The sequence below is a fragment of the Astatotilapia calliptera genome, chromosome 22 (genome assembly GCF_900246225.1).
Source record: "Astatotilapia calliptera chromosome 22, fAstCal1.2, whole genome shotgun sequence".
NCBI classification, from domain to species: Eukaryota; Metazoa; Chordata; class Actinopteri; order Cichliformes; family Cichlidae; genus Astatotilapia; species Astatotilapia calliptera.
The window spans coordinates 28,601,954-28,741,392 of NC_039322.1; the positions used below are offsets into that span (position 1 = coordinate 28,601,954).

Genomic DNA, 139,439 nt, shown 5'->3' on the forward strand with positions numbered 1-139,439 from the left:
AAAACACTGGCTGTAGCTGATGCTCTTTCCAGAAGACCCAATGCTGTGCACGACAGATGACACATCAAGTGAAGATGTTGCTGTTCATGTTGACTCTGTCTTGAGACATAACAGAAGATGCAGACAATCAAAGCTCAGACAGATACAGGCAGTGAAACGGCACAGCTAGGTAGGGTTGCCTGGTCATGTGAAATAGGTGCTTGAGATGAGGTGAGGGGGATATGAGATAGATGGATTAGTGGTCAGAGGCAATTGTATTGTTATTCCCACTGGGTTAAGGAAGGATAGGCAGGATGCATGAGGGTCACCAAGAACTTTTAAAGTGCAGGGAGAGAGCTAGTCATTCTGTATGGTGGCCACGAAAGTCATAGGATGTTGTCTCAAAAGTAACACAATGTCAGTTTTGCAGAAAAAACAGAAATACACATATAAAGGTAGCATTAGAGCAGGGGTCATCAACCTTTTTTAAACTGAGAGCTACTTCTTGAATACTGATTAATGAGAACAAATTTGCTCAATTTACCTTTAATTATATGTTATCATTAATAATTAATGATGTTCATCTATGTAGAGATAATGATTAGGTTAATGATTTCTCACCATAATTATAAACAATGGTTTAACAAGGTAGGAAACAGATAAATATCAATGTTTGATTTCATTTCTATAAATCTCTGCAAACATGTTCAAATGATCACTTCTTCAACATTTTCACTTGCCACAAACAATTTTTAACAAATCATGCACTACAATTCACAGTGTTTGCACAGATTATCAATTATGTAACATACAAAACATCTGGTAGTGCTTTCTTTGACTGTTAGTGGGAACCCTGGCATTGCATGCTGTTCACCAGTGTGTTGCAATCTGGGGTATAACTTGACACTGCAACTCTGAGTGAGTCTTGCAGATGTGCATCAGAGAGGCGTGTTCTCTGTTTGGTCTTGATGAAACTCATGTCAGAAAAGGCTGATTCACAAAGACGGGTTGAACCAAACAGGTTGGCAACCTTTATAGCTGCTGTGCATACACCACTGTACTTTTCTGTGTCAACAAGGCACCAAAAGTTTGGTGCACCATGATAGGCTTTGAGGTGGACGTCATTTTGCAGTGTTACAATTTCAATTTCCACCTGTCCAGCATCCAAGCTGAACATTGCACTTTGTTGCTCAGAATTGTATGTTGTGTACGTGTTCATGAAATGATTGAAAATAAATGACACACATGGCTCAAGCTGATCAAGGTCACAAAACCTGTTCTCAAACGCTTGCCCAAGTCAGTTTATGACTTGAGAGAACTTTTCTGCAACTTTGTCAAAAGTCTCAGATGCAGAAGCATTGTCTTTCAGCACCATCTGCATAGAGGGAAAGTGCAGCACCTTTTTTTTCTGTAAATGCACAGAAAAAAATTCTCATCTGGGCTTTAAATGCATTTAAAGGACTTACCATCAGCAAGAGTCTTACCATTGGGTTACAAATGGTTCAGTTTCCCAGTAACATCCATTAAAAATGCAAGGTCAAGTGTGCACTCAATGTCCTCCAGCATGAACTCCTTGATTTCACCCAAAAGTGACAAAAACTGAAGCAAAATTCGTCCCCTGCTGAACCATCGGATTATCGTGTATAGTATCAGGTCACCATATTCAGCTAACAGCTCCTCCTCTTGAATGTTCTTTGCTGTTTAGCTCTGTTGCGGATACTGTTTATGATTTTCACGATGGGAGTGTGGAGATTACATCGGTTCCATATTTCTCGTCTTTAAACACAGTTTTTGCAATTATTATCTTTGCATTGCTTCTTTGAAAACGTCCCCGTATGAAAATGCCTTCTTTTTCTTAATGAAGAAATGTATAGCCCTAAATGAGGCTTCGGTTGCTTTTGGGGCGTTTTTCACCGGTCTCATGCAAAAATGACAGCTGTCATCTCAAACCTGCCTTTAACTCGCGCACTTTTTCCACTCGTAGTGTGCGGCCCATTGTTAGCATGCTAGCTTGTGTGAAACATTCGGAAATGTCTCTCCATATTGTGCCGTTTTGCCATTGCTACAGTCACCCCGCAAATTAGACAAGAACTCGTCCTTCCATTCACTGTGAAAACGACATGTTTCTTTCTTCTTTTTCTCTTTCTTTTCCCCCCATGTTTTCATTATCTCCTCACCTTTACTGGCCTGCAAGACCAGCTAGTTCTGATTCAATATAAAACTTTTTTTTTAATTTTTAATTTTTTTAATTTTATCATTTTCAAATTTACGCCAACGGGAGTGTGATTTAAAAAAGAATAACAAATAATAATGGTAAATGGCCTGTATTTGTATAGCGCTTTACTAGTCCCTAAGGACCCCAGAGCGCTTTACACATCCAGTCATCCACCCATTCACACACACACATTCACACACTGGTGATGGCAAGCTACATTGTAGCCACAGCCACCCTGGGGCCCACTGACAGAGGCGAGGCTGCCGAACATTGGCGCCACCGGGCCCTCTGACCACCACCAGTAGGCAACGGGTGAAGTGTCTTGCCCAAGGACACAACGACCGAGACTGTCCAAGCCGGGGCTTGAACCAGCAACCTTCCAATTACAAGGCGAACGCCCAACTCTTGAGCCACGATCACCCCGATTATTAATCATTATCAATAATGATTAATAATAAATTAGATACAACTGGTGGCGCTATAGAACAGGCCTATAGCGTTATTTTTGTGCTGCTATTCTGAGGGGATTTTGAGGAGATTTAGTTCGCTCAACTTAAACTTTTCTTCACTCAAAATAATTTTCTCCTCAAAATGCAACGTTGCACTTACAATTTTTTTTATTTTTATATACACTCAGAAAAGAGTCACAAAAATAACGCCATACAGTCTTGCATGCGACTCATGTGGTCCTTGCGAGCGACCTGGTGTCCGCGGGCACCATGTTGGTGACACCCGCATTAGAGATTGTACATCTACCTTCAATTAGTGATGTGTGATACCACTGATTTCCTTTCCGATCCGATACCAAGTAATATTCAGGGTGGTATCGACGATACTGATCTGATACCGATACTTTATACAAAAACGTATTTTATTTATTGTATCTCAAATTATAGCGTCATAATGATTACAGGACATCAGATTACTTGTTCTTATCACTTAATAATGCAGAGTTCATCATATAGAAATAAAAAAAACTGAAGTTGTGCGCTATTTGAACACCTTGCCTGCAGGCAGGCAAAGTGTTCTCCTCCTCTTCAGTTCGTCTCAACATACACGCCTCATATTCTGTGATATGATTTACTCTGAGGTGTTTGACAAGGTTAATGATGTTGCCACAACCATACATGCCAACCCTCCCAATTTTTCCGGGAGAATCCCGGAGCCACCATTCTCCCGAATTTCCACCTGGACAACAAAATTGAAAAACCATATTGCAGAATTCATAGAGCGGCCCAGCCAATTCCAGTTTCCAACAATGGCAGCAGCTACTTAGTTTTAATATTACTCTTATTTCTCTTTCTGGGTCGCAAAAGAAAAAATAACTTTTAACATGCTTTCAGGTGAGAATGTAGCTGTGTAAACTTCAAATATCTGAGCCGATCGACACATCATTTTCAAACCCCGCGGCCTTTCGCTACTCGGGTTAAACATGATATATAAGTCACTTTGATAACTTAAAAATGTTATTGTTTGGCTTTTTCAGTGTTTTATTTGTTCGTGAGTAAATCAGTTTGGCTAAGATTAAAGTTATTAGATTAGATTAAATTAAATTTAACTTTATTAATCCCTCGGGTGGGTTCCTCCGGGGTTTTCACACAGCTGAATAAACATCAAATAGAAAACTAATTAAAGAAAGTGTGAGACGGTCAAGAGTTTATGCCAGCGCCCGGTTATATTTTAGATAGCAAGGAGCAGACAGCTGAGTTTCACTCCACCGAGGGAACTCATGACATACTACCCAGCTTTCTTTAGACCGCACACCCCACTTTTCAGTTATTTATTTATAAAAAATGTTTGGAATCATGTATGATTTTCGTTCCACTTCTCACGTGTACACCACTTTGTGTTGGTCTTTCACGTGGAATTCCAATAAAATGGATTCATGTTTGTGGCTGTAATGTGACAAAATGTGGAAAAGTTCAAGGGGGCAGATTATTTTTGCAAGCCACTGTATGTAAATCATGTGAGTATGTTCTATGAATTCTGATATCAGTAAACTTTATCAAATGCATTTCTATAGTTTTTTTTGTTTTTTTTTACTTTGCCTGTTTTGTTAAATGGATGGATGCTTCAAATACTGATAATGTGTAAAAACAAGAAACAAAAATATTGTCAAGATCTGCGGAGGCAGACCGTGCGGAAATGTGTGTGGTGGACCCAGGTGCGAACACAAGCGAAGATACAGGAGTGGGTTAAACAAAAGCGAGCCTTTTATTATGGCTGATGAAAAGGAACAAACCAGAGTGAGGGCAGCATAAGAGTATAACTCAACAGAAACCTAAACTGGACATAAACTATGGAAAGGCTATGGCTGGAGATACTGAACACAGGGGGTGGGAACACAGACGACGCGACGCAGACTACATGAAACACAGAGACTAAATACACATGAGGGATGATCAGGGGAAGTGGTCACACATGGGAGCACAGCTGACACACATGAACCATAACGACAGGACAGGAGAGGTGAAACTGAATACACTGACATTGAATACAGACTTTCAAAGTAAAACAGGAAACATGGAGATTAGACATGACATGAACTAAACATAACCACGCAGACGTGACACATGAACCAGGGAGACTTAGTACAGGGGAAGATGACATAAACAACTAAGGAACAAGACTAAACAGCAATCTAGAAATTAACTAGGTGCACTAAGCTAAGGCACAACAGAAGTACAAAAGATACATAAACTCAAACACTGGGTCGCTTGACCCAGGACCATGACAAATATATAGTAATGCATGGTTATTTTGTTAGGTTCATGTTAATTAAGGATCATCTGGAATAAAACTGAGACCATGACAGTTTAATAAAGAGAAAAGCTTATTAAAGGTGGCTAGAAGAAACCATTTTATTGAGTATTTGTAATTTTAAACAAAACACACAAGTTGTATGCTGTTCGCTTTTGATGTTGTACTCTTAAAGGCTGTGTTGCAGTTTTTAAGAGTACTTTCTTTAAGGTTCGTTGAGAACACTGTTATAGTGAGCCTGTTGCACAATAATCACAATGTCCCATTGTCCTATAGTCATTATTATTTTTCAGTTTGGTGTCAGAAAGGGTTTTCAGAACTAAAGGTAGAAAAATAAAGGGCACATATTGATTTCAGATGCCTGACAGCATTGTGATTCATGACTACATGTTAGAAACTGTGCAATCTAATAAGAACTCTATAATAATGAATTAACCTTCAGCAGTGAAGCCAACATCACATTTTTCATTGGATTAATCCGAGAATTTTCTGTCATGTGTTTCTTTTGCCATGAGAGGAATAAAACATTCTGGCTCCCACCCTCTATATGCTAAGAGTCTTCCTTCTGTTTTCATTTCTAATTGCCTTAGCAAACACAAACAGATAATAAAAATGTTCACTTGTCATAGCGAGTAATCCAAACCAGTGACTGACCCTATGTTGAGGATGGAGTCATCTCAGATGTACTTTTAGCTGAACATTTGTCTGGTTTCAGCTTCTTCTTCAGATCATCAAAATGTAAATATTAGACAAAGACAACACAAGTAAACACAAGATGCCGTTTCTAAATAAAGGTGTTTATTATTAAGGAAGAAATAAAAAAAAATCCAAACCTGCACAGCCCTGTATGAAAAAGTAATTATCCCCTAATCCTAATCACTGGTTGGCTTTAGCAGCAACAACTGCAATTAAGTTAAACTCTCCAAAATAAATAAATATTTAAAATATTCCGTTTGTATAGTTAGGCCCTGAGAATTTTTTTTTTTCCCTTTTAAAACTGACTAAAACTGCCCCAAATTCACTCAGATAATTAAAAACTTAAGCTACAGAGGTAACTACAAGGGGATCTAGGAGGCTGTAAATCAGCGGTCTCCAACTTTTTTTGCACCACGGACCGGTTTGATGTCAGATATATTTTCACGGACCGGCCTTTAAGGTGTCGCGAATAAATACAACTAAATAAAATGATACGACCAAGACAAAAACTGTGGTATTTTGTAAATATAATAATAAACGCGAATTCACTGTGTATCTGTGTAGCTTTATTAGCAGCGTCCTCCTGAAATGTGCCAACATATTGAGAGTAACATCTCCTCTCTGCCTCTTAATGCTCTCTGGTCACTATGGTAACGTGTAAATATTTCTTTCAAAATAAGACACACAACTACAATATGGGAAAAGACCAAGGGAAACCGAGTTAACGATAAAAATAATGCAAATGCAAACAACTGCTTATGAAATTCAGTGGTAGAAATCAGTGTTTGATCTCCTGGTGAATCTGTACGTTTGCTCACTTAGAATGAAATGAACAAACCTGGTGACCAACTACAAGAAACATGTTACCCCTGTGCTTGCGAACAAGGGCTTCTCTACCAAGCGCTAAGTCATGTTTTGCTTGAGGATCAAATACTTTTTTCGCTCAAAGACATGCAAATCAATTTTAAACTTTTATGTCATGTTTTTTTCTGGATCTTTTTCCCCATAAAAAAATAGAGACTGTTCATTTCTTTGTAAATGAGCACACTTACAAATTCAGCAGGAGATCAAATAATTATTTCCCCCACTGCATGGACTTGGGGCATCCTGTCACACACTGGTAATCTATATTATGTATCATTAATGAGTAAAGAAATGTATTCATCTCACTTCTTTCAGGCTATTTATCTCCCTCACTCTTTGCTTTCTTTAAATTCCAAGAAAACACTTAAGTCTCAGAGAAACTCTGCACTCTTTCCACCCTGTGAATCGCTGTATTTAAACACCTGTGCGTTCCTGTGTGGTAAATGAGACTGAGAACAGCAGAAAGCTGAAACACTCCCATCAATAAGTAATGAAATAAACTCATTAATCCTCAGGTCATTTAAGAACTTTGGTCCAGCTTCATCCTACTTTACTCAAGGTCAAACAGGTCTGATGATGCCGTCCTGTGGTGAGCGGAGCTCCACGCACAGCCAGTTAGTCTTCCTAGAATACTGAAATGAAGGTCAGTTTTCTGGGCCGTCTTTTCCCACAGTGACCATCCTGCCTGGGGAGGAAGAGATGGAGGAGGCAATGCAACACGACCGCTGCGCAGTTATGCAAGACCAGGGAAAGTGCAGCAGCAGCATTGAACCCTGGCACAGAGAAGGGAAAGTGCCAACGTTACACAAAAAAGACAGAGGGAAGAGGGAACGCGGGGGGTGCAGAGGATGAGGAGGACGGGGTAATTCAATCACATCAGTGTCCTCATTCGCAGGACACAGAGTTAGAAACCACTAATGAAATAAACAAAAGCTGAGTCAGATAAATTCCTTCTGTCACGATCCCTGAGAAATGACAAAGAGGGGAGACAAAACGGGGATGAAAGCAAAGGCAGGAAACCAGGAAAAGAAGTGGACAGACAGAGAAAGACCCATCCTATAATAACTCCAATCCATTAGGTCATTCCCCCCCATCCATCATCCCTTTGCTCTGAGCTTTAGGCCACATGCATGACCACACACACACACACACACACACACACACACACACACACACACACACACACACACACACACACACACACACACACACGTGGTCTGGATTAAAAAACAGAACTGTTCAAGCCTACAGCAATTCACCATCTTCCACACTTCCTTTATTCTTCTCCCTGAGGTTCATAGTGTGACATCCGCACAACAACCCCCCAGGTCAGAAAATGCAGCAGGGATCCAGTTCCAAGTCTCCCTATGATAAGCCAGTTGGGGGTGTTATGGGATCAGACGAACAGCCGTTTTTACTGTACCAAAGACAAAAAAACCATTAAAACTGCTCTCAGTTGCTTTGAACAGTGGTTTATGTTACTCTGAGGCTTGCATGTTTGCTACTAAACCCCATGTCTCCTAATTCCAACTTTAATGTCAGTTTATGTCCAAAACTGCTAATTATGCTTACTTTGAAAAGTCATAAATGTTGCATGTACCTCTGCTATATTATTTCTTTCTTTAATTCTCGGTTGGTTTACAAAGACTACTTTGTAAACAAAAGAACATTCATCCAGCTATATAACTCACCTAACCTCTGGCTGCAAACCACTGGAGCGTGGCATAGCACATATATGTTTTGCCTCTGTTTGTGTCTCTGTGGTGTTACTGGTCAGAAAGGTTTTTCTCTGTAACCACTTTGAGTATCAATATCATGAGATTTCAGTAGCAACACTTCACCAATTTAATGTCAGGGATATAGAGTAACACAGGCAAGTATTGCAAATATTGGTACTCTGCAGGACTATAGAAAGTGCACTTTGGGTAAACCTTCGAGGATCATATCGCTTTGTGCAATATGTGGGATGGATGGTGTAAGTATGAGCCACCGGATGAGGACACTCCACTGAACAGAAGTGTCATAGGAATCTGATATCCCCCGTCTAAAGTGAGTAAAAGGGATGTGTGTTTATATGTCAGGTCGGGTCTTACACTCCACCTCTCTGGGAACTCCCAGGCCCTCCAAGGCCTATCTCCCCTCACCACACTCCCTGCCGGTAACTGATGCCCTCAGGGGTCAGTGCGTTGGTGGTTCTTGGTGTCCGGGGCTGGGCGCTCAGGTATGTACCAGCTCACACCCGGTGACTACTTGGCGGGACCTGGTGCCTGTTGCTCGGTCAGGCCTCTTCCGGGGCAAAGGGGGCCCTCGGGCCTCCAGCCTCTGGGCCTGCGGCTCGGTTCACTCTGGCACAGCTGGCTGCCGGCAGGCATGCCACTGCAGCCCCCTCTGGCTTCTGCTCCATGGCTACTGGGTGACCCCTCATCCGGGGCTCTCCTCAGTTCTTCCCAGGAGGGTGGCACGGATGCCCCTCCGGTGGTCCTCCTTGAGCTCTCACACTCTGGGGCCTCTGGATGTCTGGAGGCTGGATCTCCTCCATGCCTGCTTCTTTCTCTTTTTTAAGTGCCCTTTCTCACTGTCCCTCTTCCCTTCTGTTTTTCTTTTCCTTCATCTTTCTTTCTCCCTTTCAATAAATATATAGTGATTTCTTATAGATGCTAATTGGAACATGCTAGAACCTAAACCTGTTCAATTTAATGGGAGTTCTACGGTGGCCCTGAGAGGCCAAACGAACTGCAACTTAAGAAAACACCAGCAATAAGAAAAACGCTGCAAAAGCACACAAGACATAACAGAAATAGGAAAAACGAAATACGAAAAAAGAAAACAGAAATAGGAAAAAACGGATTTCCAAAACCACAAGAGAAGTGTTTCTGGGGAGACAATAACCCGACGGACCAGTTGCAGGAACCAAAATATGCTAAGTACGCGTGTTTTAACCTCATGATTCATATAATACTGATGACGTATTTTTAGGCTAATAGTTAGGCTAACACACTTACCTCTCATCTTTTCTTTTCTCACAAAACCGATCGATCCTCCACTTCTTTTAAGTGTCTCCCAGCGCAATTCTTAGCATATTTTGGTTCCTGCAGCTGGTCCGTCGGGTTATTGTCTCCCCAGAAACACTTTCCTTGTGCTTTTGGAAATCAGTTTTTTCCTATTTCCATTTTCGTTTTTTCCTATTTCCATTGTGATTTGTGTGCTTTTGCAGCGTTTTTCTTATTGCTGGTGTATCTTACGTTGCAGTCCGTTTGGCCTCTCAGGGCCACCGTAGAGTTCTCCTCTTCATAATCAAAGCTTGCATTACTAAAAGGCTAAACAAGTTACTAAAGGTTTCTCATATCTTACATCCCAGGCAGAGATGGTTACTAAGAGAAAAGCCACCTGTTATGATGTTAAATGAGAGTGCCTGTATTTGCAAAAGCTAGCTCTGTTTCCACACAAAGCACAGATGTTAACTGATCTCAGGGCAGTGAAAGCAGAGACAGTGACATCTTGTCTAGTATCAGTCTCCCATCAAACACCAGACTGCTATCCACAAAGCTCATGTGGATACTACCAGTAAAAGTTGCTGGCCTCTTAGCTCGATAAACTGGGACAGGTCACACCCATGACAATGCCTATTCCATATAGATTTCAATGGCTCCAAATCAAGAGGCGTTAATTGTTCCAATAACCAGTGCAGCCACAAATTCACATTTTATGTAAAGGACTAGATATAAACAGGCATAAGAGAAACGTGGTGACAGAAAGCTGTTTGAGATGAAAGGAGAGAGCTTGCTTTCACTCACTGGTATGTTTAACTGTTGTCTATTTTTACATTTCTCTAATAGACAAGCACTGCATGCCTTGCTTGCCCTGATGGAGCACTACTGCTTTGAATGCACTTGGCTACACCCGCCCATTAAGCTTAATTTGAAAACCATGCTGGGGGCAGAAAATTGTAATTCCACTCTTGCCATCTTCCACTTGCATCTCATTCTGCACTTGATTTAGCCAACCCTGCTGTGATTTCTTCTCTTCCTCTTCATTTATATGCCTGTGTGTGATGTCTATGCCATGATGTTCATCTATTAATGATTCCCTTTAATCAGACACACAACTTTTGATTTGCAAACAGTCTCCACCCCATGTTTACAGGCCTCCCTGAATCAATTTTTGCCCGCTCTTTGAAAAGTGGGTAAATTGACTGTGATGTTGTAAATGCATTGTGAAGTGGTTCATTTAACTGTACTGTACATAGGCTTCATCAGCAGAAGTGATTGTGATTGGAGCAGAGAGCACCCAGTGGCCACGTCAACAGCTTATGTGTTGTCTAAATGACTAAGGTCTAATGAGACACGATCATGGCACACTACAGCAAATGATTAAAGAGCTGGCCATCTTTGTAACCCCTTTCCTGATGTCCCTCTTCAGAAATCCATTATGGTCCAGGCTATCATGGGAAAATTGCTTACGTGCTTCTGTAAGGAATGTGTCATTTTAGATTTTTCTGTTGAGGAAATGCTGGTTGCACAGGCCAGATGTCCCTTCAATGAGCAGCCAAACTTAGTCCAGAGAGACCACTGGCTGTGAGTCATCTCCAGCCTTTGGAGTTAATAAAAAACCTCCCCAAAGCTTGCTAAAGCTCTGTGAGGTGTGACAAAGTACGGCTGATGTCTGGCTCAGATGGTAAACATCAGATTGTGTGTGTGTGCATGTGTGTGTGTGTGTGTGGGGGGGGGGGGGGGTGCAAGAGAGAAAGAGTGATAGAGCTGCTTCCCAGCTTATCCAATCATGAGCTTCCATCCTTGACTTTCCAAAATCTGAGTCACACCTGAAGCCTCTTACTTTCCAATGTATGTGAGTTTGTGTGCGCCTCCTGTTTAAGTAATAATGATTACTTCAGTTAAAAAATAAAAAAAAAATTATTTTTTTTTTTGTTATTCTCTTTTTATTAAACAACCTATATAAACACAAATAATCCAAAATAAACATATAATCAAGAACAAACGTAAATAAAAATAAATAAATAAAAATAAGAAAAACAGACGGGTGTAAAAATTACAAAAAATATTTTTTATTTTATTTATTTATTAGTTTTTTGGAAAGAGACCAAATCACTGATTGAACTAGTGGATAAATCAACTTAACATTTTTCATGGCATTGTAAATGGCAACTCTTTTATAATTAGATTTATCGAGATTAACAAGCAAAGACCAAGGATACTACTACTACTTCTACTAATGATGAAACAATAATAATAATAATAATAAAAAAATAATAATAATAATAATAGAAATGCACTATATGACAACCAGCCCATTTACCATGGATGGGATGAAAAGATGAAAATAACAGTTTTGTAAACGATGATAATCTTACCTCAGTTTAATATTTTCACACATTCATATTTTCTCATCATGTCATGAAGAGTAAACACACAGGTTGTTATGGTGCACCCATTTGTACAAACACTTTTTTCTACGTAAGTGCTGTCTATCTAGCATTCACACACATTCATACTCTGATGGATGCATCAGAGAGCAACTTGGGGTCAGTATCTTGCCCAAGGATATTTGGTACTGGAGCAGACAGTGATTGAACCACCAAACTGATTAGTAGATGACCTGTTCTACCTCCTGAACTACAGCCAGTGTAAAAGACAGTAATTCTCCTGACATCAATCAAAATCAGTAGAAAAAGTTCAATGTGGGTCTCAAATAGGGCTGCCACAAACGATTATTTTGATAGTCGACTAGTCACCGATTATTTTTGAGATTAGTCGACTAGTCAGATCATCATCCATTGAATGTAAAACAACAGCTTATTGTACCAGCAGCATCTGCTCTTATATATCTATCATAGCTTACAGCTTTAAGTGTTTAAGGTATGTGCTAACTAAAAATAACGACAAGATGATAGTTTATTAAAGTTTAATGAAATTTGCAGATTGTTTCGGTAAAGTTTAATAAACTCCTTGCTATCTAAAATATAACAGGACACTGGAGTATATTCTCGAGCATCTCACACTTCTGATAATCAGTTGTCTGCTTGACGTTTATTCAGCTGTGTAAAAACTATAACTTTAATCTCAACCAAACCAGTTTACTCAGGAACAAATAAAATACTAAAAAAAAAAAGCCAAACAATAACATTTGTAAGTTATCTAAGTGACTCATATATCATGTTTAACCTGAGTAGCAAAAGACGGCAGTGGGTTTGAAAACAATTTGCCTGGAGTCCGGTGCTCTCACGAGCTCTAGTGAGCCTTGAACCCCAGCTAGCTATCGAGCTAGTGGGTAACAGACGTCTCCGAAAACGTCGGAGCGCTTTTGAAAATATGTGGTGTCTTGATAAACTGAGCAGATATTTGAGGTTTACACAGCTACATTCTCGCCTGAAAATATGTTAAACGTTTATTTTGTGACCCAAAAAGAATAATAAGAGTAATATTAGAACTAACTAGCTGCCACCATTGTTGACTGTCACTGCCCGATCCGTACCGGAAACCCAATCGGTACCCCGCATGCGCGAAAGGTGTCTACTTCCGGTCGAAGCATTTTACGATAGTTACAGGTCAGAGTATCTGTTAAGATGTTAAGAATAACAAGTATCTCTTAAAATGTTTCCAATAATGAAACATTTCAATATAATGTAGACATAAACGAAAAATAAAAAGATAGTGACGGATCAGGACTCCCCGATCCTTACTGCTCATGTGCAAAGTCGGACCGTACAAATCGTGGCTGTGTCCCAATTCAGGGTCTGCACGCTTGAAGTACGCATTTCAAGTGCGGTTAAGTCACCGCCATGCGTCGACGGCTGTCCCAATTCGAAGTGTGCTTCAAATGCATACTCCAAATGTGCCGTCGATTTCCCCAAATATCAAGCGTGGTCCGTATATATATATATATATATATATATATATATATATATATATATATATATATATATATATATATATATATATAAAACACCCAGCACGCCCCTGCGGGCGGTTTATCCTTCAAACTGGGGTCCTCTACCAGAGGCCTGGGAGCTTGAGGGTCCTGCGCAGTATCTTAGCTGTTCCCAGGACTGCGCTCTTCTGGACAGAGATCTCCGATGTTATTCCCGGGATCTGCTGGAGCCACTCGCCTAGCTTGGGAGTCACCGCACCTAGTGCTCCGATTACCACGGGGACCACCGTTACCTTTGTTACGGAGTATAGCATGGTGGGAAAGGACGGAGAGAAACCCCCCCCCCCCCTAAGTTTGGATTAATTGCATGTTTTTGTGTTTATTTACGGTTGTTGCACCTGTGTGGGAGGGGAGATTTTACTCTAGCCCAGCTGCCAGTGAGGCGGAGTTGAATACAGGGAGCGGCTGATTGGAGTTCCTCTTTATAAAGGGGAGAGGAAGCAGGAAGTGTTGTTGTTGTTTTTAGTAGGACCTCGGTGAAGCAGGAGAGCCCCGGAGATCCAGGACAAAGTGTGCGCATTTTTAATAGAAAGGATTTTTTTTAGCCTGGCCTGGTTTTTGCTTTTAACGAAACGGAGGACGTGGAAAGGAGGACGTATTCCTATGGAGCTGTGAGAGGACGTGCTGGAAAAGAGAGGACGTGCTGGAAAAAAAGGGACGTGTTGGAAAAGAGGAAAACGAGCACTAGACTGGAGACCTCCTGCGCCCCGATAAGAAGAACTGGACCAGCTCGGGGAAGTTTAACTGCCGGGAGGTAATGTGGAGACCCAGCCTCGAACAAAGTTAAAGCCTGAAAAGGTGGGTGGCAAACCTGTTTTAGGGAGCTGCAGGATTGATACGTGTTGGTTGCGTGTTCGTGCAGTGACCCTCTCTCCCCTGTTTGTAACTAGGCGAAGAACTCGGACCGCGGTGGTCTTTGGGCTTTGGATCCCTGGCCGGGGTTGTCTTCAGCCGGTAGTTTGCCCAGAGGAAGAACAAATAAATTTTGTGTAACCCATTGCAGTGTGTGCGTGGTGGTTTGTTGCTGGTCCCTACTAGAATTCCTATTCTTTTTGCACGGAGGCTCTCTTAACAGACCTCCCGTAACATTTGGCGTTTGTCGACAGGATTTGTGACCAGTATACAAACCTACCTGCCTTAGACTGATTAATATGGCGGATGAGTTATCTGAAACCAGGAATATGGCGTCACCATTTTTTATCGGTGCGCCCTGGGTACCAAAATTTTGTGGGCTTAATACAAATTATGAAGATTGGGAGAGTCAAATTAGCGCAATGCTCCGTGCTCAAAAGTGGTCGATAGAACAGCAATGTGATTTTGTATTGAGTGCATTAGGAGGAGAATCACGACGTGAAATTCTTATTCTGGAACAAGCGGAGCGGGATACGCCAGATAAAATCTTTCTTCAGCTTAAAGAACTGTATGGGGACAAAACAGCCGTGGGTACCCTGCGTGCCATGTTTTATGAATGTAGACAAAGGACAGAAGAGCCTATTAGAAAGTTCACGTTACGCTTAAGGGAGTTGGGCCATCGCCTGCAGACAAAAGAGCCACAAGGGTTTCGGCGGGCTGACCTGCACCTGCGTGATCAGTTTGTCTTGGGTCTTAGGGAGGGTGAGATACAGCGTGATCTGCGGCGTTTATTAAGGCACGATCCTGACCTCTCATTTGAACAGGTGCGTAAAGAGGCTCTGCAATTGGAAGCGGATGCGCTGTATGGCGTACATGAGGACTCCGCTTGTGCTGTAGTAAGAGGGGATTTAAAGTGGCAGGATACTCTGAATTGGAGAGATAAGTTTAAAGTGGAGATCCTTGCAGAAATGAAGGAGCAAATTATGGATCTCAAAAATACTCTTCAGGAGGAGCTGAGGGAATTTGTCCGACCAGCACCAAAGCCACGGACGTTTTCAGCTCCTAGAGGTGAGCGAGAAAGGTGGAACCTTAGTTCCCCTCAATATAGGGGAGGTGTTGAAGTGTCCGAGCCACCCCCGGTGACAAAGCAAACCCCACGGTTAGTGGAGCGACCACGGCACAAGTGGGATGAGCATGGGCAGCCTATTTATAGTAGGTGTGGAGTTAGTGGACACATGGCAAGAGAGTGTCGGGGCACTTCATCTCAGATGGCTTTAAACGAGTAAATCCAGTCGCTATGGGCCAGGTGATTGGAAAGGATGATAGTGGTCCAACTCAGTTAAACCACCCTCAATTTTTAGGGGCATGCCGTCAAGTAGAAGTATTCATTGATGGTAAAGAAGTGACATTTTTGCTGGATACTGGGTCTAATGTAACATTAATGCCACAAGCCTGTTTTAGGAGATTGTTTGGTGAACAGGAGCCGGGGAAAGAGAGTGATCTTAATTGGCTAAAGCTGAAGGCCGCGAATGGATTGGCTATTCCTTACGTGGGCTATGTGTTAGCTGAAGTACAGGTGGGAGACATTACCCTGAAAGATATGGGAATTGTGATTTCAAAGGACGACCCCAATAATTCTAATGCATTACCTATATTAGGTATGAACATCATCGTTCCATGTTGGGATGTGTTTTTTTTGAAACCTCAGACGCAGACCCAGACCTGGCCTGTTGGCTCGACTGTAGACGCTCAACAAGCCTGGGCATCTGCTTTTCAGGACTGTCAAAGAATTCAGGCAGCTGTCCCCGTACCACAAGTAGGGACCCTGCGACCCGCTTACCGCCACCCGGTGAAGATCCCTGAGCACAGTGAGCAGGTGATTTGGGCTAGGGCCCCACAGACACTGAGGAAAGGACAATGTATCTTGGTGGAGCCATTGGAAGGGCCTAGTACAGTTGCCGTTGCTCGATCGCTAGGAACTGGCTATAGAGGCCGGGTCCCCAACAAAGTAAGGAATCTCAATCCTTTTCCGATTACGTTACGACGTTATGAGGCCCTGGCTACATTCTCCACGGAAAATGTCGACATTCAGGAACCTTTTGAAGTCACGTTTGAGCAAACCAGGCCAGGCATCGTTGAAGTGGGCGTATCCCAGGTGAGCTCGGAACCATCTGGTAAAGCTCCTCACATTGAAGTTATGACACAAGGGCGGTCGAATCTATCTATGGAGGAGCAGGAAAAGTTAAATGGTCTCTTGAGGAAGTGGGGCGATGTGTTTGCTGCCGACGAAGAGGATTATGGCCACACAGATGTAATTACGCACTCTATTCCGACAGGTATGGCACCTCCTATTAGAGAGCGGTATAGGCCAATCCCCCCTAAAATGTATCAGGAAGTGCGAGAATTGCTGAATAATATGATTCGATCAGGGGTGGTGCGAGAGAGTACAAGTCCCTGGGCAGCACCCATTGTCCTGGTAAGGAAAAAGAATGGGGAATTGAGATTTTGTGTGGATTACCGCAAGTTGAATGCAGTGACACATAAAGACGCCCATCCATTACCTAGAATTGAAGAGACCTTGACGATGCTGACTAAATCAAAATACTACTCCACCCTTGATCTAGCAAGTGGGTATTGGCAAGTGAAAGTTTCTGAAGCTGACAGGGAAAAAACTGTATTTTGTACTCCTTTTGGCTTGTATGAGTTTGAAAGAATGCCTTTTGGATTGTGTAATGCTCCAGCAACATTTCAAAGGTTGATGCAGAGTTGTTTGGGAAGTCAAATCACAGAGTCCGCTTTTGTCTATCTGGATGATGTGATAGTATATTCACCGGATTTTGACAGCCACCTAGAACATCTGCAGGCAGTGTTTGCAAGATTGAAGAGCTATGGGCTGAAGTTGCGACCTGATAAATGTGTTCTTTTCCAGCAACAGGTGAAGTTCCTGGGTCACCTGGTGAACAGTGAGGGTGTGGCTCCGGACCCTGATAAGATTGCCGCTGTACAGAAGTGGCCGGCCCCGCAGACTATTCATCAGGTGCGTTCCTTCTTGGGCTTTGCCGGTTATTATCGGCGGTTCATTGCAGGGTTTGCGGGTGTTGCTAGGCCTCTTAACTCGCTGCTAGTGGGAGTACCGAAGAATAAAAAACAGAATATCCCCATAAATTGGGATGAGGATTGTCAGCAGTCCTTTGATCTTCTGAAGCAGAAATTGCTCGAGGCTCCTATTTTAGCTTTTGCTGATTTCAGATTACCCTTCCGGCTTTATACGGATGCCAGTAAAGTGGGCCTTGGTGCAGTACTGTCTCAAGTACAAGATGGGAAGGAATGTGTGATAGCCTATGCTAGCAGAAGCTTAGCACCCGCAGAAAGGGATGATGCAAACTATAGCTCCTTTAAACTGGAGCTGCTCGCTTTGAAGTGGGCGGTGACTGAGAAATTTAAAGATTATCTATGGGGGTCTCTGTTCACAGTTTATACTGATAATAATCCATTGGTCCATTTATCGACTGCAAAAGTGGGCGCAGTGGAACAACGGTGGGTAGCCCAGCTCGCAAATTATCAATTTGATATTAAGTATCGGCCTGGCCAGGAAAATGTGAATGCTGATGTTCTGTCTAGAATGCCATTGCAGGTGCAACCCCAGGATTTGGTGCCTCCACAGAGTGTGGACGAAAAAGCATGGGTTCAGGCTGTGAACATCGATTGGGATCCAGGATGCTGGCAAGGCTTACAAGAGCAGGACCCCACGCTGCATAGAGTGAGATACTACATGGCCCGAGGAAAGATGCCATCTGGGGAGGAAAGACGCCAGGAGCCTACTGCAGTCTTAAACTACATGAAACAATGGTCACGGCTGGAGTTGTTGGAGGGTGTTCTGGTCCGCAGGGGGGTGGATTCCAACACCTGTGAGGCGTACTACCAAATCCTTGTTCCTTTGGAGGAACAGCAACCAACATGGAAGGCTTTCCATGAAAGGAATGGTCATTTGGGGGTGGCAAAGACACTTTCGATGCTGCGCCGTAGTTTTTATTGGCTTCAAATGGAGAAGAGAGTGCGGGACTGGACAACATCCTGTGAACGGTGTGTACGTCATAAAGGTCGTGGTGACGGTCAGGCCCCACTTAGTCCTGTTCTTACACACGCGCCTCTCCAAACCGTGGCAGTTGATTTCCTGACATTAGGTAGACCGGCAGACTCATACCAGTACATTTTGGTCGCCACTGATTTGTTTACAAAGTATGCTTGGGCAATACCTACCAGGGACCAGACCGCTGCAACTACAGCGAAGATGTTGTTGAAACATATTATTCAGCCAATTGGATGCCCAGAACAACTGCACTCGGATCAAGGTGCTAATTTCGAGTCCGCCCTCATAAAGGAGCTCTGTCAGTATTATAATTGTCGGAAAAGTCGAACTACTGCCTATCATCCTCAGGGAAATGGGGCCTGTGAACGTTTCAATCAGACATTAATAAATATGCTGTCCACCCTAGAGGAAGAGAGGCGGACTCGGTGGGTACAATGTTTGCCCGAACTGCTCCAGGCTTATAATAACTCTGTCCATGCGTCTACAGGTTACACCCCCCATTACCTGATGTTTGGATGGAATGCTCGTCTGCCAGGCGAGCTGTTGATGGGGACGAAGAGACCCATGGAGTCAACCACGACGCAGGAGTGGGTGAGGAGACATCATGAGCGCTTGAGGCTGGCATACCAGATGGTGGAAAAGAGCAGCCAGAAGGCTGCAGGCCGGATGAAGGACAGGTATGATGTTGGGGCTAGGGCAGCACCATTGCTCCCGGGGGAAAGGGTTCTAGTCCATACGACAAGAAGGGACGGACAGGGTAAACTGGCAGCACACTGGGAGGAAGAGATCCAAATTGTAGTTGGCCAGCCAAACCCTATGAACCCAGTCTACAGAGTTCGGCCAGAAGGTAAAGATGGGCCTGTTAGAGTGGTCCATCGTAATCACCTGCGCATATGTACTTTCTTGCCTTCCGTCAATGATAAAACAGGAGGTGGCGCCTTAGAACCAGGAACGGCAGCTGCGCATGATATAGCGACAGCCTCAGACCAGTGGTTACTTCTATGGAGTATGGCACAGCAGATGCCAGGGCCAGGTCACTATCCGTCCTCCAACAAGTCCGCCCCTGCAACTCAGGAGGGTTTAAGGAGATCTGCCCGTGAAAATCTCGGGAAGCCCCCACCTCGATATACTTAGTAGAGTGCCCGAGGACGGGCTAGGAAAAAGTTGGGGTGGGTGTTACGGAGTATAGCATGGTGGGAAAGGACGGAGAGAAACCCCCCCCCCCCCCCCCCCTAAGTTTTGTTGGTTTTGTTTTTGAGTTTTTTTTTGATTAATTGCATGTTTTTGTGTTTATTTACGGTTGTTGCACCTGTGTGGGAGGGGAGATTTTACTCTAGCCCAGCTGCCAGTGAGGCGGAGTTGAATACAGGGAGTGGCTGATTGGAGTTCCTCTTTATAAAGGGGAGAGGAAGCAGGAAGTGTTGTTGTTGTTTTTAGTAGGACCTCGGTGAAGCAGGAGAGCCCCGGAGATCCAGGACAAAGTGTGCGCATTTTTAATAGAAAGGATTTTTTTTAGCCTGGCCTGGTTTTTGCTTTTAACGAAACGGAGGACGTGGAAAGGAGGACGTATTCCTATGGAGCTGTGAGAGGACGTGCTGGAAAAGAGAGGACGTGCTGGAAAAAAAGGGACGTGTTGGAAAAGAGGAAAACGAGCACTAGACTGGAGACCTCCTGCGCCCCGATAAGAAGAACTGGACCAGCTCGGGGAAGTTTAACTGCCGGGAGGTAATGTGGAGACCCAGCCTCGAACAAAGTTAAAGCCTGAAAAGGTGGGTGGCAAACCTGTTTTAGGGAGCTGCAGGATTGATACGTGTTGGTTGCGTGTTCGTGCAGTGACCCTCTCTCCCCTGTTTGTAACTAGGCGAAGAACTCGGACCGCGGTGGTCTTTGGGCTTTGGATCCCTGGCCGGGGTTGTCTTCAGCCGGTAGTTTGCCTAGAGGAAGAACAAATAAATTTTGTGTAACCCATTGCAGTGTGTGCGTGGTGGTTTGTTGCTGGTCCCTACTAGAATTCCTATTCTTTTTGCACGGAGGCTCTCTTAACAGACCTCCCGTAACACCTTCACCCTCCACATCCTCTCGAGCTCTTCTCTGAGCCCGACGCATTTGTCGGCTGCATTCGGAGCAGTCTACGAATTTGGACAGCCTTCGGCGCGTCGCTATGACATAACAAATGCGGCCTCAGGAGGATGCAGCCCATAAATTTGGACACGACCATTGACAACTGTTCTGGGCCGCACTATGGCTGTGTCCCAATTCAGGGTCTGCACGCTTGAAGTACGCGCACTACGCGCACTATGTACGGTGCGTACTATAAGTACGAGAAATGCGGAAGTGAGAGGCTTGTGAAATGGGATTTTATACGCTTCGTCGCGCTGTTCAGGTTGCCTAGCAACCATGATAATAATCGCGAGACACGTTACATACAGCTTTGTTTGACAGAAATGAAGGAGAAAAATGTTTTGTTGGTCACTCATTTTTGTCATGACATCACTGTGATTAGTTCAGTATCTGAGACTGAGACCACGGGACTGTAAAACATGATTGTTGGGCTTCATTTCTGTGCTGAACAGTCATTTAAGATTAGTTAATAAATAACAATTAGTTAATGTTGTTCATGAGACTAAAGTCATCTCACTGTGGTAATGTAAATATAATATAGCCAATATTATAGTATTGTCAGATTATTATGATATATATATATATATATATATATATATATATATATATATATATATATATATATATATATATATATATGTGTGTGTGTGTGTGTGTGTGTGTGTACACATATACACACATATACATATATCACTGACTTTCAGCTTGTTGTGTTTGTGGATATGTGGCTGACTTTAATTATTAAACATTCACACATAAATAAGTGACGTCATATTCAGTACTTTTGACAGTTCACTCTTCGGCCGCTCCATCTTATTAGGGAAATTGCTGTATACTGATGCTGTATACACACACTGTTGGGCCTCTCTTCCGTCCTCAAGAGTTTGTAGCAGCAGCCTTCTATTGGGAGCAGTTGCTACTTCTACACACACAGAAGTTCCAGTTGTGGTATACCTTTTAACTTCTATTTGTAGCTTTTAAATGAAGTGTGTCATGTTGTAAATATTGATCAGCAGGAACTAGCACTTGGGCAAAATCAGTTTACCGGTATTAAAACTATGGTAAGTATTTTTTTTTATATCCACTTGGACACTTGTTAATGATACTGTATTTTTGAAAACTAAAATAAAATCCACAATTTTTGTGTCATTCAATTCTGTTCAATCTCACACCGTCTTTTGCATCACAGACTGAAATTAAAGCCATTTTTTAAACTCAGAGTGCAAGTGGAGTATATGTCCCAGAGCTAATTCTATTATTTGAAATAATAAAAATGTTTATCATAGTAAAAACTAGGTTTTGTTAACTTTATCAATTTACGGTCAAATCTTGTGTTTTCATTACAGCTGCCATATTATTATGAGATAGTCACCTCTTCTTGTATGATCTGAAATTTACTGTATTAGTGTTGTTCCTACATCATCATAATAGTTAGCTAATGCCTTTAAAAACTAACACCAGCAAACCAACATGAATTACTTAAACCCACATAGCAAACAGGACTGACCCAGATCCGGCATCAGCTGCCACTTCTGACTGACTGGTGTCATGGCAGGGTGTCTGTCAACCAGATGTGGGCCAGGTCTGGCAATGATGACACTATTTATGTTCCTTTTCCTGTTTTATTTAGAAGACCCAAATGGCATGTTGCAATACTATACTGCTATGGTAGCCAATGTTTTAAATGCAGGTTTGAAAGGTTTGTGAGTGTACACTTTATCCAAAACCTAGTGAGGGTTTACTCATGTTTACCACTGGGTGGCTGTAACTCGGGAGGTAGAGCAGGTCACCTACTGATCGGAAGGTTAGTGGGTAGTAGTAAGCACTCAGTTTAGAGAAAGTGTGTGATTGGGTGAATGTGGCGTGTTGTATAGAGCACTTTGAGTAATCCGGGAGCGTAGAAAAGCGCTATATAAGAATCAGTCCACTCACTGTCTGAACAGAGTTTCCTCATGTCACTTTTGCGCTATTATGTTCCAGCACATGTTGTTATTACATGGCTTGATTAAGGTACACATTAGGCTGACATCTGGGGCCAGAGCTAAAACTTATCTGAGCCAGCACAGGACCAGCAGTTTGTCTGCAACTGGCCTTTTGCTGGCCCATGTGTTGGCCACCTCTGGTAAACCAGATCTGGGCCACCAAAGGGCCGTCATTCTTTGTGGTATGTGGGCCATGTGTATGCACGTTGTGTGGGCCAGATCCAGGCCATACCAATTTTGCTATGTGGGAATTGAATAACAGCAAAGCTAACTTGAGGCCATATTCATTATACTGTATAAATTAATAAAGGACAATTGAAACGCTTATCCCCCCACCCCACAGAACAGTGGTATTTATAAAGAAATACATTTTTGTATTTTTCACCCCACATTGCAAAGCCATAACACCACAACATCGTGATTGGTCAGTTGCAATGATGATTTTGGACCAACATTATTCTGAAAATGCAGAAACAACACTTACACAATCACTCCTCTCCATATGCATTTTTTTCCCCTGAGAGATGAGGCCACCCCAATGTACAAACAGCTGAACGCTCCTGACCCCTGTGCAGTCCTCATCGCAAGTCACTTGGAATAAAAATGTTGTGCATGAAATATTATTAAGCACACAGCGTGGTGCGGCATCAGCCGGTGATGAGATCCACACATCCAGCTATTTTACTGCCAAAGACAAAGAGAGCGAGAGACGGGAGAGAGAGGGGAGAGGGGGAGAGAGAGAGAGAGAGAGAGAGAGGGGAGGGTTGTGCGCAGCGTTGGTGCCAATGGGCGCAGGGCTATCTAATTAAACCCCTACCACGTAATCCCAGCTACACCATCCCCCCGTTTAAATCCACTCCGCCGGCGCATACCACTTAAACACATTGCCCTCCCCTGCCGTCCTGTCCAGCCCAGGCTCCTGGAGGAGAGAAAGCTGCCACCACAGCAGCAGCACCATCACTGATGCCTGTCGCCTGCACGGTATCATGGTTTGAAGGGTTCGGCTGCTGTAGCCAGGGGCCACTAAGTCAGTCACTCAGCCTGCGCGTGTGTGGATGTGTGTGAGCGTGCACTGACAAGCGGCAGTAAGAGCACGCGACCGGTCCAGCGACGCTGTTCAGCCAGGAGCTCCGGAGAAAGTCGCACAAGAGCGAGCCGAGACGAGCATCTCTCTCTGTCCTGCAGCAGGGATACCCTCCTCACCGGCACCGACACTGCCTCGCCTATTCGGGTAAGAGGAGCGGGTCGACGTTATTGCTTCAGTTTAGCTTGCTTTTATGCCTAATGTATTCTAGGGCTAATATTCAGTTTCTGGAAAGCGGCGCAGACGCTTTTGTTTACTCGCGGAAACTGTTCGTCTTCCGGCTGCGCGGTGCTGATAAACCGCGTGAACAGACCAGTCGAGCTGAAGATATTCCCGCCTGTAGTATGTGTGTGTTTTTGACTGTTTGTGTCGTTCTCCGGACATTTCTTTAAAATAAAAGGAGGAGAAAAAAACAAGGCTGTTTTTGTACAGCCAATAGGATGAAAGCAGTGTAGGTCTGCCATTTTTATGAATGATCTTCACGCGGGGCAAAAGGATGGAGGCGCGTGGCACTTCTCTGGAACTTCCCTCCCTGCTCTCAGGTCTCAGGTTTGGGCTGCACTGAAGCCTCCGGAAGAAGAGGCAACATCTTTGCCTGCTGGCTTATTTCTAGCCTGATAGTAAATGCGTTACTAGTTAACCACTGAGTGCAAAGCATTTCCGTTCAGAGGAGCCTACGTTAATCACGCTCTTTAATTGCATGATGCATTTTTGCCTAATGTGGAGTTTATAGAAATTTTAAACTAACATCTTTGTTTCTTTTGTACCAGCTGTGTATGTCTGCTTATCAAATAAGATAGTACCAACAAAGACTAGCCCAACATTTCAGGTTGTGATGTCTTTTTTTCTCTGTGAGTGAGGTTAGTTCACTGTTCACGGTTGTTAACACTTTTCCTGGGCATCCACTGTGATTATTACATATCAATACTGGACTGAGAACTGGGTGGGGTGTGCACAAGAGGGAACCAAGAAACAATGAGTGGGAAACACAAACTTTATCAAATATAAATATAAACTACTAGAAAATTGACAAGTTGGCAAGTTGTCATTGTGAAGAGACCTGCCTGCATAAATATGTATTATGAAGCATGTATGCCCTGTAACGATATGCCAGGGACATTAAAGCACAACATCCAACTCAGGGGCTAACAAAAAGCAGTAAATATGTTGGTAGAATTAAAGAAGAAAGTCATTTTGATTTAAGCACACTTTTGCAATGTGAAGGAGTGAATCAAACCAGTGTGAGGCACATGTTGAGGGAATATTGTAATGGTTTGCATCTCGAATTAGCAATAAAGAACACATCATTGTTAGAGATGGGCATGTCAAGTAAAATATATATTCAATATTCACTGGGAACTGTTCTTCCACTCACGCTCTAAGCCAGTGGTCCCCAACGTTTTTTGTTCCATGCACTGGTTTATGTCCAACAATATTTTCACAGACCGGCCTTTAAGGTGTCTGTATAAATACAACAAAATAAAACCAGTACCAGTACCAAAAAAAGAAGATTTATTCATAACACACGGGAAGAGACCCAGGGAAACTGAGTTAATGATAAAAATGATTTTAAAAAAATAACGCTAAAAACTGATAAAAATCCTGAAAACCATGACTTTCACACGTGAGCCTCAACTCTCAACAACTTACGGACCAGTACTGGTCTGTGGCCCGGGGGTTGGGGACCGCTGCTCTAAACAACTCAGGAATGACTGTTCTGGCTGATGTGTAATGTGCTAGCTTAATGGTGCAACATAACGATAAACTGGACTTCCTCTAAGTTCTGAACGCGTTCCGAAAAATATGTTTTGCTGGCTGTCGTTGTCTCTGATTGTGTTTGTTATTACCTGTTTGTACAGCAGCACCAACTATGACTGTGACAGACACTTTGCCAGTGGAATAGCTGGTAGTTAGTGGGTCATTTTTATAATTTTTGTTGTTTTGTTTAGCTTTAATGGTAAATGGTCTGTATTTGTATAGCTTTACTAAGGACCCCAAAGCGCTTTACACATTCAGTCATCCACCCATTCACACACTGGTGATGGCAAGTTACATTGTAGCCACAGCTGCCCTGGGGCGCACTGACAGAGGCGAGGCTGCCGGACACTGACGCCACCGGGCCCTCTGACCACCACCAATAGGTAACGGGTGAAGTGTCTTGCCCAAGGACACAATGACCAAGACTGTCCAAGCCGGGGCTCAAACCGGCAACCTTCCGATTACAAGACGAACTCCCAACTCTTGAGCCACGATCGCCCTAAACTGCATATTACATTACCACACTTGTTTGGCATTAGTAGTACACTGCATTCAACCACCCAGCAGTAAAATCAAGGAAGATATGTTGACAAGACAAAGGACAGTCATCTTAATGACTGTTTGAGTATTAGAAAATCGTGACTAACCCCAAATGTTACATTAGTTAACATTAAATAATATTATTTACAGTGATGCATTAAAGGAAGACAGTGGAACCTTTTTTTTCCAACATAATTTGGACTTATGGTACTTTTAACATAACATATCATTTTTGAAAGGGCAACCCCCCCCCCCCCCCCCCAAGGATGGGGCTGTGACACCCCAGACTCCCTGCTTTAGGTGCACCCCTGTTTAGGACCTCTGCTCTGCTTTTTCCTGGAGATAGCACACCAGCTTCGCTGATAGCACGACACATTGTCTCTGTCTTTTCTTTCCTAAATGCCACACAGCTATTGCTCGCCTTCTGTATAATCCTTTCAGATTTACCATCAGGCTTGGCACAGGGCGCAGACAAGCGAAATCTGTGCAGGCAGTCAGGAATACTCAAAGGAGCCGCATGATTGGCAGCTCATGGTGGGGGAGTGGGGGTGAAAGCCTTTGTGGTCATTCTCTAGCTGTCATTTAGGGCAGCTAATGACGAAGAGAATGATGAGAGAGACCATTTTAACATGGCCATTTTCAGCCCGACCCCAGGTTAATGGGAATGTGGAGGCACGGCCCCAACAAATTGATCCGTGTTTGGGGCTTGTGTTGTAAGGGAACCTGCTGAATTCTGTCTGAAGTGAGCAGAATTGTGCTGCTCATGTTTTTGGTGGGTAGAGGCAGCATTTAGCCTGCATCTGCTTGTCTAGTTGTTACATAAGAAGATAAATGTGCGCTGGAGCACTACTCTCTCAGTCACTTGGACTCATAAGCACCCCCGCCTGCACACACACTTCTAACTCGTGCTTGTATATACACATGAAAAGAGGTTTTAACCCTGAAGCACCTTGCAAAAGATCGATGTCGCAGTCAACGTGTATATCAATGAGGCAAGTGAGTTGCAGAGTTGAGGAAATGGCCTCATTAGTATCTCTTACTGTCTTTGGTGGTTTTTTCACGCATTGCTTCTGTGTGAATAATGCATCCCTTTCTATGTTCTACACTGCAGGCTCTCACATTATGGGAAACAATGTAGCCTTGCTCATTTATGTGACCCTGCTCTCACATAATGCCGCCAGAAATTCTTGACAAGATAGATGCCCCTGACTGCTTGCATGCATGGGAATACATAAGTACGCAGCCTCAAAGTCACTTTCAATTAAGGTTACATGTGAAGGCAGGTCAGCAGGGACATTCAGACTCAGCATCTTGGAGATCTTTCTTGAAGAGACACAAGGAAATCCTGTGAATCTGTGGCGGCGACAGCTCAGGAGGTAGAGCAGGTCATCTGCATGGTTCGATACATCCAAAGTATACTCGGGTAGGATACTGAACTTTATGTTGCATTTCCGATGCAATCCTTGGAGTGTGAATGTGTGTAAAAACAAAGTGCTTGTATTAATAAGGGTGATTGAGGCGTGCTGTTTAAAATGCTTTGAGTGCTCAAGTAGGAAAGTGCTATGTAAGAACCAGTCCATTTATCATGTGACTGAGGCCGGGGAAACGTACATGTCCAAAACAGCTCCAGGCTTAAAGTTGGGTTAACTACCCCGCCCCTGCAAAAGTGTGCTGTTTGTACATCTTCCAGTAACCTGATAGATTCGAAAGGTCAGAGGATTTTTATTTATTTTTCTCTGAGGAGAACTCCAAGGCCTTTCCGGGAAAAAAAAAACAATACAAAACAAAACAGTCATTATGCGAAAAGAGAAGAGAGACTTCAAATGAGTGTAAAATGGATCTGTGGTCTGTAGCATAACACAGTAATGGGTGGAAATGGAAATCGTTCAGTTTATCTTTTACAAGAGTGATATTACATTTAATTAGCAAAATGTGAGCAGTCACTTTCCCATGAACCATCATAACTGGATTTTAATGATGCTGTTAGGTACTAATGTACACAAGACTTTCTTCGTTTAAATGATTCATGGCCCTTTGAATTTCTCTTATAAGCAACTTAAATAACCTTTATAGTCAAACTGTGATTTTTCTAAATAAAATTTGAACAGGATTTTGTTGATTCGGTGACACATTGACTCAATTCATTCTGCGAAAGCAACATGATCACCTACTGTACCTAAACCACATAACTAACAAAAACAAGACATTATTAATGCCCCAATAAGTTGGATCATCTTCGTAACGTTGGTACGCGATTGCTGTCATTTTTGTTTCGTAACAATTTTGTATCAATAATACTATAAACCTTTATTGCTTCGATAGAGCCATGCCTCATGTAAGTTAATGACTCAACGTGTTGGCAGGGTTTCTCCATGATTTGCATGTTTCAAATTTTGGTAAATGGACTTGTAATAGAAAGTGATTTACTACTTACTCAATGTGAACACTTTAAGTATTTTCTATTACAAGCATCATTTACCCAGTTACAAACATTGATGACAGTTTCTTTTCTATGCCTAAATGCCTTGTCTAACATTCGGGCACACACTCTCATGGATGTATTGGGGGAAACTTGGGGTTCAGTATCTTGTCTGAGGATACGTCAACATGCAGAATGAAGCAGCACGGAGTCGAGCTACCGACCTCCCGATTTGCTCTACCTTCTGTACCACAGTAGAAAATGTGGTATTCGTGGGACCACACTGCTTAAAGTGTTAAAAAGACAAAAATCTTAATTTATTTAGATGGAACCTCAAAACTGTAGCAACTGACTGTGCTGATAGTAATAATGCTAACTAACAGAAATAGTTTGATAGTAATTTCTTCATGCATGCTCAATCATCCAGGTAAGTAAATCCTCAAAAGTTGATTCTGTTCATCAGATGAACAGAATCAACTTTTTTATAGCGTAAACTATAAATAGTAAATGTGTATACATTTCGCTTCAGAGATATCAAGTGAAGTTGAAATGATTCCAAGCTGTACTCTCATGTAATACCACTTTGAATCACAAGGTGGCACAGCAAATCATTTTACACTCACCACCCAGTTGGTGAGTGGTTGGTGGAGGGTGGTCGCTGTTGCCAACTGATTGCAAAGAAGAGGCTGCACCAAAATCCTCTGTGTGGTTGCTTTGGTCGCTAGCAGATTGCTGTTGCCACCAATGGTTGGTGCCCAGACTAATAACAAGGAGATTTTTGGTGCTGCACCGTATTCCTTTTTGCGACCAGTTTCACACTAGTGTTTGCCAGCAGCCCCTCTTTATGCCTGTGTACAATGGGCTTTAACAATTGATTTTACAGCAGCTTCCACAAACTTTCTAACTGGTTTTGGAATATGCATTTTTCCCTTGCAACTTGTGGTTGCCATATCATCACTGACTGGTCTGTGAGCCTGTCTGACCGGGGTTTTAACATGGCCTGATTTCCAACATGAGGCATAATATTGTTAAGCTTATGTTAGCTCAGATGGACATAGATCCTGTTTCTGTCACACTTACTTGTTTCTGAAGTTGAAAGAGCACAGATGACACAGCTTCCTAAAAACAAGCTTAGAAATATTAGATTAGTTAGGAGTCATCCATCAAGATAGAAATAGATGTAAATGTTTGAAGCCGACTTAAAAGAAAAAACCAACAGTTATTTAAGTTCAGCATAATCTGGAAGAATCGAAGCTAGTTCATAAAAAGAACCGTTAAAATCATGCCGCAAAGGCAGAGTTTGGTGTGACAGGTACGACGAGCTGCAAAAAAGATTAGATCCTACATTTCCCACAGGGCAAGAGACTAATGTCCACTTTCACCAAGCCCAACTCTCCTTCAAATAACACAAGAAAAATTCAATGAATCCTGTTCTAAAGGTGCTCTGGTGACATCAGTGTGACATTCCAGGGTTACAAACCTACAGAAGGTATTCAACTATAACTGCTTTTTTTAGACTCAGTAGCATTTTTTGATTACACTTCACACATGTGTAAAACGAGTGGAGTGCTCCTTAAAAAGACACAAAACTACGTCAAACTTCACACATAGCTTGAGGGTCGTGAATGCTTACATGATCATTATGGGATGAGTGGGAATCAGCAACTCAGACAGAGATGTTTTCATGGTCATCTCTGTGTGTGGATGTGTTTTCACGTGATCTGTTCGGGAGTGGGATGTAACCCACAAGGGTTAACGCAATGTCCATGCATCCCATGTGCGCCGCCGGCCACATAATCTGCTCTGATCCTAGTTGGGAGGGGCGTCTTCTGACTGTCAGACATCCAGTCTGATAATGACTGCGATAAGGCCGAGAGAGCAGCTGCTCTGCTGGAGGTGGATGGTTTAAAGCAAAATGCTAAAATCCAAAGATTTTACCTATCAGTCCGAGGTGAACCTCCATTTACTCTGTGGGCTTATTAGAGCATCGGTCCTGGGTAAATTAGCACAGTAGTGCTTTGCATTTTATGAGCATCTTTTGAATCAAGCGAATGAGACATGAAGCTTAATCAAGACTATTGTTCAGGCTCCTTATTGTAAGATCTAGCTACTCTGTCTCAAATCTCTGTCTGAAATCAAAAGGAAACAATCTGAGTTCTGGATTTGACAGAAGTGTTTTGTGACGCTTCTTTTTGTCCTCTAATAAAAGGACCGAAAATAAGTGAAGAAGGAAAGAGCAGGGAGTTAAAACAATAAAGTAGCTAGTGAAAAACAATAAAACAGATCACAGGAAAGCAAGAAGACTCTGAGTGGAGGTTTTATTTATGAAATGACTGTAATTCTGCTTGTTTGCCTCTTGATCTCTCCTTGCCTCTCCTCTTGCCATTAGGAGGCTGAAAGGGCAGCCAATTACTCCCTGAGCTCGGTGTGCAGTTTGGCTAATGAAGCCAGGGGAGGAAAAAAATGTGTGAGAGCAGGTTCTTTAGCATAAAAGGGCCACAAGCTCTCAACTGATAAGGCGTGGTGGGGAACACACAAACATGCACACGCGCTTCAGATCATATCTCAGTGCAGCTTTATCTTCCATGTCTCTCCCAGACCACAAAAATATTTCACTTTAGTGTCTTTAGAGCGATTTCTCTCTTCATCTCTTCCGTTCAATCAAATCTCTTCCTGTCCATCCACAAAAGTACCTCTCTGTCTGTCTCTTTGTCGATTCCAAAAGGCTCCCTAAGAAGCGAAAAGTAGTTTAATTAGTCCCTTCACTCCAAGAAGCTGTACAGTAGGAGAGAAAACAAAAATATCTTCTGTTCTCAGGGCGCTCCCCTGACTCTTCGCTCCTCCGGGCCTTCTCTCTCAATTTAGATGCCTCCCTTCCACCTGAACATAATGCAAGGAATTTTATGGAAGAATAACCACCAGCTGTGTCTCCACCTCAGTCTCATAAACATAAACAAAGTGGTGGTTGTTGTCGCGTCTGTGTTTTCTTATTTATTTATTATTATATATGTCACTCTAATTGTATTGAACATGGAGATAAAATGTTCCCGGTGACAAATTCAGCCCGTGCCTTGGAACAGTCAGTTAAGCGTCGCTCTCCACCAGTAGCCTTCTTGCAGGGCTCCCGCGACAGTAACAGAGAGCCAATCAGAAATAAGAAAATCGATCTGGGATCGGCCGGTTTGTATGCATTTACAAGCAGCCGTAACAACTGCAGACTCATTTCTCCGGCTGCTGGTGCAATCACACAGCAACCTCCTTCTGTCGAACTGTGAGCAAAAGAGCAGCATTATTCTGTGGAGTCTGCTCGGTTACTGTAAATGCGCTTCCTGTCTTTCAGGCCGTGGCATGGTGCTCTTATAATGTGAACAGCTTTTTTCCCCCCTGTTCCCTCATTTGACACAGTCACTTGTATGTTTCTGGAGACTCTTTTTCTTTTGTCTCCTTTGCAGCTGGGAATATGACTTTTTGCATACTGACTGATCACACTAATGAGCACGTATTGATGCTGCTGCTGCTTCAGAGCTGTTGGTTTGAATTACCACTAATCAATGGCATCGTATGAGGAAGGGATCATACAGGTCTGTGGACTCCCTGCGAGTAACTACCTACTGCAACGCTCCCCTGAGTACCTCATACCTTAAGGGGCTTTCCTTTTCTGTTTGCCTTCCTACCACCAATAGGAGGGCTAGTGTGACATATTAGTTGGCATAGCAACAGCTAGAATGGTGTCGATGGTAGTAGCCTGCAAAAGGAACTGTCAGAAGGTGGTGGTAGTGCTCCTGAAAAGTGTTTACCAGCCCCCATTAAACAAACAAGAAGGAAAACATGTTACTAAGTTCCAGGTGTGGCAGGTGTGGCGTGGTGACGTTAGAAGCTACTGAACGAGCAGGAGAAGCTTGGAAAACCAAAGACTAATTAGAAAGAACTTAAAATGAAACGTGAGAGAGTGTAACTGCGTAAAGTTAGCCTGTTAGCAGTTAGCAGGGTGGTGGGAGATCTAGTCGAGTAATTGCCAGGATATCATTTTGTATTTTTTCCCAACTTTCCCATCTGTACTGATTAATCTTTTGGCTCACTGTGGTGAGGGATAGCATCTAGTAAAACACAGGAATTCAGATCCACCTCAGCTGTTTTTACTTACTTTATTATCTAATTTCAGATTCAGCACATTGTTTCACTTTATGTGAATATCCAGTCAGAGGAAATGCTAATGAAGCTTTAACAAATTGAAAAAAAAAATTTCTCAGGTAGCTAAGGTCCAAATCCCACTATAATGCCACTGTTATATATTTTTTTTCTTATCTGGCAGTTCTCTGTGTCACAGTATTAAAGGCATTCTTACATCCAGACAAATCAGTCTACAGTTACATCACTCAAACGGTCCTCCACAGAGCTGGAGAGTATCTGTCTTGAAATAAAAGGCAAGAAAAAAAATCCACAGATGGGGTTCCAAGATCTTTGATAGTTTATTATTCCTTCAGTGTCAATACACAAAAAGGAATACTTCCATTAAAGGTCATAAGATCTCTGAAAAGATTCCTCTGATCCTAAAATACCTATTGATTTGGGCCAGGGCTGAACTGGTGCCATGCAAAATGGTTTACATTACAAACATTATTCTTTTCAGTCATTGATTTCCTTTTCTAATTTGTAGCTATTCTCATGGAGTCAAACATCATTCTGTGACTTCATGATGATAATTGCTGAATCTTTGCAGCACAGTGGCAAAATGCTTTTTCTGACTAAAAGATTATAGCATTATCTTATAGCATAACACTTATACTGTGAAATTTACCCCATAATCATTCTGTAAATAATAAACCACTCCCTAAACTCGCTAGTTTCTGAATGAATGCCGCATAAAAATAATGCTAACTGTAATATCTTCCTTTGTTTCTTCCACCATGAGAAACATGATCGGCTAATTCTCCTTCAAATTACCCTTGACTCTGGGGTTGGCTTAGAGCTGGAGTTGGTCCCTGAGTGCTGCACACAGCTGCCCACTGCTCTTAATACTTGGTTTGGTTAAATGCACATATAGAAAGATTTCCCCATAATAGGATAACCTTACTTAATTTAATATGAATGCTACCTAAACATACTCAATCCTAAACTTAGTTGTGGATTTAATGCCGTTGCTTTCAGCTGTGGTGCTTCTGCTGCATCACTTAACTGATGTCACATGTTACATCAGTGTTTTATGTCCCTGCCTCTGAATTCATATTCAAAGCTGCTAACTTCACATCTCTGTAAAATTGATCCATGGATTTTAATTTTAACTACTTGACTTATTCGAAATTACATTTGATTTATTTTACTGACGTTAAGGCTCTGGGACTACCTTTAGTCTTAATAATGCTACAGATCCAACCGCTGGTGTAAAACTGCCAAATCAAAGATGGAGAGCTAGCTGCTGTGGTGTCACCACAGCAAAAGACCACCCAAAAGCATTTTTATGCTACCATGTTACCTATGAATACGAGATAAGTTAATCTGTTCACCCTAAGTGCCTCAATAGCTCAACTTTGGAACATGAAACAGTTTCACGATGCAATGGTTTATACATTAAACTAAACTACTCATGATGCAGTTAAGAAGAAAACTATGCGCCCTTGCAAACTGCTCCTCAGATGGTTTGGTGATGTATTTATTTTTTTGCCTTGACATACTAAAGAATAAACCAAAATAACCTACTTAATTAAAGGGCAAGGGGGTAGTCCCACTTAAATAGACTAGCTGTAGCTTTAGGATCTGAAAAGCAAAGGTAGTGTTGAAGAGCATTAAACCTGTAGACTTTCTAATAGCCAATAGAAGGTTTTTTTCTGGTTTGAAAAGGAAGTCTGATTCTATAGACACCTATGGGAAAATGGCACGTCTGCTGTCTTGCCCTGAGACCTCAGTAAAATGTTTCCCAACACATTTACTGTCTCTGTCTTTAGTTACATTTTATTGAATACAACACAATGTTTGTTTTATGAATTTTGGTCCCCATTGGAGGATAAGTAGGGTGGGCCCATAGTTATTCTCATATGAGCATGCAGTGTCACGTCCACTCTTCAGTTTCCACTATCGTCAAGATGTTGATAGTGGAAATTTTCTGCCCAGGGCTTCACAACAGAGCTTCACTGACCACCAGTTGCCATCTTTTATATACAGTCTGTGCCTAAAACATTTACACTCCAAGTTGAGGTTTTCTGTTATGGACTGAATTTGTTTTTCAGAAGCAAGTTAGATCTTTGCTGTAGCTCAGAACAAAACTGTACCTTGTTCTTGTAAGTCAGATATTGGGTTGAAATAAGCTGTTTTCTTGTGAAGCCTTTTGAATTTTTTTTCAAATGCATTTTTCCCAAAGGATCCCGCCTTGAATTTAAATGCTGAGTACATTAAACATGCACTGTTTACAGTAAACAAGAAAAACAAGAAGCAGAGCTCATTTCATTTTTTTTTTGCCTCAATTTATACCCTGGTGCAGTAAGGAATCTCTCTTCCAGTGGTTGCATTATAAAAACGAGTAACCCGAGCAGCGGCTAAGCAGCACGAATTCTTTGCTCGGTGTCGATGGACTGATGTGTGAGCTTCACAGCCTGCAGGAGACAAAGGAGTAGGTAGAGTGTCAGAACAAGAGAGTCTACAAGCAAGAGACATGAAGTTGCCTGAATGCGTGAGCGTGCCCTGCACTTCAATATACTGCAAGTCACAGCACTGCATTGTGGGATATCTTCATCATGCAGCTATCGGCGAGACGCGATCGTTTCTGAAGGGGAAATTCTTGCTGAGCTGGCTCTCTCCCTTCACGGCAAAGGCTGAGGGTGGGCTGGACTTTTATTTAATGCTTCCTCTGTTTTCATGGCTGGTTCAGTGAATCTGAAAGTGAGACATCTATAATGTGGGAAGGTGTGGAGTGTGTTTTTTAGCTGTCCCTGTGTCTCCTGTCCCAGGCTTAATCCATCTCTCTGCATATGCAGCACTGCATTTAAGAAAGGATCTACATACATTCCTCACTCTTGAATTGTTTAATGTGGCTTTACTTGTCTTTTTATCTTAAGCAGACCAGGGCAAGCAAACCGGCTGCACATTCAGGGACGCGTCATCAGCTACATTCAATCAAACATCGCTGTGACAAGAGAGAAGTCACAGTGAAATAGGCAAGGCTGAGCAGGAGGTAGATTATGGTTGTGAGAACACAAAGTGGGGGTTAAATCCTCTTTATGTAAGTATGTTTGAGGGCAATGTTCTTTGCTTCATTTTAATATGGTGACTTAAGGGCAGGATCTCTCCCTCTTCTGCAACAGGGATACTCATCGGAGCTGGAATCAGTGTAATCACCAAGTGTAACACAGGGAATTTGAATTTGAGGATCTTCTTAGGACAACTCTGCGTTATGTACAGATAATAGGATTATTCTGAATAGCAGCCAAAGACATGCAATGACGAGTAAATATTACATGTTCTTTCTTTAATGACAAGAAAGTTTTAAGAAGTAATATTGTCAAAGCATTGGAACAACATTAGTCTAAATTATTTGGACAGTGCAAAATGGAAGTGATATGAATAAAAATGAATGTCTTTACTCGACATACTGTCACATAATGTGTGAAATGAAGCAATATGGCACCTACAGTTCTCCTACACATGCTCTGCAAACAGAAACACTGCCAGGTTATATATATTTTAAGTTCCATTCAGTACATTCTGCTTTGTGAGTCACGCATTTCCAAAGGATGTGTGATCTCCATATGATGGCTGATGCGAGGTGGAATTCATCCAAGAAGTATGGGGGGGGGGGGGGTTGCTGGTGATTTTCTTGGACAATTAGCAAATATCACAGAGAACATGCAACGTCGCCACGAGAGATGTGGTAGAGGAAGAATGAAGGGAACCAGATATGGGGGAAATGAAGTGGAAAGCTAAACAGAGAGCGAGAGAGAGGGGACAAAAAAGCGAAAGGGTCGCAACCTTGTCGTCAGTGTTTGTGCCAGCTAGCAGCTGGAAAAGACTGATGCTCCTGCCTCTCCCATCTGCCTTTCACACCCCGCCCCGCCAACCATCAGCTCCACATGACCAAAGCTTCTCGTTTCTCTTCTCATGTAACTGTGACTTTTTCTGTTTTCTATCACCCGCCTTAAGATCAATCTTAATTTCACTGATGAATAACTTTTGTCTAAGTTTCCCACACGACTTTTTTTCTAACGATAACGAGGCGATAACTAGGGATGGGTATCGAAAACCGGTTCTTGTTGAGAACTGGTTCCCACTGTTTCAATTCCTTGGAATCGTTTGCCACTTTTAAAAACGATTCCCTTATCGATTCCAGTCGCCCCGAATGACGTCATCACGCTGAGTAGCGTCTTTTACCCAGTAGGAAACACGGCGCCTGAGCGGCACAAACGCTCAAAAGTTTGGTTACACTTTATGAGAAAGGATGACAACAGGGCAACGTGCAATACTTGCAAAGTAGAGATTTCATCAAAGGGAGGAAACACTACGAATATGCAAAAGCATTTGCTCAAAAAACACGCGATTGCTTTCAACGAATGTCGTGTTTTTGATCCGCTCCGGACTAGCGAAGCTCAACCCAGCAGCAGCGGTAGCGTTTCCACGTCCTCTCCCGTTAATACTGCAGGTAACTAATCAATTAGCATTGCATATTATGTTAGCGCGATTTACCTTATTACAAAACCTGCTATTACTGTGCGTTGCATTTAGATAACCATGATGAGAGAGACAGAGTCTGGCTGGCTCAGATGCTGGCAGTTCTCGCTGCAGTCTACCGGTAGCGTCTCCTTTCAGGCCAGGATAGACGAATGTCACCCAGCAGTGTCTAAGTTTGTGGTCAAAGGCTTGCACCCATTTGCCACAGCAGATGCCCCCGATTTCACTTTGGTAAGTGAATGTGTTTAATTGTAGGCAGGACATTACTGGATATTCTTGTGTAATTGCTACAGAATAATTTATGTTAAACTTTGTTATTGCTACAGGAGAATATTTATTTTATTATTTTACATATACATTTTTTTTCCTGGGGACCCTGTGACACCCCATTGAAGAGCCGTAGGCTGTGAATCTCTTAAGATCTCACTGTTGGGTTTGTAAGGCCATGTTACTCCTAAATTTCTATCTTGTTCAAAGAGAAGATATAAAACACAGTTCTAAGCTAATCGACTTTAGTGTTCTCCTTTTTAAAAAAAAAAGAATCGATAAGAGAATCGATAAGGAATCGAATCGTTAAACAGAATCGAAAATGGAATCGGAATCGTTAAAATCTTATCAATACCCATCCCTAGCGATAACTAAATAAATACTAATGCAGTGAAAAATCCATGATGACATGCATTGACACTTTCTTCATAAATGAGACGAAAAATTACGCAGATTGAAAAGCTGTTTGCATAAAAACATACTTGGTTTTTCCAAAAAAGGCTCAGGCTGGGGTCAAGTACATTAGAGGGTTACCTAGGCAACTTGAATGTCCACTTGCCACTGAATTAAGAAGAGTCACTCTTTCTTTCGGACACAGCTTTATACCTAACAGGGTTAACAACTTTAAGGTGTCGCTGTCCATGTAGCGTTAATAGTGTGGTTTTATTTTGTTTTCTTTGTTGTTCTTTGTTTCCTCACTGTAACCATAGGCAAGAAGAATATTTATTTTTTATTCTTATTAGGTTGTTCTCCCAAGTCAGGAAACAAAGAAGATAATAATTATAAAACTATACACACATATAAAAAAAAAAAAATTCCCCACTCGCCCCTGTGGGCGGTCAATCCTTCAAGCTCGGGTCCTCTACCAGAGGCCTGGGAGCTTGAGGGTCCTGCGCAGTATCTTAGCTGTTCCCAGGACTGCGCTCTTCTGGACAGAGATCTCCGATGTTGTTCCCGGGATCTGCTGGAGCCACTCGCCTAGCTTGGGAGTCACTGCGCCTAGTGCTCCGATTACCACTGGGACCACCGTCACCTTCACCCTCCACATCTTCTCGAGCTCTTCTCTGAGCCCTTGGTATTTCTCCAGCTTCTCGTGTTCCTTCTTCCTGATGTTGCTGTCATTCGGAACCGCTACATCAATCACTACGGCCGTCTTCTTCTGTTTGTCTACCACCACTATGGTTGGTTAGCCACCACCATTTTGTCCGTCTGTATCTGGAAGTCCCACAGGATCTTAGCTCGGTCATTCTCCATCACCCTTGGGGGCATCTCCCATTTTGACCTCGGGACTTCCAGGTTATACTCAGCACAGATGTTCCTGTACACTATGCCGGCCACTTGGTTATGGCGTTCCATGTATGCCTTGCCTGCAAGCATCTTGCACCCTGCTGTTATGTGCTGGATTGTCTCTGGAGCATCTTTACACAGCCTGCACCTGGGGTCTTGCCTGGTGTGATAGACAATCCTCAATGGATCTTGTGCTTAGAGCTTGTTCCTGTGCTGCCATGATTAGTGCTTCCGTGCTGTCTTTCAGTCCAGCTTTGTTCAGCCACTGGTAGGATTTCTGGATATCAGCCACCTTCTCTATCTGCCTGTGGTACATACCGTGCAGGAGCCTGTCCTTCCATGATGGTTCCTCGCCTTCCTCCACTTTCTTGGGTTTCCGCTGTCAGTTGGGGCCATCTTCGTGATGTATTCATGGATGTTCGTTGTCTCATCCTGGACTGTGGTGCTGACACTCACCAGTCCCCGGCCCCCTTCCTTCCGCTTAGCGTACAGCCTCAGGGTGCTGGACTTGGGGTGAAACCCTCCATGCATGGTAAGGAGCTTTCTTGTCTTTATGTCAGTGGCTTGTATCTCCTCCTCTGGCCAGCCTATTACCCCAGCAGGGTACCTGATCATGGGCAGGGCGTAGGTGTTGATAGCCCAGATCTTGTTCTTACCGTTCAGCTGACTCCTCAGGACTTGCCTGACCCTCTGCAGGTACTTGGTGGTTGCAGCTTTTCTAGCGGCCTCTTCATGGTTCCCATTCGCCTGTGGGATCCCCAGGTACTTGTAACTGTCCTCTATGTCTGCAATGTTGCCTTCTGGTAGTTCAATCCCCTCAGTTCTGACTACCTTCCCTCTCTTTGTTACCATCCGACTACACTTCTCCAGCCCGAATGACATCCCGATGTCATTGCTGTATATCCTGGTAGTGTGGCTCAGTGAATCGATGTCTCGTCTGGGTGGGTGTTAACAGGTTGACAAAGATGTGAATTTTTCCGACTAACTGCGCAGTAATGATGGAAGCCTGCCAACACTGAGACCTGAACGTTCTCGCACAGTCACAGCTCAAACCATAAATATCCCATGATATCAATAAAATAGAAGAAGTCATTTTTCTTGTGGCAGTTATCTTGAAGAACCAGACTTTTGTTTTCATAAGATAAAGAAATAAACTGATTCATATTCTTGAGAAAAAAACAGCTTTGTTACCTTGAAATTAGGAATCAGAATACAATTTCCCGTTGACTGACATAAAAAAAAATGGATAATATAACTGCGATATCAACAAAAAATGTAAAAAAGCAAATGGTATCATTATCTTCCAAATTAATCTATAACTTTATTGTTGTGTGTCTCTTTGGTAAGTGAAACAAACAAGGATGCAGACACAGTATCGACATTTGGTTTGTCACTGTCAGTTCATGATCCAAGGACATGAACGATCGTGTTATCATGTAAAAGATAAAAAGGTGCTTTCAGTTCACCTAAGACTGATGTGTATTATGACCAAGTAAAATATTAAAAAGGAAAACTGAATTCTCTCAGGCTAAAATGTGGGAACTGCCACAGTGAAGTCCACGGGCCTGTCTTTCCCCCCCCCCCTCTACTCGTTTCTCATCACAGAGCAATCCTTGACCTGAATAAGCGAATAATTGCCTTCAGCAACAAAAGAAGGAAGCTGATGCTTAGAGAATAATTACCAGCTTCATCTTGGGAAGTGTGTGTGACACTGCAGTGTGTCTTTGTCTCGTAGGACTCCTGCACGCTGCTCCGAGTGCGTCCTTGGGGCTAGTGCAGGTTGCTGCTGTGGGACATGAACTAAAATACACGTTAGTGCCTCGACAGCTCTTCACCCTGGAGGTGTCGCTCCATAAGGGATGTCCCCTTTTTTCGAGCCCCTGGAGAGCTCCAAAAACAGCGCAGTCCACCCTTTCATTCTCTCATCAGTGTCTACAAGACATTTCACTTCCCAGGCAATGTGTTACCGCTTGCAGGTTGAAAGGAGAGAGGTTTCAGTATCTTGTTTAACTTACCATTGCATTATCATCTACATTGTAGCTAAAGCTAACCAGAAGCCTTTCAGAAGATCAGAGAGCTGCTAAAGTCTTAAATTTTTGTCACGTAGAATTATGTTATTCTTGTTTTCCCTGATTGCCAAGACTCGGGCAAGCTAAGGGTTAGCTTTAGGGTTATGGCTGGGGTTGTTGCAATGACTTAGATGGTAGAGGGTTGACTTTACTACTTTGGTAGCTTTTTAATAGTCAGGTAGCTAAAACCAGGACACTGCACGGCACATCTGAACCCACTTTTAGTTAGTTTAATAATGAGGAGAAAGGCCACAGGGCTGGGTTCTAGGTTCTGTTGCCAATTTGCATTGGCAGGAACGGGACAGAAAGATCTAGAGCAGTGATACCATGGGAGCACAAACAGCAGCAAGCTAGCCCAAGGCATTTACTAAAGATCAAGGGCTGTTAGAAAATGACAAACTGACACTAGAAATGGTTTAGAGTGGACAGAAGATGCTGGAAGGAGGACAGAGGATAAGAAAAAGGAGAGGGTAAAAGAGAGGATAGGGAAGACGGGTGTGGTATGTCAGCAGATCAATTCCAGCTAAGGATAGAACTATATCAGGATCCTCCTTCACCTCAGCGACAGGAATAGCTGCACTTGTAACTCCTGGGGGAAATTTGTGGATACTATAGATTTGTTTAGGGGACAGTCTCACAGACACAATTTCAGTTATATCCTTGATGGTGATCTTGGAATGCTATAAATGAGCTGGACAGTTTGCTCCGTTGTCCAGTCGTCCTGTGTTTGCTGCATTGCCAATGACTGATAGTGTTGCTGACCGGGCAGCAGGATGTTAATGTGAGAGCATAGTAATATCCATCCTCTATGGTGCACAGTGTGGGCCCCAAAACAAAACAAAACAAGGAAGGAAGATTAACATAAGAGGATGGATATGAGCCAGGCACTAAAATAGTATTAACTGATAACATTTAGTAGCTCTTTACTTTTTGACCTTAAACCTGTAGGTCTACTATAGGTTGATGATGATAGACTGATCGATGAAGCCACTCACACACACATATTTATTTCAAAGTATGCAGAAGTGTAGGCACGACCTTGTGTGCAGGTGCCTGTGCATGCCCAGACATGCCTGTGCTGCAAATAATGGGTATATGTGGAGATGCGACATGAAATTATAGTGAACTTCATATTAATCTCCCAACATCATCGTCCATCGGCACATCCTGGGGTTCAGTTTATTAAAAATGATCAGTAACAAACATCTGCATCAGATTCAGATAAGGATTGGTGACATTGGGGTTTTTTTTTTCTAAATAAGCCGGTTTGTACCAGTGAGAGAAAAAAACAAGAACTTTCTCACTTGAAATTAAAGCTGTTAGAACTTGAACTGAACAGAACAAACACTAAAGATATAATCAGGAACACAACTTGTAGACTGTTGCAAACAAGGATTCAGATATTAATGGTTATTAATCTTAGATGACAGATCGAAGTGATCCATAATTTCCACCTCTACTTCATGTACACTAATATTTTACTACATGTGGTATCATTGGTGAGAACTGCTCCAATAATCTGCCTATAATCCTTAGTCCATCCACAGGAGGATTACCATGCCCTGATAGCTGTGTGGCTGCTATACCAGCACGTTACCATGGGACTAAATGGCTCAGATTATGATGAGTTAAAGGACATCAGGTTAAATGAGTGGTGCAGCTCAGTCTGATGGGTAATTATTTTGAGTTATTACTCATGCATAGATTAGATTCTATCTCTGCTAGGGCTTTGGTATATATGCATCTGCACATGAAAGGAGACAGACAAGATGTGCATCTGCAAATACCTTAATAACCAAGTACTTTGAGACAAAGTAACAGATGAATATTATTGACAATCCCTCGGCAAGTTTCTCATCCTGTCGATTGGCTCCACAGGCATGGACTGTAGCCAGTAATAGTAGTATTTATGCTTTTTGCTGTTTAAACTCAGCACAGTAGGACATGAACCAGTTCTCCTTCTTGATTTAAAACATTGTGTTTAATTCATGCTGTAGATGGTGTAGCCCAGCACCCTAGAATGTAGCCTCACGTATATCTGACAACAACACGACATAGCATCGCAGACCCTAATGATTGTGATAGGTCTGTTTGGTAGTAAACATGGTATTGATTAGTTCAAGCTTACTTGTTTCTAGCGTGCTCTTGCTAATGCTAATGCAGTTGTAGCCAATTTTCTTATTCTTTCTTATTCTTATTTCTAACAATAATCTAAAAATCACCCCAACTGGTCGTGGCAGATAGCTGCCTGTCCCTGGGCCTGGTTCTGCTGGAGGTTTCTTCCTGTTAAAAGGCGCTTACTCATAGGGGGTCATACGATTGTTGGGTTTTTCTCTGTATGTGTTAATGTAGGGTCTACCTTACAATATAGTGCCACTGTTGCTATGATTTGGCAGTGTATAAATAAAATGTAATTGAATTGAATTAAATATTCTGTGTGAGGGCTTGAGAGTTTCTGAAGTTGTCTTTCTTTTCTTCATTTCAGTGAAAATTTGTTTGAGATTTATTAGCCCCAAGTCCAATATGGATAGCTCTGTTTTACTTTTCATGGTATTACAATGGAGACACACCGGGGGACAAGTTAAAACCTGTCTGATCACAGGACAAGAGAATCACTGGAGGGACAGCTGAATGATATTTGAAACTGATCTACCTGCCCTGCCAGCAGGAAAACACAAGAAAGGAAGGGCGAGTGCTAGCTGGTTAGCAGCAACTGAACTTCCAAAAAGCCAGGGACTGTCCTCTAGAAAATCAATTGTGGTTGGTTAATATACCAGGGCAAATAAAGTCTGTGTGTTGGAAATGTTGATCAGACATGATATTTACCTCAGAACGTTAGTTTAAAAAAAGCTGTGAAAGGTTTCCTAACTGTCAGAAAGCCCGTGATAGTGGCTGGTAGTTTTCTGTCTGGGTTTTCATATTGGTTTTTTCTTGGTGGAAGCTGTAGAGCATGTCTGGCAATGGAAAACCTTCCTGACAATGAGTTAGAAGTATTTAGTTAGAATATTGCCTAATATTGTGTTACAGACTTGCCATGCTCAGCTGCTGAGGTCAAGTTGTCTCCAGGAGGAAGATGAGCAAACTTGCGGCTGTATCACCAACCCTCACCCCTTCTCCCCCATGGGAGCTCGATTCCTGGTGATATAATAGGCTGTCTTAGTAGAGGGCCATGGTTCAGCCTGTCAGCAGCCTGTCTCCTGTCTTGGGTTTGCACAATGAGCAGCAGACCCTATGGATTTTCATATATTATTATGCTCAGGCCCTGTGCTAGAATTACACACTCGCTAAAGGTCAGAGCGGTGCATAGAGCAGATACGAAAACAGACGGCGAGAGGAGGGAGGGAGGGAGGAAGGAAGAGGAAAAAGTCACATTAATTATCCATCAGTGTTCCACTTGTTTTGTGTAGTCTTTTTTTATTGCTCCTCTTTTGCTCTTTCTTTTCCTCCTCTTAATCTGCTACCTTTACAGAGTGAAACCTAACCTTGCAAACATTCTTCAGTCATGATGTCTCTCGGTCTCACATATGGTCTAATCATCGAAAGGAAAAAGCTCGGCTCCCTTTGATGCGCCAACTGTGCCGACACCCTGCTCGCAGTCTCCTCAAACCTGGCCCTTCCCACACAAGCACATGGTGCGCTTCAGTTGGGAAGCTAGCTAGAACACCCTCCCGTGCTGTGAATGTGCAGACAGATGCAGAGCTGACCTGAGCCGTATGCTGGCTAGCACACAAGTCTTCCTCAAAGCAACAGCTCAGAGTGTTCGTGCACTCAGCCAAATGCTTCGTTTTCTGTCTGAACATGTTTACGGTGCACTGATGGGTTTTCGCCATTAACTGCAATGAAATCAAAAAATAAGGCTGTAATAGCTGCCCGCACCTTCCCGTTTGTGAACACTCTCCCTACTCTGTTTCCATGCATGAAACGGTTAGTGTAAACAGCACGAAGTGCATTACCAAAGGTACTGTTCAGATTCTGTTTCAACCTAAAAATTCATAACAAAAAGTGTGTAGCTACAGCACACAATTGCTTTTGCCTCGGACGCAGCGGTTGTGTGCGTTTGCAGTCGCTCAAGGCAGAATCTCTCTGCAATTCTGCCCCATGCATGTGTGAGGGGAGCAGAATGAAGTAGTTAACAAATGCATGCTGGCTACATGGTGAATTTTGCCTTAGTGACTGTGAAGATGAGCTTCCCAGTGTCAATATTTTATAAGGAACTGCCGTGAGTAGGCTTTCCACCAGTCCGGCTTCTTGAAAAATATTACATAAATATTATATAAATGAATATCTTCTTTCTTTCTTGTCACGTGGGACTGGCTGGCTCATATATCTTTCCTATGAGCAAAAAGTAAAGAATATCCGTACATTCCTGAGTGCTGATATATTTGGGCATGTGCATCTTTTTTTTCTTTTTTTTTGTATCATACACGAACCCTCTGAGGTCTAAATTATCATTTATGGTGACCCTGCACTAACCCTGTGCTACCAGAATATGTAATTTTGTTGTTTTTAAAAACTGTTTCTCTTGGGTCTTGGCAGTCAGGAGAAAGTAGTGAAAATTCTTACTGGCACTCATAAAAATCTGATTTTGATGTTTTTCAAATCAAAGTACTTTTACTTACCCCTAAAACAAAGGATTAGGTTTGGGATTGGAGTTTGGGGATAGGGTTGATGGTGTTGCTGATGATGACTTCAAGCACAAAGAGGTAAAGGTATTTAAGTCATGAAGGTAAACCTTTTTCCCACAAGTCAGTCAAAAACTGGAGCAGTTGGTGGTATGGACAGTAATTTCATTTTGAACCATTCCTGTTCCCATTAAACAAAGTGTTCACGGCTGGATACAGATCGTTTATGGAGTTTCCTGTAACTCCTTACAAACCACTATCACTGCTTTCCAGAGTTTGATTTGTCTCAGTTGGAATGATTATTTTGTGTCTGCTAGCATAGAGTTAAGTTTTAGGGTCATCATCAGATTCCCTAACAGAGAGCCAATCTGTATTCTGCCGATCTGTTGGCGACCCAAGGAAATAGATAAGTTGTGGGGGAGGGGGACTGCTGAATGCTTTCAGTCATGAAATTGAGATTTGTACTCCTGGATGCAGAACATTATTTCCTGTCTTTGTGACCTAGATGGAAATAGCATTGCCCTCTGATGGATGTGTTATAAATGAGGTCAGCCTCCTCTCAGATGGAGGTCTGAGTTTTTGAAAAGAGGTCTACAATTGGGCCGATGACGAAGGAATGCTGGAGGTATCGCAGCATTAATACCACTTGCCTTAATGGTGTGTAGACTGGTCTTTAGACGTCGAAACCACTTTTAGCTGTTTTAGCACTGGGATGTTGGCAATAGATTCTTACATTTCGGTGCACTGGGGTTGGATGATTAATTAGACTTCAATTTATTAAGATGTTGACCTTTAAGAGAAGAGAATCCAGTTAAAATGATTATTTTTCCATATATTCACACTACAAGGTTTTTCCCAATAGGAACCATTTGAATTAAAGCAGTGCTCATTCATCCTTCTCAAAACCCCAAACTTACTTGCCGTTTAGTTCAGATGGAGCCGAGACAATGGAAAAAGGACCTTTGGTCATCAAGACTATATCTGAAAAATGTCAAAGTCATAACAAGATTTCCAGAAGGGAACCTTTGACAAGACCATTAACTGTTCCCGGCAGCTGCCTGTGTCTACAGATCCAGCAGCTTGTGGTGGAGGCTGTGCCATAATTTCTTTATTTATAATAATAATAATAATGGATTGCATTTATATAGCGCTTTTCGAGAACCTCAAAGCGCTTTACAATTCCACTATTCATTCACTCTCACATTTACACACTGGTGGAGGCAAGCTACAGTTGTAGCCACAGCTGCCCTGGGGCAGACTGACAGAAGCGAGGCTGCCATATCGTGCCTTCGGCCCCTCTGGCCAACACCAGTTTTTTCATCTAAATTAGATTTTTAACTGGCAAAAATTCCCTGTAAAAAGATGCAATTTTCAAAAAGTCAGTAATGCACAATTCTTGAACGAGTTATTGTGTTACATTAAGAGTTTTGGCATAACAGAGTAGACCCTGTTTCCATGCACTGGACCAATCCCAGTTCACTCTGAAGATCTTGAAGATCCATTTGGGATGCAAGGAGTTTGGAGTCTTGGTCTCTTCACAGTGCTCCTTACTCGTGAATAGTTTTTGTTTTGTGGGTGAATCCGATGGAGAGTGGGACTGTACCAAACAGAAGACTGCTTATAACTGGGGATCTTCTTACTCAACTAAACAAGGAAAAAATATTAGACTGACCGCTGGTCTAAAACTAAGAAACACTAAATATCAAGTTAAATTTGAGAATTGCTTAATGGACCATATCAAAAACCAGTAACAAAAACATTTGAAACCATTAATCACATTCATTCTTTTTCTGTCTTCTTGGTCATAAAAGCAAAGCAACTATAAAAAAATCATAATTCACGATCAGTCACTGAGTAGAGGTTTTCAGTTTGACCTTTCGAATTCACAGTGGGGATTTACTGCTTTTGTGAGTTTCCATGACAGTAAATTGAATATCATTCGACTGTAATTTATAGCATCCTTGAAATCTTTAGCTTCACTATTAATTGCAGCATTAACCTCTTGACATATAAGTGTCTGTGGTTAGGGCTAGGATGATTGTGAGTCTCATGCTAAGCCAGCACATTTTTAGAAAAACGTTATTTTTTAAGTAAAGGATCATTTTTGTATGTCTTCCTTGCAGCTCTTTCATAAGCTTTCACAAGTTTTTCCCATCTCAAATGGGCAAATTTTCCATAAAAAGAGAGCCCTTCCACCAACCGGAGTGAGACACTGCGATCTTGGTGCAAACAGAATAAATAGATATCCATTGATTATGTTCATAAACAGAATACATATTGAACAAATAGGAAAGATTAAACAAACAGTTTGCAGTTCTCTGAATCGATTGCAATAATATGTGAAGAATGATTAGCAGCTATTTCAATCATGTGAAAAGCTCCATCAAAAAAGGCGTCCCTGATTTACCCCTAAACTCTCCTCTTCATCTGTCTGTTTTTCTCTCCGTCTCTCAGAGAGGTGAATGCCACATAAGCCTTTTAAGCCTTAGCCCGCTGCACTTATGTGACCTTAGCTGTTACTTCATCATGCCCCAATCTCTTCTTATCGTTTTATACATTAGTCATTTTGAATGAAGGAGGAACGGTTTTAGATCATACTGTATTGCATTGTGTGTGTGTGTTCAGATAGCCGTGACTACTCAGTAATGTGTGTGTTCCCTGTTTGATGGCAGGTTATTATCAGCATTTAGTCCTGCTCTGAAAACTCTCTCTGCAGCAGCAAAGAGCTCCACACTGAGGACCAGTCCTCATTCTTATTTTTAACCACTCCATTAATGTTTTTTCTTTCAATAACTTTCAGTTTCTTCAACAATCCTTCTTCCTGTCCTCTGCCTCTGCTTCTTTATGTCTATTTTTCCCCACTGCTTCTTAAGATGGAAGCACAAGAATTTGGAGACTTGACGAACTGATTTGTATTGATCAGCTGCCTCTGCCAGGCAGCCAGTGACAAGGCACAATATGGAGCAGGTTAAGGAAAGGAAGGATGGGGTTGATGGGAGAATTATTCTTAAAGGGCAATGATCATATTTATTATTTACACAAGAAAAGCTCTTTCTTGGTTCATTTTTGTGAAATACTAATGAATTGTTACTAAATCAACATTCCCCCTATGTTTTAATGAATATTTTAGCATTTTCCAGCTTCTGCCTGATTTAGTCCCATAACATCACGTGTTTGGGGGGGTTTGTCTTATGAGTCTTTATAAGTTTATAAGTTTTATAAGTTTTATGAACCCCAATTCAAAAAGCAGACAAAGTAAACAACTAGTAAGCTTTTAGCACAGACTTTTGTTGCTAAAGATCTGAACAATCCCTCATTAGTTTTAGCAAACAAGCTAGCTAATGCTAGCAATGAAGTGCTAATGTTACCTTTTGCTTCAAAGGCATTTGCAACCATTTATAAAAGGTGTTTAATGTCATCACCGTTTGTAAAATGTAATTAAAATGTTCACAATCAGAGGACAGTGCTTTACCGCTTTTGCTACATAGCAACCATTAGCATTAAGACCTTTGATCTTAGCCTTTCAAAAGAAATGGTCCCAGTTCAATCATACTCGGGATGATCAGTTATTCCTTTAATCTTACATTACTTCATCTATCATACCACCACTTTGCATTCTGTTGATAGCATTAGGTACTTTTGAAAAAGTTTAAACTTTTTTTTTAAATTAATAGTTAGTAGCTTTAAAGTTGCCAAAAATCTCATCCCAGTGTATCGGTATTTCATTATGCCCAAAACTCTGCTGAATGCTTTAGTTCACCATAAGTGTGCTGTTGAATATATTCAAAGTTTTTTAAACGAGGTCTAAAATTGATTTTCCTCATTGGTGCCTTCAGGGATGCTGCAAAAAAAGATTTGTATTCATGAATTATTTTGCCCTTTAAAGGATAAACCATGAAGAATTCTGGTGGTGACTGGATGTCATAACGGAGATAGGATTTCAGAAGCAATAAAGGAAGAGTGAAATTCAGAAATAAGTTTCGGGAATAAGATTTGCAAGTTGCAGTCAATGACACAATGACCCAGCAGTTCTGATAACTCGTCGATCAGAAATCTTTTTGTTCCTACGTGTTCACAAATAATTTTATTTCCAAATAATCTATTCTTCCAACACTTACAGTTCACTCTTCACCAGCTTCACTCTTTGCAGGCTTGAGAGTCTTAACCTCTTAGGATCCTGCTTCCACATATGTGGACATCACATTTTGGGTTATTTAGACCAAAATACTCAATTTTACTTCACAAGGGCCTGATATCCACTTACGAGAACATTATACTGCCACTGTTCTATCGAAATTTTAAATGAATATCCTCATATGTGGCTCTCATTTTTCTTAGAAACAAAAATTAGGTAAAAAGAAAATCTGGTAATTCTTTGTTTTTACATTCATCAGGTCCCAATCAGCCCAAATATCAAAGAGAAATTAAAAATGCATGCTGTGGAAGCGTTTGGGTCTCAGGAGGTTAAGGTGTGTTTTCATTGTTTTTGGTTAGGGTTTTTTGCTGAGGCAGTCCGTGAGGGTGGAAGTTGTTATATAAAAGATATAAAGGAGTGCCTTCAATCTGCATTCTTTCTAATGTACAGTAGGGGACGACTCCTCTGGTTCCAAAAAGAGGTGCATTTGTATAGAATTATATGAGAAAACAGCCCTGCGCTGGATCTGTGAGCTCAGTAAATGCTGTAATATCAATATAATACATTTATAGGGTTGGCTGCTAGTTTTAAATCTCGTTGAATACAACATGATGTTCATTTTGCAAAATAAAGTATGAGCCCATTACATACAATTGATTTATACTTCTGTGTAAAATATTTCTGAAACCTTATGCTGGAGCCTACGCTGTAAGCTAACATGAACCTCCCTGGAAATGCATCCATATGATGAATTGACATAAATGCTGGCAAAGGTGCTGACCACTTGCAAAGGCTTTATTGTAGACTCTACACAGATTCATGGCAGTAAAAATAAAAATATAAAAGTATCATTTAAGCTTTAGAAACTGCAAGGGTACGTAACTGGTGAACAGGAGTGGACCAAACGATGACAATAAAAAGAGAGCAGTTAAGATGCAAATATCTTTCAATCTTTTACTATGTTACCATTTTCTAATTTGTCACCTACACAGTGCACAAATAAAGTTATCATCAAAAGTGAGAAAAGGTGTCAAAAAATAAGACTCAAATTCTTTTGTGAGAACAATCGCTGTGAGACCACGCCAGGCTATCGCTTATCCCTGCAGTGACAGGGAGAAGCACCAGGAGGGCTGCTCCAATAGAAGAAAAGGAAATTGTTGGGCAGAAATTACGGAAAATTGTGAGGGAGATAAAAGCATGAAGAGCAGGACGGGAAGGAAAAGAAAGCGGCCCAGCATCTCAGGTGGCCTCTCAGATTGCTGCTCTTTGGCTCTTTGAGAAGAAGCAACGGGAGACGGCAGACTGAAAACACTCGAGTGGAGAATAATAAAATAAAATCAATGGTGCCTGTCAGTTTTTTTGATCTGTCGCTCTTTTCACATGGCACCAGCTTAGTGTGCTTTATTCAAGTACCGTACCACCCCTGTTGTCTGTCTTCTCTCCAGTCCTCTTGCTTTTTTTCCCTCCCTCTCTCTATCCCTTTTCCTCCCTAATGACTGAGCTACTGGCAGGCGATATGAAGGCGGCATTTTCTCATCGTAAAAGCATATTGACTCATTCACTGCAATTGACGGCTATAGACGTCAATGGCAGTGAATGAGTTAAACAGTCAAGAAAGAGACCAACTCTCTGAAATGTTAAATTGAACTTTGGACTTATCTCTAGCTTGCCTTTTTTTTTTTTTAAACATTCATCCTTTCTCTTTTCCCATTTCCACCTCTCCATCTCAAACTTTTCTGCCTCACTACTCTCTCTTTCAATTTATTGCTGCTAAAATTGGGCAGATGTTCTGTAAAAGCCTTTTATTAAAAACCTGATATTGGCCAGCCAATGCCATCCTCCTCTTTTATAATGGCAGTGCCTCCCTGACCACAGTTAGTCAATATAGTTTTAATACTTTTTATTTCACATGGGCGCCCAGAGAAATAATTTCAGCCTGGTGTGGGAGGATTTTACTGAACGGTCTGTAAAACCTGCAATGAAACCTGCTTCAATCCTCCTTAAGGAGCAGCTTACACAACTAGAAGAACTAAATTACTTGTAGAATCAACTGATGTGCTCTAAGGTACTTCTGATGGGTTTTCTGGGTAATATAATTGTATCTATCTATCTATATAAAATGTATCTAGCACATACAGTGGGGCAAAAAAGTATTTAGTCAGCCACCGATTGTGCAAGTTCCCCCACTTAAAATGATGACAGAGGTCAGTAATTTGCACCAGAGGTACACTTCAACTGTGAGAGACAGAATGTGAAAAAAAAATCCATGAATCCACATGGTAGGATTTGTAAAGAATTTATTCGTAAATCAGGGTGGAAAATAAGTATTTGGTCACCTCAAACAAGGAAAATCTCTGGGTCTCACAGACCTGTAACGTCTTCTGTAAGAAGCTTTTCTGTCCCCCACTCGTTACCTGTATGAATGGCACCTGTTTGAACTCATCATCTGTATAAAAGACACCTGTCCACAGCCTCAAACAGTCAGACTCCAAACTCCGCCATGGCCAAGACCAAAGAGCTTTCGAAGGACACCAGGAAAAGTATTGTAGACCTGCACCAGACTGGGAAGAGTGAATCTACAATAGGCAAGCAGCTTGGTGTGAAAAAATCAACTGTGGGAGCAATCATCAGAAAATGGAAGACATACAAGACCACTGATAATCTCCCTCGATCTGGGGCTCCACGCAAGATCTCATCCCGTGGGGTCAAAATGATCATGAGAACGGTGAGCAAAGATCCCAGAACCACACGGGGAGACCTGGTGAATGACCTGCAGAGAGCTGGGACCAAAGTAACAAAGGTCACCATCAGTAACACACTACAACGGCAGGGAATCAAATCCCGCAGTGCCAGACGTGTTCCGCTGCTGAAGCCAGTGCATGTCCAGGCCCGTCTGAAGTTTGCCAGAGAGCACATGGATGATACAGCAGAGGATTGGGAGAATGTCATGTGGTCAGATGAAACCAAAGTAGAACTTTTTGGTATAAACTCAACTCGTCGTGTTTGGAGGAAGAAGAATACTGAGTTGCATCCTAAGAACACCATACCTACTGTGAAGCATGGGGGTGGAAACATCATGCTATGGGGCTGTTTTTCTGCCAAGGGGACAGGACGACTGATCCGTGTTAAGGACAGAATGAATGGGGCCATGTATCGTGAGATTTTGAGCCAAAACCTCCTTCCATCAGTGAGAACTTTGAAGATGAAACGAGGCTGGGTCGTCCAACATGACAATGATCCAAAACACACCGCCCGGGCAACAAAGGAGTGGCTCCGTAAGAAGCATTTGAAAGTCCTGGAGTGGCCTAGCCAGTCTCCAGACCTCAACCCCATAGGAAATCTGTGGCGGGAGTTGAAAGTCCGTGTTGCTCGGCGACAGCCCCAAAACATCACTGCTCTCGAGAAGATCTGCATGGAGGAATGGGCCAAAATACCAGCTACTGTGTGTGCAAACCTGGTAAAGACCTATAGTAAACGTTTGACCTCTGTTATTGCCAACAAAGGTTATGTTACAAAGTATTGAGTTGTATTTTTGTTATTGACCAAATACTTATTTTCCACCCTGATTTACGAATAAATTCTTTACAAATCCTACCATGTGGATTCATGGATTTATTTTTCACATTCTGTCTCTCACAGTTGAAGTGTACCTCTGGTGCAAATTACTGACCTCTGTCATCATTTTAAGTGAGGGAACTTGCACAATCAGTGGCTGACTAAATACTTTTTTGCCCCTCTGTAATAGCAGGGTGCAAGATGCTAGCAGGCAGGGCATTCATGGAACGCTATAACCAAGTGGCCGGCATATTATGACAGCAACATCAGGAAGAAGGAACAAGAGAAGCTGGAGAAGTACCAAGGACTCAGAGAAGAGCTCGAGAAGATGTGGAGGGTGAAGGTAACAAGCTAGCCGAGTGGCTCCAGCAAATCCCATGAAGAACATCTGGTATCTCTGTCCAGAAGAGCACAGTCCTGGGAACAGCTAAGATACTGCGCAGGACCCTCAAGCTCCCAGGGCTCTGGTGGCAGACCTGAGCTTGAAGGATAGACCGCCTGCAGGGCCCAGAGGAGACATTTTTTCTACACGTGTTACATAAATGCCTGAAATCGTGAATGCTACGAAAAATAACTTATCATATTAGTTTTCCAATTACATAAAAGCAAACAACAATAAAATGGTAAATAGAGCTTTAGCATCAACAGCTAACTTAATATTAATTTAACATAAGCATAAATAACACTGAGAAACCCAGTTATGTGATTCATTAATACTGCAATGTATGTCGCTAACATTAGCAAGGCAGCTAACTTGTTGACACAACTTTGTTCGATGGGATTTGCATGGTTTGGTTAGTCTGTATCCCCCACCTCCAGCTCTTGAGCCAAGCGAGCTAGCTAGCTTTGAACTGTACGTTTTGCTGAATGCGGCGAGATCACTTCAACACCTCGATCAGACTCCCTCTAAAACAGCAAAGCAACAGCAAACTAAGTACCAAGCTTTTAAAGAAATGGGCCATTAGGTGATGTGAAGTTATCAAGACATTAGACTGTTACCTAAACAGGAGGGGCTACTATGAACCATACATCAGCTACAAAGGGACGTATAATGAGTGAATCGCTTTGTGTTTACTCAAAAATACCACATTTCTTTTTAATTAGTGAGAGTGTCAGACTGCAGTGCTCTGAAATTGCTCTGAAATGGTGTTTTTGGATTTTCAGGAAGGTACTTGGAAAAAACACAGTTGCAGATACTGTAATAAGTTTTGGTAGCACCTCTAAATCCACAGATCTGACTTTCTGTCACCTCTTTTCCCTTTCTCTCTGTGATCCTGTCTTTGTTCTTAAGCCATTTGTCTGTGTAGCTTTGTCTCTCTTCTTCGCCTGCCTTTCTCTCTTTTCTCCATGCGAAGATCATCAGGGTAGAAGTCAGTGACCCGCTTAGCAGCTCTGAAACAGATGTTCACAGGGTTTGTGTATGTGTGCGTATGGACTTATGACGGGGCCTGACAACAGCAACTAACAAGCAGTGGGCACTTAAACTGGGGAGATGGATTAATGTTTTTTTCATGTTTCAGGATGGAAGGATAAGCAATAAAGGGACAGTAGGGATTGGGTTTGGGAGTTAGATTGGGATTAAAATAACTGTGGCTGTGGCTTCTTTGACCGACTGACATGCACACAGAGTTGTTGTGGATCACAGCTTGGTTAAAGAACAATTCTAAGGGGAAAGAAGAGAGTTGTGAGTTCACAGAAAAGGTCAGTGTGCTAGAATAGGTTTTGTTGTGCAGTTGTAGCATAGAGCACTGTCAGTCAGGCTGTCACTTTGTATTATTGAGTCTTTAGGACAGGATCTGACTGACTCGTGGCAGTAGCAATTTTTGTCAGAGCTTTAGGGATGGTCTTGATGAAATAATATAAAATATGATTGTAAAGATCACCATTGTGTTTAATACACAATGCTAACAATCTTATTTGTTGTGAAGACTCAGATCTAAAAGCCGAGCAGATTGCAAAAAAGCGCCATGACATTCCAGATTTTTTCATATGCGAACTTGTAACATATAATATGTTGTATAAGATATACACACATGGAAAGGATTGCATTTCTGCATTGTGAAAAAAAAGGAAGTAAACATCAAGTGATTATGAGCTGGTCCTGATATTTCAAAACAAGAAAAGGAAGAAATGGAGGTTCAGTTCTCAGCAGAAGGCAGCAACAGGGAGGTCTGAAGAGTTGAGGCTGTATGACGGCTGCTTTTGTACACATTTCAGGATGTGAGTGGGGCACTTTCAGCTCTTCACTTTCAGTAGAGGTGGGACCACATCAAAATTATGCAGGTGGTGTGAGCGGCTGAATTGAGAATAGTCGAGGCCCCAACATTTCTTTAACACACAAAATATTTTCTGTGTCCGGTGTGTAAAGGCCTTGAGCGTGACTACGAAGAACACATGCCTAAAGTAAAGTCCTTATAAGGTAACTGTTTGTTTGTTTTTTGTTTTTTTAAGTCAGTTACTTCAAAAGCAGGATGAGCTTGCTCATAGGATGCAGCTGTGGTTCCCATTCTGAGCCTTTCCACCAACAATAATTGCAGTGGACCTCCATGAGAAGAGGAAAATCCCATGATCTGAGGATCTGTGGCTACATGTGGCGAAAGGTTCTCAAAAATCCTGATGTGAACATTTTAGCAGGTCTTCACAAACTCACTCACTTTCTGTTTGTTTTGTTTAGATATCAGCCCAAATCATCTGCAGCGTTTCACAGAGACATCATGTGGAAGCAACCCTCGTGGCTAATTGAAGCAGAGGTTGACTGTTTCTATTTGTCATCGGGAAACCTTTGTTGCTGTTATTTAATCACCTTTGTCTCAACAATTAAATTTCACATTTGGGCAGCGTGGGAAGGAATTATTAATCGTTACAGGAACTAGAAAGTGTGTGCATCAGTGAGTGCGCGATGGGTGTGTGTTCTCCAAATGCTCATCCAAGGCACAACGGTGCACTCGGTCTGTTCAGCTAAAACGTAAATTACTGGTTTACAGCAACTACCTACTCATTTCACATATAGCCTTCAGCAGTGCAGGCACCACCACCCAGTTACTCCTTGAGGAGAAATAGATTTATGTCTGTCTTTGTGGTTGGATTGCACATGATGTTTAAGACAAACTGAACTCTGCTCAGAGTAAAAAAATCAAAGGTTTGTGTGTTGAAAATTTGATCACTCAAACTATTTAAAAACATCCTGGACTTAAAATTTGAAACAAGCTTTTCTGGGAAAAAACAAAAAGAAAGCACTGGTCCTCAGGTGTTTCTAAAATAACCTTCAAAACCTGACGCCCTTCAGAATCAAAGCAGCTCCAAGGTGTGAACTTGACAGGAAACACTGGCGTTGCGCCAAGTAAACTGCATTTTTCTGACAGCTGGCAAAGGGTCGAAAATTGCAGTGCATTCTGGGTAGTTGCCACCATGTTGGTGTTCGCTCAAAACCTAAACAAAGATGGACATCAACAGGTAGTTACTCAATATTCAATGCTGTACTGTAATGTGTTTTGTCTTTTTTCCAATTCGATAAAACACAACATTTCCTTATTATTACATACTAATATTTTGTAACCATGTAACAATTACTGTAGATGTGTAACTGAAGTGCAACGACAGCACGAAGTCGGGAATGCAGAAGTTTTAAAACACGAAAGTATAAAGCTTTTGTTTGATTCAAGCCATACCACCATGTAGCTACAGCCTACATATAACTGCCACATTTGTAATGTAGCAAAATCCCTACGATGTCTTCAAGCCGTACATCGTCGGCTTCATGACCAGAGCAAAAGTCTTCCTCCACTCTGTAAAACACGGCTGTGCCACAGCAGTTCACCATTCTGATGACCCAAAAGCATCTTCAGTCTCTGTATTTGATTTTTTTCAACTTGGATTTGCACGAACAATGGTCCCATAATGCACTTTGTTGGTGACGACACGATCCCAACCTCCGTCACATCCCAGTCCTCCCTCTGCAACTTTCACCAGACCCCAAACAGGAAGGACTCATAACTGATGGTTGCAGTTCCAGCGTCAGCAGGCTGGGGACTGACTATAAGAATTACTGTCAGTGCTCAAGCGTTTACAGTAAAGCCTAATTTTATTAGCCGAGTAAAGAGATGGCTGAGTGCGTGGGTTTCGCTTCTGCGATGGTGCAGCTCTCGCCAGTCAGTGATAAACACCACGCCGTCCACCTCAAATGCCCCACCAGCTTACTTTGACTTTGTAGAGGTCACGTAAACACAAACAGGCCCGCACTTGTTCCCGCTTCTTTGGGCACGTACACGAAAAGCTGACGGCGTAATTACCGAGCTCAACCGAGGAGAAAGTGTAGGTCAGGAAGCGTCTCGTCAGAGGTGTTCAAGCCCCACTGATACTGTAATTTTAATTTGCATTGCCACACACACAGAAGTCACAGAACACTTTGATGGCTGAGCACAAGCTAATTAGTGGTCCAAAGTAAGGAAACAAAGTTAACAAGCACAAGTTTGTTGGACCTTTTTTTTTTACTGAAAGATGTTACAGTGCAGAACTATATAAATGTTTGTATAGAAAGCTCTACCACAAGAAATACCACAAAGACATCATTTTAAATGAGGCAACCACTGCATTTCAACCCTAATTGGTGGCAATTTAAGGTATATTTAGTTTTTTTTCCTACTGTTAAAATCTCTTACTCTATGTATTTAATCTTTAACCACTATTGCAATGTCCAAATTGCCTCCAAAGTACCTTCATTACATTATTAATAGGTAAATGAATCGGATTTTATACAAGTGATGTACTCCTTTTCTTAGTAATGGTTTTATTGTTTAGTTGAATCATTGAAATCGCATTTTGTGCAGCAGGTTGATCTGACATGAAGATTAGGAGATCTGAAGGCACACACCACACGGCTGATTTGACACACAAACACGCAGCTGGCTAAATAATCCCATAAAAATGTGATCAGTGGGCTAGCGCTTGACGTCACCGGGGCACGCTCAGGATTATTTAACGTTTTGCGACTGTGATGCGGCAGTTTAAAGACTTGCGTAACATCTCGTGTCAAACGGACTGGGAAACAATACCGTCACAAGGCTTGCTTTGATTCCATTAAAAGACTTTGTGTGAGTTGCAAAGCTGTGCTGTCTGTTTGGAAGTGTCTATGTTACTGTTCCATGGTTTGCCCGATCATTTTATTTGTTCAAGCAGAAAGCAGCTGCTGGTTTTAATTGTAGCCAACAGTCGACTGTGCGAACCCTCTCTTCTAATCCCTCATATGTTTTGTTTTTGTTTTTTTCGTCTGTTGCCGAGCAGCTTTGGTGACGTTGCGCTGTTTGCACTTCTCAATTGTCACTCGAGTTCACCCTCCTCTCTTCTTAATTGTTGCTGACCTCCCGTTTCCTTATCTCTGATTGACAGGTGTGAAAAGCAGCCTGGCTAGTGCTGTAGTCGCTGTTGTTGTCAAGGAAACCCAAAGTCCCATCCCGTTGCCATGGGGAAACAGAACAGCAAACTGCGGCCAGAGGTGTTGCAGGATCTCCGTGAGAATACAGAGTTCTCCGACCACGAGTTGCAGGAGTGGTACAAGGTGCACAATTCACACCCTGAACACTGTGCAAAAGTCTCGAGCCTGCCTTCAACTCTTTATACTCTCCTTCCAAGGAGCAAGACTTTATTGTAAATTTTTAAAGTGGTCTTGAGCAATAGTTCTCCAGGCTTTCTGAAGGTGTTCAAAGTTTTTCTTTAGACATTGACTCATTTTCACAGGAATGCTTTCTCTTGTTTGTTGAGCCACATAACCCTGACGTATGATTCATTCTAGGATAAAATGGCACCTAATGCCACCTAAAGGCACCAAACCTGTGTTGTGTCTACACATAACAGACCGCAGATCAGTAGATGAACAGTATCTGAAAGTCACATCCCTAAGAAACAGAACAAAATCCAGCAAAGACCTGACACAGGACCTGAGATGCCTGAGAGATTACAGCTGGCTCTTCAGCTGTATTTTGTGTATCAATGTGTACAGAGGAGGTCAGGATAGAGGTACAGATAGTCTGTGGCTGCATCCATCTGTAAAACATGATGGAGGCTTTGTCGTGGTTTGGGGCTGCATTTCAGACAGTTGTGTCAGGGATCTTTTGGATGATGATGGAAAAGATGGAAAAGTACTATCTGATTTTGATCCACCATTCAGTACCATCTAGAAGGTGTCTGATTGGCCACAGCTTCATTTTAGAGCATACAATGATCATAAACAAACTGCCAATACAGTAAAAATCCTTCCTGGTAGAAGAACTAACACAATGGAACACTTTCAGTCATGGATTGGCCTCCCCAGAGCCAAAAATCCAATGTTTTGAAGCAATGTGGGATCATCCTAACAGACAATAGAACAAAAGCCAACATCTAAAGAAGAGCTTTGACTGTCTTTCAAAGGGTTTGACGAACTATTCCCAAAGATACTTGATAAAATGATAAGGAAGCTGACCTAAGAGAGTTCAAGCTGCGTGGGAGAGTAAGGCTAGTCATACCAAATATTGACTTTCAAGCTCATTAAAACTATACAAACTTTAAATTTAAAGCTTTAAATACTGTATTTCTAATTGTGTTCCCACATGCTGCAATAAATTGCTGCATGAGAAGGAATGCAGAAAATAAAAAGAAATGGTGAATGGCTCAAAACCTTTGCACAGTACTGTACTATATTATAGCTGTAGTCTTACACTACTGTACTTCTAAGAGAAATACTGTATTTTTTTGTTTTGCAGATTTATATTGAATTGTATATAATGACAGATCTGGTATTTATATGGCATCTACATAAAATGGACCAGTAATACTAATATAACTATAAGAGGTATCGTTTGGCATAGATGTTTATAAAGCCGTACGATGAAGCCAACAGCAAAGAACCAAAAACTGCAGTTTCTCAAACGGCCATCTGAGGCTTGAGGCTCAACTTTAGTACAGAAATAAACTGCCCAGGTTCTCTGCATATGGCAACTGTGCAGGCGGGGGGTTTTTTTTTTCAGTTCTTCCATTTAACATTATACAGGAATAAATGTTAGCTATTAATGAGGGTGGGGCAACTTTGAGTTACAGAATAGTGCTCACCTCAGGCAATTTATCTCTCTTAAATTCTCTTATTTGTGGTGTCGGTGCCTTTTGGAGCATATTCACTGAAGTTATCCAGCAAATAATATGGATTTCAGTTTGGTTATTATACAGACAGATTGTCCAACAAATCCATGATCCTGTGTTGTTTGTTGACTTGCAATCTTTTATTCGATCGTGGGATATCTTGATGCATGCTCGATCATCCATGTAAGCAAATCCCAAAAGGCTGATTCTGTTCATCTGGACGTAGCGTTTTCACTCATCTGCAGGTTTCCTCAGCCTTCAGTGGGCTGGTTTCAGTTATTGTGCAAATGTACTTGGGGAAACCTGCAGTCAGCTAAGACTGAAGAAGTCACTTGGATGAGCGACGAAACGTTTCTCCGATTGAAAATGCTACGTGCAGATGAACAGAATCAACCTTCGTGGGATATGTTACTTGGCTTAAATACAGATACCAGGTATCTGTACGATCTACTCATACAATGCCAACTAAGCTTGCTAGTGTTAGCTGATAACACAACCATTTTTGTCAGATTCTTTGGCTATTTGGGAGCAACACAACTAGCTAGCAACTAGCTCAGGGGTGGGCAATCTCAGTCCACGAGGGCCGGTGTCCCTGCAGGTTTTAGATGTGTCCTCAAACCAATACAGCTGATTTAAATCTAAATTTGCTCCTCAACATGTCCTGAAGTTCTCCAGAGGCCTGGTAACGAACTAATCATGTGATTCAGGTGTGTTGACCCAAGGTGAGATCTAAAACCTGCAGGGACACCGGCCCTCGTGGACGGAGATTGCCCACCCCTTATAGCTGAACGCATTAGCAAACTAATAAAAGCAATAACCCGGAGCATAAAGATGAATAATCTGGTCGATTTAAGTAGATTCGTCACCTTGCATGTGACACAGCACAATCGGATCAATTGGTGTTAGAAAAATATTCAATGTTGCACCTTTAACTACCGTCTGAACAGCATGGCTTGAGTTATCATCTTCTGATATCAAAGTTGCATGTTTTAAAATAAGTCTCTTTACCTATTGTTTCTCCAAAATCAGAATCTTCCTGATCTTCAAACATTTCAAAAGTGCTTTGGATCCTTTCATTGTTGGTAAAAATAAGTCCTAAACTAGGCAAATATGTCACACAGCAGAGTTATGATTTATATCACGATTGTTAGGACATCCTTGCGTCTTCTGTACAGACATGTTTCTATCTGTGATCTGTAACACTGACAGCAGTCTTATCTCCGTCCACCACAGAGCACTGTCTAAACCCAGTCCTTTATTCAGTGGGGAGCTTAGCATTATGAAATGCCACAGTGACCTGACCTCACAAGTTATCTCATCTTATGCACATGGATATATGTGTAGTGGCTGCAGAGCTTTACACGTGGGTTAAACCTATGGAACAGCTGTGCGTGCTGTCCTGAATAAGAGTTGTACAAGTTAAAGCCCACCCCTCACTGACCTGTCACAGTGGTCACAGCTCTCAGCAGATCAACTGCTTCTGAGTGTGGGAGATGCTGGATGCTTCACTAAACACAGTGAAATTTTGAACACTGTCAATTAAAAAATATTTATTAGGAGCACAACCCTGCTGATTTTTCCCCTCCAGTTGTGAGTAGAAATCCCAGCCATCAGAAATGGTTTTGTTACCTCATTGCCTCTATTTTAAAGGTCTTTGTAAAAGAGCTTTATTTCTTTTGAACAAAGACCAGGGATAGAAGTGACTTTTACCTCCCTTTTTTTCCTCAGGCACAATTCCGCTTTATCAAATGTGAGGGCTTGAATAGAAGATAGCGTTGGCTTTTCTGATCCAAGACTAAGCTCCTTTTCAAAATCATTCTTATCAGAATAAGAAGTTAAATGATTGAAAATGTTACTACTCAAAGTTTTGATTGAGAAATTTGATCTCTGACTGTTCTGATGTTTTGAAAAAGTTATGTTAGTTTCCTGGCTTCTTGCATATACAGTTGTGGTCAAAAGTTTACATACACTTGTAAAGAATATAATATAATGGCTCTACCGAGTGTCCCGTTATTTCTAAAACTCTGATTTTTCTCTGATAGAGTGATTGGAACAGATACTTCTTTGTCACAAAAAACATTCATGAAGTTTGGTTCTTTTATGACTTTATCATGGGTTAACAGAAAAAAGTGATCACATCTGCTGGGTCAAAAATATACATACAGCAGTGCTAATATTTGGTTACATGTCCCTTAGCCATTTTCACTTCAATTAGGCGCTTTTGGTAGCCATCCACAAGCTTCTGGTTGAATCTTTGACCACTCCTCTTCACAGAATTGGTGCAGTTCAGTTAAATTTGATAGCTTTCTGACATGGACTTGAAAACATGTGGACAATGCTGAACAGCATTGTCCACATGTTTTCAATGGGGTTTAAGTCAGGACTTTGGGAAGGCCATTCTAAAACCCTTATTCTAGCCTGACTTAGCCATTCCTTTACCACTTTTGATGTGTGTTTGGGATCATTGTCCTGTTGGAACACCCAACTGTGCCCAAGACCCAACCTTCGTGCTGATGATTTTAGGTTATGTTGAAGAATGTGAAGGTAATCCTCCTTCTTCATTATCCCATTTACTCTCTGTAAATCACCAGTTCCATTGGCAGCAAAACAGCCCCACAGCATAATACTCCCACCACCATGCTTGGCTGTAGGCATGGTATTCTTGGGGTCAAAGGCCTCACCTTTTCTCCTCCAAACATATCGCTGGGCATTGTGGCCAAAAAGCTCAATTTTTGTTTTGTCTGACCACAGAACTTTCCACCAGAAGGTCTTATCTTTGTCCATGTGATCAGCAGCAAACTTCAGTCGAACCTTAAGGTGCTGCTTTTGGAGCTAGGGCTTCCTTCTTGCACGGCAGCCTCTCAGTCCATGGAGATGCAAAACACGTATGACTGTGGACAATAACACCTGTGTTCCAGCAGCTTCTAATTCTTGGCAGATCTGCTTTTTGGTGATTCTTGGTTGACTCTTCATCCTCCTGACCAATTTTCTCTCAGCAGCAGGTGATAGCTTGCGTTTTCTTCCTGATCTTGGCAGTGACGAAACAGTGCCATGCACTTTATACTTACAAACAATTGTTTGCACTGTTGCTCTTGGGACATGCAGCTGCTTTGAAATGGCCCCAAGTGACTTTCCTGACTTGTTCAAGTTAATAATTCGCTTTTTCAGATCCATGCTAAGCTCCTTTGACTTTCCCATTGTAGCGTTTGTGGGCGTTTGTATCCAATGAGCCCTATTTAACTGGCCTAAGAGAAGTCAGCAGCTGTAGTCACTCATAATCACTCACAAGTTAAGAGGCCATGCTATGAAGCTCAGTTCACTGACAACTTTGTAAGTCACCAAAATTGCTAATTCATGTTGCTGTATGTATATTTTTGACCCAGTAAATGTGATCACTTTTTTCTGTTAACCCATAATAAAGTAATTAAAGAACCAAACTTCATGAATGTTTTTTGTGACAAAGAAGTATCTGTTCCAATCACTCTATCAGAGAAAAATCAGAGTTTTAGAAATAACGGGACACTCGGTAGAGCCATTATATTATATTCTTTACAAGTGTATGTAAACTTTTGACCACAACTGTATGAGCAACACAATGCTGAACTGCATACTGCATTTATTACAACAGCAAGGCTTTATAATAGAAGAGTCCAGGTACTAGACTGGCCTATCTGCAGTCCAAAATAGACACTGATCACCTAGAATTCAATGCATTTTATGCAGCATCCCAACTTTATTGGAATTGGAGTTGTTTTATATTATTCTATAGACATAAAGAAAAAGTTAAAGGTCTTATTTTGAACCCTGTCTCACCTAATATCTGCTTTTTTTAACCTCAGGGTTTCTTGAAGGACTGCCCCAGTGGAACCTTGAATGTGGAGGAATTCAAGAAGATCTACGCCAATTTCTTCCCGTACGGCGATGCCTCCAAGTTTGCCGAGCATGTCTTCCGAACTTTTGACACCAACGCCGACGGGACAATAGACTTCCGGGAGTTCATCATTGCCTTGAGTGTGACGTCACGAGGAAAGCTGGAGCAGAAGCTTAAATGGGCCTTCAGTATGTACGACCTGGATGGAAATGGGTATATCAGCCGCGAGGAAATGCTGGAGATTGTAGAGGTAAGCAAGGGAAGCTGGTTAGTTTTGGTGGAAGTAAACACTTCTTCTGGCCTCAGGTGCTGGTGGAGGGGTTGTCACATGTAGACCATGCGATTTCTCTCAAAACCTTCCGTTATAGCTCATTATGACACTTTTATTAGGGCCACAAGGTTACTGCCATTTAAAAGCAAACTGTTGTTGCAGTGCTATCTACTGCATTTAGCTAGGTCACACATCACATTTACCTCTTGACTGTATACGCTTACCTAATTGCATAGTGAGTTGATGTTGGTGGCATCTCCCCCACCACATAACCAACAACAAGCTAATTAACTCCCTTTAAATGGAAACTCAGGCTAGATAAAAAGTTAGCCATGGCAGTTTTGAAGTTGTAACACTGGAATCATTAGTAGCATCCTAGTTTGCGAACATGAATTAGAGTGCCTTAGCAGCTCACAGACACTTAGTATCATCACTAAATAATATAAATACTTGTGCAAAAATACTTTGTCATCTCCCTAGCAGGCCTTTATATTAGTGCTGTCAGCATTAATCTCGTTAAAATGACGTTAACGCCATAACCCCGGCAAATCTCCGTTAGCAAGTTACCGCGGATCACCCCGTGCGTGGGGCTGCAAGGTGTCAACGTGTTAACGAGCTAACCGAGTACATTAAATCATGAATGAAATCACTAATGTAGACTCTACAGTATGCTTGCCAAATGTGTAGAAGATCCCTTCTTATCTGTAGCAGTTGTAGCTCAGGATATAGAGCGGGTCGTCCACCAGTTAGGTGATACTCAACCCCCAAAATTGCCTGTGATGGACCTGTGGGCATGCTATGCGAATGTAGCTTGTAGTAAAAAGCACTCAGTAAGAGTAGTAAAGCACTTTGATTTATGGTCCATTTCAAATTCTAAATCCCCAAACCTGATTTCATTTTCATAAACACACATCATGCGACTGAAACAGGAATGTTCTTGAATAACTAATTTGATCTCACCAGGAGTCTCAGTATGTTTTCTTGCTTTTTCCTGCTTGTTCTTTCCATTGGTCCTTCAAATTTTCATCTAGCACATGGTGCAAACTACATTACAGTTTGTATTGATCAGCCAATCACAGAGATTTATACAATACTAAGAAAAGACAGAGCACCTTTAATAAATACTCCCATTAGTTATGTTAAGTAAGTTAATGCATTCATTTAAGTATGTGGATGAATGCATTAACTTACTCTAATAGGCACCCTGAGTGCAGCATTGGCACAGGCAACAGTTTGCAGGAAGGCTGTTAAGTAGTGCTGCATCTAATCCTTTCACTGTTGAAGAGAACAAGCAGAAGGACTCATATGTCAAGATATTGGACTGAGGATCTCGCTGTGTATTCTGTGTGTGTGTATGCACTTCTGGATTCTCATGGATTAGCAAGTTAAATTTAACTTGAGTTTATCCCTGAGTGTGCAGAATGCTAGGATTATCTACAGGCTCACTGAGGTTACACACCGTTAGGGAAAGGAGGGGACCATTATGTGCTGAGAGTGAGCAGGAGAGTGGAAGGGTCATGACTGAGGTCAGATTTGTTTTACACCACATTATCAGATTAATAAAAGCTCTACACTTTTGCTGATCAATGGACGTGTCCATCATTATAACCACAATTTCAATTTCTTGCATATTGTGAGTTGTATGTGGGTGTGGACACACAGGAAGGAGAAAAGGACTCGTGCAGATTGGTTAGACGGAGAGATCGAGGTGGAAACGACGTGCAGCAGGTCAGGGTGATTAAAGATAGATATTTGCTAACAAGCAAAAGTTTGCTGAGAAAATGGAAGGAGCAGTTTGAGGAGCTGATGAATGAGAGAATGGGGAAAGATGGTGAACTGGGAAGTGCAGAGGATTAGTAAGGAGGAAATGAGGGACAGAGGGCGGTGGACTTACTAACCAAATTGTTCAACACAATCCACAAGAGTGAGAGGATAACTGAGGAATGGAGAAGCCTGCTGCTACGGATTTTCAAGAGGTGTCATGTGCAGAGCTGTAGTAGTGATGAGCCAGCCCAAGAAAATATGGGAAAGAGCTGCTGATGCTAGGTTGAGAAGAGAGGTGACGATCGGTGAGCAGCAGTGTGGCTTCATACTGACAAAGAGCTCTACAGATCTGATGTTTGCTTTGAGAGTGTTGATGGAGAAGTGTAGAGAAGGATCTCCACTGTGTCTTTGTGCATCTAGAGAAAGCAGATTATAGGGTGCTAAGGAGTGTCAGGAGGGAGAGATGTATGTGAGGGTGGTGCAGTGCATGTATGAGAACAGCAAAGACATTGGTGAGGTGTGCGGTAGGAGTGGCAGGGAGTTAACCCTAACACTAACCAACATAGAGGTGGGATTACATCAGGAATGAGCCTCTTCCTCTCCAGAGGGTTGGTGTGACAGAGGAAGATGTTAGTGATAGGCTGAGATATTCAGATGATCTGCTGTGGGGAATCTTAAAAGCAACAAGCTGTGCCCTTCAGTGAATCCTTTACAGACTATGGCCTTGCTATGGTGGAGTCGCTTTTTCTACTCTGGCACAATTAAAATTGGGTGACTTATTAACAAGTATCATAAGTGCTCTTCCAACATATCTTTTCTGTGAAATTCATATTTTAGAGTCCACGTCTTTACTCATAACCTGAATTTGAGTAAACACCTGCAGTTCAATCCAAATGTGATTTTTATCAATTCTATTTTTTTGTGTAAACCTTAATATTCACATCCATGAAATGTGCTAAAGATATATAATCCAAAGTTGTAATACCATTTTGTACCACAAGATGGTGCAAAGACTCACTATAATATTTAATGTAACCAGCCAAATCGATTGAAAACTGAGCGTGGGAGGAAGTAAGAGGAATATCAAAACATCTCAACCATCTACAGTCATTCATCTCAACACAGTCAGTTGTAAAATGCTGCCCCCTGGTGTTTAAAGTTTTTTGTTTTCCTCAACAAATGGAAGGATAACGTCCACATCCCAAACCGTGAACTTGTGTATCACAAAACCCTGTTTTCTCACTAATTTTCTTATGTTCATTTTATTTTATTTTTTAACTTTCTAGCTACCTTAGTAAGTCAGCTTAGGACAATATTAATCAAATATTGAGCTAACGCTGGTTTGAATGCTGTTTGTCTGTCTTAATGATGGATGGATGCTACAATATGCCCTTAAAATGGTATAAAGTAAGAGTACAGCTGGGCTCCATTTCAACTTGAGCTGATATCTCTGCAGCAAAATCCACAGACATCTTGGACATAACGTCATCGCTGTTGTGTCTTCAGATTCTGTTGTGGTCCCGAGTCATTAGTGAGCCTTCCTGGGAAGCACATCTGAGGATACCTCTCATTACAGGGAGCCACCTGGCACACCTGTTGGCATTAGCTTGACATTCATTGTTGGTGAAAAGATAAAAGGAGCCAACCATGAAACTGAAGGGTTGTTGCACACTAATGATGGCATAGCTGAATCATCTGTGCTCAGACTTAGGGCAGTTAAAATACCTGATTATTTCTGTGTGCCTGACGCCTTTGTCACTATTTTTCTCCTTGGAGTTTTTTTCCCACAGTTTTTTGAAGGACGGTGTGGGCATGAGACTTTACAGTCAGAGGAGATAACATTTTAGAGCCAGTGTATCTTTCTAAAAAGCACAGAGGGCTCATTTCCTGCGAGCTCCCTCCCTGCGACACCGATCTACAGTTGCTTTTACACCCTATACTCCCAGCGGAGGAGATTTAATAGGCACGTAAGCTGATTTTAGATCTGCGCCTGAGGCCAGCTGATACTCGGAGCTTCTCTTGCAGAGGTTAATTTAATGCTATCAGGGGACGCGGCGTGCTCATATCGGTCAACAGATAAAGATGTATGAAATCAATAGTGTAAGCCCTGCTTGTAAGCCCTCCGTCCCTTTACCCCGCTGCCACATGTGACCCATGTCACCGTGGCGCGATGGAGCGATTCTATAGGCACACAAATGCTGCGTGGGTATTTCTGGAAAAGCTGCCCAGGGAGCAGCTCTTAGTATCAGGAGCAACAAATGTCAGTGAATCATGTGGACTTTCAGAAAGGCTGTTTATCAGCATCTTGAAAGCTGCAGTGACTTTATTTTTTTTAGTTCAGTTGTGTTTTACTTCTTTCCTGCTGAGTCTCCTTAATGGGTCCCTGCTGGCTTGAATTCACTTATCTTTCTTGTTCTCCTGTCACCGCCCACCCAACCAATCTCTCTCTCCTTCTTTTTCTCTCTCATCTCTCAGGCCATCTACAAGATGGTGTCATCTGTGATGAAGATGCCAGAGGATGAATCCACGCCGGAGAAGAGGACGGATAAGATCTTCAGACAAATGGACCTCAATAATGATGGTGAGAGGAGGAAATGGCAAAAAGGAGGGTGCTGGGGAGAGACAGAAAAAGAAATGAGGGTAGCGCTGGGTGAATGTGACAAGATCATCTTTGAAATGTGCTAATTTTGTTGGGGACAAAAGACTTTGTACAGAATTCAAACAGCATATATGTGTCCAACATTTACAAAAAAAAAATGTGGCTTTCATTCACACGTGAAAAACAAACCATTTTGTGTGTGCGCGCATGTGTTTAATGAAAGCAATTAGTCTTTATGTGTCATCTTCTTGTTAGAATAGCAATAAACAGTGCAGATGAGGCCAGAACTATTAGCCATCGTCTGAAATTGTATTTGACTAAAGTATTTCCCAAGTGCTGTCAAACAGAGCAAGGGTTTTTAAACACAGCTCTTTGAAGGTTTGATTTTGGATTCTTACATTATTTTTATTTTTTTACACAAAAGCAAAATTATTTACCCCCCACCCCTCCCCCCTGCCGTTAATTATCAGCCCCCTGATGGTAATAGATACTTGTTGGTATCTTTTTTTGCTGGATAACAGTCTGCAGTCATTTGCTGTAGTCTCAAAAACACTTCTGAGCTCTCCACACTCCACATATTTTCAATGCAGTGCAGGTTGATGCAGCTTGGGGCTTTGTGACTTTAGGAGGTAGTGCTTCACCAGGAGCGACATATATTTTGGGTACTTGTCATGATGAAGGACAAAGTGCTGATCCAGACCTGGTTTTACTGCTGACTGCTTGAGGCTTTCTTTCAAAATCTTTACGTCCTCCTTTCTTCATGATTCCTTCCACCTTCATGCATTTCTCAGTTCAAGATGTGCTGAAGCATCCTCACAGCGTAAGACCCCCACCACCGTGTTTCACTGTGCTGAGGGTTTTCTTTGGGCTGTGCATCCCTCCCTTCTTTCTCCAAACATAAGAAACACCCTGTGGCCAAAAAGCTCTAGTTTCATCTAATCTGACCAAAGGATGTGCTTCCAGTACGCATAGTCTTTCTCCAGGTTGTCCTCATATGGAAAGAAATATGTCTCAAAAGAGTTGCAAATATGGACGATATGATATAAAGCATAAACTAAGATTCACGAATGTGTCCAATGATTTATCTTTTGCTCAGCTCACAAATCCAATAATTTTCTCTTTCAAAAACCTTTCTGTGCACAAAAATGTGTAAAACTACACGTACCATCTCTCGCTCACTCACAAAACGTGTGGCGAATTACCAGATGCGCACAGATCACGCCGCATGAGACTGATTTAACGCACAAATCCACAAATGTATGCTGCTTTCAAGTCCCAGTGTAAAACTGGGACATCTTGCCTTCCACTGTATAGTTGAGGGTTTGTTTTCTTTTTGTTTTGCTACCATTACCACCACGATTATTCATTACACTAACATTAATGTTAGCCTGCCTTTATTAGTGAATGGTGACATTAACATTAAAGTGTTATTCCACATTATTTGCCTTAAATATATATTCAAACTATACAGAGATTAGTTAGCATACACTCAGTCCAGAGGATGATCCACAATGATGTACAATCGTGGTGTTCCATATCTGCAGCTGAGCACTGGCTGACTTTTCCCAGAGGAAGAACGTCCAGCATGTAACACCAGATTATTTAAACCACATATTAACCTTTATAGGCTGCTGTATAGTATCTGTAATTGTAAGTCATGTTTTCTAGTTTGTTTTTGTTAGAAAAAGAAACATCAGGTATACAGTGGAAGCCCAGATGTTCCAGTTTTACACTGGGACTTGAAAGCAGACATATTTCTATCTATATCCTTAGCATACTTTAATGTGGTTTGAAGGTGTGTCTTCTGCAGAAGAGCAGTTTTTCTTGGTCTGTAACCTCTGCAGGGTTCTAGTGGTTGTCTTCTTTGAGACTACAATTCCCAAAGTGGTTATGAGAGTCATCGTGTCTTGGCAGATGTTCTGGGCTCTTCAGAAACATCTCTCACAAGTTTTCTTTCCAGAGTCTGAAATCTTTCCTCGCTGAAGTTTTTATACTTTGTGTAAATTGGAAGATAACCATGGTAACTGTAATTTTGTCTGATATTGTGTGCAAAAAGAAATAACTTCACAGACTATCACTGCCTATTGTTGTGCATCCTTTATGGCCTTGGCTTCTTCCAGCATGCACCAAATCCCAAAGCAAAAGTTATGTGAAAATGGTTTCATTGGCATGGGGATGTGGCTTTACTGTTGGCTGATTGACAAATATATTGGTTATCATTGGTTGACAGATCTTTGTTGAGATATTTTACTAAAAGCTAAACTTTTGGGTAGGTTTATCCTACCCAAAAAGCATTTCTAAGGCATTAACTGCAACTCTATGTATAACGTAAGCACAATGAACTGTGGGTAAATCTGCGAAGTCAACAACAAATTCAGACATACCAAAAGTGTTTGCCAAAGAGCCCACGTGTACGTAAAAACTTGGGGTTGGAACAGACATAAGCCCAGACTGATTTAGCAGGAATGCAACTCAAACTCTGTAAGTCTGAGAGTGTGGACATTGGGATTGGGCTTCAAACTCCATGACGCAGAGAAGTAAGGGTTTAAAGGCTGTAATGATGTAGCTGCACAGGAAGAGGCCAGCAGTAATAAAAATTAGAAAAATGTTGCAGTAACTGTCGAAATAAACACTGGATTGATTCAAATATGATTTAACCATAATTCTGACATAAAACACGAAAGATCGTTACATGATTCTGAATAAAAATCTTCCACTTGGTTCTAGTGTTGGTTCTATTTATCTAAAAACAGAAGAAAAATGAAGGCAAGAAATAAAATACAAAGAAAAGGAAGATGAATGGGATGTAAGGATCTGTACTTATGCCTTACCTACCTCCATTAAAAGCTAACTACATAATTGATGAAATACATATACAAATACAAGACAGACTACTCTCACATGCTTGGGGGCAATTAGCTTAGCCTCGCATAAGAGCAAAAGAAGGAGCAAGTGTTTATCAGGTGGTTTCTGCTGGTGTAAAGATACACACCAAACACACATGTATCATTATACATATATATTCTATTATACATTATAGCATTAGTAAATGTTCAGACAAACTGTTTTCTGGTTGAAATTTTATGCTAACATAAGCTGCTACAGAAATGGAATTGTCAAAGTTCCTGAACAGAAACACCACAGCATGTATGTAGTGTTCAAGCTAGCATAAAACAATTACATGATCATAGCTAATGCCACTAATGGAGAGCTAACTACATATTTGAAGCTACACTAGTGTTTTGGTGCCACCATGTTTTTTTTGTTGTTGTGGTTTTGTTTCCTGCCAGAAGCAAAGAGCGCTAATTTATCAGCTATTGCTAGCAAGCTTGGCTAACTGCCACTACCCGATCCGTACCAGAAACAAGATCGGTACCACGCATGTGCAAAAGGTGTCTACTTCTGGCCGAAGCTTTTTACGATAGTTACGGGTCAGAGTGTCTGTTAAGATGTTAAGAATAATAAGTATAGCTTAAAATGTATCAAATAATGAAATATTTCAATATAATGTAGACAAAAACTAAAAATAAAACGACAGTTACGGATCAGGACTCCCCGATCCTTACTGAGCATGTGCAAAGTTGGACTGTACAAATTGGTCTACCCAATCCATACCGCCCATGTGCAATGTTTTCTTCTTCTTCTGTTTTGTTTAATGGCAGTTTACTCCCCAGTGTATGAGGATACTGCCACCTGCTGACCGAGTGAATGAGCCCTATTGTAAAATGAACTAGCATCATTACAAACGCGTGTTAAATTTGATTTAGTGATAGTCGTGTGTTTATGCTTGTCTGTGTAGAGAGGATTGTTGGAATAGTAATGATGATGTCAGCTATCACTGTCAATTGTCATTAAACACTTAATCTGACTGATGAATCTTCACGTGACATATTACTAAGTCAGTATTATTAGGTCTGTAATTAGGCGCCATTCTTCATACTTTACGGCGCTGTTGTTCAATTGTGGGACGATCTCTGTTGAGGAGAAAAGCATTAATTTGTTTGTATACGAATTATCCATTGTTTAAATGTCCCGGGCAGTCGAAAAGGAGGCAGAGCTGTTGAGAAATGCTATGAGCTAACTGGGCGCTAACCGTGTCACTCAAATACATTAACTGTTGCAATCTTGGCAAAGAGAGGAAGTGACGTAAGATTTGCGCATGCGTGGTACCGATCAGGTTTCAGGTACGGATCGGGTAGTGACATTAACAAGTAGCACTGATAAACTGTAAGGATACAATGTGCAGACACATTGGCTAATTGTAGTCTGATAATCCAATAAAATGCTTCAAAAGGTGCATTTTAAACAGCCCAAACACACACACTGTATATTCTGTAAACATACATTTTAATTCTGTAAAGTTGGCCATTTCACACGGAAATACTATTTTTCCCACTTGTATATTTGAGGAGGGCGTTGAATACATTAGTAGGTTAGTTTGGAATGTGCACTATCAACTAGTCACCAGCTGTAGTATTGTGTAGAACAAGCAAATATTTGTGGACATGACTTTGTTGAGGCTGACACACCTCTTTATCAGAACATTAGTTATAGTAACAGTGTAGGTACAGAAGCTGATACTTCTTAATCATACTTCCCTTGCTCACTCTTTTTCAGCATATTACCAGTGTTGGTCAAGTTACTTGAAAAAAGTAATCAGTTACTAATTACTGATTACTTCCCCAAAAAAGTAATCCCGTTACTTTACTGATTACTTATTTTCAAAAGTAATTAATTACTTAGTTACTTAGTTACTTTTTAAAAACACGATTTACAACCTGAATAGGTGATAAAGCAATAGATCTTTCAGCCCAATTCTACTTTTTCTGCATAATCCATCATACAAAATGTAATCAAATGGAAAAGTCTCTTTTTAAAACTTGTTTTATCAGTTTTAATCTTTTAACTTTATGCATCAAGCAAATATTAAATTATATGCAACATTCTCTGACTGGAAGAAATTTGTTTAATATTTAAACCTATTTTCTGCACATTCCAGCATATAAAATAAAATATTTTTTTGTGTTTACACTCAGTCTTTCAAATAGATGCAAGTAAAACACAGCAGGAAATAAATAAAGTCAAAGACTAGCGGTCCTGTTGCTCTATTTTCACCTGTAAAGCAGGAGTAGGGTAGGCGGAGGTTTACCCTGGTGCAGGTGTGCCGCAGCGGTCAGTGGAAGAATCCGCGAGTTTCTCTGCGAATTTCCCATTACGTCGTAGCGCACTCGGTGCTTGCTTGGAGGTTTAGGGGGGTTTTTTTCGCTGTAAAAAGAAGTTTTCTTCCCACGCACAACGGATTCTAATATTTTTGTCACTTTTTATGGAATCAAACTTAACTTCCACGCTTAAAAAGCTGCACGCTCATACTCTCTCCCGCACTCAATATATGATCCATTGTTGATCTGCACACAGCTGTTGTCACGAACGTCGCACTTGCTTACGTCACTGTCATGAGACATTCTCGCAAAAAAACCACGGTTTTAGTAACGCAGCGTTCCTACGGGAAAGTAAAGGTAATCTAATTATCGTTTTTGCAATAGTAATCCCTTACTTTACTCGTTACTTGAAAAAAGTAATTGGATTACAGTAACGCGTTACAAGTAACGCATTACTGCCCATCTCTGCATATTACACACATTCATCTTCAAAATATCTCCACAAATTAATAATAGCATTTCTTTTGTTTTTGTTCTTCTTCTCTCCCTGTCTCTCCTGCAGGCAAGCTATCCCTGGAGGAGTTTATCAAAGGTGCCAAAAGTGACCCCTCCATCGTTAGGCTACTCCAGTGTGACCCCAGCTCGGCCTCCCAGTTCTAAAACTGTCCCTACTGCAACCTTCTTTTTTTTTATCCACAACTTTGCTCTGTTGCTCTATTGAAACAGTCAATCAAATCAATGCATGATGGTTCTCGTCTCTGATATCTTTCTGTTGTTGTTGTTACTGTGTGCAAGGATGATAGAGGAGGATAAGGAAAGTCGTCACTGTCATTTTACGTCTATGTTTGGGAGAATGAAGGGACTAGGTATGACTGACAGAGACGCCTGCTAATGTTCCATAATATCTGTCTCTCTCTCTCTGGAGCGTTGGATTTCCAAGGAGCTTGTAACGGCGTGTGGATGTTTGTTTGTTTTTTTCTTTTTTCCGCAGGGAGAGGAATCAGTTCCTACTCCTACACATATGCACATGTAGATGTACATCATGTATATACTGTACGCCTGTATATCATAAGATAAAGTGCATCTGTCTTCATATAGGGGCGCACACTCTTTGCCATTGAAAGGCAGTATTATGTAGCGTAGCTTCCTGGTGGTCCATCTGAATGGGCAGTTTAAGGGGGTGGGATGGGGGCGGGGCTTGTACATCAGATTTCTTTTATTTTATTTTTTTTTTTATTTAAAATGCTTTTTATTTTCCTTTTGTACATACTGTTTTCCTCCTTCATGGTTTATTTATTCAGTTTTTATTCTCATTATTGCGCTTTTACTTTGATAATATCGAGATGATCAAATTCCAGTTTACAGTGACGGAGAGAGAGAGAGAGAGACAAAACTAGTCAAGATTGACCTCTTTGTGGACTCGAGCGGAGGAATTCCTGTAAAATAACGGGATCCCATTTGTTGCATTTGATCAATGACACCAGTAGCACATATCAGTCGAGCCGCCATTTGTTTATATAAAGTATGGCTGTGCATTTGGGTCTGAATGCGTGTGCGTGCATGTGGACACACACACTGTATGCTTGAGGCTAACTTTTACAGTATTATCTTGTTGTGTTGTTTCTTAATTTGTAAGTATTTTAAAGTTCTTTAACGATGAGCAGTAAACTTAAGATAGCTGTAACCGTTCGCTATACTACTGCATGATCCTTCGAACCCAGCGACGACAGAATCCACAGACACAGTTTACGCACAGCGGTAACTTTTTGTAGCTCTTCAGCCTCCTCAGCATGGACCCCAGGCAGAAATGATTCGATATTTGTCTTGCTCTGGGACAGCACGGGCCTCCTACCCCCGCGCTCTCTTTTCCTCTGACAGACCGAGAACTCACTAAGGGCTTGTTCATCACTCTCTAGCTTAATGATTTTTTTATTATTATTATTTTTTAACCTCCTGGATTAGTCTGCTTGCAGAGCAGTTAGATGAAGGGACGTGTTTCACAAGATTGCAGCGAGTCCGGAAATGTGTTCTAATTTGGATCTGTTTGATCTTATTTATAGAGCAGAAAGAATGTTGAATATATTTTAAAAAATTTAAAATTATAAACTTGTCTCCTGTATCAGTGACAAATAAGTATTGTGCGTTGTTGAGGTTTTAAAAAGACCAGATGCAGTTGTGAAGAAGACCTGAACCTGAAATAAACATAGTCACTGGTTGCAGCACGGCCAGCACCATTCTCCTTTATCACGCCTTAAATGCCCCGATAGTCAGATCACTATTGCCCTCTTGTGTTTTCAAGGTAAAACACACACACTCAAATTGAAGCAATGGGACAAAGCTAACAGAAAATGTGTGGATATGGCGCATAAGGAAGTTGGACTCAAGGATATCAGTTTGTCATGATGGATTTTGTCATCATGGGTGTCGTGATGAGCAAAACACAAAATCACGTTAACGGTATTTCAATAGTTATAGAAAATAATGCTCTCGGTCAAATTTTTTGTCTTCTTTAATGAACACAGCAGGGAGGAGGTAGGAATGTAGTCATGAATTCATAAATACTCAAACAACATTGATATTTTATTTTTAAATATCAGGATTATTGTTAATTCAAAGTTAGCATGGCACCTCTGGCCTGTAATATTAGTTTCAATGGTGTGTTCTGCAGACAGAACGCCAACACGTTGTTGTCTCCTTTCAATTTTATCTTGACATCATTAGCCAGAATTTAGCTAACTTACTGAATACTACTGTAGCAGTGGGGGCTGAGAGTCGTCCTGGTGCTGCTGCATCTATGTGACATTTAACTAGTACCAAACACTCGCACAGGAGCTTCCTAACCAGCCGCACCTCTGCTTTGGGGATCCTTTAGTATCACTGCCTTCTGCTGGTAGGATAAAGAACAACAGTTGCTACTCTCTGATCTATTACAGTGTAATCCTTTTCTATTCTCACTGCCTCTGATAAACTGGTACTTTGTGTTGGATAAATACGAACCTCCTTTCTTCCTTCCTACTTTTCTGTTGCATGAAAACCTCATCTGAGGATGTCATGTTTATTCTGTTGAACCTGAAATCGAAATATATGTGTTTCTAAGCTGCACGTGTGCACTGCGTCCTCATTTGTGGTCATTTTGGATACGTGTGGAAAACGTTAAAACAGGGGTCGACATAAAGTCTGCTTTTGTCTTAACTGGATCAAACCAATGAAACTCTGTGAAACTGCTTAGAGTTGTAAACCACTGACATTGTTATCATATTAAAACATTTATTTATCTTAATATAGGAATAAGACGCTCAATTTTAACATTATGTCTCATTTTGTCTACATGATATAGAAATGTAGAATGCAGTTTTAAAGAAAAACATCTGCTAGCATTAATCTTTGGGCTTAAATTACAAGGGGAAAAAAAAATCAGCAGAAAAAAGTAGGTCATTGCCCAGACGGTCCTCTAATTATGGAGCAGAAAGATTTTTGTTAATTCACATAAAATAGCCTTTTTTTGCAGACCCATTGTACAAAAAAAAAAGAAAATCCAACATTTATTCCTCTCTCTCCTTTTTTTCTAAGCAGCCCAGTCGACCGAATTGGGAGTCTGTGGTGGCCCAATTCTGGTCCCCAAGCCTTATGTTTGAGCAGATCGTGTCTGATCTGACAGCTGAACTGTAATATAATTAAAACATGACATATATATTCCATATATTCCAGGCACTTCTTGACGTGCACCTGCAGATGGTTTGTACCAACCTGGCTAAAAGTCATGCATAACCAGTCCTACCTGTCAGGTCACTCACGAGCTGCTGGGGTTACCATGTGCTAAAAATGTTTTGGTGCCAAAGTTCAGAAACAAAACACATAACAATGGTGTGGTTTCTTGAATAAAAACTTTATTTACTTAAGAAATAAAAAAACAACATGTGCAGTGCTAATTTGACTTGAGCTAAAAGAAGAAAACAAAATGCATCTCATACCCTGTTAGGCAAACCTGAGACTCTATCCTCAACAAAAAAGAGGAAAAGCATTGTAACACCAGGAGAGCAGCTCATTTACATCCCAACAAAGTCAGAATAAAGAATATTTTCATCTTGTTCTTCCAATTCTGTTGGCATTGTGCAAAAGAACCCACCAAAAAACCCCAAAATGAAAACATTTTGTGGTCACATTTTGGCGTGTGTGAAATACTGAGCTTTGAATTGTGGTAGAGATTTCAGTGTTGGAGAGCGCTAACTTCCAGATTAGCCCTGCCTCATGGCTTTATAATGGGAAAGTGTGAATCGAGTTTTAAACAGGTCCGAACAGCTGACATCACAGCGACATCGGATCATTCATCCAACCCTTGACAACAAACTGACCAGCTATTTCTCATAATCCCATTCAGACCCGGCACTGTGTCCTCTCTTTGCAGCATCTCTCCTCCTGATGTGCATATTTTGTTCAACACGATGACAAGAATGAGAACTGACAAATTCCCATAACTGGGAAATAATCTGGGCCTCAGAATATTCATAGATCACTTCCTCTTAAAGAAACATCTTCATCTGAGGCCAGAGCTTTAAAGTACTGACAGGTTATGAGCATGAAGTTTGACTCCAAGTACTGTAGCTGGAACCTCATAAGACTTTTTCTGGCTCTTCGAGTAGATCTGCTGCGTTAAATAACGCTATATCCAGAAGCTGGACCTTTCCAGCGCACCCCTTTGCAAGAGCCGGTGTTGCTCCGTCGCCATTTGCTGGCTTCCAGCTCTTGTTACTTGCCTTTCTCTGTCTGATCTCACTCTGTGTGGCTGGCGAAGAGGTTGCCTCTCCGAGGGAGGAAGACTGTGGTCCTGACGAGGAAGATACTGTGGAGGGGTGGGAGTTCGGTGCTGGCGTTGTGGAGTTGCTGTGCTCCTTCTTGGTGGTTGGCTGTAGGTTCTTGGAGGCTCTGTATGCCCAGGGGCAGGTTCATTGTAGCTACTTGGAGGTCTAGAATAGTGAGGAGAAGCACCTTTCTCGATTGGCACCACAGCGTTAATCTACAGAGACACCAAAAAATGGCTTTAGTTATAGTGCACAGACTGCCAGTAGAGTTCAATAGATGCCCGAGTCAAAATCTCACCGATCTGCCTCTGGGTCTCTTCCTGGTAGGACAGCAAGGCAGACCCAGAAAGGAAATGCAGACAGCAAGGCAGCGGGCACAAAACACCAGCTGGATGAGACAAGTCACGATTAAAGGCACCCAAAGGATCAGAGTCGTACTCTGGGGAGGGAGAAGGTGAAGATGAGCTGGGGGGAAACACCAGCTGGACCATTCAGAGAACAATATCTGTAAAGGTGCTCTGCAGTCTCACATAAAATGGGGAAACTGTATAGATAATAATGTGATACAGAAGTGAACGTGTTCTCAGATTGCACAGCAGGGCTGCAAACCAAAAAACTTCTGGTTTGCAGCCCTGCTGTGGGAATTTCAGTTTGCACAGGAGAGGCTGGATAAAATATGCAGAGCAGAGTATCAGCATGAAATGCTACAGAGGGAATTCAAAGAAATAGAGATGCCTTTTGTTGTTGGGCACACTGACTCGCAGACTACAAAGAGAATAAAAAAGTGCACCGCTCGAAATTTGGAGCTCTCTTTGTAAATCATGATGAAATATGCAGGAAGCACAGAACATAAGGCTTGCATAACCATCATTACTGCTTCTAAGCATGCATGTGTGCCAGAAAAGTCCAAAATACACTCTCAGGTGATGTAATGTACCCTCCGGCAGCCATATTGGAGGCCGCTAGCTAATACACAGCACTGAGTGAACAGCATGGTCTGCAGTCTCAATAGACTAAGACAAAACTTGATGCTCTGGGGTCCAGCTTAAATTTGGTCCATCACAAACTTTATGTGGCTGTAAAATGAGGAAGAAACACACCAAAGATGATAATCCAACCCTCATTCCAGAAAGAAAGCAGAAGAACTTGGGTTTAAATCTTACAACTTGTCTAAATTTCAGATAAGTATTGCTCAAGTTTTGTTTCACAGCTCTCTGTTGACTTATTGAACCCATTTTCTCTCTTTTTAATAAGCTTTGATGGTAGCTACTTACTATATTAACAAAAGTATTGAGCCACACCTCTTAAGATTTGAATTCAGGTGTTTTTAGTCGCATTGCCACCGGGGAATAAAACCAAGCACCCAGTCATGCAGTCTGTCTTTCCAAGTCTTTGAGGGTCGTTCTAAAGAGGTCAGAGAATGGTACTGTAATAGGATGGCACTGCTGCAGCTGGAGAGTTTGTCTTCCCTCCTAGATATTTCAGGATCACCTGTAAGTGGTATGATTGCACAGCAACGCAGCCGCAAAGTGTCAGCAGACAAAGATGGAGAGCGAGGGTCGCTAAATACTAAATACAGACTCCGTAACCACAATCTTCCTCTGGCATTAACATCAGCACAAAAACTGTGCCAGGAGCTTCAATAGGAATCCTATTATTACGCTTTACATTATGTACTCAGGTTTGCAATAATTCCCCCACTTTTCCTTTTAGCTTCATTTCCTTCTACCACTCCCGTTCACGTCCTGTCAGACTGTGGCAGGTTCACACTGATTTATTTATTCAGAGGAATTCTAAATAAAACACGAAGAAATCCACATAATTAACAAGACAAGTTTCTTCTCTTTGCTTAAATTCTAATAAATGTACTTGTTATTAATTATTTTTAGGTCTATGAGCAATTGTAATCTCAATATTGAACAAAATAATTCTGTATATACAGTGGTCCCTCGTTTATCGCAGGAGTTACTTTCTAAAAATAACCGGTGATAGGTGAAATCGGCAAAGTAGCCAACCTTATATTATTTTTTACATTTATTATAGATGTTTTAAGGCTGTAAAATCCCTCACTGCACACTTTATACACTTTTCTCAGACAGGCATGAACATTTTCACACTTTTCTCTCAAAGTTCAAACCTTCGTAGAAAAATAAGTTCAGTATTATAGAATGAAACCAAAGGCACCCATGGTTTCCTTTGACGGTGCAAAACATTTCATCGACATTGTTGTGTTTGTCGGGGAGAAAACTTACATACTGTACAGCACTTCAGACTCACGCTGCTAGCGATGGAAGATTTATGTAAAGTTGACAAGCTGAATGAAAAGTGAACCGTTATAGCGAGGGACCACTGTAATGGAATAACAAGCAGCACTAGTGCATTTTTGGCTTCTTCAGCTATACTATAATGTGAAAACACCTGTGTTATTTAAAGCAGCTTGAATGTCAGGGTTTTAAGGTAGTACGTCTGAGGTAGTCGTTGCTTTAACTGTCTTTTGTGATCTTCAGGATGATTTGCCCTGTTCTCATCCCAATCATCCGGTGTAGGGCACTAAATAAAGTAAATAAAAGCACGATCCACAGGAGGTTACAATCATGGTTAAATGACTTACACAGATGTATTGATTCAAACGGAAACATATCTGTTCACCCAGAGAAACAATGTAGAAACGAGGCATAACATGCTACCCTGTGATTACCGCTCTCTATCATGATGAGTGACGATCTGCACTGCAGACACGACTGCACGATGGCAGTCTCCTTTTCAATATTTAGACAAGTGAAGCCCTCCCACTCACTGAGCCACACAATTGACTGAAAGAATACAAACACGGTGGCGGTGGGGACTGTCTGCCCAGGGCCGTGTCTGTGCTACTTACAAATGATAACCTACACCGCGTGCAGCAGCTGTGCCATTAACCCCCGTGCCAAGAATAAATCCACTCTAAGATGAAGGTGACTGATGCAACAAATTGTCAACTACATTGGGTGTTAAAACGCCAAAGTGTTGCTGATGTGCGGATGTTTCCGTGAGGCTTAGTGCGTCTGACAGCGTAACGGTGTCTGGACGCAGCCCGGAGCTAGCTGACGGGGTCAGGTCAGCGTTTGTGCCACCAGTCCGTCAGCCGCACAAGCGCGACAGCCTGAGTGACAGAGAAGACAGACACCCAGCCTCCCACTCCTTCTCCCACACCCTTATGTATGTACACACACACACACACACACACACACACAGTACAAAAGGGAATGCTGCCACCATGATGCATAGCCTCTGTTGTGATTATGTCACAACAGTCAGCTGTTCAAAGAGCCATCTGCTGCAGAAAAGGTCACAGGTCACGCCTTGATCTCAGCATCTGTGGCGCGCACACTAATGCACTCACGTAGATGCGTGTGGGGTCAAAGGGACACTCGTTGGTGACGCTGGAGTAGCCGGTGGCGTCAGGGAAGCGGCAGAAAGTCATGAAGCTCCGCCCACCGTGAACAATGGCCCTCACCACGGATACAAAAAGGCCAATGGCTGAAGCCGCTGCCGTGAAAGACGCAACCAGACTCACTGTAAAGAGAGACCACGTCTAGGGGAAAGGAAGAGAGAAGCACAACTTAGATGATCAGGAAAGAAAAATTCTCCCAGCTGGGAAACTGGGGCATCTCCGGCTGGAAATAGACTTTAAAAAAAAAAGAAAAGAAAAAGACAGCAAAAGAGAAACAAACATTAGTAGAGCTGAGATTATTCACAGCAGCCGCTCTGACATGTCAGAGCAACAAAAGCACAGGTGTATTAATGATTCTGGTTCCACTCCTGCTACTGTGCGTGCTGATTCACTGCCATAGACTCCTCATCCTCCCCACCCACAACAAGAAGTTTGCAATACAAACAGGGTTAGTTAGGATAGTAAAGCAAGCAAAAGCAGGAGCAGGATTTTGACTGATGCTCATAAGGAAATATGCAAAGAACAGCAAGACTAACTCGACAAAAACAAACAAAACAGTTTGATATTTAACAACCTCACTTCAACAAGGGGGTGCAGTGTGGAGTTTGCATGTTCTCCCTGTGTCTGTGGGCTCTCCAGTTATACTGGCTTCCTCCCACAGTCCAAACACACAAATGGGGTTAGGTAAATTGACCATAGGTATGAATGTGAGTATGAATGGTTGTCTGTCTCTCTTTGTTAGCTCTGTGGTGGACTGGCGTCCTCTGCCTCTATGATATGATCCAGCTGCCTCCGTGACCCTTAATTGGATAAGCAGAGGAAAATGGATGGATGGCTGGACTTTAACCATGCTTTTGATTAAGTAGACTTTAAATTGTTGTGTCCCTCCATTTATCGCAATTTGTCATTATGCAGCCTATCAGATTTCATATACCAAGATAAGTGTTCTTGTCAAAAGAACTCCTGTGTCTGAATATTGTGTTTCTGTCTTCAAAGAGTTGAGCTCCCTCAACACACAAAAAAACAACAACCCTAAATTACAAAAAAAAAAAAAACTAAACCAAAACCCCAAAAGAAATCGGTTTTTCTCTGCTTGGACATGTTCTCTCGCCTTGCTTGTCCTGACTGCACTGCCATAACCTAGCATAGCGTCGCATAGCGTAGCGTAGCATAACATAATAGGCTCTCAAAACACATTATGATTTGAATGTTGATGGCTGCACAGTAAAAGCTACAGATAGCAGCCTTAGGCTCACACAGGATTAGAGAGCGTTAAAAGACTGCCTGGCAACCATTGGTTGTTATTAAAAAAAAATGTTACCCAATCTGTTGCAAGTACTTGCTAGAGGCTGCTGGCAGTTGCTGTGAAATCGACTGCTAAAGCCCCAATCATACAGGCTTAAAAACCTGCAATGCCTTCTGCTAGCCCCTAGTTGCTAGGGAAAAATTTATATTCCCTAAATTGTTTGCAAGTGGTTGCTGGAGGTTGTTAGCTGCTGCTAGGTGAAACTAGTTGTAAGAACTTATACAGCTGTGCTGACAACCTCCTTGCAATTGCTTTTGTTGCTAAAAACATTGCTGTGGTTGCCTGTTTGTATGTTGCTCCTTTTGCCAAGTGTTGGTTTCAGAGGTTGGGGGTTGCTGCAGCACTCCTTCTGTGACCCATCACAACAAACAACCTCCAACAACCACTCACCAACCAGTCGGCAATTAAGATAGGCCTGTGTGATTAGGGGCTTAGCAATCCATCCATTTTCTACCAATTGTTCAGGGCCGGTTGGCGAGGACAGCTGGATGCCAACAGAATCACATCATCTACAAAAAGCAGAGATGAGATTCTGAGGCCACTAAAGTGAAAGCCTACTGCCACCTGGCTACACCTAAAACCTATGTCCATAATATCTGAAAAGAATCTGTGACAAAGGGCAGGCGTAGCAAAGTCCGACACCCACTGGGAACGAGTCTGGGTTATTGTCAGTAGTTTCGATCAAGCTCCTGCTGTAGATCTACAGCAAACACCCCATAGCCTGTAGCACCCCCAACAGGACACTCGGAGGGATGCGGCTGAATGCCTTCTCCAAGTCCACAAAACACAAGTAGACTGTGGGTTATAGATTTGAAATGAAAATTTTGATTTGATCACAATAAAAAGCTTGGGTTAGAAACAATTTTAAATGGGAACTAAAGTCCAATTTAACCATGAACACAAACATTGCAGTTTATTTCCTGATGTTTTACAAATGGTGTTTCCTAAGTACAGTCATCGCCTGTTCTAAGGAACTACTTATGATTTGTTTTAAAAAAGAAAAAAATAATAGTAATCCATTCAGGATGTAGCACGCCTCTTGGACAATGCAACAGGAATAAGCTCCAGCCTCCATGCATGATAAGAAGATAAGAAAATAGACTGATTATGCAAGCCTTAGCCATACTTGTATTACAAATGAATGATGCACGATAATGAATGATACGCTGGGTGGAGAAACCTATCCCGAATTTACAGAAGGTGAGATGCAGCTAATCAGCGTGCCCAGATATTTAAAGTCAATTTGCGAAGATGACTGAGCTGTTAAATCAAAACCCGATAAGGCCAGTAAAAAAAAAAAAAAAAAAAAAAAAAAAAACACCTACAGCAGCCACATGCAAGAAAGGCCCGTGTTCACTCATCACTTGAAGTGGATGACTGAGTTACATAACAAGATGTAATGGACTCAAACTGCCGCCTCACAGCCTGCTTCACAGAGGCACTCGCTAACAAAGGAAACCGGAGTGGTTTATCAAGCTACAGCTCACTCATGAGCAAGCTGCCTCGTCAGTCCCGTCTGAGCAGCCCGACAGCTAACTGAATAAACATAGAGGAGATGCAGGGAGTGAGAGGGGGGGGGGGAAAACAGAAACACACACACAAATCCAGCTCTGCAGGGCTGAATTCAGACACCTGAGGCAATGTGCAGGCTTTTTTTTAAGTCACGACAGAGAGAAAGAGGTGAGGAAGCTGTAAAATATCAAAGCAGAAGCAGGCGAGCAGAGTGCTGGAGCGCTGTGAAGGTACCGCTCTGGCACAGTAATGTTAGATCAATAAGAAAAGCAAAGGAGAAAAGGTGGATAACACAAGGAGAAAGGAACCTACTCTCCAGATATTGAGATTAAAAAGCATACTGCAGAGATACTAACCAGGGATTTACTCTTCTTGTTTTTAGAGAGGACGATAGCCAGAATACCAGCAACAACTCCCTGCGGAAAGAACACAGATGACATTAAAAAAACCCAAAAAAAAACAACCCAAAAACAAAACAGGGAACGCACTGCAAGCAATTCAAACACATCTTTAAGTGCCTCTGTATTTTTGAAAGATATTTTTAGGAGACCTGAGGAGCAGCATTTTCACAGAGTGGCTCAAACTAAGTGAAAACCACTCAGATTCCTACACAAGCCACATTTTTCAGAGAGAGATTAAACATTATTCTAGAGTTCTTTATACATTAAAAATGGTTTTAATGAACTTTAACACTGACCTATTTTCACATACAAACAAATGTGCTGCATGTCATTCTCAGAATTGCTTCCTCATAGCAGCAAGGAGAATCATTTATGGCACAAACCCAAAGAACGGTCAGAAGTGAACCCTGTCTTAAAATGTGGTCACATCTTACAGCAGAGTCATTGTGACTTTGTTTCATTCTTATATGTAACGAGCACATCACATCAATCCCCTATGAACGACGTCAGCAACTTTTAACTAGAGTTGGGGTAGTCCAATTAACCAAAGGCCGGAGCTGCAGATTAGAAACGAAAAGTCAACTTAAGCCTGTGATATTTGTCCAGAGATGGCAAAAGTGAGCACATTCATCACTAAAGCAGACATACAGATGATTGTGATAACAAGTACTTTGGTAAATGTTAATGTACTGATTCAATTTATTAACTCAAGTAAGAGAGAAAAGCCAGAAAGTAAAAAGTAACTCTTTGGATATTTCTACCAGCTTTTTGAACCTCCCACAAACATGAATACAAACCTTATCATTTTAAAATTTGAATTCCGATAACCATCTGTTATTTGGAAGCAAAGTGACATTCAGCATGTGAGGGCAGCGTAAAAGCCCGTCTTATCTGTCTTACATCTTTCTCCATCTCTGATTGAGCGTATCTGGCCATATCCCTGTGTTGGTGTTAATCATGCATTATGATAATAATGTTGTTCCAGGATCGACATTGCAATTGATTGATCACGTTGTGTCATAACTTTGGAATTCGGAGAAAAAGAAAAAAGCCTTTGTTTATAAGAAACTCTCGTCTGGAAAAAATGTAAGCATGTCAAGTGTTTCCTTTATTAAGTTATATTATATAATGTGTATATTATCAATATTATCAGCTTTGCTGTTACTCCAAATTTACGCTACTCATGCTGGTTATCTAGCAATAGTTTTTAAAAGCATTAGCTAACTTCCTGGCTAATGCTAACTGACTCCTCAGACAACATCATTGGTCAGCTGGAATCTTGATCCTGGACCGATGACGATGCAGGATCAACGGGATTATCAGATGGTAGCTCTGAGTGAACTTATCGAGCACTCTTCTTTTCCTGGGAAATTCAGCAGCTGGATCTTTAGCCAACAGACGTAACGCGTGACCAACTGCATACAAATAGATAGTGTATTTGTTGATATCTCTTGAGCTTTTAGAAACTTATTTGAAATTACCTGCTACCAAAACAAACCCCTGAACAAACAAAAAGTTACTTAATTTACGCTAGCGCCTCTTCTGTAGCGCTAGCTAGATGTTTAAGTACTTCAACCACAACTTTTGGACGATCTGCACCAAAAAAGCCATCCCAGATTGTTCCGGCCCACTTAACCCCTGAGTATAGTACAACAAATGATATAATGTGTATAGATTATATATTTGGGTTTTTTTGCCTCTTAGATTTCTTTGTAATAAGCACCAGTGATGGAGACACCAGCAGGACTGATTGTCCTTTTTCTTGTTCTCCCCATTTAGCCTCCAATCACTTTAATGTTTGAACATTAGCAATGTCAGGAAATAATAGCCCCCTCAAAAGCGTTAAACATGGAGTAAAGAACTTGTTTGGAAAATGTAATGAGTAGAAAGTGCAGATATCTTGGTTAAAATGTAGGGAGTACAAGTAAAAAGCTGAAAAGGTAAAGTAAAGACATCTGAAAAATCTTCTTAAGTACAGTAAAGTATATTTTTACTTCACAGCTGTGAATTTGTCTACAGATTTATAACTTATGAATCCTGAAAAACAGTTAATTCTATTGTTTTTTGTGCTGTCATCACCACGAGGGAAGGCAACATTGGTAATACTTTAATAAAACGTACGCACGTAAAAGAATTCTTACCCTGCACAAAGAAAACAAACAAGCACGCACACACACACACAAAATCACCATCGGCTTTACAAAACCCGCGCACCGGCCTGTCGCGTCTCACCACCATCTTTATCTGCACACTGCTCCACGTGACCTTAACTCGTCCACACTGTTTTGGATGTGTGACACTCAGGGTGACAGAGTATGATCAAGCAAATAAAGCTTTAGTCACAAATGACTATTCCCCGACTGAATGGGAGTGGCAGCTGAAAAGTTTACACTGGCTGCAGCACTGAGAGTGAACTTTTAGTCTGAGGGCAAACTTCTTTCCAGTCTGTTGCACATTTTCAAGCTTTAGCATCACTAAGCTAACAGAAAGCATGAAAAACTAGAATATGTTTATGTTTGTATATTGCATGTTGTAGCATATGGTATTTTGGAAAACCCTAACTATAAATAATAACGAAAAGGCAATATTTTATCATTATTATTATTATTGTTGTCGTTATTGTTAGTGATAATAGTAGAAGTAGTATTCATGCCAAAGATTTATTTTTAAATAGTTAAAACCTGTTCTAAAATCACAGGAGTGAAGCAAAGATGACATTTTTTTAACCAATCCTCCAGAGAGGAGGATTGGGGGTGTTTTGGCTCTTTTTGAATGTGGTCTTGCAGGTCAGTTCTCTTTGTTACCTTCAGGGCATCGTTATACCTTACCTGCTAGTAAAGGTTTTTGATGCTTTAGCTCACGTGTTTGTTTGGATGTTACTGTGTTTTATGCACAACAAGCTTCTCCGAGCTAAATTAGCCACAGTGGGATTTATACAGTTATTAATAAAGATTAGATTTCCTAAAATTCCCTCCCCAGAGATGTCCTCTAGCTCTATCCTTGTTAGTGCCAAAATGCTCACCAGCATGCCAGATGTGATGGCCACCACGTTGGCGATGGCGTACTGCATGGTACGGTCCTGGTTTTTGATGCTGATGTACCTGAGCACCACGCCATGCACCAGAGCTCCCAACAGAAAGTTCACGTGACCGACTAGAATCACGCTCAGACCCATCTTCATCAGGGCCTTGGGATCCTGCAGGCTGTCGCAGCACAGTCCTGATGGGAGAGGGAGAAAAGAAGCAGGTCGATCCACAGCAGCAGAGCAGAGAGAGGTGACTTTACGTCATCCACGCCGTATTGATCAGAAACACAGGGGCCAGGTCAAAACCACGGCGGAGATGTCAGCCGTGTTAATAATTAGCTGCTGAGCGCAGGCTGTCCCAAACAAGTGTGTAAGAGGTGACCAAAGATTTCCAAGACAAAAAAATCTACACTTGGCCTGTTATGCTTCCCCCCCCCCCCCCCCCCCCCCCCCCCCCATCTTTTCAACCAGTCAATGCTCACAATAAACCCACATTAGCTTCATGTAATGCACAATAATCCCTCTTATCCAAAAGCGGAAACTACAGATACAGTTCCTGACAAGCTTATCTACTCTTGGCTCTGTGTGATGTCATCAATGTCATCATCTAAGACACACGCCCTGTTTGTGTCACTTTTAGGCTTGCACATCAACTTTAATCTCATCTTGTGAAAAGCCTGTTGTTGAAACCTTCTGTTTACTAGAAACAGCCAATCAGAAGAAAGCAAGCTTTAAGGGAAGGGGAAAGGCGCTAACACAGACGCTGGATAAAATCAAGGGATGCTCCAAGGCCCAGTTTAATAGAAAGAAGGATTATTCTGAACTGCCAAAGCTGCTCAAGTAGAAAGTAAAATTATGAAGTAGAAAATTTGCATGAACAGGGCTCCCTTTCTTATGAAATCTGGATCACATCTCAATTTATATAATAAATATTGATGGGGTTTGTGTAGTCACGTGACACCGGTCCTCGCATACATTTCGTACGGCGATCCATCCAAGTGAGATCCATATTTATTCCTTTATTCCAGCCACAACAGTTTCACAACTAAATATCTGGTCAATGTTTACTCGCCTCTTGCCACGTGAAACATCCACGCACATATGGGGCGCCGTTTGTAAAGTGAAACAGGCATGACAGTTGTGACAATGTAACACGGTGCTGGGTTTGTTTGAATCTGCCAGTAAAGGGTGATAACGTTTAGAGAAAATGCCCAAAGTAAGCAGTCACTCTGTTATTGCGGTATTAAAAGTGACCTGATAAACTAGTTCCACACCACCACCACACCCAAACAAACACTGAAGTCTGGAACACTGACAGCACTTTACAGGCGATTAAATCCCCAAACCCCCACACTCCTGTTTGTTACCTGTGTCGCCCATCTCTGTCAGGTCACCATTCGGTAGGTTTTTTTGTTTGTTTGTTTTAAATTATTTTAATTCAAAAGACAGGCTGTCCTGGGGTGGGACGGTGTCAGCGTGCTCTCGCTTCTTCTTCAAAGTGATCTCCACAATCCCGTCGGACAGAAAGTCACAGTCTCTGACACTCCTGCACGACGCTTTTCAAAATAAAACAATGATCCCTGAAAGTGGAGCATACTTGATGAGTTTTCAAAACTGTCGATAAGCTTTTTTGTTATTATGAAAAGACACGATGAATTTAGTACTTTAAACTGATTCTTTCTTGTGTGGAAAAATAAATTGGGATTAAAAATTTTCTCCCCTGAATAAATTGTTTTAAATACATGCTTTTATTTCGAAAGTAAATTCAATAATTATATATATAATATTCTCTAACCTTGATGCAGACAGGGCACTGCCTATAGATTTCTTTTTAAATGTAAAAATATTTGAATGATTGTGATGTAACTTTTGACAGTTTGACAGTTGCCATTAAAAAAAAAGTCCAAACTTCAATATATGTGGCTGGTTTGAATAAATAAGTAAGCTGCACAAGAGTAAAAGAATGTGTAGCAACTACAGCAAAATAATCTTTTAAAGAAGCCCAAATAGTAAACAGTCACAAAACAACGGAACTCTGGGGATATCACTGATGGGTTCTGTCCCTTCATATGCCAATAAGGCTTGACTGCCACCAAGTGGATCAGTGACGCTATTGAAGAAATATGAAGCTGAATGACCATTTTACAGATTTTTACAAATATATACAAGTTGTAATGTTTATTTTTGTCACTTTGAGCGACTAAGTCAAACAAATTAATAGTCACTTTTGCTCAGTGTTGTACTGTCTGTAGTCACAAATCTGTGAATGTTCAGCCCATAATGTGAAAATCAGTTCTTGATATTTCATCAAACATTTATTTGTAAGATCACAACAGGGAATTAAAACATTTACATTAAATTACATTTTGGAAACTTTATAAATGTAAATACAATAAACCTGAATGCGTTCACCTTTTTTCATGGGTGCTTTTCAACAACACGCAGAGGCCTAAATTATCATCGTGTCCATTAGGGCCGTGGAGAGATCCCTTCTGAAGGTTAACAAAACACACACACACACTTAAGTTCAGTTGAAGCTGATATGAGGTGTCAGATGTCAAGTGGATAATCTTACATTTGAATGATATTAGGAAGGGATCTTCAAATGTGCAGAACACCATATCAAAGATTTGAAAGCCAAAGGTGAAACTACTTAACATTTAATGCATAAAAATAGGTGATTAATAAGGGGCATGAGAAGATTTCTTGATTTTTAGTTCCCCAAAAGGGTCTTCAGCTATTCAGCGTGAGAGGACTTGCAGGCGTCGCAGTCCACTTCAGGGCGGACCTTTCTCGATGCAATTCTGATGCTGCCGTGTTGTTTTCGATTCACCACTCTGGTCGCAATCATGTAGAATATCTCACAAATGTTGAGCACCACACACAGGACGGATGCCCCCACCATGAAGTAGGAAAAAACGGTTTTCTCAGTGGGTCGAGACACGTAGCAGTCGACCAGATTTGGACAGGGGCTGACATCGCATTGAACCTTCCTGGGCAGCTTAAAGCTATCGTAGATGTAGTGGAGCAAGTAGAGAAAAGTGATCTCGAAACCAGTTTTGATGAAGAGGCTCATCAGGTACGTCCACCACAGGCCGCCATGCTTTTGTCCCGGGTTGTCGTAGAGCCGAGTGTTCTCGCCGTGCTTGGCTCGGTACTTGCGTTCCCGTTCTTCCCGGTAAGCCACGTGGAGCACCACCATGAATGAAGGGCAAGTGATGAAAACAAGTTGGAGGGCCCAAAGGCGAATGTGGGAGATGGGGAAGAAGTGATTATAACAGATGTTGGTGCAACCAGGCTGACGGGTGTTGCAGTCGAAGTGCCCCTGCTCGTCGCTCCAGACTCGCTCAGCAGCCACCACGAAGATCAGCACCCGGAAAACAAAGACCACTGATAACCAGATCCTTCCGAAGGCAGTGGAGTACTTGTTGACTCCGCTGAGAAAACCCTGAAGAACTTTCCAATCCATGAGTTCAGGCTTCAATACGTTTCTTTTAAGCTGTGAATATTTGGGGAGGCAGGAAAAAAAAGAAAACATAAAGGCAAAGTTATGCAATCATCCAGAGAATATCTGTTCCCAACAGTGGGTCTTTCAAATAGGTGTTCCCATTTCTGATCAAACTTTTGCTCGGAAGCTCTGAAACCTAAAGCTCTCCCACTTCTCACAGCATGTTTTCACTTATGTTCAAAATTTGACACTTTTAAAGAAATATGCCATTAATAATTAATGAAATGCTCACTGGTTTATAACATAAAATCCCTCGACAGCACAAAAGACACTTGATTCTCTACCTCGGCTACCTTTAGAAGAGTTTAAGCTGAAGCTTGCCTCAACTGTGTTCCACGTTTAGTTCTTCCATTAAACTTAAGGATTTCTTTTTCTAAATAAAGTTTTAAAATGAAAAATAACTTATGTGAGACTGTATCTAAAAGAAACTTACCTTATGACTTCTGTTCTTGCACGCAGTCTTTCATGCGTCCAGTCTGGGAAATAAACTTCCTAAAAAAATAAGTTAAACAGGTAGCATTGGTTCAACCTCTGGACGGATTGGTCATAATCTAGAGGTGTGTCCACTTCTGGCATCTACCCAGCTAATCGGAGTGCTGGACAATATACTACCTTAAAGTTATGAATGCAGCAAAAAAATTACAAAATACACATACGTAGTGATACGCTATCATTTAGCCTTAATAAGGCACATTTTAAATTGTATTTGTCCACTGTGATTTGAGTTTCTTATGTTTCTTATCAGTCTCATGAGGCAGTTGAGATGTGAAGATATGTCCTTGGGTAGGTGCTTAGTCAACCAGGCTACCACCTAACATTTGTTTGAGCAACAACTCTAAAATGCACCTGAGATATGGAGAGTTGATATCGCTAAACAGTATATGCATTTGTTTGTTGATTTTCTAAGGTTAGGAAGTGCAGCAGTCACCACCTTATAAGTACACTCAGTACAAATCTGTTCTTTGATATGACGCTCATAGAAGGAATGCCAAATGTAGTTTTTACTGAGGTGGTGCGAAACTAGTGTAGGAGTAGTGTTTGTTTTTAATGCTACTCCCTTCACTTACCACATGAAGTTGTCATGTGGATACATCACATTGTGGTTTTGCTGACTACTTTAAAAGATCTTATGGAATGGTAGTAGCAGTCTGGCTCTATTAGTTCATTTTACAGCATTGCAATTTGTCTCAAGCACTTAACCAGAACACCAGTGATCTGTCTCAGCTTTGGGTTGAGTTTAGCCACTTGCTAAGTTTACAGAAACTAGAACAGCATTTCAAATCAACTTTTATATATTTTGGCGTGACGATTTTTCTGTTGAATGTTCCAAACAGGTAAAACATTCTGTAGAAAGTGATGGAATTTAAATGAAAGTCTAACCATGGTGGATAACTAAAAAATGATAAATTGTTGAGAAGTTATAATGTCCAGCCTAATTCTTTCTGAGTGTAGTTAAAGAAAAAATCAGTTTACTTTAATTCATTCAGCACAGGTTCAGAAATTTTGTGTTATGTAGATTGGAGAATCATAACGGTTGGTTACATTGTAACCCAGGTTCTCTGAGGGGAAAGACTAGATCTACACTGAACAAAAATTTAAACGCACACTTTTGTTTTTGCTCCCATTTTTCATGAGCTGAACTCAAAGATCTGAAACATTTTCTACATACACAAAGGACCCATTACTATCAAATGTTGTTCACAAATCTGTCTAAATCTGTGTTAGTGAGCACGTCTCCTTTGCCGAGATTATCCATCCCACCTCGCCGGTGTGGTATGTCAAGGTGCCGATTAGACAGCATGAATATTGCACAGGTGTGCCTTAGCCTGCCCACAATAAAAAGGCCACTCTGAAATATGCAATTGATCACACAGCACGAGGCCACAGATGTGGCAAAACCAGTCTGTATCTGGTGTGGCCACCATTTGCCTCATGCAGTGCAACACATCTCCATCGCATAGAGTTGATCAGGTTGTTGATTGTGGGCTGTGGAAGGTTGGTCTATTCCTCTTCAATAGCAAAGTTGCTGAATATTGGCTGGAATTGGAACACGCTGTCATATCCGTCGATCCAGAGCATCCCAAACATGCTCAATGGGTGACATGTAGGGCGAGTATGCTGGCCATGCAAGAACTGGGATGTTTTCAGCTTCCACGAATTGTGTACAGATCCTTGCAATATGGGGCTGTGCATTATCATGCTTTAACATGAGGTGATGGTCATGGATGAATGGCACAACAATGGGCCTCAGGATCTCAACACGGTATCTCTGTGCATTCAAAATGCCAGCAATAAAATACACTTGTGTTCGTTTTCCATAACATACGCTTTCCCATACCACAACCCCACCCACCATTGGTCATTTGATCCTGAGACGGTTTCTGACAGTTTGTGCAGAAATTCTTTGGTTATGCAAACCGATTTTTGCTGCAGCTGTCTGGGTGGCTGGTCTCAGACGATCCTGGAGCTGAACATGCTCAATGTGGAGGTCCTGGGCTGGAATGGTTACACGTGGTCTGCGATTGTGAGGCCGGTTGGATGTACAGCCAAATTCTCTGAAACACCTTTGAAGAAGGCTTATGGCAGAGAAATGAACATTCATTTCACGGGCAACAGCTCTGGTAGACGTCCTGCAGTCAGCATGCTAATTGCACGCTCCCTCAAAAGTTGCGATATCTGTGGCATTGTGCTGTGTGATCAATTGCATATTTCAGAGTGCCCTTCTATTGTGGGCAGGCTAAGGCACACCTGTGCAATATTCATGCTGTCTAATCGGCACCTTGACATGCCACACCTGCAAGGTGGGATGGATAATCTTGGCAAAGGAGACGTGCTCACTAACACAGATTTGTGAACAACATTTGATAGTAATGGGTCCTTTGTGTATGTAGAAAATGTTTCAGATCTTTGAGTTCAGCTCATGAAAAATGGGAGCAAAAACAAAAGTGCTGCGTTTATATTTTTGCTCAGTGTACATTGCTGAACATGTGGAATATGTAGAGTGGAGAGATAGTCTTGACATATGGTCATATACATCCAAAAAAAAAATCATTTTGATAGTATCAGATTAAACGTTTATTGAAATAGCAGTACATACATGCTCAACACATCAATGTTGGGGAACAAAAACATAAAATAGTTAAAATGTAAAATTGGTTTCAAAATAACCAACATCATCTGTTTGTAAGCATTTGCTGATGATTCTGATTCTGATATTTAAAAATTCATTATGTCTCTCAGGACATAATGAGCTCAGGCTATGGTGTAGGGCGGGGCTGAACCCTTCTGGCCCGGTTCTCCATTGGTCACACTCTTCTCCAGAACCGGTTCTTTGTAGGCTGAGTTTTCATTACCACTCAGAGGAACTCTGGTCATCATGAAGGAGTTGTCTCTCATGGAGCGAGGTCCTTTTTTGCAGCATTCCCGGAACCTCTTCCCACACAGATATAACACCTCACAAAGAGTGAGGAAAATGCACACAAAGCTGGTCACCACCATAAAGACAGTAAATATCTTCTTTTCCGTTGGCCTGGAAAACAGAGTGTAAGAGATAAAACATAATGTAGGATTAAGCGTTTGAAATTTTTGGCCATTTAGAACCTTAAAGGTATCCCTTACCTCGCAATGTAGCAGTCCACCACATTGGGACATGGCTCTTCTCTGCATTTCACCAGTGGAGGAAAGAAGGCAGCTTCGTAGAGGTAAAACAGCAGGAAGACAAACACGCCATCCACAGTTATCTTGAACAGCAGGCTGAAAAAGTAGGTCCACCAGAGACCCCCTCGTTTCTTTCCTGTGTTATCATACAGAGGTGTGCAGTCTTCTCCGTACTTTAGCCGGTGCTTACGCTCCCGGTCTTTTCTGTAGGAAACGTGGAGAGTCACGAGAAGGGATGGACAAGTCACAAAGATCAGCTGGAGAGCCCAGAGTCGGGTGTAAGAGATGGGGAAGTAGTGGTCATAGCAGACATTTTGACAACCAGGCTGGCGGGTGTTGCAATCAAAGTCCTTTTGTTCGTCGCCCCAGACCTTTTCACAAGCCACCAAGAAGACCAAGAGCCTGAAGATGAAGACAATGGCAAGCCAGATTCGACCAAACCTTGTGGCGTACTTGTTAGTCCCACTGAGGAGACCCTCCAAGAAGATCCAGTTCATGGTGTTGTTTCAGATGTCAGTTGAACCCAATTGTAGAAACAGAGCACTAAAAAAGAAAATCCCAAGATGTGGGACCCACTGCTGAGGTATCGCTCGCTTGGACGCACTCTGAACTGGGCATGTCAAGCACGAAGGTGCTTTAATATGTTTCTTAATACCTGCCTGTGCCTTCTTGGCACAGTCAGAAAGGGAGGGAGGTACACAGAACAAAGCAAACATAGACCCATTCTTCAGCTAGAGTCACTTCTGTAACTGGTGATAAAACACACACACACCTTGACTAGTTCAGTAGTTCACACAGGCTCTGCACCATCCTGGATGCTACAAGTCTTACATTCAAAGAAAGCCAGTTAGCCTGACTTAGAATAAATAAGGAAAGGTATGTGATACAACGAGCCAGGTTGTGTCAAAAGATACAAAAAGTCTGCCTATCAGGAAGTTTCTTAGAAAGAGACAGATGAGTATTCACTTCTGAGGAAAGTTTTTATACACACCAACCTGTCTTCTCCTGACTTTAGCGTTACTGTATATTTAAAATGTGGCCAAAAGTGTACGATCCTATCCTTGGATAAGTTGGAAACAAAGACAAAACATCACAGGTGATTTATACAATCCCATCCTTCCTGTATGAGGAACTCAATTTTATTTGTATAGCATTAAATCACAACAACAGTTCCTCAAGGTGGTTTGTATTGTGAGGTAAAGACCCTGCAAAAATACAAAGAAAACAGAGGTTATAATAAAATATAATATTGATTCACTCTTTAGCTAAATTATAATTTGGGCAAGACACTTCACCCGTTGCCTTCTGGTGGTGGTCAGAGGGCCCGGTGGTGCCAGTGTCCGGCAGCCTCGCCTCTGTCGGTGCGCCCCAGGGTGGCTGTGGCTACAATGTAGCTTGCCATCACCAGTGTGTGAATGTGTGTGTGAATGGGTGGATGATTGTGTATAGTGTAAAGCGCTTTGGGGTCCTTAGGACCAAGTAAAAGCGCTATACAAATACAGACCATTTACCATAATAGAAAGGGGAAAAACAAGAAAACAGAAAAAGACACAGCACCTCTGTGAAATCATTTTATTTTATTTTTTGCAAAATCTGTTACAATCACAAGACAAAACTTGTCAGATTGGACAAAATGCAACACAGTTGCAACACAAATAATAAAGAACCTTGAACCTTGAGTTACAATAACCTTATTCTCAATTTTATAACCTATGAAGCTGGTCCTAGATGAACAACCTTTTTGTATATCAACCCTTGCTATTAAGGCGGTCTGCTGGCTGGCTCCACAGCTCTACAGTGCACAATAACTTTAGAGTGGATATAGAGAACCACATCAGCCAGAGTCAAGTAATCCTTTGGGTTTAGACCACAGACTGTATAATATGGTTATGACATTGTACGTGTCTGCGTGAAGCTGGACAATGAAATCCAGCTATATTAGATTAGATCAGCAGTTGATATTCACTCTTGGAGAGTACTGATGTATAAAGACGCAACAACGCTATAGGAAGGTGTTTATGTCTACAGCCTACACAGACGGAGAGGCCCAGGAATACCTGACTCATTATTATTATTTGTGGATTAATAGTTATACTAACATCCATCCATCCATTCACTTCCGCTTATCCTTTTCAGGGTCGCGGGGGGCGCTGGAGCCTATCCCAGCTGTCATAGGGCGAGAGGCGGGGTACACCCTGGACAGGTTGCCAGTCTGTCGCAGGGCCAACACACAGGGACAGGCAACCATTCACTCGCACATTCACACCTAGTGGATTATCCAATTAACCTATCCCCACGCAGGGAACCCACGCAAACACGGGGAGAACATGGAAACTCCACACAGAAAGACCCCACTGATGGTGGAATTGAACTCAGGACCCCCTTGCTGTGCGGCAGCAGTGCTAACCACCATGCCACCGTGCCGCTATACTAACATAATGTATATTATGACATTATAGGTTTTTAGTAATTCTAATTTATAATTCTAATTAATTATTATGAATTATAATGACACGTTTCATGTAGATGCCCTGAGTGATAATGGATCTCTTTTAACACTAATGCTTTTTTTTTTACTACAAGTAATCAATCAATAACTACATACATATACATCTATCTATCTATCTATCTATCTATCTATCTATCTATCTATCTATCTTTTGGTATAGCTGCAATAAAAAAAAAAGATTTCCATATTTAAAAAAAGATTCTGAAGGAGTTTGACTGCCGGACTTGGAAACACGTACCTTCATATTGTAGTATTATGATTCTTACTTGAAACAAGAGTCAAATACTTTTTCCAACATTATGCAAAAATAGTTAATTCAGAATCTTTTTCAAACATTTGTGCACAGTCACCTTTTAAAGTCATACCATCTGTATTAAAGTACAGGGTGATGCCCAAGAACCAAAAAGTTGTCCCCAATTTTTTCTGTCCATATTTGCATTTAATTTTTATAGATTTTTCTGATTTTCTATACAGGCTCCCACTGACTGCTTTGCGAAGCACAACCTCACAAAGCTGTAAATGCTCCTTGCAAATACATATTATGGTTAAGTACATTTCATGGTATTCCAAGCCAAGAACAGCCACACTCTCGTTTTATCCACTCATTATAATTGTTGTTTACCTCCTGTTCATATGGCTTCTTCTGCAAACGCTTGCGAGGAAGCTTATTACAGTCTGCATACAGACCCACTTATGTATTGGGCGGTGATGCGTCAAGGAAAACCGATTTAGTGACATATTTCCTAAGTACTTGTCCAAAATAAAAGAAGAAATGTTTTCATCATGGGCATTAAATGCCGCTAAAGCCGCCTGAGCGAGATGTACGCACGAGCATCGTTACATTTTCAGTCACTTTAGTTAAAATGTTACTTTTGGCTTCATGTCGCCCTGCAGCCGTGCTTGAATTTAGGGTAGACGTTTTCTAGCATGCACTGTACAACCGGAAATCATAATGATAATTCTTGCTGCCTTCACGGTACTGTCGGGTGAGGGGTCACAAATTGAGACAGACTCCTCTCGTTTGCATATACTATTTCCCCACTGCATAGCGAAAGACAACATGACCCCGCATCCTTCACCCTCTATTCGTTAACTTAACCGTCCGCCTTCAACCCAGGACTTATTTACTATAGCGGAGTTGAGTGGACCGCTACTTTTTTTGCCACTTTTAATTATCTGCCCTGTCCGACCAGCCGGCTGCAGCTGTCTCTCTTCAGCAACGGGAGGTAAGAGAGGTGCTCCGCGGCGGGACAATCCGCTGCTAGCCACCAGCTAACTTAGCTAGCAGGCGAGCTAACCCGTTAGCAGCTGGCGGTGGTCCCAGCCCTTCGACTTAACACATAAAATGTTTGGCGGTAGCACTCTAGAACGGTGATTTTTTCGTAAACGGTTGCTTGTTTGAAACATTGCTCAGATTGCCCTTAAAGTGCAAGTTTTGGGTAAGTTGTTAGCCGAGACAAGACAGACCGTTTTATCAAGGTAACCAGAGTAAGTAGCATCGTTTCCCGAGTTTTTCAAAATAAAAGTGTAATTTGCGCTCATCATTGGAGCAAAATAATAGTTGTCATTTCAGTAAATGGGTCAAAAGGTGAATACATTTAACTTTCTAAGCGTTTCACATTCATCTTTGTATTTCTATGTGTATAAGTGGATAATGAAATTTGAGAAAAGACATGGCATGTGAAAAGTATTTTACTTTATTTATGTTTGTCGTTTTACAGCTGAGTTAAGTGTAAAAACCTAACATTACATTGAGACATAATTGGAAATAGCCCCAGATAGAAAGAGAGGTGGAAAATAGCTATAAAGCTATATGCTTCCGAATTCAGTTTAATTCTGTCTGTGTATAATGTGAAAATGGTTATTGTTATCGAGCTACCAGTTTGTCTTACTTTGAAGGTTGCAAGCATCGCTTCCGCTTTCTAGTCTCGTTCTGGCTAACAGGACAGCTAAGCAGCAGTTGATGGGAGGTTGGTGCTCAGGGGAACCAACTGGAGTTGACGGCGCTAGCTTAGCCAGCACAGGCTGCTAGGGGAGTGATCTGTTGTTGCAGGTTTGGCAAGATGCTAATAGAGGCGATTTAACCGCAACACACTGCAGCAAGTCTCCTGTGTGACTCCTCAGAGGTCCAGCCGAGCTGAACTTCGCTGAGCCATGCGACAGTGGTGTGTCCCCGTTGCGACCCCACGCACTGAACCACTCCCGGGGCGCCTGTCCGTGTCACCACCTCCATCAGGTAAGATCTACAACGAGACAGCGAAACTGTCAAAAGTCAGCCAGCTGCTGAGATCTGGATGTTACAGTTGTGCTTAGAGAGATCCGTGTGTGGTAAAGGTGGGGGGTTAAATCACTGCGCGCTGCTTTGGGAGCGCTTGACTTTTTAAGCAGAGAGTTTTGTAAAAAAAAAAAAAAATCCAACAACTTAACTTTTTCCAGGCGGCAGTGTTCTGGAAGTTTCCTCGTCTTGCAACACATTTAACAAGTTGAACTTTTTCTGTTTGTTGTAGCAGCATCATTATCCATTATTTACAGTTATGCAAAAGTGGAAGAAATTATTCGAGTAGATTTTTGTCATCCAAGAACAGGGCAGGGTGTTTAAAATGTATCATCCTGCTTAGGTGAAAGTGCAAAAGTTTTATCATCATAATGTACTTAATGCACTTCAAGTGAAAGTACTCATGCAGACTTTCATGCAAGATTAAAATCATCTGCAGCTGGAGGCTAATGTTAGTTACTGCTGGTAGATTCAAAAATACATATTAAGGAGACAGATATTTTAGAATACATGCAAAACCTACTTTAGAAGTACTTAAGTGCATTAAACATACTTAATGCTGCTACCTTATTTCCAGAGGTGTCGCCACAGTGCAGTGATCCATATATTTTATTTGGCACAGTTTTTTCGCCATATGCCCTTCCTTCCACTGCTGTACTTCCCTAAAGTACTTGAGTAAATGCACTGAGTTATTTCTACCACTGGTCCTATCTGTACTAACATCTAGTGGCACTGATCATCATAGAAAATCAAATTTGAGGGGGGCTAATGCTACCTGATGCCCCATCTCTTAATACCCATGCTTTTCATGTTAGCAAGGTCATGTCAAATTCCTGCAATTCTTTAAAAAAAAAAGTTTAATGTGATCTTTACTTTTTAGTGCATCTTAGTCATAGGTGAATACTAGGATAAGGCTCCCTGCAGACTTGCGGGACTTAAAAAAAAAAAAAAAAAAAACCCTAAAAGGATGGATATGACTCAGCCGAGGTGGGACCTGATGTTAGGTTACGTATGCCAGGGTGATCTTACTTTAATTCCACCCAGGACAAATGGAGCAAGGTTAGCCTAAGTGCAGTGTTGCCAAGCATTTGAAAGGTGGCCAAAACTTTTTTTTTTTGAATGACCCAAAGGGTTCCTCGCAGGCGAACAGTGCGGAGTGCTCTGTTCTCTAAGTGCAGTTTTTTTTATTACCGCGTCATGTTTTCACTCAAAGTTATTTGGGTTTTTTCGAGTATTAACGTTACTAAAATACTTGGATCAGATTTGCATTTAAAGTGTCATTATAAATAAACTCCTTCAAAGTGCTTGAATCCTGCTGCGTGTGCCTTTCTCATCTATTAATATTCCTTTGATCATTTCTCTGCAGGTTCTGAAAAAGTCTGCAACATATTATCTCTATTTAAGGTCTGTGAATGGTGTTGAGTGGGGATAAATATAGCCGTTTATGTCTTGGTAACACTGTGAAGTCTCGTGGTGCTGTTTATCTGGTGAGAAATCAGCCCGTCCGTGCTGCTCTCGGGTGTATTAATAGGTTGATGAGTGGTTCAGACTCATTCACAGATTTGGTCTTGTGTCTCATTGGTTTCACCTCGATAAACCCGGCTCATTTACTCTAGATGCCAGAATGGAGTGCTGTGAGGTGGAGCCCCGCTACACCATCGAGCAGATTGACCTCCTGCAGCGCCTGCGCCTTTCCGGCATGACCAAACCTCAGATCATCCACGCTTTGGAGTCCCTGGAGAGGCTGGACCCCGATCACCGCCCGTCCCACTGTGACTCTCACCCGGCCCCTTCCAACAACGCCCCCGCCACTGCTGCCCCAGCCCCGTCCTCGTCGTCATCATCCTCCGCCTCCTCGCTCTCCCTGGCCTCAGCAACCACGCAGACCTCCGGCCTGGACGGCGCCGCGCTGTCCCCAAGCAACAGCTTCGAGGCCTCTCCCCCACCCCTCTATCCTCCCACTGTGGCAGTTCAGCGGTCTTTCAGCTACGACATGATGGGGGAGGAGGATTGGGACCTGGAGGAAAAGGTGGAGGAGTACATGAGGTAAGGAGAGGGAGAACGGGAGGATTGTGGTGCAAGAGAGACCAAAGGAATAGTAGAGAGACTATTATAACATCAGATAATGACAGCTACTATTCCCAGAGGCGAAGGCTTATTCTTCAGAATTTACATGCAGTTAATTCAGGTCAGGTGCTCAGGGATGGCTGAAAAAGGAGAAGCAGCAGTGAATAAGGTTAGTCGGAGCAAAGGCTGGTGTTTTAACCACCGTGTAATGGTTCTTCTGGCAGTGATGGGGCCTTTTGTTGCTTTCGCAGGAGAGACAGCAACCTGGTGAAAGAAGAGATTAAAACTTTCCTGAACAACCGCAGAATCTCTCAGGCGATCGTGGGCCAAGTTACAGGTACTCTGCTTTGCTGTGACATCCCCGATCATTAAACTGTTGATCGTGCAGTGAGAAACACAGGGGGGCTCAGCATTTAATTAGAGTTGAACTTTTGCTGTCTTGATTTAATTCAAACAAAATGCTAAACCAAACGATTCTGTATTGAACAAATGAAAAGCTGATTTCAGGCTTTTTGCTCTTATTCTCTCTGCCAACTCATTCACTCGTGTTTCTTTTTTTTAAACTGCAAAATGAAGTGTAACTGGCTCACAGATGCTCCCATCCCACTTTCGCCAGTTTCTATTCAATACTTGAACCTTGGCTTCAGGCATCTGCTGATGCGGAGTATTGATACTACTGAAACTACTGCAAACTTAAAGCTGTTAAAGTTGTGAAATCTCTCCAAGCTGCTCTTGTTTTGTTGTTAACTCCCTGTTGGATTAAATTTGTTGATAGTTTGAGACCGTTAGGAGACCACGCACACAAAGCAACATTATTGTGTACAATGAAATTGTGGCCGCGTTGCTTTTGGTGGTTTTAAAGATGGCGAGCATGTCTGCAACATGCAATCATGATCAGTTGTAATGAACTAGTGGAAACTCCAGTTTTCACTAGTTGAACATCATAGACTCAGAAATTCAGAAACCTATATAAATAGTGACATAGTTGCTGCAATACGAGGATTTAACTGAAAAATTATTTGGGTGCATAGCAACCTTGCTGGTATAGTAATATAACCAGTTGGCAACCAGTTGAGTCGAGTCCCCTACTGCAAAGAGACAAATTGCACTTATCAGTGTAGACTGATTCAGGTTAATGTCAATGTATTGACAATCTCTCTGCTTTTATAAATGAGACGGCAACTATTTGCAAACTTTCAGCAGTCTGAGTCAAGACTGTTTGGAAAAGACTTGCCTCCTATCAGCCAACCTGTGCAATCACCTTGCGATTGGAAGTGGTTTCCACATCTATTTGCGATCGGTCACCAAATGGGGGAAATTCCACGCCATCACAGATGCTTAGACATGAGTTTCACACATTCTGTTAAAACCTAACCATAAACTACCCCTCAGATACGTCAGGTTTCCATTAGTGGGCTAAGTTAATGTTGTAGCTTATATCTAAAATAAAGATCCTAAAACACAGAATTTCCTGGTCTTGGTGGTCATTTTAGGGCCATCGAGTTGGTAAAAAACTTGAGAAAATATTGCGATTAAAGTGTTTAAATTAACTGCTTTGTCTAACAAAGTTCAGAGAGATTCACTGTACTGTCGTGTAGGCGCCTAACTGGTAACTGGACTTGCTTTCAAAGCCTGAATACAGTTGAGTACCTGAGCACAGTCTGACTTTTAATACCAAGAAAAGGAAAAATAAGCACACAGAGTCAGAAAGATTTTAAAGAGCCTTTTAATGGGCTTCAGCTAATGCCAGCTGTATTATGTGTGTTTGCAGTAGCAGCAGGTTCATGTCAGTAAACTTCTACTCCTTCCTTGAAAATGGATTGCACTACATCACGTCCTTAATTAAAGTATCGATGTCGGGGGATGGCTTCATTAGCTGAACAGGAGTATTCCAGAGCTGGAACGCAGCCGATCTCTCCAGCAGCGCCGCCGCCGATGGTGCGCCGCGACATAAATCATTGTCCTCAACCTGTTAAAATAACGTGTGTCACCTCCCGCACGCAGGCATCAGCCAGAGCTACATTTCTCAGTGGCTGCTGCAGCAGGGCCTGGAGATGAGCGACTCCAAGCGCAGAGCTTTCTACCGCTGGTACCTGCTGGAGAGGAACAACCCAGGTGAGACGCAGGCCAAGAGGTACAAGCGTAACATGTAACTTTTACAGAGGAGAGGAGCGGGACACAGATCCTCCCAGGAATAATGGATTTTGGATTAATTATGAGAAGGTACAGATCAGTGCCTCAAGGTTGAATGTCAGGTTAATGATGAAAGATTACACTGCAGATTAGATAACAGAAGGCTCGTGTTAGAAAGGGATAATATGTCTTGTGTGTCTTGAATGCGAACCACCGCTTGCTAACCCTTCCCCATCCACCTCTCCTCCTCCTCCTCCGCTTTACCCGCCCACCATCCTCCCGCATGGTAAACCCGCACACCTTTAATTCCTCCCGCTTAACCCCAACCTGGTCCACAATGGCTGCGAGGTCGAGAAAGGACACGAGACAAATCTATATTTTCAGCTAAAGGTAGTCCCGTCACAGGAGATTCTAATCGATAACGTTAAGGCTTCTGGTTGGGAGATGAAACTTTAGCGGGCGAATCCGGCTTCTCTGCGCAGGCTAGAGTAACAGCTCGGGTCAGCGCTGACCTCGCCTCGTCCTGAGATGCAAATTCGGCAAGCATTAAAACGGCGACGGCACGACAAACGGGCGTCAACTCAAGATGCTCCCTGCTTTTATTGATTATTGTCAAACAGCATGCTCCCGCACCAAATCATGTCAAAAAGTCCCATCTTTACATTGTTAGTGTGTGAAATAAACAAAGCCGCTGATGGACCATCTGCCGTCCCTGCTGTCTCCTTTCATCTTAATGCTTTATTATTTCCCCCCCTCCCACATCGTCCCACTCAGGCTTCGCTTTAGCTCCTCTGTAGTTCCCAGCCCTGACGCTGGAGGTACTCTGGTGCTGGTTTTCATTCCCACATGGCTAACAAACAAGCTATTAACAGTGATACTAACAATAACTACTTTGTCTGCAATGTTTCTGAGCCAAAGTGGCCACAGCGCTTTGCTTCTTACATGAGCTCTTATTGACCTGTCCTCCATGAATCTGTAAAGAAGCAGTGTTGTCTGTGAAATTGATTCCTGATCGGCCAATCCACTGAAATTACAGCGCGTGTATTTGTTGATAAAGTTACCATTTCAAGGCACGTCTGCAGGAGTGTGTCACTTAATCCAGAGACATAGATGCAAACTATCAGCCTCCAGTTGTTGCCACAGCTGGTGTCTGTGTCCCGTGGCGGTGGCCTGCCTGACTATTGGTTTTGTCCCGACTGAAGGGCTGAGGTGGAGTGAAAGCCAGCACAGCGTGAGTCCCAGGGCCAGGGGAGGGGACAGAGACGGGACGGTAGCAGGGGCAAGCGGCAGCCTCCCCAACATCCTCCCCAATCCCAACACCAACCTCAACCCCAACCCATCGTGGAGCAGGCAGAGAGAGCTGCTGATGCACTTGCTGCCGTGGTACACTGCTGCAGCCGCAGCTGCCCAAGCCCAGCCAGGTAACTGCGCCCTTACTCGCGCACCCCCACCCCGCCCTCCTTGGCATCAGCAGCTTGCCACAGGAGACACATGCACCACAGTGGGTCTGCATGCTGATCAGCCTGGACCTGCTTTGTCAGCACGGGGTTTTACAGCAGTCTCAGATGGCTCCTAAACTTAGATTTCTAATGCTAAAAAGAAATGGCTCCAGACGTTTCATATCCAGCTCACCATTATAGCGAGTGGGTGTGGTTTAATGTAGTTGTCTCTGTGTGTTCTGAGTCATCCAGGTCATGATAATCTAAGGAACTTGGAAAGAAAAGTGAATGGACTTCTTTAAGTTTCTTAAAGATGTTTCACCTCTCATGCGAGAGGTTGTTCACACGTTTATTTAGAAGTGAGTTTCTTACTCTCTGTTTAAGACTCCCTTTCTGTTCCATTCGTGTCAACCTTTCTGTGACAGTGTTTTCATAAAGCTCGCTTAGTCAAAGTACAGATGGTAAAAAGTTCTGATAGGGTTTGACATAAAATCCCACATGCACTGTGATTGGTACCCCAAATTCTTTACATTCACAATCAGATACTAAACATAGTTCAGTATAACGAAACCATTTTTTCCCCTCTTCCCTGCTACATTTAAACTTTGAGCTTTTAAAAGCTTTTGAAAAGATTCAAAGTCTGTGTCATGCAAATTGTGTTGATATCATGTCCTTTAAAAACCTGAGACATGAATGTGATCTGAAAAGAATAAGACTTGACTTTACTTGACCACTACAAACGCCTTCTGTTTAGGACTGTTTAGGACAGGGCATCATATCAGAGTTTTTTTGTTTGTTTTTTTAAACAAAAAAATCCATTCAAATGCATTTCAGAAAAGTATTTGATCCCTTTGCAAAACATACTTTAGCACCTGGTGGCAAAACCTTTGTTGGCAATCACAGAGGTCAGACGTGTCTTGTAGTTGGCCAAACGTTTTACACGCAGAGGGGATTTTGTCCCACTCCTCTTTGCAGATCCTCTCCCAGTTATTAATGTTTCGTGGCTGTTTTTTGGCAACTTTAACCTTCAGCTCCCTCCACAGATTTTCTATAGGATTAAGGTCTGGAGACTGACTAGGCCACTCCAAGACCTCAATATACGTCTTCTTCAGCAAATTCTTTGTTGCCTTGGCTGTGTGTTTTGGATCATTGGCATGCTGGAATACCCACCCATTACCTGTTTTTAATGCCCTGACTGAGGGAAGGAGGTTCTCATCCAAGATTTGACGGTACATGGCCTCATCCATCCTCCCTTTGATGCAGTTTGGTTGTACTGTCCCCTTGGCAGAAAAACACCCCCAAAGCATAATGTTTCCACCTCCATGTTTGACCCTGGGGATGGTGTTCTTGGAGTCACAGGCAGCATTCCTCCTCCTCCAAACATGGTGAGTTGAGTTGATGCCAAAGAGATTTTGGTCTCATCTGACCACAACACTTTCTCCCAGTCCTTCTCTGAGTCATTGAGATGTTCAGTGGCATACTTCAAACGGGCCTGTACATCTGCCTCCTTGAGCCGGTGGGGCCTTGTGGACACTCACCGAGCTGCTTGGCGATGGTCTTGTAGCCCATTCCAGCCTTGTGTAGGTCCAAATTCTTGTCACTGACATCCTAGGAAAGCTCTTCTCTTCTCTTCTTTTATACAAGAAACAAGTAGGGTTGGGTATCGTTTAGGTTTTATCCAATACCGATGCCAAACCGGTACTTTTGAAACGGTGCCGGTGCTTAAACGGTGCTAGAACCGGTGCTAGAACCGGTGCTTAAAGAATGGAAAACACAAACTTTGTCCAAAAACTTCTTATGTTTTTATTTTTTAGCAGTTTCTTTTTATCTGCAAAATGATAACCAAGTTAGCCTTTTCTGTTCATACAACATACCACCTTTGGTTGGAACTGGTGCTTAAACAATGGAAAACACAAACTTTGTCCTAAAACCTCTCATGTTTAGCTGGGGTTTTTTTTGTTTTGTTTTTTGGAAAAAGATTTCAATGTTAGCCTTTTCTGCAGCTATAGGACATATATGGTATCACTCTATCAAACAAGAAGACAGCCGCATGTAACTACGATGGTGTTTGCTAGTTCACCTTACATGCATTAATGTAATAACGTGGTTAGCCTACTCAACGTAAATTACACACGAACAACATTAAGTTACTCACGCAGAGAAGAACGGCTGCTGCTGCATCATCACCCGTCATCATTTCTGCTACACTGGCAGGGCTAGGGGCCAGGACTCTACTCTTCAGGTTCTTGGGATGTTGCTAACTCCGGGTCCGATAACAGGCACCACACCCGCAGTAGATGTGCTGCTCTGTGTGAGGTCTGGCAGCAAGCTATCAAATACGGTGCATTTCTCGGCTTTAAAAAAAACCGCTATGCTGTCAGGTGTTTCATCAGATTCGAGGTGTTACCTCCTTTGCACAGTATCACCTTAAAGCACTTGTTGCAGGCTGCTGAGTTTGCATCTTTTGCTGTGAAGTACAGCCAGACTTTGACCACTTCACCTTGGGCATTTTTAATCTGTAGCTCTGCTTTAAAGGAACGTACGTACCTGGACCCGCCGACTATCCTTGGAAAGGTAAAATGATTGGCTAGAATCCAAAGTGTATGACATCTCAGGAAAAAAAAGCACCGAAATAAAGAACCGAAATGTGCGCTGCTTTTCGGTCTGGTTACTGTTTATGTCAGAACGGTGCCATAATGGCACCGGATACCGGTACCCATCCCTAGTAGCAAGTTGAAAAGGCTGTCATTGTCAGCTTTACCTGTATAAAATACACCTGGGAGCCAGAAATCTTACTGATTTATAGGGGATAAAATACCTATCCTTCATGAAAATGTAAATTAATTGATAACTTTTTTGAAATGCATTTATTTTGTTATCGTTCTGTCTCTCACTGTTCAAGTAAACCTACCATTGAAATTATAGGCTGATCAGTTCTTTGTTAGTGGGCAAACTTACAAGATCAGCAGGGGTTCAAATAATTTTTTCCCTGACTGTATGTGCTAAAATATGCACCGAGGCTACATGAGCACTGTTACCTTGTGCATCATTTTAATTTAGTTTTATTTATACAGCGCCAAATCACAACAACCGTTGCCTCAAGGCACTTTATACTGTAGGTTAAAGACCCTACAATAATACATACAGAGAAAAACCCAACAATCATATGACCCCCTATGAGCAAGCACTTTGGCGACAGTGGGAAGGAAAAACTCCCTTTTAACAGGAAGAAACCTCCAGAACCAGCTCAGGGAGGGGCGGGGCCATCTGCCGCAACTGGAAGGAAAACAGGATAAAGACATGGTGTGAGAGACAGAAACCGAACCTAATAACAAGTATGATTCAGTGCAGAGAGGTCTGTTAACACATAGTGAGTGAAAAAGCTGACTGAAGAAGAAAAACTCAATGCATCATGGGAATCCCCCGGCAGCCTACATCTATTGCAGCATAACTAAGGGAGGATTCAGGGTCACCTGGTCCAGCCCTAACTATATGCTTTAGCAAAAAGGAAAGTTTTAAGCCTAATCTTAAAAGTAGAGATAGTGTCTGTCTCCTGAATCCAAACTGGAAGCCTGAAAACTGAAGGCTCTCCCTCCCATTCTACTTTTAAATACTCTAGGAACAACAAGTAGGCCTGCAGAGCGAGAGCGAAGTGCTCTAATAGGGTGATATGGTACTACAAGGTCATTAAGATAAGATGTTGCGCAAATGGAAGAACGCAGTCTTACATATTTGTTTAATATGTGCGTTGAAGGAAATATCCTGGTCAAAGATGACTCCAAGGTTCCTCACAGCATTACTGGAGGCCAAGGTAATGCCATCCAGAGTAAGAATCTGCTTAGATACCATATTTCTAAGATTTTCAGGGCCGAGTAAAATAACCTAAATAAAAGATATGAAGCAATGTCCAAGCATGGCGCAGTTTAAAAAGCGGTTTAAGGATATGGTTTTTACAGGGTACAGGGAAAAGGTAGAGATTTGATAGGGTGTTCTTGTCTAATATTTTCATGTGTGTGCGCATGCACGGGTTTGTTGGTATGGGTATATATGTATGTGTATATGTATGTATGTATATATATATATATATATATATATGTGTATATGTGTGTGTGTATGTATATGTATATATATATATATATATATATATATATAAAATTGTAGGTTGTGTATCCTTCAGGTGTTAATGGGGTTATTGAAAATGTGTATATGTGCGTATGTGTGTATATATGTAGGTATGGATAGATAGAAACATATATGTGTATATATTAAAAAAAAAAAAAAATTTACACATAACATATAATGTAATTACAAGGAGGTATTTCTGTAGTCTATTGATACTAGATAGTGGAAAAGGGGTGGGATTAAATAAGCTTATGCTTCTTCCTGCTCCTTTTTGAACATGGACGTTATTTGGAGTTGTGGTTGCTCGTTTTCCTTTTGTTTGCTTTGTTCATTTGTCTCTTTTAATTCTATTTTTTTTTTTTTATACTTTTTCAACATGTTCAAAATAAAGATTCAATCAATCAATCAATCAAAACCTCAGTTTTATCTGAATTAAGAAGCAGAAGGTTAGTGGCCATCCAGGTCTTTATGTCTTTAAGACATTCCTGCAGTTTAACTAATTGGTGTGTGTTATCTGGCTTCATGGACAGATAGAGCTGGGGGTCATCTGCATAGCAGTGAAAATGTATGCTATGTCTTCTAATGATACTGCCTAAGGGAAGCATGTATAATGTAAACAGAATTGGTCCTAGCACTGAACCCTGTGGAACTCCATAATTAACCTCAGTGTGTGAAGAGGACTCTCCATTTACATGTACAAATTGGAGTCTGTTAGATAGATATGATACAAACCACTGCAGTGCAGTACCTGTAATACCTACAGCATGTTCTAATCGCTCTAATAGGATACTATGGTCAACAGTACCGAACGCTGCACTAAGGTCTAGCAGGACAAGCACAGAGATGAGTCCACTGTCAGAGGCCATAAGAAGATCATTTGTAACCTTCACTAAAGCTGTTTCTGTGCTGTGATGAGCTCTGAAACCTGAAACTCTGAAACAGTTAACAGATCTAACAGATCTGTTAACTGTTTGACAACTAGTCTTTCAAGGATTTTTGATATGAAAGGAGGGTTGGAGATTGGCCTATAATTAGCTAAGACAGCTGGGTCAAGAGATGACTTCATCAGAGTGAAAAAAGTTATTTCAGAAGACTGAAATAATAATAATTTTAATGGGTTGTGTCTGGAGGGACAAAAACATGATAAAATGAACAAAAATGACTAAACCTCAGTTTTTAAATGCCAAAAGGTGTTACACATCGGATAAGACGATGTCAAACCTTCCGCTATAAAGAAAAACATATTGAAGGACACAGCAACGCCCTTTGTAAAGGTCTGGTCTTGGAAAGTGAAGTTGCATGCTCTCCCTTCGACAGGTGCTACCTTATCAATGCGTTCTTTGGTGAAGGAAGAGCCTGACTGGAGGACGGGGATCATGACAGGCGACAGAGCAGGGATAGTGGGCGGTCCACTGAGGCTGCGCAGAGGAAGCCGTTTCACCTGGAGAAAGGAATGCCAATCAATTATGGAGAGGTGAGGAAGGTTTAGCACTAATTTAGACTTGGCTTATGGTTTTCCATTCAGCTTTATTTTCTGTCGTGTATCAGGTTTGGATTGTTGGAGTAGCACTTTAAGCAGAGATTTTCAGACTAGGGATGTTCCTGGTGACAAAAAAATTAGACTAGCAAACTAATGTGAAACTAATAAACACTTAGATGTCAAAAACTGTCAAAGACATTTGAAATCATTAATCACATTCTTCAATCATACTTTAAATGCTGCTTAACTATGTGGCACCTCACATCATGGATTATGAATATGGCATTTTATACATTAAAATGAAAATTAAGAAGAAGGAAAAAAAGAACAGCTCATGTTGAATATGATATGAAAATATGTTACTGAAAAGATGTTCAAGTCTCATTATTATCCATCAGTACATTTTCTTCGACTTGTCTGGGGCTGGGTCACGCCTGAGCAGAGCGGCCTCCTCCAGCTTATCCTGCGAAACACTGGGCGTACCAGGCCAGCCGAGAGAGTAATCTCTCCAGCGTGTCCTGGGTCTACCCCTGGGTCTCCTCCAGGTAGGACACCTCATCCAGGAGGTGACCACCTCAACATGCTCCTTTGGTGCCAAGGAGTAACAGCTCCAGTCTGAGCCTCTCCCAAATGGCCGAACTCCTCATCCTCTGTTATGGAGAGGCCAGCCACCCTTAAGATAAAGCAGATTTCCACTGCTTATATCTGCAATGTCATTATGTCGCGTTTAGAACACTAATAATAATATGCTCAACAAAAAGATCAGGTTTAGATGAAGAGCCTTGTGGCGTTTTTCTACAACAGTGTCGGGACTGCAGCGCCATCTGATGGCAGATGGCTGCATAATATTTAGGACACAAAAATTTACAGACGATGAATATCAAAATGTTAACAGAATAAATGATACTGAACGAGCAATGATTAATCATCTGGTCAACTAGTCACACCCAGACCTAGACCTCCCTCCCCCCAGCCACTTCTTCAAGGATGGGAGGGACACAGAGATGTTTCCAAGCCAACAAAGAGACATAATTTATCCAGCATCATGGGTCATGGGTCTTGAACCACCTCACCTGGCTCTTCGATGTGGAGGAGTGGTGGTTCTACTCTGAGCCCTTCAGAGTGACCAAGCTTCTCTATCACTAAAGGACAGGGTGAGGTCCACAGGAGTGTGTGACCCAATACCCTTCAGAGGAAGTTCATTTCACTTGCATCCAGAATCTCAGTCTTTTAGTCCCTGCCCACAACTCCTTGCTATAGCTGAAAGTATGAATGTAGCCACCAGTAAATTGACAACTTCACCTTCAGCCCTCTGTTCACCATGACAGAGCAATATAATCTCAGCATTACTGCAGACCATCTGTCAGGCTTATAGTTTGTTTTACCACCGTCTGTAGGTCCTCACCTCTGACAGATACCCTTTGTAATCTGGTCTTGACTGGTCCTGGCTGTAGCTCAACGAAAGAGCATGTGAGTTTGGCTTTTGAGGGAGGGGCACCGATGGGGAAGGGGTGTGCTTTATTTAGGACACAAGATATAATTTGAGCTTTGGTTAAAGAAAATGAAAAGTCACTGTTTTATCCTGGTTGTCTTGTTTTCAAAGTTAACTTAGCTGAAATTCAAATTCAGTTAGTCACGCACTGCTTCATAGGACCGAGGTTATTACAGTAAACTAAAACTAAATTCAAATCTAAAACCAGGTGGGACAAAACATTTTATATGAACTAAAAATGGCCTTTGGAAAAAAAACAAAACAAAATAAAACCGCTCAAATGATTTTGTAAATTTCCAAAATTAAAATTTGCCACAACCCGCCTAACTAGGGTTAGTACTGTGTCTGTTCTGTTGTTCCGAAATATTTCCACTGACAGCTGTCCCGTCTTCATAAGTGCAGTGACCAAAACAAATAGTGAAACTTACAAACCTAAGGTCAAACTACATAATTAGAATAACTCTGGATGGATCCTAAATTGTCACCATAAACATCTGCAGCCCCTTAAACAATGACTGGAAAATTCCCGTGGTCGCCTGTTGTGCTTAGATAAAGTTTATGTGCCGCTCTGAAGTAAAAAAAAGGTCATAGAAAGCAGCCGAGATCGGCAGAACACTTTAGATGACTCGGAGCACATCTGTGCTCGAGTTCTTGGAGCAGAAGCGCAGCGTCGCTTAAGCTAATGGTCAGCATTATAAACCTTTCCAGTATTTGTGTCCTTTATGGCTTCTTTGCCGCGGCTTCCTGCTCTCAGTGGCGAGCAGAACCGGCTCAGTTTATGATGTCATTTTTCATTAAGGCTGCTGTGACCCTGCTTCCCTGGTACGTATTTGTCCCAGACAGTCTTCTCAGTAACCTAGACGGATGCTGAGAAAGAGGAGCACGGTGCCCGCTGTGTGCAATTGATTTCTCTATTAAATGGTTGCTGTAAGTATAGGGTGCAGTCTGGGCACTCAAAGTAATAAGAGCACGCAGACAACACTCACCAGCAGTACCCCGGGATTACGCAATTCTACTGCAGTGCTGATCCTTATGAGCTAGTTCAGATCCAAGGACGATACAGTAGAGGTGAAGATGATGTGTGTGAGGGAGGGAGGTGAAAGGATAGGAGAGCTGGGAGAAATTGATCCCTGTGGTTTTTTTTAATGTGAAATAATGATTCTTTTTCACTGTTAGACAGACAGGAAAAGGAAAGAGATGAGTAACACAAATTTGCAAAGAAAAAGATAGAAATAAATAGTTGTATTTACGGGGTTAGAGTTTTGAATGTTGAAAGCTTAAAATGAATCTGCTTAATGGGTTCGTTAATCTGTCCCTTCACGGCGTGAACCCTCCCCGCTGCTCTCTCGCTGTGTAAACATTGTCTTTAACTCTCCTGCCGCTTACTGCAAAAGCCTGAAAAGTTGATGAGGTGTAAAATTAGGGCGTAACTAGCTCGGCTCAGACCGGCGCTGCGCGTCGACCAATAAATGCCCGTGACGCCTGCGTGATTGAGCTCCTTGCCAACAGAGCGGCTCTTCATGTCTTCCAGCTTCTTCATGGAGAACCAGTATCCAGATGAGGCGAAGCGGGAGGAGATCGCCAACGCCTGCAACTCCGTCATCCAGAAACCAGGTAGCAAGAGGGGTTCGTCAGTAAAGCGCACTTTTCTGAGTTCTGAAAATACATCTTGCTGAATTGATGTCAGCTGACAGGTGATTAGTCGCTGACGTTCATCATTATTAGTCTTTTTTTTTTTAGTTAAAATGCTACCTGCAGCTTATCGAACGGGAACACCTGCTGCTTTTCTGTCATGCACATCATTCATAAACGCTGTTGGAGAAAGCAAGTGAGCAAGAGCTTTAGCTTTTTCCTGGAGTTTCTGATTGGACCGTTCGAACCTTCTGAAGATGTTTTTCCTCATCACAGAACTGCTTCACCACTCCTGAATTCTGAAGCTGCTTCGAAGCTGATGGTCATATGTCAACAGTTTAATTCGCTCTCATCAGTCGTCGCTAAAGGTCGCTCATCTGGAAGCTGTTGCTCTGTAACTGCGTTCGACTTTCCAGTGCCGGTCGCTTGTTTTGCTTCAATCACTCTGCAGCATCTTTAAAATCCACAAACTCCGTAGACTCATTCTTTGAAACTTTCAGCTCCAGTTTAGCTCCAGTTAGCCAAATTCTGTCTTATTTTTGAGGTTCTCTACCTGCAGATTCACAGGCTGCTGTTGTGGCGGTCCTCCACGTTACTCAGCTGCCTTTCCAAGTGAGTCTCTCCTACTTCAGACAGACTCTAACTCCACATTGTTATTCTGCTCTAAAGATCCACTGATGGATCCACTGGAGAGCCACTTGAACCAGTACCAACAGTAGGGTGGTAACTGTTGGATGCTTCAGTCCAGAGTGGGAGTAGGGGCAGCTGAAGGACATTTTGGACTATCATGTTAACAACATAGCCAGCCTGCAGGCAGAGAAACAGGATGTGTAAGCAGCGCCTGGAATTGCAAAACAAAATCCTTAGGATTTGCACATTTAACTGTTTTGTATGTTTGGTTTGTTTCAACCTTCAGGCTGTAAGCTGTCAGAGTTTGAGCGTGTGACGGCGCTGAAGGTTTACAACTGGTTCGCCAATCGTCGGAAGGAGATGAAGAGGAGAGCGAATATAGGTGAGGAAGATGGAAACATAGGAACGACAGATTAAGGCTTTTGGAAATGTTAGCTTCTGCTGTTAATTAATTTATATGCACATTTTCTACACATTATATTTATCTCACTTCTGCTTCCTCATCTGACCCAACCAGAAGCTGCCATTTTGGAAAGCCATGGGATCGAGGTACCAAGTCCAAGCTGCCACTCGAATGGGGAGGAAGGAGAGATGCAGGAGTTCACGGATCAGGTGACTCATCGATTCTCAGAGCAAGTAAGTAAACACGGACTTAATTACATGACCATATTCTACCCAAGGAGAGGCCAGAACAAATAACTAGCAGGAACACGTATAGGCCGGGTAAAACTGCTCGCGTTGATGCTCCATGTCGCACTGCTCAGAAAATTAAAGGAACACTTTGAAAATGCATCAGATCTGTAATCATGCTGGACATGTATGCAATCAGAGGGCTGAGTTCAAACAAGCCCCCCAAATGTAGAAAATGATGTAGCAGGTTAGTCCATTTTACCCAAATTTCATTGCAGCAACTCAAAATGGTGCTCAGTAGTTTGTGTGGCCCCCCTGTGGTTGTATGCATGCCTAAAGCATCGGGGCATGGTCCCAGTGAAATGACAGGTGGTGTTCTGGGGGTCTCCTTCCAGATCTGGACCAGAGCATCACTGAACTCCTGGACAGTCTGTCCCAGAGGTGTTCTACAGGGTTAAGGGTTAGCTAATACATTACTCAGCCCATAGTAGTACAGATATTCAGCATAATGTTTTTCCCATTGAGATAAATTTTCATTTATTAATTAATTAATTTTTTGAACAGTGAATTTACATCTTTTCCACTAAAAGCACAGAGCGGCGACGGTCATCATGAACAATATTCACGAGGCTGAATTGTAAAAGCAATACTGAGACCACAAGAATCCTAGTGATGCCGTACCTGCTTACACTTTAAGAAAACGGTGCATTTTTCACACATTTTCGAACGCCTTCAGTGTGAACAAACACGGAGCTGCTGCTGCTCTGCTGACACGCTACGCCTTCTGTGCAGACACAGTGTAGCAGCCAGAGTTTACTAAACTGTACAAATTGCAAGAAGTCACTGGGGCCAGAGCAGAAGCTGGGGCCAGCTGTTAGCTGGTCACAGCAGGCAAGGCATAAACACAGTATGCAGCACTTCCACAGCCGCTTCACTGCCCTTAACAAGCTGCCCAAGCCCAAACTGCTGCCTTAAGACTGACAAGAGGGCCTGAGCTGCTATACAAGAGAAAAGGGACCCACTTTTTGAAGTGATATCGAATAAAAGCGACACTAAAGTCCCAACTGTTTTGCTTATGCATCCACAGGAAGACACGTCTTCCCAGAGGATTGTCGACCAACAGGATCCCGCCTCGCTCGCTTCTACGGAGGTGGCAGCCTTGCCGAGCCCCCGCCCTCAGGTTCTGGAACAGAAAGAAGAGGATTCAAAAAGGGAGAGCGTGGATGAAGAGTGACTGAAGTCGGGCACGTCTGTGTTCGAATTTTATTCAGATGAAATAAGGAAACATTAAGTGTCTCCTGCTCCACCAATGCAGGGCCTTTTCGGGCCTGAGTCACCCAAATATGAAAGGGAGGAGGGTGCGGAAGCTCGCTGAGGTGCCTCAGATGGTAAGGAGGCCACTGTATTTATCAACAGTAATCCTGCTTATATTAACGGCAATATACAGTATATAAACATCTAAATATATATATCAATATATATAGTGCATTCCAAGATGGTATTAAAAAGCCTAAATTCCTTAGAGGGAGAATCATGTAAGTGATACCTCGCCTATTTTAAGCTAAGCGTTTTCTGTTTTTGTGCTCCATGCCTTCTTTGAGCTTTGTTTTTTAAAGGGTGGCTGTTTGATGGACTGTGGTGACGGGAATGTGCTGAGCCTGCAGGTCGGGTGTGTCGGGGTGGTGGGGATAAAGCGCGACATCAAGGATCTAGCGTGCGGCGAAACAAACGCCCTCTGTTTTCTTGAACGTCTTGACCTCTTCCCCCCCTCCCTCCATCTGATCCGTAAGACTGCAACCTCAATCGGTCAATCGATTGATTCAATCAGTCGATCAATCAAGGAGTGCTGTTGCCATCAAAAGCCCTGAGGGACAACCGGAATCTCAGGTAATCCCAAAAATCGTGGATAAAGGCGGTGAAGAGTTGCACCAGGTTTCTTTCGTGTCTTAACGTGTGCTTCGTTTTCTTCGTCTTAACTGTTTAACCGAAACAGGAAGTGTTATTTATACCTTTTGATATTAGCCAGACATGCCTAGGACTAAGTATCACACTATCTGTCTTCTTTCTTATATTTAATGCTGCTGTCTCCAACCTCAGCCAGTGAAGCTAGACTAGAAACATAAAGTCTACTCAGTTTTTTTTTTCTTGTTTCTTTTTTATCGTTTGAAAGAACGCTAAAACAAATGTGATCAAAAATCATTGTGCAACAACATAAATGCTACAAGTTACCCTCACTTTCTATTGGGATAAGCTAAAGCTCGAGCTTGTAAATTTCTCAGGCTGCAAAGCTGCACTTCGGAGTGAATCTTACTGGAATTGTGTTCGAGGAGCTCTCCGACATGTACATAACCCAGAAAAAAAATCCCGCACCTATGGGTGCTTTCCTTTCAGTCCATTAGCAGTATATAGAAACTTATTTGTCAGACTTGAAATATGAATAGCTGAACTTTGCATTACATAATCCCTCATATATTCACTGGCCTAAGGCCTTGGAAGTTACCTCCTTGATGTTCATATAATGAACAAAAACTCATGTTCTCAAATTGCGGGTGGGGGCGGCTACCATTTTACCTCCTAATGCCAAAGCTTTGCCACGGTAGAGAAACCAGGAAGTGATGGTCACAACACTATAGCTATACAATAGATAGGTTTATTTGCTCAGTACAACACTAGCCAACTCAAGCTTACCTCAGAGTTCCTGTGTGACAGGCGTGCACGACGGGTTTAGTGTCACGAAGCTTCGACAGCAGCCCTCATTGTGACTGTTTATGATATGGACAGTGTCATGTAGCTTTTATGGCGCTGGGGTTTGCCCTGTGTTGATAATGTATTCTCACCTCAGACAGTTCCCTCGTCCAGCTTTGGACAGGAAAGCTGCACACCATTATGATTATAATGCTCCTCTCTATCTCTCTGCTTTTATCTGACAAGGGAAACCAGTAACGATAATAAAATTGTACACAACCAGTGGAATATGTCTTCATTTATTTCAAAGGATGTAATGTTAGGTTAGGCTTTTCCTTATTTCTTTTTTTATATTTATACTGTTATATTACAGCTAATGTTTCAAATGATGAGGTTGGTGTAGGCGTGAGTAACCCCCGTCAGGCAAAAGCTCTGGCTTCAGATTCCTCTAAACGTGTGGTTTAAGAAAGTTACTTCTACTGTGGGCTTGGTATGATGAGGACCTTAATATGGTCATTTTAGGTGCACAGCTCTGCTCATGAGCACACAAGCACCTCCGACCTGCTGTAAAACCTTTTCCTGAGAGGGAGCCAGTCGGAAGGAAGCTGAGCTAAAAGGGAAAGCAGCTAAAATGTCTGCTTTCAGACAGGCGGCGCTAAGGCCGATATAAGATCAGTAGAGATTATTTATGAACTAAGAATCATACAAAGCTGTTTTAGTAGATTTTTAGTTATGTGTAGTTATCTGGTAGGGCTTACCAAAGTTATGTCATCATAATGAGATACAAAAAAACAGTTCATGATGTTCATGAACTCATGATTTTGAGTTCATGATCATTTTTTTGTGTTACATCAAGAGCGAATATCCCCAATATAATCTTGTTCCTGCATGTGAAGAAGGGAGCACAGAAGCCCCACCCACCTGCTGTTCAGGCTTTGTGTTCAAGAGGGGCAGCCAATCATAAGAAAGCCGGCTTACTGGGAAAGAGTACGGGGCTAAAACAGCTTGTTTCAATCAGAGAATAAACTGAGGAGCTCATTAACAGCCGAGAGCAGTAGGTTGGGTTTGATTCTGGAAGGAGACACAAATCAAAAATGCTGAGCTACCTGCTGTGGTGGCCCCTTATGAACAAGGGAGCAGCTAAAAGCAGCTTTATTCAAAACCTAACCCAAAATAAACGGGGATCATTGTGAGTCATACAAAACTACTCTAGCAGAGTCCCAAGAATAAAAATCTAAACTAAATGTGAAAGGCCCTCTTTAAGGTTTTGTTTTTGGAATGGGAACATTCACTGAGGGATAAGAAGGTGAAAACATTTCAAACAGTTTTTCGTCACACACCAATTAGAACAGAATTATTATTATTATAAATAATTTAAGAAAGAAATTATATAGTTAGTAGTTCTAACTTAATGTTAGTCATAATTCAATGTTAGTTTAAGCGAATGGTTTCTAATGAGTGCACCACAGATGTCAGGAGAAGTGGCAGCACTGTGATTTTTATCTGCCAGAGCAGAAAGTCAGGGTCACAGATGATGTTGGCAGATAACAGATGTAGTGGAACAACACGGTGAGCAAATCTTCCAAGCATTAGCTGCTAATAACTCACCAAACCTTCGTATCCAACATGACTGAAAATGTTCAACTCGAAGCACCAGCGGCCTGCAGGACTGTTGAAGCATGTCCTGTACAAGAAAATAAAATGCATTTGACCTCAAGATCAAATTTGAGTTCATTCACACGTTGAGCTGGTGTCCAAATTTCACCTGTTTAAAGTGGTGCTTCATTTCTCACCACAGGATGGCAATGTTATCACTTAACTGTGCATAAAAGATGCTTGAGTGAAGAAAGGGGATCAAGCCTGAAAAATGTGTAAAGGCATTGTAAAGCCTATCAGCTGACATGGTATATGTTATTATGAACTGGGCCTGTAATGCTGTGATAAGCAGTTTGTTGGTGTGAGCTGAATGTTGAAGGGGACCTTAAAAGTGCTGGATACTCCTATTAAACATGGCTGAGATTTCATACAACACCAAATATAAGAAGAAAATGCTCCTCTCAGGCAAAGAAGCCCCCACCCTACTGGGTTTCACAGCTTTTGTTCCTCAGTGGCAGCCAATCAGAAGAAAGCTGATCTAGATGAAGGTTGTTTGAGACTGTGACAGAGTGAGTGCACCAGGGCCAAGTATAAGGTAAGTTAAATATGAACTGCGATTTCCAGTAGAGTCTAAGAATAAATACGAATGGGAATGAGTGTAATAGCAAGATAAAGAGCTGAGGGAAGAGTAATTAAGTACAAACAGGAGCCAGTTGGTAATTATTTGGAAGCTGATTCAGCAAATACAGAAGCTGATATATTTGGAATTACCTATGTGATCTCTGCACCAGCTGAGATCCTTATGGATGGGTATGAAACGTGCCCCACGTTTTGATTGGCTCCAGTTTATTAGAAATGCACTGATTCCTGCTGAGACCCAACGACGATTACAAGGCAGAGCAGCAGCTGAAAAACACAGTTTTAACAGCTATTCCAAAAGAAATAATGAATGCATATACAACTCAATCATTTCTGTTTATATAAGAAATTGGGGAAACTTTTGTATAGTGTCTGTCTGCCTCCCTGAGCCTGGTTCTGCTGGAGGTTTCTTCTTGTTAAAAGAAGGGGGGTCATCTGTTGGGGTTTTCTCTATCATTGTAGGGTGTTTACATTACAATATAAAATGCATTGAGGTGACTGATTTGATTCTATATAAATAAAGTCGAACTGATTCTGAGATTTTAATAAACTTTTAGTAATGCACTGCAATTCTGTACTTTGAGTTGCACAATTTCTAACTCACTGAGTTTTAGCAGTGTGCGTGACACAACTGCACAAGGTTAAAGAGAAAAATACTATTTAGAAAGACCACTCCATTGACCATGAACACACTGACAAGCAACATGATAAAAGTGATGATTCTAATCCTTCAGAAATCTAATTGTTTCAGAAAGTGCTGGAAGTCTGAGTCTCTACTATTGTTGTGGGTCCTTGTATGCTTGCAGTCAACAGCTAAGAAGAGTTCCTTTACATGTTGTTCCATCCTTAAACCACATGAGGGAGACATTGTCTGCTGCTGATTGCTAGGCCCTGTCGTCAGCAGACTGTTCCTACTGTACCTTAAGGCAGTAGTGTTAATGTTGAACTGTTGGATCTTCTTTTGAAAAGGAAAAGAAAAAAATCTTACCCTGCATGTTAAAAATGACTTGAAAGAGAAAGTGCTTTTTACTAAGACATCTTCACATTTCTTTTTGCCTCCTCATGCTGGTATAAGACAATATGATGAGTGTCAGCAAGTGTCAGAAATCACACTGACGTATTTGCAAGTCAAATCAGCTCGGCTCCCTTTGTTTTTTTCTGTTGTCGGGCATTTTTTGAATAATCGTGTTGCAGTAAAATCCTCAACCATCTGGTACGTTTAGCAGCCCGCCTGAAGCAAACTCCCTATCCTACAGGCCGAATGCATCTCACTGTGCATGTGTTCAGTTAATTCATGCTGTGAAAATGTGTCAGTCTAAAGTAATTTTGTGATGCATGGCTTCAGCTGCTTTTATTTTATTTATTTATTGTGATCTTATGATCATCCAGTCTAGATATGATCATCAATATGAAAAACTCTGATTCAAGAAGATATATGAGTCAAGATAACACATGTTGAGATGATGCAAACTGTAGTAATTTGCTTTACTGAAAATCTTTTGCTTTTGAATCAAATCTAAACAGGTAAGTGAAAAGATCCACGCCACTCATTTCTGTGCACGCCAAGCTTAATTAAAAGCCTGATAACAGGTTGACAGGCCTGCACAGTCTGAAAGACTAAACACGTGCCATTTAATAACTTTATATTGACTACATTACATGAGCTGAATGTCGTCTTCGCCTATCTCGTTTCTTTTTTAAGTGGTCACGCATTGCTTTCCTTGCTTGTCTTGATTGCCCTTAAATTTAGGGAGGGTTCAACGAGACCGCTCTCATTCCCAACGCGTAACATACCGACGATTTGTCACATCCCGAGGCGTCCCATAGGAACCCGAACGGTAACCTTCCGCGTCCCTATGATACGCACCAGATTGTGGATGGAATCCAATAGAATGACGCTCACGGCGGTAACACATCCGGGTTAGCCGTGTATTCCAGCCCTAACCATAACCGAAATCATTAGATAGTGTCTACACACGCACTAGTGTTTTAGTGCGTGTGTAGATTCATTCCAAACAGTTCTTATGTTTCTGAACACATAACACACAGACGGGTTGGGTGGCCGAAAGCTTAACATACCAGTGATTTGGCACATAGTGTCATTATGTTGCGCTTTGGGATGAGAACGTGTTGGTTTAACTGAATACTGCTTTAAGCTGAACTGTGTTATTAGGGATTAATGCTGAATTTACCCATGGTATTGATCTGATATCAGTGTCTGAATGTCTTACCTGGATGATGAGCTGCAAAGATAAAGTGGACATGTTTCCCCATAGATAGATCGATATGATGGTGAACGCTAGTAATAAACCTGGACCAAACTTTTAAAAATGAGTGTGACTAATTCCTGTAAATGCCCAGTTTTCAGCTGTTCTCCCTGACTCTTGTGTGTATGATTTCAGTAATGATTTCATGTTTATTCCCAGCAGGAGCATTTGTCCTTTGCATTCAGTTTTGTCCTTAACCTGTGTATATCTCAGAGATACAAACAGTCTTGGTAAAACTGCATTTGATGCCCTGAGAAGGAGAGCAGGTTGGTAAATGTTGGGTAGCCAAGCTAGCTGGTCCTAGCTTCTGACTAGCAGTCCTAAAGAGTTTTAATAATGACCCATTTTCTAATGTATTCTTACTTTCTCTGTAGCCACTGATTCAGTTTTTACTCCACTGACAGCTGCCATTTATTGTGATGCATAAACATGGGCGTCATAATAAAATCTCACTGAATTTGAGTTTGGGTTGTCACTGTTACCAACTATTAATTTGTACTTAGTTAAATAAAAACATCCCCTTTCAAAGTTCTTATTCTGCTTTGATTAGTAAAATGTAAAACTGTTTTGATTGTTTTGAAAGCTCAGTTTAAGGCCGTTAGTATCAGCAAGTTTTTCAGTCATGTGACCACAGACCACTTACAATAATTTGTCTGCCATTTTGGTCATGCAAGCTCGAATGAAAAAGGCCTCATTCGCACAGGCGTAGAAACCAGTTGGCAAGCATCTGGCAAACACTGGCCATGGGGAGAAAAAATGTTCCCAGACTGGTTTGCAAGTGGTTGCTGGAGGTTTCTGGCTGTCAGTGTAAAATTAATTGTTAAAGCCTGATTGACACAAGCCTAGAGAGGAGGTCACTGACTGCTGAGACCATCGCCCTTCAAGATTAACTTTGCACACTTTGAAATGAGACACAATTTTAACTCTGAACTATAAACATTCTCTGTTTTGTGTTTGAAATGCACTTTTCAAGTTTTGCTATTAGTAGTAGTATGTTTTTCATACAAAACAGTATCTTCCATGCAAACTACGGGGTCACTTCGATAATCTTACCTTCAATGAAATGTGCATTGCATAATCTACTGTAAACTTTAGGCTCCCACTGTTTGCGATTCACCGCGGCAATCCAATTTGGGAGGAAAGTGATAAAAACAAAAGTTCTCTTTCTGTGCTTTATGATTGCTAAAGCCAACAGGGCAGCAGAAAATAGTTTTAATTCACAAATAAACAACGTGAGTTGTGTCAAAGGTCATGTCAGTAGGTTGTATCACATCCAATATGACGGACAACTCTCAAGCAATGTGTTTGCGACATGACACAAGGAACATGAATTGACAAATCCACAGTCGCTTTCATCTTCGTGTCTTTCATCTTTATTTCATACGTAAAATATTTATTATAATTTTAATACTGCATTTGGTAGATCTGTCATGGGATATCCAAAAGGAACACAAGACTGGGACTTTGAGCAAAACAAAAGGCTTCTTCAGAATGGCAGCACCAGAAACCCATCTTGTAAGTGGGATAAAATGGTAACAAGCTTTTTTCCAAGGACTATAAAATGATGTATATTTAACTCATGTGTATTTATTCTTTATTTCATCTTTGTTAATATACCCACCAGTACTCAAAAGAAGAACGGCAGCCTTGTGGAGATGTTAAATAAAGCGAATGCTCAGAAACAGCAGTCTCTCTCATCCTTCTCTCCGACATGATCGTAATGTAGAACGACTGCACAGATATACGAGATCAATCATCTCATATTGATGCTGCTCTATATGTTGGAGCCTTCTTCTTTTTTAATGACTCAAGGTTTTCCTCTTTCCAGTTCCCAGGGAAATCAGCCAATCATAGACAAAGACCAGGAGAAAGAGACTTAATTACTGTGAGTCAGTATTAGGTGGCACCTCTGTGTTAATACAAACAACAAAATGTCTTTTGAAAGCTGTACACTGAAGTACACCCAAGTCCAAATCCAAACCCTTTCAGGTATAAATACCCGCCCACAGACACTTTGTTAAGCAGCGTGCGTCCAATTCAGTCACACAAACGCACACACAGTGGGGTGGTTTTGGCAGCGTCAGGTTTTGAGGCCGGCGTGCCCGTTCTATCATTCATTCCCTCAGAAGTGTTTTTCATCCTCTTTTACCCCTGTGGAAAAACAGAATTCATGACCTGCCACCTTTTTTTGCTGACTGCACAGGCCATCCGCTGCCTCGGTAAACGATTTTCCCGGCTTTTTTCAGGCGCCTCACAAAACACTTGATGACACAAGTGGCATGAAAAGTATGCAATTCAATTTGTCAGTGGTTATTACTTCGCAGCGTGGACAGTTATAGTTATGTGTTGATTACAGGCAGATTTTTATTTTTCCTCCTGTCGAGCTGACTGTCACTTCAGGCAGTTGGGAAAAGCAAAAGTGTTTATTTCTTCCCTTTAGCAATCTATTAAATGCCTGATTAAATATCATCTAATGGTGAGGCTCACCTTTTTGTGAGGTGTCTCTTTGTGTGGCTGGAGAAACAAGAAAGTGAGAAATGAGGTGGGGGAGTGGGGTGTTACATCAATGGAGGATAAAGAAGCAGAAGGGGAGGTTTTCTTCAGACTGGCAGCAGACTGGAGAATTTGTGTGATCGTAAGAGGAAATACCGTCTGCTTTGATTTGATTTCCACTGGAGTGTTTGGCTTGGGTGTTTAAATAAAGCACTGGCTATAGTCAAACTCTATGGAACGCCAGGACTGCCATAATGAATTAATTAAATACACCATTAAATAATTAATTAAATGTGTCAATAATTAATTAAAATTGGAATTAATTAATTAAATAAATAGTTATGACACATGTAATTAATTAATTATTGACACATTTAATTAATTATTTATGTATTTCACATTTTAATTAATTATTGACACATTTAATTAATTAATTATTGACACATTTAATTAATTATTTATGTATTTCACATTTTAATTAATTATTGACACATTTAATTAATTATTGACACATTTAATTAATTATTTAATGATATATTTATTTATTTCATTTTGGCAGTCCCGGCGCCTGGCTCTCGTCATGAAATAATTTTATCTGTCAGCCTCACCCATCAAACTCAGGGGGCGGGGTTAACGCTGCCCATGCAGCTTCTCTAACATTTGATTGGTTGCCGTGCAAAGTAAGTCAAAACAGGTCGATCCTAGATAATCGATTGCTTGTGTAGACTTGGGGCAGCCAGTTATCCCAGAATGCAGATCAAATCACAGGCAGCAATGGTGGTGGTGTAGTTTTAAAATACCCCGTTTTTCTGTCACCAGCTACACTTTTAACAGTGTTTTAGCCGCGAATGTCGCGCCGTATGTCTGGTCAGGTTGTCAACATAGAACATGCTTGCAAAAGTGCTCAGATGTTTTCAGAGATTTCACTAGCTCTGCTAACAGTTAGCATGCAGAGCGCACCGAGGGGGTACATTAACCGGTTTGTTTACATATTCCACTCTCCGTGTTCCACATGTTGCATTCGCAGATTCTCATTTTCACCAAACGATCGTCTCTTTCCGCCTGGTCTTGTGTCTCTGTGCTTCTGTAACATAAAGAACGAGCTGACATTTTTCTCACGAAACCAGCGATCAGCTCAGCAGACCCTCAGTTTACCTGCATGCATCCTCCTCCTCATCTGTCAGCTGTTTAACACCTGCTGCTAATTCAAGAAACACGCCTACGTTACCTGGTGATAGTCACAGTTTAACTGGGCAGCCGGTGCTCGATATAAAGCAATGTCAGCGCATTTTTCTGCACAAGATAAGTAAATATAGTGTTTTCCCCGAGCGCAGAGCTGCTGGAGCTCGTTTCCTTACAGAGCACTTTATAGGCGAACAGCTTCATCAGCGGCTGATGTCCAATCACCGGCACACAGCTTTCAAACCTCAGCTGAGTTTTAGCTCTCAGTGGTTAAACGCTGGACTTCATTCACTCAGGTTCTGTCTGTCGGGTCACGTTTACTTCGCTGTTTTATTTACAACTGAGCAAATCGGTTTGGCTGAGGTTAAAGTTACGTTTCATAACTGCATAGTTTCACAGACGTTTAATGGTTCACTGGCACATGTGTTAGACTGAACTATCATCTAAATATCATCTGTTTTTTAATAGTTATTCAACTGTATTCTAAGCACCAGCTGTCTGTTAGAATGTGATTTTTTTTCTCTCTCTGTTGGCAGAGGTATAAAAATGCGCAGGAAAATCTGACGTGCATGGCGAACTTCACCGACGATATTTAAGGAGGAATAAACACACATCAAACATAAATGAACCATTTGCCTGTCTCCATAATTGAGAGAATTTTCTCTTCTTATATCAACACTCTCTCTCTCTCTCTCTTTTTTTTTTTGCTTTTTCGGTCATGTTATGTTTACCTGTCAAAGGCTTGTTACAAACTATGAAACACATTGTGCAGACTTCTGGATGTTAGAAAAAAACGAATACTGCTCATGAATGAGACTAAAGGCAGGAAGGTGTCCTTTAAAACTAAACATGTTAATAGGACCTCCCTGTTTATATCATAGTTTATGATATAGCACGTGTATTTCAGTAATAGCCTGCTGAGGCCACTATACGTGCTGGCCTCATATCAAATGTGAAGGCAGACTGAGTCTATGTTTGACGTTTGTTTATATCTAATCTTCCTTTTCAAACATTTAAACAGCAGCGAGTCTGCAGCTGAGGGAATACAAATTCAAATTGTCGGAACAGGTTTGCTCGTTTCTTGGATTCATTTGGTGATTTATTAAATGTATAACTGTAATTCTAATCTGCTGCTGAGTCTCTTACACTTTTCTTTATGCTGTATATTTTCACGTCTCTGGAATAGTTGGCAGTTAGATAGTCAGCTGGGAAACTCATGGAGCTGAGGATATCGTGGATATGCTGACCTCGCTGCGTGGTGTACAGAGCGAGGTCAGCATGATTAATATTCACAATAAAAATATTAGCCGAACATCATGAAGTCTGTATGTGTTTCATAGTGTCGAACAACCTTTGTACAGTTAAAGCCAGCAGTTACTACATGACGGAAACACCAACGTTATCTCTTTTATGTGTTTATACACAGGTCACGCTGATTACTGAACAAAAACCCAAAGATCAGATGTTAAACAGATTTGCTCTCTCTCCTCCTTAAACATTGTGGCATGAATAAGGCACGGCGGGACCACAGAGCGACGTTCAGAGCCAACTTTATTTGATTCACATCACACCACACCACCACCAACCCCTGAGTCCCCGTGTTTTAACACGGCGGGCGTGATTGCGGATGCCGTGCAGGTGCGTCCGCACGGCCCCGCAGACCACGCCCCACCACATACCCCCATCGCCCGATTGAGGCCGGGGAGTGATCCGGCCAAACCTACTCCCCCCCGCGACCTGGGGCGAGACTCGGCCCCTACACATCGGCGCCCCAGCCCCCGACCAAGCGACGGGGAAGCGTCCGTTCTGGTGGCCGCCCGCGCATCCAGCGGCAACGACGAAGCTGGTCCGGAGGTCGGCCGCGTAGCAAGCGGACACGGCCCCACCGGCATGGCCGTGTGCTCCTGCACACAGGCGGCTGGGCAGACGCCAGGCGCGCAGAATCGACTGGTGGCAGCGAGGCTGGACTAGCCAGCCCGCCGATCCCCGGCCTAGCGGGGCTGTCCCGCTCCTCTGCCTCCAACTCCGGCTGCACAGGCTGCCCTGGAGCAGGGACCTCCGTCTCCCCGCACAGCTGCTCCGCCACCGCCTCCGCCACTCCCGTTTGGAGCGGCTCCCCGCACTGCGCCTCCGCCCCCAGCAGGCACCGCCCCTCGCCCCCCTCCGGGTGGAGCGACTCCTCTGCCTCCGGCAGGTGTAGACCCTCGCCCGCCTCGTCCTCGGCCTCCGATTGGAGCGGCTCCTCCACCGCTCCCGGCAGGAGCAGCCCTTCACCCGGCTGCTGCTCCTCCTCCTCCTCCGGCAGGCTCGGACCCCCGCGTGGCTCGTCCACCACCTCCGGCTGCCGAGGTGACCCACACGGCTCCTCCACTGTCCTCGAGACACACTTGTGGGGGTGGCGCCCAGGCCCAGAGCAGCGCTGCCAGCTCTGCCATCTTCCCCAGGTGGCGTTCGCTCTCCTGCCGCAGCTCCTCCTGTTGGCGACGCACCTCCGCCGCCTGCTTCCGCTGGGTGGCCGCTATTTCGGCCACCATCTCGGCCAGCTCTTTCCTTTCCTGGCTCTGGTAGGTACCCGCCATGCCGCCTCCTGGGTTTCGGCACCAATGTGGCATGAATAAGGCACGGCGGGACCACAGAGCGACGTTCAGAGCCAACTTTATTTGATTCACATCACACCACACCACCACCAACCCCTGAGTCCCCGTGTTTTAACACGGCGGGCGTGATTGCGGATGCCGTGCAGGTGCGTCCGCACGGCCCCGCAGACCACGCCCCACCACAACATGTTTTTAATGTTAGTTATAATTCAGAATTGGCGACTGAAACACGTAGGACACATAAGAACATCAGGAAATAAAACACCGATAAATATAACCTCAGTAAAAGAAGTCAGCGGGGGTTACTACAGCTGTGTACCGGGGCCTGCGCTTTGTCGGTGGGATTGCTTGCGAGGCGAGCGGGTCTATCCCACGCTTTGCCGTGAGACTGGGACGACATCTCCGAAATCATCGAAACACTTTTGCAAAGAGGCTGTATCTTGACAAACCGACCAGACACATGAAGATTAAACCACTACATTCTCGGCTAAAAAAATATTAAAACGGTATTTGGTAACACACAAACAGGGTTTTTCAAAGCTCAGTTCTGTTAGCTTCCACATGCCGGTTGTTGTGTGCTAGAAACAATGGCCACCAGGCCAAAGCAATGGTTTTGACTCGATCAGCGTTAACCCCGCCCCCTGAGTTTGATGGGTGAGGCTGACAGATAAAATTATTTCATGATGAGAGCCAGGCGTCAGGACTGCCAAAATGAAATAAATAAATATATCATTAAATAATTAATTAAATGTGTCAATAATTAATTAAATGTGTCAATAATTAATTAAATGTGTCAATAATTAATTAAAATGTGAAATACATAAATAATTAATTAAATATGTCAATAATTAATTAATTAAATGTGTCAATAATTAATTAAAATGTGAAATACATAAATAATTAATTAAATGTGTCAATAATTAATTAATTACATATATCATAACTATTTATTTAATTAATTAATTCCAATTTTAATTAATTATTGCCACATTTAATTAATTATTTAATGGTGTATTTAATTAATTCATTATGGCAGTCCTGGCGTTCCATAAAACTCTGGTATTTGCCCTTGAAAGAATAACACTGGAAGATATGAGTACAAACCTTTTTTTTTAACCATGTCCTATTTTGCAGGACAAAAAAATGGAAACTACACACACACACACTTAGAAAAATCGCAGTGACACACTGTGCCCTGAATCTGTCAGGACCTTAGTCCCTCCCTCCCTCCTCCAGTTAGATAAGAATTTCCACAAAGGACCTGTCGCAGTCTCACCATGCTTTTTTTTTTTTTCCTCCCCTACTTCCCATAATTCACAGCATCTCTCAGCAGCACGGAGCAACTTCTCAAATGAACACGAGCAGGTTCAAATAAAATGAGCAAAACCCGCCTCTCCTCGGAGGCTTCTCCTCTGAGCTCGATATGAGTTTTCCTTTTTTATTCTCTCCCTCCCTCCACCCCGTCTTCCTCTCCGGCCCCTGTAACTTTTTCTCTTTACTTTGCTCCTTCCATCATCATCCCTCTCAGTGGGGTTGCAGGCTGCAAAGAAAAAAAGAAAAGAAAGAAAGAAAAAACGGGCCTTCATGTTGAAAGAAATCCAACCTTTAGTTACTGAAACACCAAACCTACTGCTGTCAAATGTTCAAGTAAGACACAAACGACAGCTACACATATATTTTTAACCTTCATTTTATCTGGGGAAAGCATGTGTGCGCTTTGTCTCACACACTGTTGCACACATTCGCAGTGGGATCTGCCCCCTGCAGCCCCAGGTGTCTGCTGCTGGTCAATGAATAGATCGCCTGCAGCGTGCGCCTTCCTCCAAAGCATTAAAACATGTTCTACCTTTAAATTCTTTCAGTCCAGACAGTTGGTCCACAAGACAGACTATCCTTGGCAGATAAAAATGTTTTTAGGTGTCAACCCAGGCCATGAGTAATGGGTCTGATTTCTTGGGTTGTTGCTAGGTTACTGATCGTTTCAGCAAAGTGGAAATCTCCACAGCAGGAAAATACATAGGTGGAACAAATTCCCACCAGTGGCCACTTGAGGCTGGCTCAAAAAGCAAGTCAATCCCAATAGAGTCTCATGTTAAAATGGCCAACTTAACAGTATTAAAAAGCGTGTGTACAACCTGGTAAGAACTGGGTTTTTGGTCTCTATGGTGAATTTTTATATCACCCATTTGGTTTTTCTGAGACTTAATGTTAGGGGGTGTGGCCACATTTATTTAAAGAAGTAACTAACCATAACATCTTCACTGTGTTTATGATGTTGGTTCCTTTTTGACCATTTTTAATGGAATTATCTGAGAAATAACACGGGCTGCTGTGTGCTGCAAACTCTTCAAGAGTTTTTTGCATCTCTGTGTTGCACTAATACAGCTTAGCTATACAGCTTGCTAACCAAGCTTCAAAATGAGTCTAGAAACCAACAGTTGACACCACTGTGGTTATATCCTTTTCTACACCAATCGGGCATTACATTATTACCACTTGACTAATATTATGTCGGTCCCCCTGACCCACTGAGGCATGGACTCCACTAGACTCCTGAAGGTGTGCTGTGGTTTCTGCACCAAGATGTTAGCAACAGATTCTTTAAGTCCTGTGAGTGTGAGGTGGGGCCTCCTTTGATCAGCCTTGTTTGTCCAGCACATCCCATAGATGCTCGATTGGATTGACATCTGGGGAGTTTGGAGGCCAAGTCAATGCCTCAAATTTGTTGTTGTGCTAAAACCATTCCTCAACTATCTTTGTCTTTGTCGCAGGAAACATTATCCTGCTGAAAGAGGCTACAGCCAGAAAGGGATGCTGTTATCGTTCCCCAGGTAAACGATACGCACATTGGCCATGTACGTTAGCGGTCCCCAACACCTGGGCCATGGACCGCTACCGGCCCGTGAATCGTTTGTTACCGGGCCATGAAAGTTGAGGTTCGGGTGTGAAATTTATGGTTTTCAGCGTTTTTATTGTTATTTTTTTTATCGTTAACTCTGTTTCCCTGGGACTTTTCCTGTGTGTTATGAATAACTCTTCTTTTGCTTAGTTCCGGTACTGGTTTTATTTTGTTGTATTTATCCGCGACACCTTAAAGACTGGTCCGGGAAAATATTGTCGGACATAAACGGGTCCATGGCGCAAAAAAGGTTCGGGGCCGCTGCTCTATGTGATGTAAAAGAAAATGCGATTCATCGGTGTAGGTCACCTTCTTCCATTGTTCTGAGGTCCAGTTCATTGTCGGTGCTTTCGATGGTGGGCAGGGGTCAATATGGGCACTCTAACAGGTCAGCGGTTATGCAGCCCCAAACACAGCAAACTGTAATTTACTGTGTATTCTGACACATTTCTGTCAGAACCAGTATTACATTTTTGGCTACAGCATCTCCTCTGTTGGGTGGAACCACACAGCCTTTCCTAAACTCACTCAAATCTTTATGGTTTTCCATTTTTCTGCTTCTAACACATCAAACTGTTCAGGTCCCCTGATGAAGCAATAATCAGTTCACCTCACCTGTAAGTGGTGCTGATGTTATGCCTGATAAAGTGTGTGTTTAATGCAGACTGCAGACCTAAAATCACGTGACATGCGACATCTCGTGAAGTCGTCTTTGAGAAGCAAAGGCTGATGTAATGTGACTTGGCAAAACCTTCCTAATGTATCTCCGGATTGCAAACAAAGTCAAAGTGACGCCTTCAGCAGCTGCACTCAAAGTCAGTATACGCTGCATGGCTTGAAACCACTTCTACTTTCCGAGCACAAGTCCACCTGAAACACAAAGGTCTGTTTGATTAAACAGGAAGCTGGAGTGAATCACAGTTTAGGTTTCTATGGGTTATGATCACATCGTACCCTCCAAAGTAGCTGCAGTCATGAAGCAATAGGCAGGGTTTTTTTTTTTTTTTGTCGTACTAACATTTCTCCAATATAAATGATGATTGCACACTGTAGTAGTTATGGAATAATGACACCATTGCAAAGTGACTTTTATTTCCAGCCATTTCCATGTTCAGCAGTCCACGCGATCATTTAGAACTGTGAGTGTAACTAAACCCCAACCATCAAGGGCCATTTGCATAGCAGATCATATGAATCATGTTGGTGGTTTTGACAACAACAGCACACAAACTGTGTGATTGGAGGACTTGACAAAGCCAGTCTACATAATCTCTACATGTATATTAATATTTTTTACACTCTGTATTAGGCCGGCTTACCGGGCGACACACCCTCACATGAGCTCGTGTTCCAGCCACCCCGCTGTTTCATGAGGCTGTGGGCTTACCGGCAGAGGGACGTGTGAGATGAAGCACCTGAGTGTGCTGAGCTCCGTAGAGTGCTACTCTGCCCCGCGACAGATAAGCCTCCCGTCTCCGCCAGCCTCCTTCGCCACGCGCTCATCCCTCAGCGAAGAAGATTGAAAAGGAAGATTTCCCAGAAAATTTCAAAGCAGCAAACAGGATCAACAGCTTAGACGGCTTTTCACTTCTCAGCAACTTCCTCGCTCCTGATGTTTATGCTTTTTTTTCTCTTCTTTTTTTTTGAAGGAGGATGCAGCTGTGTGTGTGTGTGGCTGTGTGTGCAAGTGTGTGGAAGAAAGGGTGGTCTAGTGAGGGAATTTATTCCTCTGTGTATTGGTGTGTAAAAGATGCCAGAATGCTGTCTTTCACTTCACTGATGATGTGCGGCAGCCACATGAAGCGGGAAAATAACCCCCCGCCCGCCCAGTCTCCTTAACAAACACACACACACACACTGTAACTCTTGCCCTTTTACCATCATACACGTTGTGACATCCATATAAATATACCCACTCAGTACATTATTACTTTAAAAAAGGCCATTACATTAGGCTTCCCTCTTATGTCACTTTTATGGCCGCCGCTGTCGTCATGTGAATGCAAATGAGACCGTGACTATTCGGCAGATGCTCAAACACCAGCAACCTGGAGAAGAAAGCTCACAGCTACCGCTGCCAAAGCCTAGCGGCCATGCGCTGATTCCTCTTCCTGCCTCGATATTGTTTGCTGGAGTAAAACAGGCATGCGGCAGTCCTCGCTGTGAAGCATTGAAGTGGCTTCCCAGATGTTCTCTGTTTGCAGAGGATGAATTTCTAATGGCGGTAAATTCCACGTCGCTGCCAGCAGCTGTAAACAGATCGATGGAAAAGAGAGGAGGGCTCAAGGGAACAGGATCAACTTGGTTGTTGACGGAGGACCACAGCAAGAGGGTCAAACAGCTAAAACAAGAAAAGGTCTGAGCAACAAACAGTCCAGCGTGATCTGAATCCCAGACCAAACACACTGTGCGCTCAGAAAACAGAGTACCTTGTTTTCCCTTCAGGGGCGTCTGAATCGCCTCACTTAGGAGGCATTCTCATTAGATGCCTCGACCTCCTCAGCTGGCTTTGACGTGGAAGAGTAGTAGTTCAACTCTCAGTCACTGTTTAATGACCGAGATTGTCACCTTATGTCTAAGTGAGAACCTGGACCGCCCTGGAAGGAAACTTATTTCAGCCACTTGTATCCACAGTGTCATTCTTTTTCACCTCATGGGCATAGGTGAGGGTAACAGTGTAAATCAGCAGTCTTGCTTTCACATTCAGCTCTGTCTTCACCACAGCAGACCTGCACAGCATCCTCATTAACATCTCTTCCTTCTTTCCAAGGAGGAAAACAGTTCAGCCACGATAATAAAGGAGCAGCTGTCACTGCCCAGCAGTCTGGGAAGCGCTCAGAAGGCTGTTTCTAGACAACTTGAAGTCCATCATTGTGCAGTGAGAAAGCATTTATTCACAAGTGAAACACACTCTGACAGTTGTCAGTCTTCCCCAGGAGTGGACGTCCCAGGAAATTCGCCCGCGACCAGACTGTTACATCTTGGGTAAGCGCAAATAATTTTTTAGCCATAGGACCCGAAATTCCTTAGAGTCAAACATGAGGTTGTCGGTCTGGCAGCTAAAGCTTGGCCTTGGGTCATAGATGGATGGATAGACAGATAATCTGTTGGGCAAAATGTAAAAGTTCTTTGCTGACAGGGTCGAATAGCCCAGCAATCAATGAGAGGATCCATCGTTTGATGTTTTTTTCTAAGGACTATTGGACACATTTGCTCGTTGATGACCAGCTGGGTCTCATCTTCATTTTCAGAAGTCTAAAGGACTTCTTTCCCACTCCAAAAAAGCTTTACTGCCAAGAGATAGATGAGAAGATTCAACCCTTTGAAAGCACATCAGGCCATTCTGTGATGTGACAATAAAGGCTGTTTTAAATTTTTTGTTACATGTGAAGCATTCTCAAGACCACCAAACAGGCTGGTATTTAAAATTAGTGGAGCTCCCCTTTAATGAGTTACCGTATATGACCCTATGAAAGAAACAGTGCAGTACCCAATCAGGGAGACAGAGAGAGAGTGTGTGTGTCTGTGTCTGTGTGTTTGCAGTCTTGCTCATCTAAACTGACAATCATGATTACAGGTAACCAAAAGGTTTGGCACATTTTTGGGGGGATGGAATAGGAAAGCTTGGGAAAGCATTATTGTCAATTCCTGCCCTCACAGAGATGGCTGAACATTAGCCGTGGGTGTAGTCCCTCCACCTACACAGCGTGGAGCAGCTACTGTTCATTCTGGGGCAGATGCTGGTAATGGAGGAAAATTTGTATCCAAAATTACGAAATCCAAACGAGCTCAAACGCTGGTTCTCGGCAGTATGTTAAAAAAGAGCAGAAGAAGAGTCTGAGAGAAAATTCTGGAATTACTAGTAAGATGCTGGATGTTGTTGGGCAGTCTGAAACACAATTTTTTATTAAGAAAACCCCTCAAAGTTCTGACTGCTATACAAGTCAAACGCTTGCTATCATGACAGAGCTGCCGATTTCTATGAGGATTCTGAGGAGAAAGAAACGAAATCCTGCTGCTTGTTCTGCTTGTTATTTGGGCTGTGGGCAGCTCCAGCTGACCTGTGCTGACCTCTGGCTGTATGTGCTGCACACACTGAGCCGATGCTCTTCTTTTCAGGCTCTGCTTTCGGCTTCCTCCTCCAGAGCTCGCTGAGAGAGTGCACCTACGCCCCGGCACGCCCAGAGCGACACATACATCCATGTTAAAATTCAGAGAAGTTGACAGTGCTTAGTCTGTGTGTGTGTGTGTGTGTGTGTGTGTGTGTGTGTGTGTGTGTGTGTGTGTGTGTGTGTGTGTGTGAGTGTGAGTGTGAGTGTGAGAGAGAGAGAGAGAGAGAGAGAGAGAGAGAGAGAGAGAGAGAGAGAGAAAGATGTGTGGCTTGATGTTTAGTCGAGCGAACCCCTTCATTGTGAGATGCGTGGACAGGTTGAAGCCTCGACATGCTGTGTGCCGTCTGTTGAGCGTGCGAATGTGGAGAACCGGCCCTCTGACAGTGAGATAATTAGAAACGTAAGCATCGGGCCGTGATTTCGTTCAGTCTCCGGGAGGATTTGCAGCCATTTCCTCGCTGCCTACCTTTGTCTGATCACCACTCCCTCTCCCCTTCGTGTCCTCTGGAGCCCTGCTTGACCTTGTATTATTCTAATTATTCTCATTACAGTGTGGCTTTCGAGACCTCCTGCAGCAGGTTCCGTGCTAACAGCGGAGTCTCGGCCGACCTTGGAAACAGCGGGAGGATAATGGCTCATTTAAACGCGGCCATCCTCGATTTGTGCACACGTGTGGGAGGACGAGGCAAGGGGGCGGGGAGGGTGGGTTGCGGGCTCACTCTGGGAGCTGGTTTGTCTTCTGCACAGGTAATTAATATGCTTATTAACTCCTCTGCTCAGATTATACTCAAAACCACAAGGAGAGAGTGGTGGGGGCGGAATATCTTAATGGAATTCGTGCTGCTTTAACTCACAGGGTTGAGCTTGAAGGAGGAAAGGGGGGAGAAAAAAGTAGTTAGGTTTAAAGGTGACTGAATCACTGAATCATTTCACTGAGTGTGCTGTGTTTATGGCAGAGGTACGCATACGGCACAGTTGGGCACGCTGAAGTGTGCTTAACCTATAAAGGAGGACGAGATCTTGTATTTCACTGGAGAGTGACGAGGGAGCTGAAATGGGCCGAAAATGGCATAATCAGCTGGTTAGTTTGCCAGGCAGGAGAAGGTAAACAATATTCAGTGTTGTGAAAAAGTATTTGCCCCCCTTCTTGATTTCTTAGGTTTTTTGGGGGTTTTTTTTGCATATTTTTCTGTACTTAAATGTTTCAGCTCATCAAATAAAGTTTGCTACCACACAAAAATACATTTATTAAGGGAAACAAGATATCCAAATGTACCTGGCACTGTGTGAAAAAAGTAATTAGTCATCAATCAACCACAGTTTTTTGGAGAGCTGAGTTCAATTTCTCTAGCCACACCCAAGACTAATTACTGACCTGCTAAATCATGAAATCACTTACATAGAACCTGTGTGACAACTAAAGTAGGCTAAAAGATCTCAAAAGGCAAAAATCTAAATAATCTAAAGAAAGAGCTGAGAAAGTTATTAACATCTATCAGTCTGAAAAGAGTTACAAAGCCATTCCTGAGGCTTTGGGATGCCAGTGAACCACAGTGAGCCATTATACACAAATGATGAAAACCTGGAACTTTCCAAAAGTGTCCAGCCCACTAAAACTACTCCAAGAGCACATTGACGACTCATCCAGGAGGTCACAAAAGAACCCAGAACAACATCAGCACTGCAGGCCTCACTTGCCTCAGTTAAGGTCAGAGTTCATCATCAGAGTTCAACAATAAGAAAGCGACTGGGCAAAAATGGCATCCTTGGGACAGTTCAACAAGAAAACCACTGCTGACCAAAAAGAAGACAAAGGCTCGTCTCACATTTGCCAAAAAACATCTTGATGATCACCAAGGGAAAAAACTGTTCCGTTACACCCACTATAAAACCACCGCAGCATTTCGTAAAAGTAACCTCATTCCAAGAGTCAAACATAGTGAAGGTTGTGTAATATTCTTTTGCTCCCTCAGGACCTGGATGACTTGCTGTAATTGGTGGATCCATGAACAGGAAATCCTGAACAACAATGTCGAACCATCAGTTTGTGCCCTGAAGCTCAAGCTCACTCGAACTATGCAGAAGGAGAATGATCTAAAACACCATCAAGTCCACCTGTGAATGGTTCAGATAAATGAAGTGAAGGTTTTTGAGTTGTCTAGTCAAAGTCCAGACTTTCATTTTGAGATGCTTTGACATAACCTTAAACAGGCCATGCTAGTAAAAACGCTCCATGCGGCTGAATTAAAACAATCCTGCAAAGAAGAGTGGTCCAAAATTCCTCCACAGGGGTGTGAAAGACTCTGTCATTGCTAACGTATGATTACAGGTCTTTTGTCAAGAGTGGGAGAACCAGTTATTAGGTTTAGACACAGTTACTTCTTCACACAAAGCCAGGTAAGTTGGATAGCCTTTTCCCTTCAATAAATCAAATCATTATTTAATCACAGATTTTTTAAAAACAGGTTATTAGTGCCTAAAATTAAATATGTTTGTTGATCTGAAACATCTAAGTTTGATAAATATGCAAAAAAACAAACAAAGCCCAACAAACCAAGCTGTTTCATGCCGAGCTAACAGAGGCTGCAAGGTGCACCTTGCAACACGACTGTTACGAGGTGCGAGTCCAGATAGCGAAGAGTTTGTCCACAGAGTGAGGGGTTAACTCGATTCCATTTGTATGTGCAGATCACTTATTTGCATTATGAAATGTGACCAGTGAAGGCTGAAGCAATCCTACTCAAAGGTAAAGAGGCATCCACGTTGGAATTGAATCGCTTGCATTGCTTTTGAAGATGACCGTTGCTTGGCAGGGTCCAGTTACCTAGGTAACGCTCAAATCTCTGGTCACCACAAAGCTGCAAATTGCTTCCTGTTTGGATGACCCTTATGAACTAAAAGCAGTTGAAGTGAAGTCACTTTGAGGTCCATTTGAAAGTTGTGTAGACATCTAAGTGGAAGAATCTAAAATAGCTAAATTTAAAGCAATGCAGTACAAGACCTGACAGCAGGTTTAGTGGGTATGAAGACTAAATGACAAAAGGCTCAAAGAATGGATAACAGATGCCATACTTGTTTCTCTCGTCCGTGTATATCAGCGAGGAATATCAGCATTAAAACCATTGATCTAATATTTTTTGAGGTCCCCTTGTGCTGCCAAAATGGCTTTGACCCATCAGGGCATGGACAGAGGACCTGTGTTAGCTGATGCTAGTAGCCCATCCTTTGTACCTCATGCTTGATTTGATTG

General features: G+C 42.1%; 5 protein-coding genes across 8 annotated transcripts; 2 read left to right on the forward strand and 3 right to left on the reverse strand.

The window, feature by feature from the left end:
• Positions 1–23,295: 23,295 nt before the first annotated feature.
• Positions 23,296–76,771, forward strand: LOC113014211 (hippocalcin-like protein 1). The gene is made up of 5 exons (XM_026155594.1): positions 23,296–23,735; positions 58,281–58,449; positions 63,845–64,126; positions 68,387–68,492; positions 74,232–76,771. The coding sequence occupies exons 2-5, from the start codon at positions 58,354–58,356 to the stop codon at positions 74,327–74,329; spliced, it is 582 nt and encodes a 193-aa protein (XP_026011379.1). The 5' UTR covers positions 23,296–23,735; positions 58,281–58,353; the 3' UTR covers positions 74,330–76,771.
• Positions 76,772–77,545: 774 nt separating this feature from the next.
• Positions 77,546–89,689, reverse strand: LOC113014208 (transmembrane protein 54-like). Its single transcript, XM_026155590.1, has 6 exons — positions 89,513–89,689; positions 88,143–88,339; positions 85,076–85,135; positions 81,851–82,042; positions 78,767–78,907; positions 77,546–78,683 (listed from the first exon to the last, which is right to left on the reverse strand). Exons 1-6 carry the CDS (start codon positions 89,523–89,525, stop codon positions 78,330–78,332), a joined length of 957 nt encoding a protein of 318 aa, XP_026011375.1. The 5' UTR covers positions 89,526–89,689; the 3' UTR covers positions 77,546–78,329.
• A 1,193-nt stretch (positions 89,690–90,882) lies between these two features.
• On the reverse strand, positions 90,883–91,614 carry LOC113014210 (gap junction beta-3 protein-like). The gene has a single exon (XM_026155593.1). The coding sequence runs from the start codon at positions 91,612–91,614 to the stop codon at positions 90,883–90,885; it is 732 nt and encodes a 243-aa protein (XP_026011378.1).
• Positions 91,615–94,884: 3,270 nt separating this feature from the next.
• On the reverse strand, positions 94,885–95,807 carry LOC113014209 (gap junction beta-4 protein-like). Its single transcript, XM_026155592.1, has 2 exons — positions 95,272–95,807; positions 94,885–95,182 (listed from the first exon to the last, which is right to left on the reverse strand). The coding sequence occupies exons 1-2, from the start codon at positions 95,805–95,807 to the stop codon at positions 94,906–94,908; spliced, it is 813 nt and encodes a 270-aa protein (XP_026011377.1). The 3' UTR covers positions 94,885–94,905.
• A 2,895-nt stretch (positions 95,808–98,702) lies between these two features.
• LOC113014205 (homeobox-containing protein 1) lies at positions 98,703–118,692 on the forward strand. Of its 4 annotated transcripts, none has more exons than XM_026155586.1 (11): positions 98,703–99,045; positions 99,944–100,055; positions 101,711–102,140; positions 102,413–102,498; positions 104,166–104,276; positions 105,497–105,715; positions 111,173–111,329; positions 114,359–114,441; positions 115,376–115,471; positions 115,610–115,725; positions 116,807–118,692. In XM_026155586.1, the coding sequence occupies exons 2-11, from the start codon at positions 99,974–99,976 to the stop codon at positions 116,951–116,953; spliced, it is 1,527 nt and encodes a 508-aa protein (XP_026011371.1). In that variant the 5' UTR covers positions 98,703–99,045; positions 99,944–99,973; the 3' UTR covers positions 116,954–118,692. The 4 variants fall into 4 exon arrangements, with proteins under 4 accessions (XP_026011371.1, XP_026011373.1, XP_026011370.1 ...); XM_026155585.1 differs by having other exon boundaries at positions 98,707–99,045; positions 115,607–115,725; XM_026155588.1 differs by lacking the exon at positions 105,497–105,715 and having other exon boundaries at positions 98,705–99,045.
• The last annotated feature ends 20,747 nt before the right edge of the window (positions 118,693–139,439 follow it).

Coding starts and splice junctions, on each gene's coding strand:
- LOC113014211 (XM_026155594.1), top strand. CDS start 58,354: ATGGGGAAACAGAACAGCAAACTGCGGCCAGAGGTGTTGCAGGATCTC. Junction 58,450..63,844: donor AGTTGCAGGAGTGGTACAAG/GTGCACAATTCA, acceptor TTTTAACCTCAG/GGTTTCTTGAAGGACTGCCC. Junction 68,493..74,231: donor AATGGACCTCAATAATGATG/GTGAGAGGAGGA, acceptor TCTCTCCTGCAG/GCAAGCTATCCCTGGAGGAG.
- LOC113014208 (XM_026155590.1), bottom strand. Junction 82,043..85,075: donor ACAAGAAGAGTAAATCCCTG/GTTAGTATCTCT, acceptor CCTTTCCCCTAG/ACGTGGTCTCTCTTTACAGT. Junction 78,684..78,766: donor AGAGACCCAGAGGCAGATCG/GTGAGATTTTGA, acceptor GTGTCTCTGTAG/ATTAACGCTGTGGTGCCAAT.
- LOC113014210 (XM_026155593.1), bottom strand. CDS start 91,614: ATGGATTGGAAAGTTCTTCAGGGTTTTCTCAGCGGAGTCAACAAGTAC.
- LOC113014209 (XM_026155592.1), bottom strand. CDS start 95,807: ATGAACTGGATCTTCTTGGAGGGTCTCCTCAGTGGGACTAACAAGTAC. Junction 95,183..95,271: donor GTGGACTGCTACATTGCGAG/GTAAGGGATACC, acceptor TCTGTTTTCCAG/GCCAACGGAAAAGAAGATAT.
- LOC113014205 (XM_026155585.1), top strand. CDS start 99,974: ATGCGACAGTGGTGTGTCCCCGTTGCGACCCCACGCACTGAACCACTC. Junction 111,330..114,358: donor TGCCAATCAATTATGGAGAG/GTGAGGAAGGTT, acceptor CATGTCTTCCAG/CTTCTTCATGGAGAACCAGT. Junction 115,472..115,606: donor GAAGAGGAGAGCGAATATAG/GTGAGGAAGATG, acceptor TGACCCAACCAG/AAGCTGCCATTTTGGAAAGC.